This window comes from Scyliorhinus torazame, chromosome 17 (assembly GCF_047496885.1).
Source record: "Scyliorhinus torazame isolate Kashiwa2021f chromosome 17, sScyTor2.1, whole genome shotgun sequence".
NCBI classification, from domain to species: Eukaryota; Metazoa; Chordata; class Chondrichthyes; order Carcharhiniformes; family Scyliorhinidae; genus Scyliorhinus; species Scyliorhinus torazame.
In genome coordinates this window covers 187,821,313-187,965,007 of record NC_092723.1, presented here as the reverse complement: position 1 = coordinate 187,965,007, position 143,695 = coordinate 187,821,313, and the positions used below count along the sequence as shown (strand labels likewise).

Genomic DNA, 143,695 nt, shown 5'->3' with positions numbered 1-143,695 from the left:
CCCAAACTCAAACCCCCAGCGATCCATGTGCGGCCAACGGGCGTCGCCACCTTGGGTCCCGGACTCCATGTGGGAGGGATGGGCGCCGCCATTTTGTCCTCCTCTGGCAACGTGCGATCCATGGGCGGCGCCATCTTGTGCATTCCCGACCATGTGCGACCCGTGGGCGCCGCCATCTTGGCTGACGCCTAAGGACCCCGGGATGGACGGCCCCACGGGGCCTGAAGAAAGCGCCCTGATGCAGCAACTACGACTGGCTTCTGTGACCCTGGACCAGGGACGCTCCAAACAGCAACAACAACAGTATTTATAAACGGGTACGAGACGCCCTGCCTGATCGACTCTGGGAGCACGGAGAGTTTTATACATCCCGATACGGTAAGACGCTGTTCCCTTCTGATCCACCCGAGTAAGCAAAACATTTTTCTGGCGGCAGGGTCCCATTCTGTAGAGATAAAAGGGTTCTGCATCGCGAACCTCACGGTGCAGGGGAGGGAGTTCAAGAACTACCGGCTTTACGTCCTTCCCCACCTCTGTGCTGCCACACTACTGGGGTTGGATTTTCAGTGTAACCTCCAGAGTTTAACGTTTAAATTCGGCGGCTCTATACCCCCACTGACTATCTGCAGCCTCGCGACCCTCAAGGTCGATCCGCCTTCCCTGTTCGCGAACCTCACCCCGGATTGCAAACCAGTCACCACTAGGAGCAGACGGTACAGCGCCCAGGACTGATCTTTTATCCGGTCAGACGTCCAGCGGCTGCTGAGGGAAGGCAGAATCCAGGCCAGCAATTGTCCCTGGAGAGCTCAGGTGGTAGTTGTAAAGACCGGGGAGAAGCAGAGGATGGTCGTAGACTATAGTCAAACCATCAATAGGTACACACAGCTGGATGCATACCCTCTCCCCCGCATATCCGACATGGTCAATCGGATTGCACAGTGCAAGGTCTTTTCCATGGTGGACCTTAAGTCCGCCTATCACCAGCTCCCCATCCGCCCGAGCGACCGCAAATACAAGGCTTTTGAAGCGGATGGGCGGCTCTATCACTTTTTAAGGGTTCCATTCGGCGTCACTAACGGGGTCTCGGTCTTCCAACGGGAGATGGACCGAATGGTTGACCGGTACGGTTTACGGGCCACGTTTCTGTACCTCGACAACATCACCATCTGCGGCCATGACCAGCAGGACCACGATGCCAACCTCCCCAAATGCCTCCAGACCGCGAACGCCCTGAATCTCACATACAACAGGGAGAAATGCGTGTTTAGCACCGACCATCTAGCCATCCTCGGCTACGTAGTGCGAAATGGAGTGATAGGCCCCGACCCCGAACGCATGCGCCCCCTCATGGAGTTCCCCCTCCCTCACTGCTCCAAGGCCCTGAAACGCTGCCTGGGCTTTTTCTCTTATTACGCCCAGTGGGTCCCCAACTACGCGGACAAGGCCCATCCGCTAATCCAGTCCACGGTTTTTCCCCTGTCGACAGAAGCCCGCCAGGCCTTCAGCCGCATCAAAGCGGATATCGCAAAGGCCACGATGCACGCAGCCGACGTAGCTCGGGCGGCCACTCTCAACCAAGCGGGCAGACCCGTGGCCTTCTTTTCACGCACCCTCCACGCTTCAGAAATCCGCCACTCCTCAGTGGAAAAGGAGGACAGGCCATAGTGGAAGCTGTGCGGCATTGGAGGCATTACCTGGCCGGTAGGAGATTCACTCTCCTCACTGACCAACGGTTGGTGGCCTTCATGTTTGATAATGCACAGTGGGGCAAGATCAAGAACGACAAGATCTTGCGGTGGAGGATCGAACTCTCCACCTATAACTATGAGATCTTGTATCGTCCCGGAAAGCTGAACGAGCCTTCCCATGCCCTATCCCGTGGCACATGTGCCAACGCACAAGTGGACCGTCTCCGAACCCTCCACGAGGACCTCTGCCACCCGGGGGTCACTCGGTTCTATCACTTTGTAAAGACCCGCAACCTGCCCTACTCCATCGAGGAGGTCAGGACCGCCACCAGGGACTGCCAGATCTGCGCAGAGTGCCAGCCGCATTTCTACCGGCCAGATAAATCGCACCTGATAAAGGCTTCCCGTCCCTTTGAACGCCTCAGTTCAGTCTGGACTTCAAAAGCCCCCTCCCCTCCACCGATCGCAACACGTACTTCCTGAACGTGATTGACGAATACTCCCGGTTCCCTTTCGCCATCCCGTCCCGACATGACCGCGGCCACGGTCATTAGAGCCCTTGGCACCATCTTTACACAGTTCGGTTTCCCCGCCTACATAGATAGCGATAGGGGGTCCTCCTTCATGAGCGACGAACTGCGTCAATTCCTGCTCAGCAAAGGCATCGCCTCGAGCAGGACAACCAGTTACAACCCCCAGGAGAACGGTCAGGTAGAGAGGGAGAACGGAACTGCTGGCCTTACGGTCCAAACGTCTCCCAGTTTCCCGCTGGCTGGAAGTCCTCCCGGACGCCCTCCACTCCATCCGGTCGCTGCGAATCAAACACCTCACAAACGCCTCCTTGTCTTCCCTAGGAAGTCCCCTTCGGAACGTCACTTCCGACCTGGCTGGCAGCCCCCGGACCCATCCTGCTCCGAAAGCATGTGCGGACGCACAAATCTGACCCGTTGGTCGAGAGGGTTCATCTCCTCCACGCGAACCCTCAATACGCCTACGTGGCGTACCCCCATGGCCGACAGGACACGGTCTCCCTGCGGGACCTGGCACCCGCCGGAGCTCCACCCCCCCCCCCCCAACACAAGTCACCCCATCTGGAGCCACACACACCCCCCCTAACACCAATCACCCCCTCCCTCCCACCGGCGCACCCCACAGCCGCCACCTTCCTGGGAGGATCGGTCCTTTCCCCGGCCCTGAATAGGGGTATCGGAGCAGGAAGAGGCATCGCGACGCTCCCAGAGACGACCGGGGCCCGAACCAGCGCCTGCATCACGACCGGGACTAAGACGATCGTGAGAACGACCAGGGTACCCATTCGACTCATCGAATCAGTATAGTAAAGCAAGAAATGCCTCTGTAAATAATTTATTTTGGTTGCCCAGTAAAAGCGGCATTGTAAGTAGTACTAGTAGTTGATATCAGAGCATAGCCGCCGTGTTAGCGGCATCCTAGGTACCGACTCTGTAAACCCCTACCACCATACGGCCCACTACCCCGCCGGGTTCCTTTTTAACAAGGGGTGAATGTGGTGGTATGTATTAGGGGGTATTAAAGTACCCTGTGATGCCGAGAGGCTATTGGTGGATAGACACTGGGTCCGGATTGGATCAGCCTGCTGGGACTCCCAGTAAGGCGAAGTATAAGAACCCGGGTTCTCCCAGCAGCCGCATTCTGTAACCGAGCTGCTGGGGAACAAGTCTGCGTAATAAAGCCATCGATTGACTCCACCTCTTCTTGTCTCGTGAGTGATCGGTTGTGCTACACACTGCACCCGCTGCCGGTGTGATGCAGACCAAGCTGCTCCCAGACTCCCTCTTGGGGCCTCACCACCAGAGGGTCAGCACAGAGCCGAGGGGCCGAACGGCCGCCAACTCCAGGGGAGAGTCTGGATTGGTGCAGCTCAGCGCCCGCCCACTGCCCACCGGCCACTCAGCGACTGGGCATGGACCCACGACCAATCAGCAACCAGGCACACCGACCAATCAGCCAAGAGGCCCGCCCAGCGCTCCGCCAATCAGCGCCGACGGCCAATCAGAGACATGGAGCCGGGGCCACGTGCGGCGCTGGGCCAATACGGAGCGGCGGGCGGCGCGCAGGCGCGGAGAGCGGCAGTCCGGCGGAGCGGCCATGGCGAGCGGAGAGGGAGAGATCCGGAGCGGCGGAAGCCTGCTGGTCAGTGAGTGCCCGGCCCGGGAGCCGCCCGGGGGGAGTGAGAGAGAAATACCCCCCCCCCCCCCCCCCCAGAGAGAGAGAGAGAAATACCCCCCCCCCAGAGAGAGAGAGAGAAATACCCCCCCCCCCCCAGAGAGAGAGAGAGAGAAATACCCCCCCCCGAGAGAGAGAGAGAGAAATACCCCCCCCCCCCAGAGAGAGAGAGAGAAATACCCCCCCCCCCAGAGAGAGAGAGAGAAATACCCCCCCCCCAGAGAGAGAGAGAGAAATACCCCCCCCCCCAGAGAGAGAGAGAGAAATACCCCCCCCCCCAGAGAGAGAGAGAGAGAAATACCCCCCCCCCCAGAGAGAGAGAGAGAGAAATACCCCCCCCCCAGAGAGAGAGAGAGAAATACCCCCCCCCCCAGAGAGAGAGAGAGAAATACCCCCCCCCCCAGAGAGAGAGAGAGAGAAATACCCCCCCCCCCAGAGAGAGAGAGAGAAATACCCCCCCCCAGAGAGAGAGAGAGAGAAATACCCCCCCCCCCCAGAGAGAGAGAGAGAAATACCCCCCCCCAGAGAGAGAGAGAGAAATACCCCCCCCCCAGAGAGAGTGAGAGAAACACCCCCCCCCCCCAGAGACAGTGAGAGAAATACCCCCCCAGAGAGAGAGAAATACCCCCCCCCCCAGAGAGAGAGAGAAATACCCCCACCCATAGAGAGAGAGAGAGAGATACCCCTCCAGAGAGAGAGTGAGGGAAACACCCCCCCAGAGAGAGAGAAATACCCCCACCCATAGAGAGAGAGAGAGAGATACCCCTCCAGAGAGAGAGAGAGAAATACCCCCCTCCCCCAGAGAGAGAGAGAGAGAAATACCCCCCCAGAGAGAGAGAGAAATACCCCCCCAGAGAGAGAGAGAGAGAAATACCCCCCCAGAGAGAGAGAGAGAAATACCCCCCCCCCCAGAGAGAGAGAGAGAGAAATACCCCCCCCCCCAGAGAGAGAGAGAGAAATACCCCCCCCCAGAGAGAGAGAGAGAAATACCCCCCCAGAGAGAGAGAGAGAGAAATACCCCCCCAGAGAGAGAGAGAGAAATACCCCCCCCAGAGAGAGAGAGAGAAATACCCCCCCAGAGAGAGAAATACCCCCCCAGAGAGAGAGAGAGAAATACCCCCCCCCAGAGAGAGAGAGAGAAATACCCCCCCCCAGAGAGAGAGAGAGAAATACCCCCCCAGAGAGAGAAATACCCCCCCAGAGAGAGAGAGAGAAAAACCCCCCCAGAGAGAGAGAAATACCCCCCAGAGAGAGAGAGAGAGAAATACCCCCCCAGAGAGAGAGAAATACCCCCCCCAGAGAGAGAGAGAGAAACCCCCCCCCCAGAGAGAGAGAGAGAAATACCCCCCCAGAGAGAGAGAAATACCCCCCAGAGAGAGAGAGAGAGAAATACCCCCCCAGAGAGAGAGAGAGAGAAATACCCCCCCAGAGAGAGAGAGAGAAATACCCCCCCAGAGAGAGAGAGAGAGAAATACCCCCCCAGAGAGAGCGAGAGAAATACCCCCCCAGAGAGAGAGAGAGAAATACCCCCCAGAGAGAGAGAGAGAGAGAAATACCCCCCCAGAGAGAGAGAGAGAGAAATACCCCCCAGAGAGAGAGAGAGAGAGAAATACCCCCCCCAGAGAGAGAGAGAAATACCCCCCCAGAGAGAGAGAGAGAAATACCCCCCAGAGAGAGAGAGAGAAATACCCCCCCAGAGAGAGAGAGAGAAATACCCCCCAGAGAGAGAGAGAGAAATACCCCCCCCCCAGAGAGAGAGAGAAATACCCCCCCAGAGAGAGAGAGAAATACCCCCCAAAGAGAGATGGTGAAATACACCCCCAGAGAGAGAGAGAGCGGGAAATACCCCCCCCCCCCCCCCCCAGAGAGAGAGAGAAATATCCTCCCAGAGAGAGTGAGAGAAATAACCCCTAGAGAGAGAGAGAAATACCCCCCCCCAGAGAGAAATGGAGAAATACCCCCCCCAGAGAGAGAGAGAGAGAGCGGGAAATACCCCCACCCCCCCCCCTCCCCCACCCCAGAGAGAGAGAGAAATATCCTCCCAGAGAGAGTGAGAGAAATAACCACTAGAGAGAGAGGGAAATACCCACCCCCCAGAGAGAGAGAGAGGGAAATACCCCCCCCAGAGAGAGGGAAATACCCCCCCCAGAGAGAGGGAAATACCCCCCCCAGAGAGAGAGAAATACCCCCCAGAGAGAGAGAGAGAGAGAAATACCCCCCCCCAGAGACAGTGAGAAATACCCCCCAAGAGAGAGAGAAATACCCCCCAAGAGAGAGAGAAATGCCCCCAGAGAGGGAGAAATGCCCCCAGAGAGGGAGAAATGCCCCCAGAGAGGGAGAAATGCCCCCAGAGAGGGAGAAATGCCCCCAGAGAGGGAGAAATGCCCCCAGAGAGGGAGAAATGCCCCCAGAGAGGGAGAAATGCCCCCAGAGAGGGAGAAATGCCCCCAGAGAGGGAGAAATGCCCCCAGAGAGGGAGAAATGCCCCCAGAGAGGGAGAAATGCCCCCAGAGAGGGAGAAATGCCCCCAGAGAGGGAGAAATGCCCCCAGAGAGGGAGAAATGCCCCCAGAGAGGGAGAAATGCCCCCAGAGAGGGAGAAATGCCCCCAGAGAGGGAGAAATGCCCCCAGAGAGGGAGAAATGCCCCCAGAGAGGGAGAAATGCCCCCAGAGAGGGAGAAATGCCCCCAGAGAGGGAGAAATGCCCCCAGAGAGGGAGAAATGCCCCCAGAGAGGGAGAAATGCCCCCAGAGAGGGAGAAATGCCCCCAGAGAGGGAGAAATGCCCCCAGAGAGGGAGAAATGCCCCCAGAGAGGGAGAAATGCCCCCAGAGAGGGAGAAATGCCCCCAGAGAGGGAGAAATGCCCCCAGAGAGGGAGAAATGCCCCCAGAGAGGGAGAAATGCCCCCAGAGAGGGAGAAATGCCCCCAGAGAGGGAGAAATGCCCCCAGAGAGGGAGAAATGCCCCCAGAGAGGGAGAAATGCCCCCAGAGAGGGAGAAATGCCCCCAGAGAGGGAGAAATGCCCCCAGAGAGGGAGAAATGCCCCCCAGAGAGGGAGAAATACCCCCCAGAGGGAGAGAAATACCCCCCAGAGGGAGAGAAATACCCCCCAGAGGGAGAGAAATACCCCCCAGAGGGAGAGAAATACCCCCCAGAGGGAGAGAAATACCCCCCAGAGGGAGAGAAATACCCCCCAGAGGGAGAGAAATACCCCCCAGAGGGAGAGAAATACCCCCCAGAGGGAGAGAAATACCCCCCAGAGGGAGAGAAATACCCCCCAGAGGGAGAGAAATACCCCCCAGAGGGAGAGAAATACCCCCCAGAGGGAGAGAAATACCCCCCAGAGGGAGAGAAATACCCCCCAGAGGGAGAGAAATACCCCCCAGAGGGAGAGAAATACCCCCCAGAGGGAGAGAAATACCCCCCAGAGGGAGAGAAATACCCCCCAGAGGGAGAGAAATACCCCCCAGAGGGAGAGAAATACCCCCCAGAGGGAGAGAAATACCCCCCAGAGGGAGAGAAATACCCCCCAGAGGGAGAGAAATACCCCCCAGAGGGAGAGAAATACCCCCCAGAGGGAGAGAAATACCCCCCAGAGGGAGAGAAATACCCCCCAGAGGGAGAGAAATACCCCCCAGAGGGAGAGAAATACCCCCCAGAGGGAGAGAAATACCCCCCAGAGGGAGAGAAATACCCCCCAGAGGGAGAGAAATACCCCCCAGAGGGAGAGAAATACCCCCCAGAGGGAGAGAAATACCCCCCAGAGGGAGAGAAATACCCCCCAGAGGGAGAGAAATACCCCCCAGAGGGAGAGAAATACCCCCCAGAGGGAGAGAAATACCCCCCAGAGGGAGAGAAATACCCCCCAGAGGGAGAGAAATACCCCCCAGAGGGAGAGAAATACCCCCCAGAGGGAGAGAAATACCCCCCAGAGGGAGAGAAATACCCCCCAGAGGGAGAGAAATACCCCCCAGAGGGAGAGAAATACCCCCCAGAGGGAGAGAAATACCCCCCAGAGGGAGAGAAATACCCCCCAGAGGGAGAGAAATACCCCCCAGAGGGAGAGAAATACCCCCCAGAGGGAGAGAAATACCCCCCAGAGGGAGAGAAATACCCCCCAGAGGGAGAGAAATACCCCCCAGAGGGAGAGAAATACCCCCCAGAGGGAGAGAAATACCCCCCAGAGGGAGAGAAATACCCCCCAGAGGGAGAGAAATACCCCCCAGAGGGAGAGAAATACCCCCCAGAGGGAGAGAAATACCCCCCAGAGGGAGAGAAATACCCCCCAGAGGGAGAGAAATACCCCCCAGAGGGAGAGAAATACCCCCCAGAGGGAGAGAAATACCCCCCAGAGGGAGAGAAATACCCCCCAGAGGGAGAGAAATACCCCCCAGAGGGAGAGAAATACCCCCCAGAGGGAGAGAAATACCCCCCAGAGGGAGAGAAATACCCCCCAGAGGGAGAGAAATACCCCCCAGAGGGAGAGAAATACCCCCCAGAGGGAGAGAAATACCCCCCAGAGGGAGAGAAATACCCCCCAGAGGGAGAGAAATACCCCCCAGAGGGAGAGAAATACCCCCCAGAGGGAGAGAAATACCCCCCAGAGGGAGAGAAATACCCCCCAGAGGGAGAGAAATACCCCCCAGAGGGAGAGAAATACCCCCCAGAGGGAGAGAAATACCCCCCAGAGGGAGAGAAATACCCCCCAGAGGGAGAGAAATACCCCCCAGAGGGAGAGAAATACCCCCCAGAGGGAGAGAAATACCCCCCAGAGGGAGAGAAATACCCCCCAGAGGGAGAGAAATACCCCCCAGAGGGAGAGAAATACCCCCCAGAGGGAGAGAAATACCCCCCAGAGGGAGAGAAATACCCCCCAGAGGGAGAGAAATACCCCCCAGAGGGAGAGAAATACCCCCCAGAGGGAGAGAAATACCCCCCAGAGGGAGAGAAATACCCCCCAGAGGGAGAGAAATACCCCCCAGAGGGAGAGAAATACCCCCCAGAGGGAGAGAAATACCCCCCAGAGGGAGAGAAATACCCCCCAGAGGGAGAGAAATACCCCCCAGAGGGAGAGAAATACCCCCCAGAGGGAGAGAAATACCCCCCAGAGGGAGAGAAATACCCCCCAGAGGGAGAAATACCCCCCAGAGGGAGAGAAATACCCCCCAGAGGGAGAGAAATACCCCCCAGAGGGAGAGAAATACCCCCCAGAGGGAGAGAAATACCCCCCAGAGGGAGAGAAATACCCCCCAGAGGGAGAGAAATACCCCCCAGAGGGAGAGAAATGCCCCCCAGAGGGAGAGAAATGCCCCCCAGAGGGAGAGAAATGCCCCCCAGAGGGAGAGAAATGCCCCCCAGAGGGAGAGAAATGCCCCCCAGAGGGAGAGAAATGCCCCCCAGAGGGAGAGAAATGCCCCCCAGAGGGAGAGAAATGCCCCCCAGAGGGAGAGAAATGCCCCCCAGAGGGAGAGAAATGCCCCCCAGAGGGAGAGAAATGCCCCCCAGAGGGAGAGAAATGCACCCCAGAGGGAGAGAAATGCCCCCCAGAGGGAGAGAAATGCCCCCCAGAGGGAGAGAAATGCCCCCCAGAGGGAGAGAAATACCCCCCAGAGGGAGAGAAATACCCCCCAGAGGGAGAGAAATACCCCCCAGAGGGAGAGAAATACCCCCCAGAGGGAGAGAAATACCCCCCAGAGGGAGAGAAATACCCCCCAGAGGGAGAGAAATACCCCCCAGAGGGAGAGAAATACCCCCCAGAGGGAGAGAAATACCCCCCAGAGGGAGAGAAATACCCCCCAGAGGGAGAGAAATACCCCCCAGAGGGAGAGAGAGAGAAATACCCCCCCAGAGAGAGAGAAATACCCCCCCCAGAGAGAGAGAGAGAAACCCCCCCCCCCCCAGAGAGAGAGAGAGAAATACCCCCCCAGAGAGAGAGAAATACCCCCCCCAGAGAGAGAGAGAGAAATACCCCCCCAGAGAGAGAGAAATACCCCCCCCAGAGAGAGAGAGAGAAACCCCCCCCCCCCCAGAGAGAGAGAGAGAAACCCCCCCCCAGAGAGAGAGAAATACCCCCCCCAGAGAGAGAGAGAGAAATACCCCCCCAGAGAGAGAGAGAGCGAGAAATACCCCACAGAGAGAGAGAGAGCGAGAAATACCCCCCAGAGAGAGAGAGAGAAATACCCCCCCCAGAGAGAGAGAGAGAAATACCCCCCCCAGAGAGAGAGAGAGAAATACCCCCCCCAGAGAGAGAGAGAGAAATACCCCCCCAGAGAGAGAGAGAGAAATACCCCCCCAGAGAGAGACAGAGAAATACCCCCCAGAGAGAGAGAGAGAAATACCCCCCCAGAGAGAGAGAGAGAGAAATACCCCCCCAGAGAGCGAGAGAAATACCCCCCCAGAGAGAGAGAGAGAAATACCCCCCAGAGAGAGAGAGAGAGAAATACCCCCCAGAGAGAGAGAGAGAGAAATACCCCCCAGAGAGAGAGAGAGAGAGAAATACCCCCCCCAGAGAGAGAGAGAAATACCCCCCCCAGAGAGAGAGAGAGAAATACCCCCCCAGAGAGAGAGAGAGAAATACCCCCCCAGAGAGAGAGAGAGAAATACCCCCCAGAGAGAGAGAGAGAAATACCCCCCCCCCAGAGAGAGAGAGAAATACCCCCCCCCCAGAGAGAGAGAGAAATACCCCCCAGAGAGAGATGGTGAAATACCCCCCAGAGAGAGATGGTGAAATACACCCCCAGAGAGAGAGAGAGCGGGAAATACCCCCCCCCCCCCCCAGAGAGAGAGAGAAATATCCTCCCAGAGAGAGTGAGAGAAATAACCCCTAGAGAGAGAGAGAAATACCCCCCCCCAGAGAGAAATGGAGAAATACCCCCCCCAGAGAGAGAGAGAGAGAGCGGGAAATACCCCCACCCCCCCCCTCCCCCACCCCAGAGAGAGAGAGAAATATCCTCCCAGAGAGAGTGAGAAATAACCACTAGAGAGAGAGGGAAATACCCACCCCCCAGAGAGAGAGAGAGGGAAATACCCCCCCCAGAGAGAGGGAAATACCCCCCCCAGAGAGAGAGAAATACCCCCCAGAGAGAGAGAGAGAGAGAAATACCCCCCCCAGAGACAGTGAGAAATACCCCCCAAGAGAGAGAGAAATGCCCCCAGAGAGGGAGAAATGCCCCCAGAGAGGGAGAAATGCCCCCAGAGAGGGAGAAATGCCCCCAGAGAGGGAGAAATGCCCCCAGAGAGGGAGAAATGCCCCCAGAGAGGGAGAAATGCCCCCAGAGAGGGAGAAATGCCCCCAGAGAGGGAGAAATGCCCCCAGAGAGGGAGAAATGCCCCCAGAGAGGGAGAAATGCCCCCAGAGAGGGAGAAATGCCCCCAGAGAGGGAGAAATGCCCCCAGAGAGGGAGAAATGCCCCCAGAGAGGGAGAAATGCCCCCAGAGAGGGAGAAATGCCCCCAGAGAGGGAGAAATGCCCCCAGAGAGGGAGAAATGCCCCCAGAGAGGGAGAAATGCCCCCAGAGAGGGAGAAATGCCCCCAGAGAGGGAGAAATGCCCCCAGAGAGGGAGAAATGCCCCCAGAGAGGGAGAAATGCCCCCAGAGAGGGAGAAATGCCCCCAGAGAGGGAGAAATGCCCCCAGAGAGGGAGAAATGCCCCCAGAGAGGGAGAAATGCCCCCAGAGAGGGAGAAATGCCCCCAGAGAGGGAGAAATGCCCCCAGAGAGGGAGAAATGCCCCCAGAGAGGGAGAAATGCCCCCAGAGAGGGAGAAATGCCCCCAGAGAGGGAGAAATGCCCCCAGAGAGGGAGAAATGCCCCCAGAGAGGGAGAAATGCCCCCAGAGAGGGAGAAATGCCCCCAGAGAGGGAGAAATGCCCCCAGAGAGGGAGAAATGCCCCCAGAGAGGGAGAAATGCCCCCAGAGAGGGAGAAATGCCCCCAGAGAGGGAGAAATGCCCCCAGAGAGGGAGAAATGCCCCCAGAGAGGGAGAAATGCCCCCAGAGAGGGAGAAATGCCCCCAGAGAGGGAGAAATGCCCCCAGAGAGGGAGAAATGCCCCCAGAGAGGGAGAAATGCCCCCAGAGAGGGAGAAATGCCCCCAGAGAGGGAGAAATGCCCCCAGAGAGGGAGAAATGCCCCCAGAGAGGGAGAAATGCCCCCAGAGAGGGAGAAATGCCCCCAGAGAGGGAGAAATGCCCCCAGAGAGGGAGAAATGCCCCCAGAGAGGGAGAAATGCCCCCAGAGAGGGAGAAATGCCCCCAGAGAGGGAGAAATGCCCCCAGAGAGGGAGAAATGCCCCCAGAGAGGGAGAAATGCCCCCAGAGAGGGAGAAATGCCCCCAGAGAGGGAGAAATGCCCCCAGAGAGGGAGAAATGCCCCCAGAGAGGGAGAAATGCCCCCAGAGAGGGAGAAATGCCCCCAGAGAGGGAGAAATGCCCCCAGAGAGGGAGAAATGCCCCCAGAGAGGGAGAAATGCCCCCAGAGAGGGAGAAATGCCCCCAGAGAGGGAGAAATGCCCCCAGAGAGGGAGAAATGCCCCCAGAGAGGGAGAAATGCCCCCAGAGAGGGAGAAATGCCCCCAGAGAGGGAGAAATGCCCCCAGAGAGGGAGAAATGCCCCCAGAGAGGGAGAAATGCCCCCAGAGAGGGAGAAATGCCCCCAGAGAGGGAGAAATGACCCCAGAGAGGGAGAAATGCCCCCAGAGAGGGAGAAATGCCCCCAGAGAGGGAGAAATGCCCCCAGAGAGGGAGAAATGCCCCCAGAGAGGGAGAAATGCCCCCAGAGAGGGAGAAATGCCCCCAGAGAGGGAGAAATGCCCCCAGAGAGGGAGAAATGCCCCCAGAGAGGGCGAAATGCCCCCAGAGAGGGCGAAATGCCCCCAGAGAGGGCGAAATGCCCCCAGAGAGGGAGAAATGCCCCCAGAGAGGGAGAAATGCCCCCAGAGAGGGAGAAATGCCCCCAGAGAGGGAGAAATGCCCCCAGAGAGGGAGAAATGCCCCCAGAGAGGGAGAAATGCCCCCAGAGAGGGAGAAATGCCCCCAGAGAGGGAGAAATGCCCCCAGAGAGGGAGAAATGCCCCCAGAGAGGGAGAAATGCCCCCAGAGAGGGAGAAATGCCCCCAGAGAGGGAGAAATGCCCCCAGAGAGGGAGAAATGCCCCCAGAGAGGGAGAAATGCCCCCAGAGAGGGAGAAATGCCCCCAGAGAGGGAGAAATGCCCCCAGAGAGGGAGAAATGCCCCCAGAGAGGGAGAAATGCCCCCAGAGAGGGAGAAATGCCCCCAGAGAGGGAGAAATGCCCCCAGAGAGGGAGAAATGCCCCCAGAGAGGGAGAAATGCCCCCAGAGAGGGAGAAATGCCCCCAGAGGGAGAGAAATGCCCCCAGAGGGAGAGAAATACCCCCCAGAGGGAGAGAAATACCCCCCAGAGGGAGAGAAATACCCCCCAGAGGGAGAGAAATACCCCCCAGAGGGAGAGAAATACCCCCCAGAGGGAGAGAAATACCCCCCAGAGGGAGAGAAATACCCCCCAGAGGGAGAGAAATACCCCCCAGAGGGAGAGAAATACCCCCCAGAGGGAGAGAAATACCCCCCAGAGGGAGAGAAATACCCCCCAGAGGGAGAGAAATACCCCCCAGAGGGAGAGAAATACCCCCCAGAGGGAGAGAAATACCCCCCAGAGGGAGAGAAATACCCCCCAGAGGGAGAGAAATACCCCCCAGAGGGAGAGAAATACCCCCCAGAGGGAGAGAAATACCCCCCAGAGGGAGAGAAATACCCCCCAGAGGGAGAGAAATACCCCCCAGAGGGAGAGAAATACCCCCCAGAGGGAGAGAAATACCCCCCAGAGGGAGAGAAATACCCCCCAGAGGGAGAGAAATACCCCCCAGAGGGAGAGAAATACCCCCCAGAGGGAGAGAAATACCCCCCAGAGGGAGAGAAATACCCCCCAGAGGGAGAGAAATACCCCCCAGAGGGAGAGAAATACCCCCCAGAGGGAGAGAAATACCCCCCAGAGGGAGAGAAATACCCCCCAGAGGGAGAGAAATACCCCCCAGAGGGAGAGAAATACCCCCCAGAGGGAGAGAAATACCCCCCAGAGGGAGAGAAATACCCCCCAGAGGGAGAGAAATACCCCCCAGAGGGAGAGAAATACCCCCCAGAGGGAGAGAAATACCCCCCAGAGGGAGAGAAATACCCCCCAGAGGGAGAGAAATACCCCCCAGAGGGAGAGAAATACCCCCCAGAGGGAGAGAAATACCCCCCAGAGGGAGAGAAATACCCCCCAGAGGGAGAGAAATACCCCCCAGAGGGAGAGAAATACCCCCCAGAGGGAGAGAAATACCCCCCAGAGGGAGAGAAATACCCCCCAGAGGGAGAGAAATACCCCCCAGAGGGAGAGAAATACCCCCCAGAGGGAGAGAAATACCCCCCAGAGGGAGAGAAATACCCCCCAGAGGGAGAGAAATACCCCCCAGAGGGAGAGAAATACCCCCCAGAGGGAGAGAAATACCCCCCAGAGGGAGAGAAATACCCCCCAGAGGGAGAGAAATACCCCCCAGAGGGAGAGAAATACCCCCCAGAGGGAGAGAAATACCCCCCAGAGGGAGAGAAATACCCCCCAGAGGGAGAGAAATACCCCCCAGAGGGAGAGAAATACCCCCCAGAGGGAGAGAAATACCCCCCAGAGGGAGAGAAATACCCCCCAGAGGGAGAGAAATACCCCCCAGAGGGAGAGAAATACCCCCCAGAGGGAGAGAAATACCCCCCAGAGGGAGAGAAATACCCCCCAGAGGGAGAGAAATACCCCCCAGAGGGAGAGAAATACCCCCCAGAGGGAGAGAAATACCCCCCAGAGGGAGAGAAATACCCCCCAGAGGGAGAGAAATACCCCCCAGAGGGAGAGAAATACCCCCCAGAGGGAGAGAAATACCCCCCAGAGGGAGAGAAATACCCCCCAGAGGGAGAGAAATACCCCCCAGAGGGAGAGAAATACCCCCCAGAGGGAGAGAAATACCCCCCAGAGGGAGAGAAATACCCCCCAGAGGGAGAGAAATACCCCCCAGAGGGAGAGAAATGCCCCCCAGAGGGAGAGAAATGCCCCCCAGAGGGAGAGAAATGCCCCCCAGAGGGAGAGAAATGCCCCCCAGAGGGAGAGAAATACCCCCCAGAGGGAGAGAAATACCCCCCAGAGGGAGAGAAATACCCCCCAGAGGGAGAGAAATACCCCCCAGAGGGAGAGAAATACCCCCCCAGAGAGCGAGAAATACCCCCCCAGAGAGCGAGAAATACCCCCCCAGAGAGCGAGAAATACCCCCCCAGAGATCGAGAAATACCCCCCCCAGAGATCGAGAAATACCCCCCCCAGAGATCGAGAAATACCCCCCCAGAGATCGAGAAATACCCCCCCAGAGAGTGAGAAATACCCCCCCCAGAGAGCGAGAAATACCCCCCCCCCCCCCCCCCCCCCGAGAGAGAGAAATACCCACCTGACCCCGAAGGGGTGTTACATAGTTTAGGGGAATTGTTTTTTTCTCTCTGGGGCGGGGGGTGGGTGTCTCCCTGTCTCTCTCTCTCTCTCTCTCTGTACCCACCTCCCTCCATACATCTCTCTGTCTCAGGTTGTGGAGGGTGTTCCTGGGCTTGCTAGACCCTGGGGTCTCTGTTCTGTTGCTGGAGGCGTGGCTTAAACATTGAAAAGTAAACTCTCTGTCCCGGTACTGAATCGGGGAGAAAATGTGCTTTAGCTGGGCCTCTGTTCTCTCGCTGAATCATCCTGTTTCCTGCTTTGTCACAAGTGGAAATCCAGCTGTGGGTGGGGGGACTGAACAGAGCTCGTGTTCTTTTCCTTTCTGGTCAGGTTCCGTTGTCCGGCAGGACAATAATGGCTATTTTCTTCTCCGTAACTCTGAGAACTGAAAATAATTTTCGAATCCCTAATGCCAAAATTAATGAAGTATTGACTTCTAATTACATCACATCTTTCACACTGTCTTCATATCCTCCAGCTCTCGAGCAGTCAGTTGCAGCCACTGTTAATTGGGCAGACGGGCACTTGGGTGGAGCAGTTTTCTCTCAGCCAGTGAGATACATGACCGGTTGGCCTATTGTTTTAATCCTGAGGTAACCAGATGATCTCAAAGCTTCCACCTCCTTCCCGCTTGTCATATCACCTCCGTCTATCTGTGTGAACCCCTCAAACATGTTTTTATTGCCTACAAAGAACAAGAGGGCACAGATTTAACGTCTAAGCAATAGCTACATAAGGAACTTTGTGCAGCGAGTGGTTAGGATCCGGAATGTTTTGTCTGAGTGTGTGTAGAAGCCCGCTGTTTTCTAATACATCTAATAGATAAAAGTGATAGTTAAAAGATAGCTATTTAGCATTAAGCCCCTGTAGTGGTGGAGACAGATTCGCACAGCGAATGGTTAGGATCTGGAATGTTCTGTCTGAGAGTGTAGTGGTGACAGATTCACACAGCGAGTGGTTAGGATCTGGAATGTTCTGTCTGAGAGTGTAGTGGTGACAGATTCACACAGCGAGTGGTTAGGATCTGGAATGTTCTGTCTGAGAGTGTAGTGGTGACAGATTCACACAGCGAGTGGTTAGGATCCGGAATGTTCTGTCTGAGAGTGTAGTGGTGACAGATTCACACAGCGAGTGGTTAGGATCTGGAATGTTCTGTCTGAGAGTGAGAGAGACAGATTCACACAGCGAGTGGTTAGGATCCGGAATGTTCTGTCTGAGAGTGAGAGAGACAGATTCACACAGCGAGTGGTTAGGATCCGGAATGTTCTGTCTGAGAGTGAGAGAGACAGATTCACACAGCGAGTGGTTAGGATCTGGATTGGATTGGATTTGTTTATTGTCACGTGTACCGAGGTACAGTGAAAAGTATTTTTCTGCGAGCAGCTCAACAGATCATTAAGTACATGGGAAGAAAAGGGAATAAAAGAAAATACTTAATAGGGCAACACAACATCTACAATGTCGGGGCAGCATGGTAGCATTGTGGATAGCACAATTGCTTCACAGCTCCAGGATCCCGGGTTCGATTCCTGCTTGGGTCACTGTCTGTGCGGAGTCTGCACATCCTCCCCGTGTGTGCGAATGGTTAGGATCTGGAATGTTCTGTCTGAGAGTGTAGTGGTGACAGATTCACACAGCGAGTGGTTAGGATCCGGAATGTTCTGTCTGAGAGTGAGAGAGACAGATTCACACAGCGAGTGGTTAGGATCCGGAATGTTCTGTCTGAGAGAGAGAGAGACAGATTCACACAGCGAGTGGTTAGGATCTGGATTGGATTGGATTGGATTTGTTTATTGTCACGTGTACCGAGGTACAGTGAAAAGTATTTTTCTGCGAGCAGCTCAACAGATCATTAAGTACATGGGAAGAAAAGGGAATAAAAGAAAATACTTAATAGGGCAACACAACATCTACAATGTCGGGGCAGCATGGTAGCATTGTGGATAGCACAATTGCTTCACAGTTCCAGGATCCCAGGTTCGATTCCGGCTTGGGTCACTGTCTGTGCGGAGTCTGCACATCCTCCCCGTGTGTGCGTGGGTTTCCTCCGGGTGCTCCGGTTTCCTCCCACAGTCCAAAGATGTGCAGGTTAGGTGGATTGGCCATGATAAATTGCCCTTAGTGTTGGGTGGGGTTACTGGGTTATGGGGATAGGGTGGGATAGGTCTATGGGTAGGGTGCTCTTTCCAAGAGCCAGTGCAGACTCGATGGGCCGAAGGGCCTCCTTCTGCACTGTAAATTCTATGTAAAAAATGTAACTACATAAGCACCGGCATCGGATGAAGCATATAGGGTGTAGTGTTCATGAGGTCAGTCCATAAGAGGGTCATTTAGGAGTCTGGTGACAGTGGGGAAGAAGCTGTTTTTGAGTCTGTTCGTGCGTGTTCTCAGACTTCTGTATCTCCGGCCCGATGGAAGAAGTTGGAAGAGTGAGTAAGCCGGGTGGGAGGGATCTTTGATTATGCTGCCCGCTTTCCCCAGGCAGCGGGTGGTGTAGGTTGAGTCAATGGGTGGGAGGCAGGTTTGTGTGATGGACTGGGCGGTGTTCACGACTCTCTGAAGTTTCTTGCGGTCCTGGGCCGAGCAGTTGCCATACCAGGCTGTGATGCAGCCCGATAGGATGCTTTCTGTGGTGCACCTGTAAAAGTTGGTAAGGGTTAATGTGGACATGCCGAATTTCCTTAGTTTCCTGAGGAAGTATAGGCGCTGTTGTGCTTTCTTGGTGGTAGCGTCGACGTGGGTGGACCAGGACAGATTTTTGGAGATGTGCATCCCTAGGAATTTGAAACTGCTAACCATCTCCACCTCGGCCCCGTTGATGCTGACAGGGGTGTGTACAGTACTTTGCTTCCTGAAGTCAATGACCAGCTCTTTAATTTTCTGACATTGAGGGAGATTGTTGTCGCTACACCACTCCACTAGGTTCTCTATCTCCCACCTGTATTCGGACTCGTCGTTATTCGAGATCCGGCCCACTATGGTCGTATCGTCAGCAAACTTGTAGATGGAGTTGGAACCAAGTTTTGCCACGCAGTCGTGTGTGTAAAGGGAGTAGAATAGGGGGCCGAGTACGCAGCCTTGCGGGGCGCCGGTGTTGAGGACTATTGTGGAGGAGGTGTTGTTGTTCATTCTTACTGATTGTGGTCTGTTGGTCAGAAAATCGAGGATCCAGTTGTAGAGTGGGGAGCCAAGTCCTAGGTTTTGGAGCTTTGATATGAGCTTGGCTGGGATTATGGTGTTGAAGGCGGAGCTGTAGTCAATAAATAGGAGTCTAATGTAGGAGTCCTTGTTTTCGAGATGCTCTAGGGATGAGTGTAGGGCCAGGGAAATGGCGTCTGATTATCATCATAGAATTTACAGTGCAGAAGGAGGCCATTTGGCCCATCGAGTCTGCACTGGCTCTTGGAAAGAGCACCCTACCCAAGATCAACACCTCCGCCCTATCCCTATAACCTAGTAACCTCACCCAACACTAAGGGCAATTTTGGTCATTAAGGGCAATTTATCATGGCCAATCCAACCTGCACATCTTTGGACTGTGGGAGGAAACCGGAGCACCCGGAGGAAACCCACGCACACACGGGGAGGATGTGCAGACTCCGCACAGACTGCGACCCAAGCCAGAATCGAACCTGGGACCCTGGAACTGTCAAGCAATTGTGCTACCACAATGCTACCGTGCTGCCCTGATGTGGACCGGTTGCAGTGGATTAAGGCGTTCTGGGAGTATGGAGGTGATGCGCTTCATGATCAACCTCTCGAAGCACTTCATTACGACTGAAGTCAGGGCCACTGGACGGTAGTCATTGAGGCAGGTTGCCTGGTTCTTCTTTGGTACCGGTATGATGGTGGTCTTCTTGAAGCAGGTGGGGACCTCGGAGTGGAGTAGGGACAGGTTACAGATGTCTGCGAATATCTCTGCCAGCTGGTCCGCGCAGGCTCTGAGTGCACGGCCAGGGATCCCGTCCGGGCCCGTCGCCTTCCGAGAGTTCACTTTCAGGAAGGCCAATCTGACTTCAGAAGCTGTGATGGTGGGTATGGGTGAATTATGGGCTGCTGGGGCACTCGACGGCGGATTGTTGGTTACCTGCTCGAACCGAGCATAGAATGCATTGAGTTCATCGGGGAGGGGTGCGCTGCTGCCAGGGATACTGTTCGGCTTCGCTTTGTAGCCCGTTATGTTGTTTAGTCCTTGCCACAACCGCCGAGAGTCTGTCTGTGACTCTAGCTTGGTTTGATATTCTCTCTTGGCATTCCGGATGGCTTTGCGGAGGTCGTACCTGGATTTCTTGTATAGGTCAGGGTCGTCTGACGTGAATGCCTCAGATCTGTCCTTCAGTAGGGAGTCAATCTCGCGATTGAGCCATGGTTTCCGGTTGGGGAACGCACGTACTGCTTTCTTTGGCACGCAGTCGTCCACACATTTGCTGATGAAGTCTGTGACGGTGTTGGCACACTCATTTAAATTGGTCGCTGAGTTCTTAAATATGGATCAATCCACTGTCTCTAAGCAGTCACGTAAGAGCTCTTCTGTCTCCTCGGACCAGCACTGCACGACCTTCTTAGCTGGATTCTCCCGCTTGAGTTTCTGCTTGTATGCCGGGAGAAGGAGCACCGTCTTATGGTCTGATTTCCCAAAGTGCGGCCGGGGATGGAACGGTAGGCGCCCTTGATTTTTGAGTAGCAGTGGTCAAGAGTGTTGTCACCCTTGGTGGGACAGGAGATGTGCTGGTGGAATTTTGGCAGTACACCCTTGAGGTTGGCCTTGTTGAAGTCTCCGGCCACGATGGACAAGGCCTCCGGGTGTTCGGTTTCGTAGTTGTTTATAACTGTGTATAGTTCGTCCAGCGCCTTCCTCACTTCTGCCTGGGGTGGGATGTAGACCGCTGTGATAATGGCTGAAGTGAACTCCTGTGGAAGATAGTATGGGCGGCACTTCACAGTCAGGTATTCCAGGTCTGGGAGCAGTAGGTCGCCACATCCAAGCACCAGGAGGAGTTGATGAGGCACACCCCTCCACCCTTCGCTTTGCCTGATGACACGGTGCAGTCCGCCCGGTGAATTGAGAAGCCTTCAGGTTGTATGTCACAGTCCGGTGAGGCGGGGGTGAGCCATGTCTGTGAAACAGAGCACACAGCAGTCTCTTACTTCCCTCTGAGAGGTAAGTCTGGCGTTAAGTTCATCCAGCTTGTTTACGATCGCTTGGGCGGTTGCCAGGAGTATGCTGGGGAGAGGGGTCTTGAAACCGCGTTGCTTCAATCTAACCTGCAGACCGCCGCGTTTCCCTCGCTTCCTCGGTCGGCGGCTGCTGCTGGATGATCTGGGGTCCGATGGGAGATGTCAGCTCTTGTGGAAGGTAGGTGGTTGCGTCTGGCGGGGACCAGGGCGCTGGCGGGGACCAGGGTGCCGTTTGCGTATCTAGGGTCGCGTCTGGCAGGGTCCGGGCGCTGGTTGAGGTAGAGGGGTTGCTAGGGGGGCATGTTTGCGATCTGGATGGGTCCCGGCATTCTGTGGGCGCGGGAATACCTTGCAGCGCGTTTGGGTCCTCGCGCGGGGTCTCCGCCGTTTCGGGGGTCCTGGGTTGTGGGTAGGAGCTTCCTGAGGCAGTTTGGGCTGGGTCCCGTGGTCTGTTCCCTCCCTGGGCGCTCCTGGGGTCGGATCTTGAAGTAGGCCCGGTTGGGGCTCCACATGGATTTTTCTTTCTTCCATCAACAGGTTGGGCGGGTCTCTCCGGATCGGGTCGCTGGGCGGGTCTCTCGGGGTCGCGTTGGGCCGGCTCTTGCCGTCGGGTCGGGAGCTCCGGGGATTGGGCAAGGTGATCCGGGGCTGGCGTCGGTAGTTAGGCCAGGTTTGGAGCTCCGAGGTCCGGGTCGGCTCCAAATCGAGGTCGGGGCTTCACTTCCGGTTTGGGCTTGATCTCCTTCCAGGTCGGTCGGGTCGGGTCAAAAGGTCTCCAAGGGCCTCGGAGGATGTTCAAGCCTGCAAGAGAAGATAAAAGAGAGAGGTTAGTAATAATGTTAGTATTAGAATTAATTTTTAAAAGATTAGAACGAGTATAAGTTAAGTAAAAAGTGGATCTGTTTGGGAGAGCTCGCAGAGAGTCGCCTCGCTCTGGCGCCATCTTGAGATCTGGAATGTTCTGTCTGAGAGAGACAGATTCACACAGCGAGTGGTTAGGATCCGGAATGTTCTGTCTGAGAGTGAGAGAGACAGATTCACACAGCGAGTGGTCAGGATCCGGAATGTTCTGTCTGAGAGTGAGAGAGACAGATTCACACAGCGAGTGGTTAAGATCCGGAATGTTCTATCTGTGAGTGTGGTGGAGGCAGATTCACACAGCGAGTGGTTAGGATCTGGAATGTTCTGTCTGTGAGTGTGGTGGAGACAGATTCGCACAGCGGGTAGTTGGGGTCTGGAATGTACTGTCTGTGAGTGTGGTGGAGACAGATTCACACAGCGAGTGGTTAGGATCTGGAATGTACTGTCTGTGAGTGTGGTGGAGACAGATTCACACAGCGAGTGGTTAGGATCTGGAATGTACTGTCTGTCAGTGTGGTGGAGACAGATTCACACAGCGAGTGGTTAGCATCCGGAATGTTCTGTCTGAGAGTGTGGTGGAGACAGATTCACACAGCGAGAGGTTAGGATCTGGAATGTTCTGTCTGAGTGTGTGGGGGAGGCAGGTTCAAACAAAAAATCCAAAAGAGAATTTGACTGTTTTATCTGAAACAGAAAAATGTGCGGGGTTACGGGGAGAAGTTGGAAGATTGGCTCATTCAGAGAGCAGGGCAGACAATGTCCTCCTGCTCTATAATAATTCTGAGATTCAGGGTTGACTATTGCACTACTTCCCTGGTGAGTCTCTCATCCTCCATAAATTTCAGCTCTATGCTGTTTGGATCCTGACTCCTATCATGTCCTGTTTGCCCAACACTCCCATGCCCACTGACGTAGCTCTAATCCAGTCAAACCCGGGACTCTGGTGCCATGAGGCAGCAGTGCTAACAGCTGTGCTACTGTGCCACTCCCATGCCCACTGACGTAGCTCTTATTCAGTAAAACTCACACCCGGGCTGGGATCGAACCCGGGACTCTGGTGTTGTGAGGCAGCAGTGCTAACAACTGTGCCATCGTGCCACCCCCATGCCCACTTACATAGCTCTTATACAGTAAAACCCACATTTCAAACCTTCCTGTTCAAATCCCACTTATGACTTTTCTGCTGATGGGGAAACCCTGTCTGTAACCACCTCCAGCACTGCAACCCTCCAGGAACTCTTCCTCTGATCCTGGTATCTGTGCATCCCTGATTTCCTTCACTCTTCTGGAATCCCCTCCGTTAAGATGGTCTGTAATATGTACTCTAACCAAGCTCTCGGTCAGCTGTGTCACACTCTGTCTGATAAAACCTGTGAGAAGCTCGGGACATATGTTAAAGCTGCTGTATACGGCCAAATAGTTGTTGGTTCCATGATGTAACAAAGTAGTTCTTTTTTAAACTATCAAAATTCTTTTTTCCCCCAGAAGGGTTTCAGATTCTGGTAACATAAATCATGACTTGAGTCAGCTGATTTCAAACATTGGAACTGGTGACTGCTGATACAGCGTTTACTGTGGATGATTTGATTAGATTTTTGTTTGAATTGGTATTTCCACAGCTTGCAATAAGTAATGGATGATGTAGCCCACTGATCCATCGCAGTAATACAAACTGCTGAGGTCATAAACAGCAGGAGCGTGAGGCAATGTGTTCCTGCCAAGTGATATTCCACAGTGTTACTCTGCATAATATATAACCCACGTCAAACTTCCATAAACTAACAGGGAAATCTGATTTTGTATAATGTGATTAGGACTAAAATGATACAGAATGCAGTAGGCTATATAAACATTCAGTACTTTTTAACGCGTCACTGAATTTATACGTTTGTATCTCCAGGAGGAGCCTTAATTAATGACTTGTCTTCAGTTAGTTTTAATCCATCACAACGTGTTCTGTAAATGGACAATGCTCAGTCAGCAAAGCTGTTCCCTAATTCTGTCAGTCTCTCTTCAAAGGTTTCTATAATTTACTATTTGACGCAGGTTTTCTCGTGGCTGGGTTTAGCTGTTGTAAATCGAGATTTGAACAATCCTGACCGTGAAGCTTTGAAAGCTAGCTAAGGCCTGTCTGCTTCACAGTATTGTCTGATGTTTGTACCATACAATCAACAATTGTGATGATTACTCAAAACATCAAATATTTAATATATTTTTCACATTACAGCATAGTTTTGATGGGATGAGCTAGTGTTTTTGGATGGGTTATCTGTACTTTAATACTAACTGGGAATATTACTGTATCCCATTGCCCACTGCTTTTGTAACAAACAATGTAAAAATGATAATGACCTCTTGATTTTGCAGGCTTCAGAAACTGCCCAACTGGAAGAGCATTTGGAGGGTTGGGGGGAGGTGATGCTTGCTGCAGATCGTATCTTGCGTTGGGAGAAACCCTGGTTTCCTGCTATAATGATGCTTGTGGTGTCCGTGGTATTTTTGTAAGTATTAAAGAACAAGTTGATTTTACTTAGCACCTCTAACCACCCCAAAGATGGGTGCAGTCAGGCAGAAATGGACACTTGAGATATTGGCAGAGGTGACCAAACGTTGGGTCAGAAAGGTGAATTTTAAGAAAGGCCTTGAGAGAGATGAGAGTCAAAGGGGATTCAAGTGTGGTTCATAGATTTCTGATGGCACAGCTCCCAATCATTGGCAGGAAGGACTGAGAAGTCACTAGTTTGCAAAATGTTTGGCCATTCTGTCGAAGTAAAACTTCTCCTATTGTAGTGTCCTGCATGTTAACAGTGGAATCCTATTCATTAGCCTATTGGAATTAGTCCCAGCATAAACCTTACAGCAAGACTATGCAAACCTACTCAATGACAATTTTAAAAAATAAACTTAGAGTACCCAATTCTTTTTTCTCTTCCAATTAAGGGGCAATTTAGCGTGGCCAGTTCACCTAACCTGCACATCTTTGGGTTGTGGGGGTGAGATCCACGCAGACACAGGGAGAACGTGCAAACTCCACACGGATAGTGACCCGGGGCCGGGATCGAACCTGGGACCTCAGCACCATGAGGCAGCAGTGCTAACCACTGCACCACAGTGCTGCCCTCCACCCAATGAGCAAAGCTAATGAAAAACAGCATATGAACCCAAAGTGTTTATTAGTCTCTGTTGTGTGAAGTATGCTACAGTCGGGTTCGAATTTTCATTTTAAATTTAAGCTTAAATGTACTTTGGCAATTACCCTGATTTTAAATAGAAACGGAGGGGATTGCCTTTTGGCCACTTTTAGTCTTGTTGGATTTGGTTATTGATGAGGAATTTATAAAAAATAAGTAACATCTACAGTTGTCAGAATGAGCTCTCACGAAGGTGCCTTTGATCGGTGAAAACGGGTTGTATGTCAACTGCAGTTTGCCACACTTCCTTCAGGGCTCAAGCACGCTGATTGAACCATCAAATTATCTGTGTTGTGATTCTGTAGATAGTCGTCTCTTCATCTGACTATTGCAGGGTAAAATTAGATGGTGTGAAATTTGTTGACATGTTTGTGATAACAGAGTTCTCTGCTAAGTTTCTTAGCTGTGTCCATGATGTGTGTTGATAGCAGCAGATGTCTGCGGTTAGTAACCAGCTTTAACAGGGTAACATTAGAACACACCGCTCAGAATTAGCAGCTTCCTCTCCATGGAAAGGATGGGAAAAATCTCTCGGAAGAAGACAGCAGTTGTTTTACCCCTTAAACCTCTTTAATTATGATAGTTATGAAGTTAAATCCTATACAAGTGAATAATCCTGGAAAATAAAGGCACATTAACAACACCTGTTTTCATGAATGTGTAATGGGGACTGAGATACAGTGTGAATCTTTAGAATCTGCTGCTCAATTTATACCACTGCTGTTTGCTTTGCATGGAGGGCAACCTGCTCCAAAACACACTATTTTTAAGAACTTGCTAGACTTGCACATTGATTTTCAAATAAACTCTCGGCAGAAAGTTAGGGCTGGTGATTCAAAGTGCAAGAAGCTGTTTCACCAGCTAAGTGTTACTGCAATGCCAATGAAGCTGGCTCGCAAATGAGAATTGAGTGAGTGCAAGGGGTATTCCACTGAGTTACTCGGTGGTGATGACAGTTCCACTATCTCAGGTGTAATCAAAAATACGCTGCACCGTGTAAAAACTTATTATGAAGCTTTAAAATCTAGTTTTTGAATTTATGCTTCTGTATATGTAACATCTGGCAATTAATAACATTTAAAGTGCTGTGATTTATGTAGGCAAACATGGGCCAGTCATTCTGTGCTAACGTGGAAATAAATGAGAAAAGATTTGTGGCCAATTTGGAAAAACCTGGGAGGTTCTTCCCCACAGCAATCAAATAAGACTTCGGGAGATCATAATGTCACAACAACAGAAACGTTCGAAGGACTGTAGCGAATGTTTGCACATTGTGTTACTTAATGTAATTTTTTTGGTTAACGTTGGTTTCTTTCTCGGATTCACTTTAAACACCTGTCACCCGGCACGGGGAGAATGTAACCTGCCATTGTAAATGCGCATCGAAATTCTGAGTGTTGATCGAAACATCAAGTACCAGCGATAAATTCTTCAGCACGGCATGCTGCTGGTAACTGAATTATCACATCATCCACGACACACCATCACCCCCCCCCCACCAGATTGAATTAGAAGATATGAAATAAACATTTTTCGCTTAATTGCTTAAATGTGGTTTTCTTCCACAGGCTAATCTACTGGTTGGACCCTTCAGTACTGACTGGGGTTTCTTGTGCCATTATGATGATCTGTTTGGCAGATTATCTTGTTCCAACTATTGCTTCCAAGATGTTCGGATCCAACAAATGGTGAGAAGTTTGTTTAAAACCTCGAAGCAAATTGTGATGCTTCACTTAGTCTGAATTCCAACATCCTCCCATTGTGCTAAATTTGTAAGAAGTTCTATTTATTTACAGGGTTAAACTCTGGTGTTGGCGTGGCAACCTCTTTCTCGCCTGTGGGGCCAAATTTGAATTCAGTCCAGAGTGATGGCAACTCACGGTCTTGAGATGAACTTGTATGCTGGGGAAAGTGCCACAGGCTGCCGTGCTTCAGGGCAGCACCCAAGTTGCCATTCTCCAGAATCACAGTCCAACCTGATACTGTCTGTCCTCACTAAATGGCCGTGTGCATTTTCCAGCACGGTTATTGGACATCAGTATTGAGTGGGAACTGGAGCTAACTTTTTTAAAGTTTTATCAGAAAACTGGGAAATCTGTAACCAATGGTTCTGGTATAAATATATTTTGTTTAGAATGTTCTAAACTTTGGGTGGTTTAGAAAAGAGAGAAATGTTACTTGGGCGGCACGGTGCAGTGGTTATCACAGCTGCCTCAGTGCCAGGGACCAGGGTTCAATTCCAGCTTCGGGTGACTACGTGGAGTTTGCACTTTCTCCCCATGTATGCCTGGGTTTCCTGTGGGTGCTCCGGTTTCATCCCACCATCCAAAGATATCAGGGTAGGTGTATTGGTCATGCTAAATTGCCCTTTAGTGTCCAGGGTATGCGCACGGTATGTGGGCTAGGGTGGGGAGTTGGTCTAGGTAGGGTGCTCTTTCAGAGGGCTGGTGCAGAATCGATGGGCCGAATGGCCTCCTTCTGCACTGTGGGGATGCTGTTCTTTATTGCCAACACTACGTTCCAAGTCCAAGGATGCTGAGATGGTTTGTACTATCTCTACTAACCTCCTGCCCAGGATTAGTTCAATCAGCACAGACTAAGAATTGGAATTTTTGGCTTGCTAATCAATATGGTTCATTTATGATGTGGTAACGTTTATAATTGTGGGCAGGAAATGCTACGGCTGTGATTTTACTAATTGATGTATCTTAACCCTAATATCCCAAGTGGTGTTTGAGAAACCTGAATTTTGAAATTACTAGATAAAAGGAGGGGGTATTCTTTCATAGACTGTTAATACAGCATGTGGATATTTACCAAGCCTTTTGTAATGGCATTTGGAACCAAAGTATTTATCTATACTGGATTACGCCATAGAACTGACATTATCTATCTGTTTGCTGTATCGAGACTGCTTTTTGTTTTAGAAAGCACCTAAACTTGGGAGGTACCCCATGTAACTGTCTAACTGGTTTTTAAAGGACAAAATTGTACCCGCCTCTACCACTGCCTCTGGCAGCTCGTTCCAGGTGCTCACCACCCTCTGTGTGAAGAAATTTCTCCTCTGGTCTCTTTTGTATCCCTCTCCTCTCATTTAAACCTATGAACTCTAGTTCTAGACTCCTCTATCTTTGGGGAAAGATGTCGACATGTTAACATGGATGTTGCCAGGTTAATTTGTGTAGTCCTGAAATATTTAGTTACCTTGCTTGGATCAACAGGACCACAGAACAGCAGCAACGCTTCCATGAAATCTGCAGTAACTTGGTGAAGACGCAACGCAGGATTGTGGGCTGGTGGCGACGCCTTTTTGCTCTGAAGGAGGAGAAACCCAAAATGGTGCGTATCAATCCTGTGGCGAATTAATTGGCTAAAAAAGCTGCTTGCTTCGATGTTTTGCATGCGTGTGATCATTTTCTGTTAAAGGAGGGATAAGGTGCTTTACATTGTAAATCACCAATCTGTTTCCAGTGAATTTCTGAGTTTACCCATTAAAATGGTTTGTTTCACTGATGCTCAACGAGACTCTTTTCCACATATTTATGAATAAAATTATATTTTGTGGAGGAAGCTTGAATTCAGTTATCAGTGACTAAGATTCAAACTGGTACAAATTACATTGTGGCATCTACAAAAAACCCTCCTGCTAAAACAGTTAAATAGTCCTAGATGTTTACAGCAGGGAAACAGGCCGTTCGGCCCAGCTTGTCCATGCCGCCCAGTTTCTATCACTAAGCTAGTCCCACTTGCCCACATCCCTCTATACCCACTCTGCCCATGTAACTGTCTAACTGCTAACTGTCTAACTGGTTTTTAAAGGACAAAATTGTACCCACCTCTATCACTGCCTCTGGCAGCTCATTCCAAACACTCACCACCCTCTGTGTGAAGAAATTTCTCCTCTGGTCTCTTTTGTATCCCTCTCCTCTCATTTAAACCAGTGCCCTCTAGTTCTAGACTCCTCTATCTTTGGGGAAAGATGTCGACTATCTACCTTATCGATGCTCCTCATTATTTTATTTCATAGTATTTACAGTGCAGAAGGAGGCCATTCGGCCCGTCGAGTCTGCACCGGCTCTTGGAAAGAGCACCCTACCCAAGGTCAATACTTCCACCCTATCCCCATAACCCAGCAACCCCACCCAACACTAAGGGCAATTTATCATGGCCAATCCACCTAACCTGCACATCTTTGGACGGTGGGAGGAAACCGGAGCACCCGGAGGAAACCCATGCACACACGGGGAGGATGTGCAGACTCCGCACAGACAGTGACCCAAGCGGGAATCGAACCTGGGACCCTGGAGTTGTGAAGCAATTGTGCTATCCACAATGCTACCGTGCTGCCCATATAGACCTCTAGAAGATCACCCCTAAGCCTCCTACGCTCCAGGGAAAAAGTCCCAGTCTATCCAGCCTCTCCTTATAACTCAGACCATCAAGTCCTGGGAGCATCCTCGTAAAACATTTCTGCACTCTTTCTAGTTTAACAATATCCTTCCTATAATAGGATGACCAGAACTGAACACAGTATTCTATGTGTGGTCTTACCAATGTCTTGTACAACTCCAAGACGTCCCAACTCCTGTATTCAATATTCTGACCAATAAAACCGAGCATGCTGAATGCCTTCTTCACCACCCTGGCCACCTGCGACTCCACCTTCAAGGAGCTATCAACCTGTACTCCTAAATTTCTTTGTTCTGTAACTCTCCTCGACTCCCTACCCTCCCTCCCAGTCCTTAATTGCACATCTTTTGACTTGAGCCTGTGCTTTTTTTCCAATGAGAGGTACGTTGCCATACTTGGTCTCACTTCAGGAAGTTAGCAGAAACAGAATAAAGCGTGGCTTAACGTACTGTAGCGCAGTGTCTTTCAAACTTTTTATCCCGGGACACCCTTTTGCCAGCTGGCTAACCTTTGTGTCACTCCAAGTTCGCTTATCTTTAATGCGACTGGTGAGCCTGCTTGGTCCTCAAAATCTCACTCCAATCTCGCTGGCAGAGAGGGCAATCCATATATCAGGTGCAGAGTTCAGTTGGTTCCTTTGTGTCTTCATCTTTGTGAGGATGGACAATCGAATATCACGTGTAGGGCATAGCAACAAAATGCTTGTTTTACTCCACTGGATTCTCCTTGGAGATGCTACTCTAGAATGCTGACAACCTCATGGACGTGGCTGCATAGTGGTTAGCACTGCTGCCTCAGCTCCAGGGACCCGGGTTCAATTCCGACCTTGGGTCACTGTATCTGCATGGGTTTCCTCCAGGTGTTCTGGTTTCCTCCCACAATCCAAAGATGTGCAGGTTAGGTGATTGGTCATGCTAAATTGCCCCTTAGTGTCCATAAGACCATAAGACATAGGAGCAGAATTAGGCCACTCGGCCCATCGAGTCTGCTCCTCCATTCAATCATGGCTGATATTTCCTCATCCCCATTCTCCTGCCTTCTCCCCATAACCCCTGAACCCCTTATTAATCAAAAACCTATCTATCTTTGTCTTAAAGACACTCGGTGATTTGGCCTCCACAGCCTTCTGCGGCAAAGAGTTCCACAGATTCACCACCTTCTGGCTGAAGAAATTCCTCCTCATCTCTGTTTTAAAGGATCGTCCCTTTAGTCTGAGATTGTGTCCCCTGGTTCTAGTTTTTCCGACAAGTGGAAACATCCTCTCCACGTCCACTCTATCCAGGCCTCGCAGTATCTTGTAAGTTTCAATAAGATCCCCCCTCATCCTTCTAAACTCCAACGAGTACAGACCCAGAGTCCTCAAACGTTCCTCATACGACAAGTTCTTCATTCCAGGGGTGTGCAGGTTAAGTTAAGGGGTTATTAAGATAGAACGGGGATGTGGGCTTGGGTAGAGTGCTCTTTCGGAGGGCCGGTGCAGACCCGATGGGCTGAATGGTGGCCTCTTGCACTGTAGGGATTCTATTGTGGCGTGGTTTCAATGTGTTGTCACAGGTTAGGTACAGCAACTCTGTCTCCTCATTTGGAGCCATGATGTGGAGATGCTGGCGTCGGACTGAGGTGAGCACAGTAAGAAGCCTTACAACAAGAAGTCTTTAACCTGGTGTTGTAAGACTTCTTGCTGTCCTCATTTGGAATCATTGGTTAAGTTAACCACTGACTCTGGGGTCTCAAACACAAAGGGATCTTCCACCCAAGCCTTTTTCAAAATCTGAAACTTCTCTGGAAAGTAGCGACAAACCAGATGCAACTGAATAAGGCTTGCTAGTCTGTTAGCAACACTGCTGTCTTTAATGTGTCGTAGCAGTGTGGGGAGCATGTTGGTAGTTTTGGCTTTTTACTCGCGCTTGCCAAACTTTCAGTGACTTTTGGAAAACATCTATTTCTACACAATCCCAAAAGCAATCATCCTTCCCTTGCAGAATTGAAAAGATGTCTGCAAGGTAAGATATAGTTAGCATCCAACTTTCGACACCAAACAAATCAGCAGAGGGGACAGTTTCTCAAGGAGGAAATGCGGATTTCATATCTCAGTTTCTAAACTCTGCCAAACACCCGATCCCTTGATAGCCAATGTACCTCTGTGTGGAATAGTAAATGTGTGTGCTCAGCCCCCATATCGGAACACACAACCTCAAAAAGCTTGGCATTGAGTGCGCTGCATTTAATGAACTTCTCAACTTCCACAATTCCTTTTATCACCCCGCTGTTTTTCCCATCATGATGGCTGCTCCATCGCTAGTGATTCCTCTGCAATGAACCCAGTTGAGTCCACATTTTCCAACCGCATAACTATTCAATTATTCAAAAATCTCTGCGCCAGTCGTGTGGGCTGGTAAAATCAGGCAGCACAGCAAATCCTCAACAAATTCATTTTGCCAAACATGCCTAACGTAAACTAGTATGGTTACGCAATTCTAAGCATCTGCACTTTCTTTCAGTTGTATTGAGAACTCCTGTACTGACTTTAAACGAGAAATAAGCTGGACTTTAAATTCTCAGCAATATCACACATTCGGCAAGCCACTGTTATCACTAAATGAGATGCATTTCAGTTTTTCAGCTGACCCCTCTAGGACTGTACGAGCCATGTCTAATGCTGCAGGGAGAATTAATCTCTCTGCTATAGTGTGAGGCCTTTTCTCTTTAAGAAACGGTAAGCTACCATGTAAGAGGCTAATTGTGCTTTGTCATCCGATGATAAATTTCTGCTAAGGACTTCAGCTGATTGGTTGAAGCTTCAGCCAGACGGTCTGCACCTGGGCAGGACTGGAACCGATGTTCTGGGGGGGGGGAGTTTGCTAGAGCTGTTGGGGAGGGTTTAAACTAATGTGGCAGGGGGATGGGAACCAATGCAGGAAGTCGGAAGGTAGTAAAACGGGGACAGAATCAAAAGGCAGTAAGGGGGAAAGTGTAAGGCAGAGAAGCCATAGTCAAAAATCAAAAAGGGCGACAGTACAAGGTACAGTGACTGAGGGGAGCTCAGTGAATAGGCCCAGTAATACTAAAAGGAATAAAACGGGAAGTAAAAATATAAATGGTAAGCAATGCGGCAGGTTGTTACATGAAGATATGGGTTCAACGACAAGGAAAATTAGGAGAAAAGTTAGGAGGAAATATAACTTAGGAGAGGTTACTGATCGAGGTGCTAAGATTCAAAACAGAGGTATAAAAGCCAACATAAGTGTACTTTATCTGAATGCTCGTAGTATTCGGAATAAGGTAAATGAATTGATGGCGCAAATCATCCATGGCCATTACTGAAATATGGTTAAAGGATGGTCACGACTAGGAGTTAAATATCCAAGGGTATCAAACTATTCGGAAGGACAGAGTGGATGGTAAGGGAGGTGGTGTAACTCTGTTATTTAAGGATGACATCCGGGCAATAGTAAGGGATGACATCGGTGCTATTGAGGATAAGGTTGAATCCATTTGGGTGAAAATCAGGAATAGTAAGGCAAAACAGTTATTGATAGGAGTAATCTACAGGCCACCAAATAGTAACATTATGGTGGGGCAGGCAATAAACAAAGAAATAACTGATGCATGTAGAAATGGTACAGCAGTTATCATGGGGGATTTTAATCTACATGTCGATTGGTTTAACCAGGTCGGTCAAGGCAGCCTTGAGGAGGAGTTGATAGAATGTATCCGCGATAGTTTCCTAGAACAGTATGTAATGGAACCTATGAGGGAACAAGCGGTCCTCGATCTGGTCCTGTGTAACGAGACAGGATTGATTAATGATCTCACAGTAGGGATCCTCTCGGAAGGAGCGATCACAATATGGTGGAATTTAAAATACAGATGGAGGGTGAGAAGGTAAAATCAAACACTAGTGTTTTGTGCTTAAACAAAGGAGATTACAATGGGATGAGAGAAGCGCTAGCTAAGGTAGACTGGGAGCAAAGACTTTATGGTGAAACAGTTGAGGAACAGTGGAGAACCTTCCAAGCGATTTTTCACAGTGCTCAGCAAAGGTTTATACCAACAAAAAGGAAGGACAGTAGAAAGAGAGAAAATCGGATATCTAAGGAAATAAGGGAGAGTATCAAATTGAAGAAAAAAGCATACAAAATGGCAAAGTTTAGTGGGAGACTAGAGGACTGGGAAATCTTTAGGGGGCAACAGAAAGCTACTAAAAAAGCTATAAAGAAAAGTAAAATAGATTATGAGAGTAAACTTGCTCAGAATATAAAAACAGATAGTAAAAGTTTCTACAAATATATAAAACAAAAAAGAGTGGCTAAGGTAAATATTGGTCCTTGAGAGAATGAGAAGAGAGATTTAATAATGGGAGATGAGGAAATGGATGAGGAACTGAACAGGTTTTTTGGGTCGGTCTTCACAGTGGAAGACACAAATAACATGCCAGTGACTGATGGAAATGAGGCTATGACAGGTGAGGACCTTGAGATGATTGTTATCACTAAGGAGGTGGTGATGGGCAAGCTAATGGGGCTAAAGGAAGACAAGACTCCTGGCCCTGATGGAATGCATCCCAGAGTGCTAAAAGAGATGGCTAGGGAAATTGCAAGTGCACGCGTGATAATTTCCCAAAATTCACTAGACTCTGGGGTGGTCCCGGCAGATTGGAAATTGGCAAACATGACACTATTTAAAAAAGGAGGTAGGCAGAAAGCGGGTAATTATAGGCCAGTGAGCTTAACGTCGGTAGTAGGGAAAATGCTGGAATCTATCATCAAGGAAGAAATAGCGAGGTATCTGGATGGAAATTGTCCCATTGGGCAGACGCAGCATGGGTTCATAAAGGGCAGGTCGTGCCTAACTAATTTAGTGGAGTTTTTTGAGGACATTACCAGTGCGGTAGATAACGAGGAGCCAATGGATGTGGTATATCTGGATTTCCAGAAAGCCTTTGACAAGGTGCCACACAATAGGTTGCTGCACAAGATAAAGATGCATGGCATTAAGGGGAAAGTGGTAGCATGGATAGAGGATTGGTTAATTAATAGAAAGCAAAGATTTGGGATTAATGGGTGTTTCTCTGGTTGGCAATCAGTAGTTAGTGGTGTCCCTCAGAGATCAGTGTTGGGCCCACAATTGTTCACAATTTACATAGATGATTTGGAGTTGGGGACCAAGGGCAATGTGTCCCAAGCTTGCAGATGACACTAAGATGAGTGGTAAAGCAAAAAGTGCAGAGGATACCGGAAGCCTGCAGAGGGATTTGGATAGGCTAAGTAAATGGGCTAGGGTCTGGCAGATGGAATACAATGTTGACAAATGTGAGGTTATCCATTTTGGTAGGAATAACTGCAAAAGAGATTATTATTTAAATGATAAAATATTAAAATATGCTGCTGTGCAGAGAGACCTGGGTGTGCTAGTGCATGAGTCGCAAAAAGTTGGTTTACAGGTGCAACAGGTGATTAAGAAGGCAAATAGAATTTTGTCCTTCATTGCTAGCGAGATGGAGTTTAAGACTAGGCAGGGATCAGTTCTGGGTCCTCTGCTGTTTGTGATTTTCATTAATGACTTGGATGAGGGAGTTGAAGGGTGGGTCAGTAAATTTGCAGACGATACGAAGATTGGTGGAGTTGTGGATAGTAAGGAGGGCTGTTGTCGGCTGCAAAGAGACCTAGATAGGATGCAGAGCTGGGCTGAGAAGTGGCAGATGGAGTTTAACCCTAAAAAGTGTGAGGTTGTCCATTTTGGAAGGACAACTATGAATGCGGAATACAGGGTTAACGGTAGAGTTCTTGGCAATGTGGAGGAGCAGAGAGATCTTGGGGTCTATGTTCATACAACTTTGAAAGTTGCCACTCAAGTGGATAGAGCTGTGAAGAAGGCCTATGGTGTGCTCGCATTCATTAACAGAGGGATTGAATTTAAGAGCCGTGAGGTGATGATGCAGCTGTACAAAACTTTGGTAAGGCCACATTTGGAGTACTGTGTACAGTTCTGGTCGCCTCATTTTAGGAAGGATGTGGAAGCTTTGGAAAAGGTGCAAAGAAGATTTACCAGGATGTTGCCTGGAATGGAGAGTAGGTCTTACGAGGAAAGGTTGAGGGTGCTAGGCCTTTTCTCATTAGAACGGAGAAGGATGAGGGGCGACTTGATAGAGGTTTATAAGATGCCCCTGGATTGTAGTTTTAGGGTAAGGGAGAATGAGAGTATAGAGGTCAGGAGCACAGATTTGACGTCGCAGGAGGGGGCCAGTGTTCAGGTAGGTGGTTTGAAGTGTGTCTACTTCAATGCCAGGAGTATACGAAACAAGGTAGGGGAACTGGCAGCATGGGTTGGTACCTGGGACTTCGATGTTGTGGCCATTTCGGAGACATGGATAGAGCAGGGACAGGAATGGATGTTGCAGGTTCCGGGGTTTAGGTGTTTTAGTAAGCTCAGAGAAGGAGGCAAAAGAGGGGGAGGTGTGGCGCTGCTAGTCAAGAGCAGTATTACGGTGGCGGAGAGGATGCTAGATGGGGACTCTTCTTCCGAGGTAGTATGGGCTGAAGTTAGAAACAGGAAAGGAGAGGTCACCCTGTTGGGAGTTTTTTATAGGCCTCCTAATAGTTCTAGGGATGTAGAGGAAAGGATGGCGAAGATGATTCTGGATATGAGCGAAAGTAACAGGGTAGTTATTATGGGAGACTTTAACTTTCCAAATATTGACTGGAAAAGATGTAGTTCGAGTACAATAGATGGGTCGGTTTTTGTACAGTGTGTGCAGGAGGGTTTCCTGAAACAATATGTTGACAGGCCAACAAGAGGCGAGGCCACGTTGGATTTGGTTTTGGGTAATGAACCAGGCCAGGTGTTGGATTTGGAGGTAGGAGAGCACTTTGGGGACAGTGACCACAATTCGGTGACGTTTACGTTAATGATGGAAAGGGATAAGTATACACCGCAGGGCAAGAGTTATAGCTGGGGGAAGGGCAATTATGATGCCATTAGACGTGACTTGGGGGGGATAAGGTGGAGAAGTAGGCTGCAAGTGTTGGGCACACTGGATAAGTGGGGCTTGTTCAAGGATCAGCTACTGCGTGTTCTTGATAAGTATGTACCGGTCAGACAGGGAGGAAGGCGTCGAGCGAGGGAACCGTGGTTTACCAAGGAAGTGGAATCTCTTGTTAAGAGGAAGAAGGAGGCCTATGTGAAGATGAAGTGTGAAGTTTCGGTTGGGGCGATGGATAGTTACAAGGTAGCGAGGAAGGATCTAAAGAGAGAGCTAAGACGAGCAAGGAGGGGATATGAGAAGTATTTGGCAGGAAGGATCAAGGAAAACCCAAAAGCTTTCTATAGGTATGTCAGGAATAAGCGAATGACTAGGGAAAGAGTAGGACCAGTCAAGGACAGGGATGGGAAATTGTGTGTGGAGTCTGAAGAGATAGGTGAGATACTAAATGAATATTTTTCGTCAGTATTCACTCAGGAAAAAGATAATGTTGTGGAGGAGAATGCTGAGCCCCAGGCTAATAGAATAGATGGCATTGAGGTACGTAGGGAAGAGGTGTTGGCAATTCTGGACAGGCTGAAAATAGATAAGTCCCCAGGACCTGATGGGATTTATCCTAGGATTCTCTGGGAGGCCAGGGAAGAGATTGCTGGACCTTTGGCTTTGATTTTTATGTCATCATTGGCTACAGGAATAGTGCCAGAGGACTGGAGGACAGCAAATGTGGTCCCTTTGTTCAAAAAGGGGAGCAGAGACAACCCCGGCAACTATAGACCGGTGAGCCTCACGTCTGTAGTGGGTAAAGTCTTGGAGGGGATTATAAGAGACAAGATTTATAATCATCTAGATAGGAATAATATGATCAGGGATAGTCAGCATGGCTTTGTGAAGGGTAGGTCATGCCTCACAAACCTTATTGAGTTCTTTGAGAAGGCGACTGAACAGGTAGACGAGGGTAGAGCAGTTGATGTGTATATGGATTTCAGCAAAGCGTTTGATAAGGTTCCCCACGGTAGGCTATTGCAAAAAATACAGAGGCTGCGGATTGAGGGTGATTTAGAGATGTGGATCAGAAATTGGCTAGCTGAAAGAAGACAGAGGGTGGTGGTTGATGGGAAATGTTCAGAATGGAGTACAGTCACAAGTGGAGTACCACAAGGATCTGTTCTGGGGCCGTTGCTGTTTGTCATTTTTATCAATGACCTAGAGGAAGGCGCAGAAGGGTGGGTGAGTAAATTTGCAGACGATACTAAAGTCGGTGGTGTTGTCGATAGTGTGGAAGGATGTAGCAGGTTACAGAGGGATATAGATAAGCTGCAGAGCTGGGCTGAGAGGTGGCAAATGGAGTTTAATGTAGAGAAGTGTGAGGTGATTCACTTTGGAAGGAATAACAGGAATGCGGAATATTTGGCTAATGGTAAAGTTCTTGAAAGTGTGGATGAGCAGAGGGATCTAGGTGTCCATGTACATAGATCCCTGAAAGTTGCCACCCAGGTTGATAGGGTTGTGAAGAAGGCCTATGGAGTGTTGGCCTTTATTGGTAGAGGGATTGAGTTCCGGTGTCGGGAGGTCATGTTGCAGCTGTACAGAACTCTGGTACGGCCGCATTTGGAGTATTGCGTACAGTTCTGGTCACCGCATTATAGGAAGGACGTGGAGGCTTTGGAGCGGGTGCAGAGGAGATTTACCAGGATGTTGCCTGGTATGGAGGGAAAATCTTATGAGGAAACGCTGATGGACTTGAGGTTGTTTTCGTTGGAGAGAAGGTTAAGGGGAGACTTAATAGAGGCATACAAAATGATCAGGGGGTTGGATAGGGTGGACAGTGAGAGCCTTCTCCCGCGGATGGATATGGCTGGCACGAGGGGACATAACTTTAAACTGAGGGGTAATAGATATAGGACAGAGGTCAGAGGTAGGTTCTTTACGCAAAGAGTAGTGAGGCCGTGGAATGCCCTACCTGCTACAGTAGTGAACTCGCCAACATTGAGGGCATTTAAAAGTTTATTGGATAAACATATGGATGATAATGGCATAGTGTAGGTTAGATGGCTTTTGTTTCGGTGCAACATCGTGGGCCGAAGGGCCTGTACTGCGCTGTATTGTTCTATGTTCTATGATCAGGGGAATAGATAGAGTAGACAGTCAGAGACTTTTTCCCCGGGTGGAACAAACCATTACAAGGGGACATAAATTTAAGGTGAAAGGTGGAAGATATAGGAGGGATATCAGAGGTAGGTTCTTTACCCAGAGAGTAGTGGGGGCATGGAATGCACTGCCTGTGGAAGTAGTTGAGTCGGAAACATTAGGGACCTTCAAGCAGCTATTGGATAGGTACATGGATTACGGTAAAATGATATAGTGTAGATTTATTTGTTCTTAAGGGCAGCACAGTAGCATTGTGGATAGCACAATTGCTTCACAGCTCCAGGGTCCCAGGTTCGATTCCGGCTTGGGTCACTGTCTGTGCGGAGTCTGCACGTCCTCCCCGTGTCTGCGTGGGTTTCCTCCGGATGCTCCGGTTTCCTCCCACAGTCCAAAGATGTGCAGGTTAGGTGAATTGGCCAATGATAAATTGCCCTTAATGTCCAAAATTGCCCTTGGTGTTGGCTGGAGGTGTTGAGTTTGGGTAGGGTGCTCTTTCCAAGAGCCGGTGCAGACTCAAAGGGCCGAATGGCCTCCTTCTGCACTGTAAATTCAATGATAATCTATGATTAATCTAGGACAAAGGTTCGGCACAACATCATGGGCCGAAGAGCCTGTTCTGTGCTGTATTTTCTATGTTCTATGTTATGCTGCAATTGTATAAGGTGTTAGTGAGGCCACAGCTGGAGTAGTGTGTTCAGTTTTGGTCTCCTTACTTGAGAAAGGACGTACTGGCACTGGAGCGTGTGCAGAGGAGATTCACTAGGTTAATCCCAGAGCTGAAGGGGTTGGATTACGAGGAGAGGTTGAGTAGACTGGGACTGTACTCGTTGGAATTTAGAAGGATGAGGGGGGATCTTATAGAAACATATAAAATTATTAAGGGAATTGATAGGATAGATGCGGGCAGGTTGTTTCCACTGGCTGGTGAAAGCAGAACTAGGGGGCATAGCCTCAAAATAAGGGGAAGTAGATTTAGGACTGAGTTTGGGAGGAACTTCTTCACCCAAAGGGTTGTGAATCTATGGAATTCCTTGCCCAGTGAAGCAGTTGAGGCTCCTTCATTAAATGTTTTTAAGATAGCGATAGTTTTGTGAAGAATAAAGGGATTAAGGGTTATGGTGTTCGAGCTGGAAAGTGGAGCTGAGTCCACAAAAGATCAGCCATGATCTCATTGAATGGCGGAGCAGGCTCGAGGGGCCAGATGGCCTACTCCTGCTCCTAGTTCTTATGTTCTTATGATGTTTTAAGTTCTCTTTGCATCCTGAAGTTTGTTCTCCAGCTCCCCATGCTTAGTTTTCAAATGTCTTTGCAGTTTTGAGGGTTTTAAACTCTCATTCGCCAGTACTTCCCTGCATAGAACACACATGGACTTTGCATCCAGATGTGCATTGGCACAATTAACAAAACCGTACCTCAAGAAATCATCTATACTGCTTTGTTCCCAAGTTAAGTCAAGTTTCTTATTTATAGACTGTCCATCAGAGACCTGAGTAAATGGAAGAAGCTTGCCTCTGTACAGGGCGTTTGGCATCAAGTGTACATTCAGGCCACGTGACCTCACTGCTGCCACTTGTGGTCAGAAGACTGCATGGCTGATAATACAGCCGTTCTCATTTTAAATACTGGCAGCAGCCGTTGTGCACTTCTTTTGGGATCAGGAACACCGCGACAGATTGCTCCACAACCCACTCGTAGGGTCGTGGCCTGCACTTTGAAAAACCCTGTGCTATAGTGATGCTCTGCCAATGCTTTTTCCCAAATACTTATCCGACTAACTAATACCATTGTCCAGGATCATTAATAATCAACTTGCCATTAGATTTCTATTTTTCTGCCTGTAAGACCATAAGACATAGGAGTGGAAGTAAAGCCATTCGGCCCATCGAGTCCACTCCACCATTCAATCATGGCTGATTTCAACTCCATTTACCCGCTCTCTCTCCATAGCCCTTAATTCCTCGAGAAATCAAGAATTTATCAACTTCTGTCTTAAAGACACTCAACGTCCCGGCCTCCACTGCCCTCTGTGGCAATGAATTCCACAGACCCACCACTCTCTGGCTGAAGAAATTTCTCCTCATCTCTGTTCTAACGTGACTCCCTTTTATTCTAAGGCTGTGCCCCCGGGTCCTAGTCTCCCCTGCTAATGGAAACAACTTCCCTACATCCACCCTATCTAAGCCATTCATTATCTTGTAAGTTTCTATTAGATCTCCCCTCAACCTCCTAAACTCCAATGAATATAATCCCAGGATCCTCAGACGTTCATCGTAAGCCAACAATTAAGGAACATAACCTGTTTCTATTATGGAATAATAACACCAGTCGTGTAATTAGTGGGAAGCTAATTTCAACATTCTTTGCTCTAGTATTTCATGACCGTGGTCAGCTTTCTCTCTGTGGTGGCTTGGATTGGACAACAAGTTCACAATCTCTTCCTCACCTACTTGATTGGTAAGTTAGCAAACCCGTTTACATTTTGTCTTTCATTACGTTTGGAAGGTCAGTGTGGGGATAAGTATGGGCCATGGGTTATATTGTTATGTTGGTGTACCTTGTGCATGTTTCCCATGTCTCAAGCAGGTTAAATTCTGCGATGTAGCATTGAACTCTTGAAGTGGATGTTGTGATACATTGGATTGGGCAGCCGCTGGACACTGGCTTAATTTAAACAATAATAAAAATCCTCTTTCTGATTCGGGGTCCTGTTGTGAAATTTGTCAGTGTGTGTGCCTGAAGGGTCACTCCCTTAACGAACCTTTCAAGGGTCTTACCTCCTCCAAGGTGAGACTCTGGTTAGTCATTTTTGGCTTAATGCCGTTAAGTGGAGAAGACTGATGGCTCTGGGTTGGGAGGCTTTCCTGACCATCTTTTAGCATTCGTTAAATAGTTCCTTTATTGTCATGTCCCGGAGCATAATACATTTGTCACTGATCTGCTCTGCCCACTTGTGCCTTGTGAAGGGAGATGGTTAAAATCTCTTATTAGAGAGGGTCTTTGCCTGGCCCTTGTGTGCAGCTTGCTGTCATTCGCCACTTGGCACAAACCTGAATATTGTCCAGATATTGCTGCATATGGACACCGACTGTATCAGAGGGGTTGCAAATAAGACGTAGGAGCAGACGTAGGCCACTCGGCCCATCGAGTCTTCTCTGCCATTCACTGAGATAATGGCTGATCTGATCTAATCCACAACACTTTTCCACCTTATCCCCATAATATTCCCTTTCTCTCTCTATACTGCTGAACGTGGTGCAATCATCAGGAATATCCCTGAAAAAGCAAACCAGTTTCTGCCTGCAGGTTCCTCCAGGAGTTGAGAGAGAGAGAGAGAGAGTGTCGGTGTGTGTGTGTGTCGGTGTCGGTGTCGGTGTGTGTCGGTGTGTGTCGGTGTGTGTGTGTGTCGGTGTGTGTGTGTGTCGGTGTGTGTGTGTGTCGGTGTGTGTGTGTGTCGGTGTGTGCGCGTGTCGGTGTGTGCGTGTCGGTGTGTGTCGGTGTGTGTGTGTGTGTGTCGGTGTGTGTGTGTGTGTGTCGGTGTGTGTGTGTGTGTGTCGGTGTGTGTGTGTGTGTGTCGGTGTGTGTGTGTGTGTCGGTGTGTGTGTGTGTGTCGGTGTGTGTGTGTGTGTCGGTGTGTGTGTGTGTGTGTCGGTGTGTGTGTGTGTCGGTGTGTGTGTGTGTCGGTGTGTGTGTGTGTGTGTGTGTGTCGGTGTGTGTGTGTGTGTCGGTGTGTGTGTGTGTCGGTGTGTGTCGGGGTGTGTGTGTGTGTGTGTCGGGGTGTGTGTGTGTGTGTGTCGGTGTGTGTGTGTGTCGGGGTGTGTGTGTCGGTGTGTGTGTGTCGGGGTGTGTGTCGGGGTGTGTGTGTGTGTCGGGGTGTGTGTCGGTGTGTGTGGGTGTGTGTCGGTGATTGTGTGGGTGGGTGTCGGTGATTGTGTGGGTGTGTGTCGGTGATTGTGTGGGTGTGTGTCGGTGATTGTGTGGGTGTGTGTCGGTGATTGTGTGGGTGTGTGTCGGTGATTGTGTGGGTGTGTCGGTGATTGTGTGGGTGGGTGTCGGTGATTGTGTGGGTGGGTGTCGGTGATTGTGTGGGTGGGTGTCGGTGATTGTGTGGGTGGGTGTCGGTGATTGTGTGGGTGGGTGTCGGTGATTGTGTGGGTGGGTGTCGGTGATTGTGTGGGTGGGTGTCGGTGATTGTGTGGGCGTGTGTCGGTGATTGTGTGGGCGTGTGTCGGTGATTGTGTGGGCGTGTCGGTGATTGTGTGGGCGTGTGTCGGTGATTGTGTGGGCGTGTGTCGGTGATTGTGTGGGCGTGTGTCGGTGATTGTGTGGGCGTGTGTCGGTGATTGTGTGGGCGTGTGTCGGTGATTGTGTGGGCGTGTGTCGGTGATTGTGTGGGCGTGTGTCGGTGATTGTGTGGGCGTGTCGGTGATTGTGTGGGGGGTGTCGGTGATTGTGTGGGGGTGTGTCGGTGATTGTGTGGGGGTGTGTCGGTGATTGTGAGGGGGTGTCGGTGATTGTGTGGGGGGGTGTCGGTGATTGTGTGGGGGTGTCGGTGATTGTGTGGGGGGGTGTCGGTGATTGTGTGGGGGGGTGTCGGTGATTGTGTGGGGGGGTGTCGGTGATTGTGCGGGGGGTGTCGGTGATTGTGCGGGGGGTGTCGATGATTGTGCGGGGGGGGTGTCGGTGATTGTGCGGGGGGGGGTGTCGGTGATTGTGCGGGGGGGTGTCGGTGATTGTGCGGGGGGTGTCGGTGATTGTGCGGGGGTGTGTCGGTGATTGTGCGGGGGGGGGTGTGTCGGTGATTGTGCGGGGGGGGGTGTGTCGGTGATTGTGCGGGGGGGTGTCGGTGATTGTGCGGGGGGGTGTCGGTGATTGTGCGGGGGGGGTGTCGGTGATTGTGCGGGGGGGGGTGTCGGTGATTGTGCGGGGGGGTGTCGGTGATTGTCCGGGGGGGGTGTCGGTGATTGTGCGGGGGGGGTGTCGGTGATTGTGCGGGGGGGGTGTCGGTGATTGTGCGGGGTTGTGTCGGTGATTGTGCGGGGGGGGGTGTCGGTGATTGTGCGGGGGGGGGTGTCGGTGATTGTGCGGGGGGGTGTCGGTGATTGTGTGTCTGTCTGTCTGCCTGTGCCGTGTGTATATCTGTTGTAACTTGATTGAAAACCTGATTACTGCTCACTTCCTCTTGTTATTTTTCACGTCCAACCACATTAATGTAACTTGTTGGATCCAATGATCATTTTTATCTGGATCTGTGCAGTTATTTGTTTCCTTCCCTTTCTTGGTATAATCAAATCTTTTGTTGTTTTCAGTGAGCTTCATACTCCTGCTGCCTGGTCTGAATCGACATCGACTCATCACAAAGTACGTGGGGATGGCCAAGCGAGAAATTAACAAACTACTGAAGCAAAAGGAGAAGAAAAATGAGTAACAGAAGTGGATTTGTCAGCGTTAAAAATGATCTGATCTCTGATGACCTTATTGGCAGTCTTGCTGAATCAAAAAAGTATAAAGCTCTTAGTATGCTCAGCTATAATGTGTGAATGTGAAGGTGAAGAGGAAGCCAAGTGTTTATATAGCAAACGGGCATGATATTTCATAATAATTAGGTTTTGTTTCTCATTTCAAGGCTGGTAATTTTTTCAGATCAGGAATTGCTATTTAGTTTTAAAGACCTGCTTTCAACTGATATTTTCCCCCATTGTCAATGTTCGTGATTTGTTTTGAAGTTTTTTTTAAGCCATAACTGCACTGGAAGTTTAATTAGAAATGATTCTGTTACATGGAATTATTGAAGTGCTTGATATCTGTGCAATCAGTCACCTGTGTTCCTGCTAGAGCATGAGTGGATACCAGCTGTCAGTATCAGAAACCGTATATCCATATGACTACTGTGTAATTGTATGTTTGAAGTCACATGTAAATAGGATTGTCTTTCACTCTATATAAATGTTTTTGTGTATATTTGTGGTGAATGTACATTTTAGTTGTGTTTAACTGTAATCTCTGGAGGGTTCTCACTAAATAAAGCACCAAGTAGGTGGCTTTCACATGGACTGAACGTAAATCAGCCGTAATTCATCCTTCATCCATCTCGTGTAAGCAGTGACCAAATGGTATTAAACATTGTGCAATCATCAGCGAGCATCTCCATTTCTGACCTAATGACAGAGGGAAGGTCATCAATGAAGATGTTTGGGCCGCAGACACTACGCTGTAATCAGTCTGCTTGGATCCTCTCATACGCTAACACATTCCTGTGCAAAGTCATGTCTTTAGCTAGTAGTTCCTTCATTTGAGCTTCATCCATTTCATTTGCATTGCAATTAAGTCGGAGGCCCTATATCTTATGGTCTAAACGTCCACCTGCTTTCAAGCCTTGTGCTTATGAATTTTACCTTTAAAAAAAATTATTAGTGAAGAAACTTCTTTTTTTGATACCTGTTATTGCACAGTATCATATTCCTTTCTGTGCTATTTTTACTGATGTACTTTTGTTGGGGGAGGTGAAACGCAACAGGAGTTCCAAAGAGAACTCTTGTTTTTGAAAGTGCAGTGACATATTTCAATCGATATTTAGCCCTGCTGATATTGCCCAGCCGACTCCTGGCCTTCAATTCCTGCATTTAGCTGACCAATAAATTTGCCCAATTTTATCCTTTTAAATGGAGTTAATGCACAGATCTAGGATCTTTGCCCTCCCCCTGCTCCTTGTCTAGATTTAGCAGTCTTAACAAAGGTGCTGTAAACTCTGATTGGGCTGTTTCTGAAAAAAATTGATAGCTTGCCTTTTTTGTGAGATTACTTGGTAAAGGGCAAGTAATGAAGCTCGTGTTATTCAATTCTGTTACAATTAAAAACTACATATTAAAATTTTGACTAGAATGTTACATTGTGTGTTGTGCTGGGAAATGGTAGTGTGGTAATATGGAACGGCCTGGATTTTAGGGCCAATAAAATTGGACACTTTAAATTAAGAAATGTACATTTAAAATCAAACCACAGTCATCTGTCGGCAGGCTGATGAGAATTGTAACTTGGCCAAGCTCGGATACGCTAAGCACAGACAAACTGCCAGGACATGTCTGGACCTGCCTTGTCAATCGCCCATCGAGATAATCGGCTCCATATGGAACGATTTGTTTTGAGTTCCGCAGATTGAGCCAGACCTGGCACCCAGCATTCCCACCCCTACCTTGTATCGTAACAGGTACGTGCGGACACCACAACCGGAGATGGTCACCAGGTCGGGCCCTGGGTCCCGTCGAGTGGCCATCAAAAATTCCATTGGGTATTGTGACCCCCTCCTGAGACCTCATTGGCTGGGGGCCAAGTAACTTACTGGAAAGGTGCGAATGGAGGGGGGGATGAAGGTACGCCCCAGGACACCTGAGTGAATAATTAACGTGGAGGTGATTGTGAAGATTTGAAGACTGACCAGACGGAAGGAAGCTGCCAGTGAGACCCACCTTTGCAACGAAGGCGCTGAGGAAACCAAGAATCGGACCCGCAGAGCGACTGAGTCCATTGGCTCGGATAGCATTATGAATCTTGGGTGATATTTTAGTAATATTTTGGGATAATTTAAGGTTGAGATTTTATGTTTTAAATAAATTGCATTGAATTTTATATCTGTTCTTTGTTCACCTCGCCAATAAAGACGTCTGGGTAAAACGTTTGATTAATAAACTGATGAAGTGTCTGATATTTTACAGACAACATTAGCTAAAATTAACCATTGTAAAATGTTAAATTACTCGTATTCTAGTACTATTTAATACAATTAAAACTAGATGTAAGGTAGTGTGCTGCCACTTGGTGAACTGAGATGGCAGTTTCCGTACCCCCACTCAGCAGCCCCTACACCGGTTTCACGATTATTAAAAGCACAAGTGAACCATGGTGTCGGGAAATCGGTCCATCAGAGGCGGAGAATCACGGAGACCCTAGGGAGTACCGAGTCGGGTCCGCTGAACATGCAGAGTGAAACGCATTGATGCCATTTTCGAGGTAACGGAGAATCGTGATTTGGAGTCAAATCGGTCCCTGCTGCGATTTTGGTGTCGGGAGCTGTTCTCCGTCAAATCGCATTTCCCGATTTCGGTGTCGGCTAACAGAATCCCGCCCTATGTTCTCCCGCCAGGGGAGAATTGCTACCGATTAATATTCCCCCGGTGCGCAAATCGGGATGCAATTCAGTATCCCCTGTTGCAAGGCATCGCGAGGAACACGAGAGATTCTTGAGAAAATCTTTTCACAAAATACATTAACAATCTGGAAGAAGGATCTAAGGGCACTGTTGCTAGGTTTGCAGATGATACAAATATCTGTAGGACAGGTAGTATTGAGGAAGCAGGGGGGCTGCAGAAGGATTTGGACAGGCTAGGAGAGTGGGCAATGAAGTGGCAGATGGAATACAATGTGGAAAAGTGTGAGGTTATGCACTTTGGAAGGAGGAATGGAGGCATAGACTATTTTCTAAATGAGAAGATGCTTAGGAAATCAGAAGCACAAAGGGACTTGGGAGTCCTTGTTCACGATTCTCTTAAGGTTAATGTGCAGGTTCAGTCGGCAGTTAGGAAGGCAAATGCAATGTTAGCATTCATGTCGAGAGGGCTAGAATACAAGACCAGGGATGTACTTCTGAGGCTATATATGCCTCTGGTCAGATCCCATTTGGAGTATTGTGAGCAGTTTTGGGTCCTGTATCTAAGGAAGGATGTGCTGGCCTTGGAAAGGGTCCAGAGGAGGTTCACAAGAATGATCCCTGGAATGAAGAGCTTGTAGTATGACGAACGGTTGTGGACTCTGGGTCTCTACTCGTTGGAGTTTAGAAGGATGAGGGGGGATCTTATTGAAACTTACAGGATACTGCGAGGCCTGGATAGAATGGACGTGGAGAGGATGTTTCCACTTGTAGGAAATACTAGAAGCAGAGGCCAACAATCTCAGACTAAAGGGACGATCCTTTAACACAGAGATTATGAGGAATTTCTTCAGCCAGAGGGAGGTGAATCTGTGGAACTCTTTGCCACAGAAGGCTGTGGAGGCCAAATCACTGAGTGTCTTTAAGACAGAGATAGATAGGTTCCTGATCAATAAGGGGATCAGGGGTTATGGGGAGAAGGCAGGAGAATGGAGATGTGAAAAATATCAGCCATATTTGAATGGCGGAGCAGACTCGATGGGCCGAGTGGCCTAATTCCGCTCCTATGTTTTGGTCTTATGAAATCCCACTATCGGGCTGATAGCGAAGCCCCGCAGTCAGCCACCCCTCCCACACCACAAATCAGCCCACGACCACCACCCATCCCACCGCGAAGCAGCCCCCACTCCCCAGACAGCCTGGGTGTCCACCTTCCCCCAAGTACGGGGGGGTGACCTGCCCCCCCCCCCCCCCCCCCCCGCCCGAGAACTCTCTAACTAGGGAGACCTCACCAGGTACTCCCTTAATAGGGAGATCCCTCCCCCAGGACCCTCAATAGGGAGCCCTGCCCAGGGACACCCTCAATATGGACCCCCTGGGACACCTTTAATAGATAGACACCCCCCCCCGCCCCCAAGGACACCCTAAAAGGAGAACCCATCCCACAGGAACCCCCTAACTAAAGGAACACCCACAAAGACCCCCTAACTAAAGGAACTCCCTGCCGCCCATACAAAGACACTAAAGGAATCTCTCACAGAGACCCCCTAACTAAACAAACCCCCACAGGGACCCCCTGACTAAAGGGACATCCCAGAAAAAAGATCCCTGTCTGGAAGTTGGAGAGCAGTCCAGACAGGGGCAGCAAAAGGAATTACTGAAACCTCAATGTTCACAAATATTAACCACATCAAAGAGAGGTAAGTGCATTGCAATCACACACTTGAGTGATTGGAATGCACTTAGTGCTTGGAATACCTTAGAGTAACCCCCTTGTCCCACGGCGAGGACCACCACATCAAGCCCACGCTTGGTGAGACATGTTGTAATCCCCACCCAAGTGAGTCCCAGCCCTGGGGTCCTGAAAATCACAGCGGGCTGGAGAATAGAGTGCCAGGTCCACTAAATGGGTTCAAATGGGTCACTTACATCCTCCCGCTGGCACGGGGGTGGGAACCTTGAGCCCGCCACCAGTGGGGGGGTCTGAGAATTACATTCAATTTCATTACCCATAAGAGATTCATAGAAACATTGAAATTAGTCAATTCCATGACCGGTAAATGTGCGAAAACCATTTGAAATGCAAGAAGTACGTTTGAATTAGAATCGTGGTTACTATTAAAATCCAGAAAATAAATAGGAACATTTCTTTCATATGTCAAAACAATAGCATGTTTAATTTTATACGTTACAACAGAAAGGGCTGTGTATATATTTGAAAACATAAAGACATTAGAGAAAAACTTCTTTCATATGTCAGGTTAAGCGGTAAAATCTTTAATTTCCATAATTTAAAAAAATTTTGAGTACCCAATTAATTTTTTCCAATTAAGGGGCAATTTAGCGTGTTTAATTCACTTACCTTGCACATCTTTGGGTTGTGGGGGCGAAACTCACGCAAACACGGGGAGAATGTGCAAACTCCACACGGACAGTGACCCAGAGCCGGGATCGAACCTGGGACCTCGGCGCCGTGAGGCCGCAGTGCTAACCACTGCACCACCGTGCTAATTTCAATAATACAGAGGATTAAAATATTTTATTTGATGCAATAAAAATAGTAATAAAATACTTTGTCAAGAAAATGGATAATTTTGTTTTGTGCCTCGAGGAAATGCAATACAGGTTATGTAAGATTCTGAATGGATTTAATTTTATTCGACTTCATAAATAATAAACAATTATTAAATAATACAATAGAAACAGAGACTAGGAGCAGGAGGAGGTCGCATGGTCCATTCAATATGACCATCGCAAACTCCTGCTCTCTCCGCATAGCTTTGGTGCCTTTTGTGACTAGAAATCTATTTCTTTCTGAAATATATTCAGTGACTTCGCCTCCACAGGCTTCTGTGGTCGAGAATTCCACAGCTTCACTACCCTCTGAGTGAAGAGGTTAGTCCTCAGCTCAGTCCGAGGGAGACAGTCCAGCCCAGACCAGTCTGTTTCTCCTCTCCAAAATACAAAACCTCGCAACACAATGTCCGGACAAGCAGGCTTAGACCACAGACCAAAAATAGTCAAATTAAATAAAATTGGGAACAAAGGAAATAATCATGACGGATTCTAACAATATATTGTGACTAGCTGAGGCCCAAGCACTATTGTACCCCACTAGCCACCAGCTACTGTTCTGAAAAAGTCCCATAATTCCTACTCTGTTTCCAGTCTGCTAACAAATTCTCAATCCATGCCAATATATCACCCCCAATTCAATGCACTTCCATGTTTGCACACAAAGCTCTTGGCTGGGATTCGCCGTTCCCCGACGTAATCACCGATTGGGTGGAGAATCCATTCTGATGCCCAAATCCGGGGCGGCGCCGGTTTTCTATCCCCTGCCACCTCCGAAATGCCATCATCGTGTCGTGCACCATTGGAACGGCGTTGGCATGTCACCTGAAGGCCCTCTCCCGGCGCTCCGCCCGCGATGGGCCGAGTCCCCGACCGCGCGGGCTTCGTGTGATCTCAGCAGTCGGGAACCCAGCGTGGCGGCTGCGGACTGTGTCCAGCGCCGCCACAGTCGGCCGGGAGCCGTGCTGCTGGCCAGGGGGCCTTCCGCGAGGGCTGGGGGACTGGTGGGGGGTGGCCAGGGAAGCACTACCTGGCAGGTTGTCCTCGCACGGCCGGCGCGTACGTGCGGCCACGGACCCAGCCATTCTCCAGGCATTTATATCGTGGGAGCCGGGAGTTTTACTTGGCGTGGCTGCTAGCCCCAAACCAGCCGCTGGATCGGTGAGGGTTCGGCGCCGATTTTGCTGTTGTAAAATGCCACAGTTCCCACCCCGCATCAGCATTTAGCCTCCAAAACGGTGAATCCAGCCCCTTATGTGAGACCATCAAAAGCTTTCTGATAATCCAAACACACCATATCCACTGTTTCTCCCTTATCTATTCTGCTAATTATATCCTCAAAAAACTCCAGGCTTGGGGTTCTCCTTCGGCCCACGTCAAAATTGGGAAAGGCAATTAGGTGAAGAATCAGTTTTGACGCAGAAATCGTGGCAATCATTCACACCAAATCACAATTATCCATCGCCGACAGCGGCGTCAATGCGTTCTGGAACGCATATACAGTAAACGGCGTTTGCATATCAATCAATAATGGGCCTGACCCGGTATTCTCTGGGGTCTCCGCGATTCTCCGCCTCCACTGGTGGGGGGGGGGGGGGATTCCCGGCTGTGAGGTCCACTTGTGGTTTTAAAAGTTGTGAAACTGACGCAGTGGCTGCTGAGGGAGAGAGAGGGGGTGCGGAAAGTGTCCAGCATCGCCATAGTTTGCTGACAGTTGTGCCGCTGGCCGGGGGTTGCTTCTGCCAGGGCCGGGGGTAGTAGTGCAGGGCGGCCAGGAGGTGGGCTGTGGGGTCAGGATGGACGGGCGCAGAACACCATTGCCATAACTTGTGCAGAGATAAGTATTTTCTATAACTGGGGCCTAGCCTTAACATTTCCTTATTCCAATATTATGCAAAAATATTTATATTGAACCAATCCAACATCAATTTGCAAAGCACATTCATGTCACTCAGTGATATGAATAAGTTTGCATTGCTTTACACAGTCAATTTATAGATTCCTTGTATTGAATCTCACTTAATTGGGGATAACATATGGTTGTGATATTATGGCCATGTACACAAAACAATCATCTGGATCACGTAATTATCATTACTCAGTACAAATTAATCAAGAAAAGTTTCAATTTGAGCTTGATCTGTTAATGGTTATAAAATCTGAAAAAATTATGAAGTTTGAATGATTACCAAGTCCTATTGTTAACTAAATAGTGAGTCATCTGGTGTACAATTAGTACAGAAACATGCGATCATAAAAGCATCCACGTTGTCTCGAGTACAGTTGCAGCCAGTCTCCTGACTTCCTCTTGTAGCTCGTTGGCTGAACACGAGGCCATTCCTCACCTACAGACAAGAAAGAATAATTCCAATAAAACATTCAATGAGGGAAATTAAGCCAGACCTTTTATCTGTGGTGATATACATCACTGTAAATACACAAGGGGTTAATGCAGATACACTAAGACTAAATAAATACATCAAGGAAGCAGCTTATGCTACATGAAGAAGCAGAACACAACATTATCTGCATCAAAAATCCATGGATAAGAGTTTGAAGTAGCTTGGCATGCCAAGAAAAGTCAGTGCAAGTCACCTTGATGTCACCATTACTGGCATTAGGAATGGAATGGGTTCTAGTGACAGGAAATGAAGGGGGGGGTAGGGGGAACTGATTTTGTTGGATCTCTGCCCACTCTGCAATGTGCAGCCTTCCAGCTGACTGTAAGGTGAGTCGCAGGATTCCAAACCAGCCGAGAAAATCATTACAGAAGCACTGAAGGTATCTTGAAACAGCGTGGCAGTTCCCTGGACAGCTGAGGGGTCATTCAGAGATACAACTCAGCTTCGCCTTCCAGCTCATTGGAATTTGCTGCACAATCCATAACTTTGTCAGGGAAAGAGGCAGAGACAGTCACAGGAGATCCAACGACAGCTAAAAGCAAAGCAGGACAAAAAATTACCCACAAGAGATTCATAGAAACATTGAAATTAGGAGCGGGAGTAGGCCATTCAGCCCTTCCTGCCTACCCCACCATTCAATAGAACCCATTTAGGACTGAAATGAGGAGAAATGTGGAATTCTCTACCACACGAAGCTGCCGAAGCCACGTCACTGAATATATTTAGGAAGGAAATAGATAGATTTCTAGACTCTAAAAGTGTTGAGAAGTATGGGGAGAGCACGGGTGTATGGTATAACCTACACCGTTGGATCCTCATCCTTCTTTAAGATCAAGGAAATTATAGAATTTACAGTGCAGAAGGAGGCCATTTGGCCCATCGAGTCTGCACCGGCCCATGGAAATAGCACCCCACTTAAGCCCACACCCGTAACCCAGTAAGCCCATCAAACCTTTTTAGACACTAAGGGCAATTTAGCAAGACCAATCCGCCTAACATGCACACCTTTGGACTGTGGGATGAAACTGGAGCACCCGGAGGAAACCCACGCAGACACGGGGAGAAACGTGCAGACTCCGCACAGACAGTGACCCAAGCCGGGAATCGAACCCGGGACCCTGGCACTGTGAAGAAACTGTGCTAACCACTGTGCTGCCATGCTGGCCATAGATCGACGCCTGCAGCAATCTGACCGGCAACATCCCCTGAACCATAGAATCCTCAAACATCTTAAATAACACTGGGGCCGGCAACCCGGCAAACCGACACCCTCCAAATCCTCCTCCACAGTCACAGGGGCCTCCAGTTCATCCCCTTTCTCCTGTTCCACCACCGAAACTCCAATACTGAGAATCCATTCTCTGGGGGCTCCGACATGTACAGGTTCTGATAAAACATCTCAAGCGTCTCATAAACTTTGTCTGGGCAGAGACCACTCTATCCCTGCATCTGTAACCTGCACAATTTCCCTGAAAAGCCGCCTGCTGCCTCAGCTGGTGCACCAACAAGCGACTAGCCTTTTCCCATGCCCATAAAAATCCTTCCTCGAACGTCGCAGCAGGCACACCGCTCTATCCATTGACAGCAGCTCAAACTCCAGCTGTAGCTCAGACAGCCCCTCCCCCTATCAGCCAGTACCTCCAGTGTCTGATTGACCGAATGTTGAGGGTCCACCTCCAAGGTGGTATCTACCAACCTCTGCCTTTCCACCCTCTCACTCTTCTCCTAGTGGGTCTGAAAGGAAATGATCTCCCCTCTAACAACTACCTTCAACGCCTCCAACAACGAGAAAGGCAAAATCTCCTCACTCCTATTAAATCTCAGATACTCCTCAATGGTAGAGGAAACCCTGTCACAGAAGCCCTTATCCGCCAGCAGTGATGTATCAAACCTCCACAGAGGGGTGCCCTGAGCCAGGCCAACCCAACACCACATCTGCATAATGCGGTCACAAATCACAATCGCCGGAGGCAGCGGCCTACCCCCGTAAAGAGGTCAATCCTGGAATCCACCTGGTGAACCTAAGAGAAGAACAAAAAATCCTTCTCTCCTGGTTGGGGCAGATCCATTGACCAGCATCACCGGTGCACCCCTAACCACCCACTAACCACCCACTAACCACCCACTAACCACTCACTAACCACCCACTAACCACCCACTAACCACTCACTAACCACCCACTAACCACCCACTAACCACCCACTAACCACTCACTAACCACCCACTAACCACCCACTAACCACCCACTAACCACTCACTAACCACCCACTAACCACCCACTAACCACTCACTAACCACCCACTAACCACTCACTAACCACCCACTAACCACCCACTAACCACCACGTACCTCCCATTTGGATCTGTCAAAATCTTCACCACCAAAAGGCTATCTTCTCATTGATCAGGCCCGGTGTCCCCGGGCCCCTGCTATCAAACCCCGAATGAAACACCTGCCCCACCAACCCTTCCCTAACTCGCAAATGGGGCGCCTGCAACAGCAGTACATCAGCTTTCAAAGTCTTAAGGTGCGCAAACGCCTGGATCCCTTTACCGGGCAACTTAACTCCCCTGTGTGACCAGTCAGATAGGGGGGCACGTTTACAGCCCCTCCTCCACCAGACTCAGCCATTTCCTCCTCATGAGGCCGTCCAGTAACCCTCCAAGGAGGGCCGACACCAGGCCCAGCCAAGATGGCCTCCAAATCCCCCAACACAACAGGACAAAGAAAAGTCCCCAGCCACTGTCAGAAGACTAACCCACCCCTCCTCTCCCCCTTTCCCCTTCCCACCAACTCCACACCCAAACAACCACGCAAACCCCAACCATGCCCACATATACCCCCACCCCACCAAACCCCAACCACCCAATAACCATAACCCCTAAGCTCATACCTAATAAACCCCCACCGTACAAGCCACAGGTAACCCCAACTCCATCCCTTCACTTCCATTGACAAACTATTCTACCTAGCGAGTGGCACCCACACAGAGAACTATTCATACGCCCAAAACCAGCCCCCACCCAAAACCAATACTATTCATTCCAAAAGAAAGTGACATGAACAACAAACAACACCAATCCTACCAACCACCACAATGCAATCAGCATGTAAAGTTACTAAAGAGCCCCATCAAACCATTGATACTAAAAAACAGACAGACAGAAAACCTAAACAACTCTCACCCACTTTCGAACAAATTTTCTGTACAAATACAATTATTTCAACCGCAGTCCATTTCTTTGGTCAAACGCCTCAACTTCCTTGGAAGTCTCGAAGCAGTGGTCCACGGGCTGGAGCAGTGGTCCACAGGCTGGAGCAGTGGTCCACGGGCTGGAGCAGTGGTCCACGGGCTGGAGCAGTGGTCCACAGGCTGGAGCAGTGGTCCACGGGCTGGAGCAGTGGTCCACGGGCTGGAGCAGTGGTCCACGGGCTGGAGCAGTGGTCCACGGGCTGGAGCAGTGGTCCACGGGCTGGAGCAGTGGTCCACGGGCTGGAGCAGTGGTCCACGGGCTGGAGCAGTGGTCCACTGGCTGGAGCAGTGGTCCACGGGCTGGAGCAGTGGTCCACAGGCTGAAGCAGTGGTCCACGGGCTGGAGCAGTGGTCCACAGGCTGGAGCAGTGGTCCACAGGCTGGAGCAGTGGTCCACGGGCTGGAGCAGTGGTCCACAGGCTGGAGCAGTGGTCCACGGGCTGGAGCAGTGGTCCACGGGCTGGAGCAGTGGTCCACGGGCTGGAGCAGTGGTCCACGGGCTGGAGCAGTGGTCCACGGGCTGGAGCAGTGGTCCACGGGCTGGAGCAGTGGTCCACGGGCTGGATTCCCCCAGACGGGGGCTATATCCCCACACCGGAATAAAAACGCTGCTGTTGCACTCCCGAGGAGTTTCCTCAAAAAAAGATAGACCAATTCGCTTCCCTTCAGGGGTCGAGCAGGGAGACGGAGTGCTTCACGCAGCTTCAGCTGCGGATACGGCCCCCGCACTTCCGGTTTCAAGTCCGCAAATACGCATGGCAGCGGACTATAGCGGCCACGCCGAGTGCCTTGGCGGACTCGGACCGCAGAGGCAGCTCCGAAACGTAGGCCCCCCCCTCCCGATCGGCTGCGCACCCTTGCATCGGACCGGCCCGATCTGTCCCCCTGCCACATAAGGCCCCCCCGGTGTCTGATCCCCCCGCCCCCCTCCAGGGTGGCCGTGGACTGAGTCCGCAGCCGCCATGCGCCGTTCCCGAATGGCAATAGGTGGTTAGAACCACACCGTGGGGAGCTCGGCCAGCTGGGAGTGGAGTATCGCTGGGTGGGCCTCCGGCAATGGCCCCCAGCCGCACGGAGTACTCCGCGATCACGCCGATTCTCGGGACCTGGAGAATCGCCGGAGCGGCGCTGGGCCCGAATGTTGATTCTCCGTCCCCATGCCAAATGCGATTTCGGCGGGTGGCTGCGGAGAATCCAGCCCTATGTTTGCGTAGGTCACCCGGAGGCGCTCAGGGGAAATCACGCCAAACCAAGCTTTGTTACGGTGCATGCTACCTTGGCCTTATTGAAAGCTGCACGCCCCGTGCCAGCTCCGCTCCAGCATCCTGGTAAATCCTCACCTCGTGGCCTTCCCTTCTGGCATTCCGGTTCTCCGTTGCCCCCACAAAGCTCCTCCTGTATCCTGGTAGCTGTGGAATTGCACTATAATCGCACGAGGTGACCCACCATCATGAGGCTTCTCCCAGAGCGACCTGTGGGCTCGATCCAGCTCGGGAGGGTCTGCCATTTCCCCATCCCCCACCATCTTCCACAACAACTGTGCTGTGTTTTAGCCCTCAGCCCCCACGGCAACCCATTAACCCTCAACTTCTGCCTTCTCAACCCATATTCCAGGTCATCCACCTTAGCCCTCTTTGTTGTCGGGTCGGCCACCACCCCTTGCCACCTCCCCTCCAGAGACGCGATCTGGTCGCTCTGCCTCAGCAGAGCAACTCCCATCCCCTGCAGCTCCGCACCCTGCTGCTTCACCACCTCGTCCAGCTTAGCCAGGGCCCCTCGATTGCCTTCTCATGGTCTCTCGAGATCTCCAGGCACAGATCCTGCAGTTCCACAGCTAAGAATTAGCAGTTAGTGGGGTGGTCCCATCACTACAATCACCTCCGCCATTTTCTTCTTCACCAAGGCACTCAAAGCTTCCTCTTTTGAAATTTTCTTTCTTCTTCTGTGCCTGACTCGATACCAATTACACATCCCCTTACTGTGGGACGCTCAATCCATCGATTTCAACAAATTTCAGCTGCAATCATCATCGCCGGTCGGGCGAAAAGAACTTAAACTGCAATCTCCGGCGGGAGGCCCCACATGTGCGAACGTTCCTTTACATGCCACACCAGAAGTCCTTAAGAAAACATAATGTCAAGGCTGTACGCCAAAACCACACTGGAAAGAGGGAATGATGCAGGTGGAAGAGGCCCACATACCAACTTGGTACTTTTCATTACAGGGGCTACAGACTAGAACATATATATATTTTTTGAATATAAGCTTAGACTGCCCAATTATTTATTTTCTCAATTAAGGGGCAATTTAGCGTGGCCAATCTTCCACACCTTTGGGTTGTGGGGTTGAGACCCACGCAGACATGGGGAGAATGTGCAAACTCTACACGGAGAGTGACCCGGGCTGGGATCAAACCCGGGTCCTCGGCGCCGTGAGGCAGCAGTGCTAACCATCGTGCCGCCCCAGACTAGACCATATTTTATGCCTGTGAAAGATAGAACTTATAGAACTAATGGTATATTATGTGTACCAATATATTCAAGTCTGTTTGAGTTAATGCTTGCTTCATTGTGAAATGCTTTTTCCAGGCTATAATCTGTTAGACCTCTGCAAGATCAACGAAAGAGATGATGGAAGAGATCAACTTCAGGACCGGTTTGTAACAATAGAGGATAAGGTGAATGTGAAACTGTAGAATTGCAGAAGTTGAGCCATTAAAGGAAATGTGAATCTTGGAAAAACAGGAAACATCTTTATCTGTTGGGTCACAGGAGGTCCATTAACTACCAATGATCAATCCAATCATAGTGGCTAGGACAAACTGTAGCTTAATATGGCATGAGAAGGGTCTCTCAATGGGGTTAAAATACATAACTGGCACACCTAGCTGACATTCGTTTGGTCAACAGAAGAGAAGATAGTGCCTCAGGGAGCATGGAAGCAGTAACTGTCAGAGAGCAGACTCACTGTCTATCGGTTGTCATTTGTAAGCATTAACTTTGTAAAGCTTTGTGGTACTTAATAAACTTTCTGGCTGGATTAAAGAATGTAAGTGTACAGTACCTTGTAGGACAGAACTGGTCAGGAATGAGTGAGATGAGGGTGTTCACTGTCTCGCCCAGATCATCAGGTCCAGGGCTCTCGCTCTTGGTGATGTCATACAGCGAATACAGCAAACTCAAATGTTGAACTGCCCAATGGATTAGCTGTGTATACTATGTGTACACTATCCTCACTACGTGTACACCATGAGGTATGTGTATACTATGTGTACACTATCCTCACTACCTGTACACCATGAGATATGTGTATACTATGTGTACACTATCCTCACTACGTGTACACCATGAGGTATGTGTATACTATGTGTACACTATCCTCACTACGTGTACACCATGCAGTATGTGTATACTATGTGTACACTATCCTCACTACCTGTACACCATGAGGTATGTGTATACTATGTGTACACTATCCTCACTATCTGTACACCATGAGGTATGTGTATACTATGTGTACACTATCCTCACTACCTGTACACCATGAGGTATGTGTATACTATGTGTACACTATCCTCACTACCTGTACACCATGAGATATGTGTATACTATGTGTACACTATCCTCACTAGGTGTACACCATGAGGTATGTGTATACTATGTGTACACTATCCTCACTACGTGTACACCATGAGGTATGTGTATACTATGTGTACACTATCCTCACTACCTGTACACCATGAGATATGTGTATACTATGTGTACACTATCCTCACTACGTGTACACCATGAGGTATGTGTATACTATGTGTACACTATCCTCACTACGTGTACACCATGAGGTATGTGTATACTATGTGTACACTATCCTCACTACGTGTACACCATGCGGTATGTGTATACTATGTGTACACTATCCTCACTACGTGTACACCATGCAGTATGTGTATACTATGTGTACACTATCCTCACTACGTGTACACCATGAGGTATGTGTATACTATGTGTACACTATCCTCACTACGTGTACACCATGAGGTATGTGTATACTATGTGTACACTATCCTCACTACCTGTACACCATGAGATATGTGTATACTATGTGTACACTATCCTCACTATGTGTACACCATGAGGTATGTGTATACTATGTGTACACTATCCTCACTACCTGTACACCATGAGATATGTGTATACTATGTGTACACCATCCTCACTACGTGTACACCATGCAGTATGTGTATACTATGTGTACACTATCCTCACTACGTGTACACCATGCAGTATGTGTATACTATGTGTACACTATCCTCACTAAGTGTACACCACGCGGTATGTGTATACTATGTGTATACTATCCTCACTACGTGTACACCATGCAGTATGTGTATACTATGTGTACACTATCCTCACTACGTGTACACCACGCGGTATGTGTATACTATGTGTATACTATCCTCACTACGTGTACACCATGCGGTAGGGAAATTCACCCTGTCCAAACCACCTCAACTACGCCTTCATTCAAGAGGATTTGGGTGATGAGTCTTGCTGCAATTGTATCGATGAGCCCACACCTGGAGCCCTGTGCACAGTTTTGGTCTCCGTAACCAAGAGGGAGTGCAGCAAAGATTCACCAGACTGATTCTTGGCATGGCAGGACTGCCTTACGAGGAGAGGTTGGGTTGAGTATTCCTGTGTTCACTGGAGCTCAGAGCTCAGCATGGTAAACGCAGAAGGATATTTCCCGCTGGGGGTCCAGAACCAGGAACACAGACTCAGAATAAGAGGTAGGTCGTTTAGAATTATTTGTCTTTCATTAATTTATGGGATATGGGCATTGCTGGTTGGCCAGCATTTGTTTCACATCTCCAGTTACCCTTCCGAAGGTGGTGGTGAGCTGCCTGCTTGAACTTCTGCAGTCCATATGGTGTAGGTACACCCCCAGTGCTGTTAGAGACGGGGTTCCAGGATTTTGACTCAGCGACAGTGAAGGAATGGCAATATATTTCCAAGTCAGGATGCTGAGAGACTTGGAGTCAAACCTCCAGGTGGTGGGGTTCCCAGGTATTTGCTGCTCTTGTCCTTCTGGATGGTAGTGGGCGTGGGTTTGGAAGGTGGTGTCGTAGAAACCTTGGTGGGTTACTGTAGCGCATCTTGTAGATGGTACACATGGCTGCCACTGTTCGTCGGTGGTGGGGGGACTAACTGTTTATGGAAGGGGCAACAGTCAAGAGGGCTGCTTTGTCCGAGATGGTGTTAAACCTCCTGAGTGCTGCACTCATCCAGGCAGGTGGAGAGTATTCCATCACACTCCTGACTTGTGCCTTGTAGATGGTGGACAGGCTTTGGGGAGTCAGAAGGTCGGTTACTCACTGCAGGATTACTTGTCTTTGACCTGCTCCTGTAGCCACAGTATTAATATGGCTGGTCCGGTTCAGTTTCTGATCATGGTAGCCCCCAGGATGTTGATTGTGGGGGATTCAGCGATGGTAATGCCATTGAATGCCAAGGATCATTGATTGGGGAGACTTCCGGTGACAGCGGGCGGGAGGCGGCCGCACAATGGAGGGCTCCCGTTCGGCAACGGCATTTTCGGGGCTTTAAGCCCGGTCCCAGGGTCCACGGAGGCGGCAGAAGCAGGGAGAAGGCACGGAGGAGGCACAGTGAAGACACAGGAGGAAAAAAAGAACAAAGAAAAACGTCGAGGGTGAGCAAGAAAATGGCCGGAAAAAAAACGGCTGAAGGTCCGTCGGGGAGTGGAAAGGTCACCGCGGGGTCACCAAGGAAAATGGAGGCTGGAGCACCAGGGAAGGCCGCACTGCTTACGGCTGAAGAAATAACTAAGGTGATGGCTGTGGAATTTGAAAAGCAGTTGGCGCAGATTGCGAAATGCATGGAGACGGTGAGGAAGGAGATGAGGGAGGTTTTGAGTGTGCTGGTGGAGGAGGCGGTTTCCCCGGTGAGGACGGAGGTGGCGAGCGCAGTGGAGGAGGTGTGAGAGCAAGGGGAGGCGCTGAAGGAAGTGGAGGAGACGTTATTGCAGCACGGTGATCAACTTGCCTCGATGGGGAAAGAGATGAGGAAGGTGATGGATACTAACAAGGATCTACGAGGAAAAATGGAAGATCTGGAAAACAGATCCAGGCGACAGAATTTGAGGATTGTGGGGCTGCCCGAAGGAGTTGAAGGACCGAAGCCGACTGAGTATTTTGCCGCGATGTTGGCAAAACTATTGGGGGAGGGGGAGGATCCCTCCCAATATGAACAGGATTGGGCTCATCGGTCGTGGAGGCCTGTACCAAAGGCGAGTGAGCCGCCAAGGGCAGTGACTCTGTGCTTCCGTAGGTACAGTGTGAAGGAGAAGGTCCTGAGCTGGGCCAAGCAGAAGCGGGTGGTGCAGTGGGCTGGAGCTGGTATACGTGTATACCAGGACGTTACGGTGGAGCTGGCAAGGAGGCGGGCTGCCTTCAACCGGGTGAAGAGGGTACTGTACATTAGCAAGGTGCGGTGCGGCATTGTATATCCAGGGAAGCTGAGGGTGACTTACAAGCTCAGGGACTTTTATTTTGGAACGGTGGAAGCAGCGGAGGAGTTTGCGAAAGCAGAAGGACCGTGGCAGAACTGAGAAATTGAGGAATGGCCATGTGCCGATGTAACCTCATGACTGACTGTATTTTCTTCTTTTTTGTATCACTGCGCGCGGGTGTAGAGACTAAAGGAGCCAATGTGGTATATATTTGGACAAGGGAAGGGACGGGACTTTCACTCAAAATGAGGGTTCTTTGGGGTGTAGGTGGATATGCGGGGTTTGTGTGCTAAAAGGGGATCTTTGGGCTTTCCGAGGGCAGGGCAAGGGGGGAAGGGACCCGGGCGGGGGCCTCCACGCTGGCCGGTTTAAGCCGGCCAGTGAACGGGAGTGAGGTGGGGTGAGGGGCTGCGGCCATCGGAGCCTGGCAGAACAGGGTCCGAGTGGTCTAGCCGGGGTGGAAAGTTGGGGGGAAGGAACCGAGGTTGGGAGGAGGAGATTTACAAGAGGCAATGGACGGGAGGAGCTGGAGACCTGGGGCGACATTCTCCGACCCCCCCCGCTGGGACGGAGAATCGCCGGGGGCTGGCGTGAATCCCGCCCCCGCCGGTTGCCGAAGTCTCCGGCACAGGATATTCGGCGGGGGCGGGAATCGCGCCACGCCGGTTGGCGGGCCCCCCGCTCGATTCTCCGGCCCGGATGCGCCGAAGTCCCGCCGATAAATTGCCTGTCCCGCCGGCGTAAATTAAATCACCTACCTTACCGGCGGGACAAGGCGGCGCGGGCGGGCTCCGGGGTCCTGGGGGGGGCGCGGGGAGATCTGGCCCCGGGGGGTGCCCCCACGGTGGCCTGGCCCGCGATCGGGGTCCACCGATCCGTGGGCGGGCCGGTGCCGTGGGGGCACTCTTTCCCTTCCGCCTCCGCCACGGTCTCCGCCATGGCGGAGGTGGAAGAGACTCCCTCCACTGCGCATGCGTGGGAAACTGTCAGCGGCCGCTGACGCTCCCGCGCATGCGCCGCCCGATTTCCGCGCCAGCTGGTGGGGCAACAAAGGTCGTTTCCGCCAGCTGGCGGGGCGGAAATTCCTCCGGCGTAGGCCTAGCCCCTCAATGTTGGGGCTCGGCCCCCAAAGATGCGGAGCATTCCGCACCTTTGGGGCGGCGCGATGCCGTCTGATTGGCGCCGTTTTGGGCGCCAGTTGGCGGACATCGCGCCGTTTCCGGAGAATTTCGCCCCTGGGGTGGGGGGGGGGGGGTGGGGGAGCTGTGTAAGATTAAGGGTGACTACGGGTAATCCCTGATTCCTTTTCGTCATTTGTTTATGTAAACATGCGGGTTGAGGTTTGGGGGTTGGTGGGCGGATGGTGTGGTGTTGGGTGCTCTGGTGCACAGATGAGCCAACACAGTTGTATGTGGTACAACTCTATTTTATTATAACTCTTATAATACAGTTCGTTCTGGATACTCTGCACGTGCTGTCTCCCTGAATGTGTTTGGTGGCAGATGTGTCCTGGTTCCTGCTCTGCAGCTAATACTGACCACCGGGGGTCGTGTCTGTGCTTTTATATCTTTCTGTCATTGGTTGTGGTGTTGTGTGTTCTGATTTGTCTGTTGGTGTGTCTATCATGATGTGTATGTTTGAATATCATGACATCCCCCTTTTTACAAAGATATGTGCCTACGTGGTTATAAATATAAGTGTGTCGTGCGTGCATCTAAGAGTGTGTGTGTGTGTTGTGTACAGCGTGTGTATATGACGTAACTATTTACATGGGGCGATGTCGGGTGCGTCACACTAACAAGGTTGTACCATAACAAAACTTGAATACGAGAGAAAAAAAAAAAAAACGTGAACATTGGTCTGGTCAGACGATATCTGGAACAATAAACAACAACAGGTTATAATACAGAAGTGTTTGACTTTTTGAACGTATGAACAGCGTTATAAGTCCAGTCTAATGGGTGACCGCCTCAAGAATGGGCTGGTCCTCAAGCCGGTTCAGCTGTGGAGATTTGGGGTCACACTGGTTCACCTTGGACTGTTGGGAGGTGATGCTGTTGCCGAAGTCTCTACTTTACCATTTGTTGTACTTCGTGCAGTGCTTGGTTTTTTTCATTCGTGCAAATATAACATTCAACATCTTTGTTAGTGGTGCCTTGGCTGTGGTTTGGTTCTGGTGGCGATGGAAGGGGCATGATCCGTGGCATCTCCACGAAGTCATCCTTGGGAACCAGTGGAGGATCCGGCGTGTGCGTACGGTTCAGTTGCGAGCGTGGAAGGCGGCGCAAAGCTCGCTGATTGCGCCTACGCACCAATCCATCCGCCCTGCATGCCAGGAACAAGGTGGAGTCCTTTTTCTTTTTATGTTTGTGGTGGACGGCATCTTGTAGCCGATGGGTCGTTGCCATCGAAGTAGCACCATCACTAATATCATGCAAGGCGATGACTGTGCCAGATGTGGAAGTTGGCCGAGACCGTGCACGCTGGTTCCGGCCACCTGCTGTGCCGGAAGGGCGACTCCGCAGAGAAACGTCGAAGCATGTCGCCTTGGAGAGAGAATTGTTGCTCGCATCAACGTCTGGCGATGGCGCGAATTGGTGTGTCCATCTTGGACCGCCGGTGCTGGTTGACACTGCCGACCCAGTGGGACTGCCACGCGATCCATTCCCTGTCGCCGTGGCATCCGCCGTCACCCTGAGCGTGCCATCACCGAGGCCGCGACACCGCCCGTCCGGAGCAAGGTCTGGCGTGCGCAAATCAGAGTCGGCGCTTGGCTGCTCCCCATCTGGAGTCCGGTCTGCCTTCCGTCGATGCCCCCCGTCCGGAGTCCCAACAGGTTCACTGGAGGCAGCCGAGATTCCCTGAAGCTGCACTTCTGGAGTCGGAACATGCAGGAATGCACCAACCAGTGGAGAGGCTCGAGCCATCGAGGGTGGAAGCGGTGCGCCGCCACCGCAGTCGTCAGTGGTCCCACCGTGATCGTCGAGTGCCTCGGTACGCACTAGGCGAGGTCTGTCACCTTGCACCTTTTGCATGGGAAGTGGGATGCTGTCGTCACTCGTCTCACATCCCGTGGATAGATCCTCATTAGCAGCTTGCTGTTCACTAGGGTTGGATAAATTGTCAGAGTTTTCATCTGGTGGTGCACACCATGTCGGTGGACTGTCATTGTCTTGCCGTTGTCCTTCATTTGGGCTTTTCTTCTTTGGAATTTTAAATCTTCCCCCAGACATTGCAGAACCTTGTTTATTACCCCCAAATTCTCCCATATGTATGGTCTCGAATATAGGATCCAATGTTTCTATCGACATTGTACTATTTTCCAAAGAACATTCCGTTTCACTTTTCTTCTCAGGTACCTCATATGTATCTTTGTCTAATGTACATGCCTTCATGGTCTCTGGGTCTGATTTTGCTGGGACTGGCATGGTCACAGTCTCTCTTTTACTGTTCTCAATTGCCCACATTATACTCCCCATACATAACTGCTTAATCACTGGGGTTAGTGTGGTACAATGGATAATCGGGTCGACCTTATCTGCATCTTCACCATTAGTGGAAAGCACACTTGGTTCACTTGAAACTGCTGTGGGTTTTAAATTCGTTATCTGGCTACTCGATGTCGGTGTCCTCAGGATTCTTGCTCCAATGTTCTGCTCATTTATCAGTGGAGTGTGTATAGGTTCAATGCAATTAATGTTCCCCTCAAGGTTTGAAGAGTCATTACTGACTAACTGCTGGTCTCCGAAGTTGGGATTTTGCGGCGTTGTGTTGAAGGGAGACATTTGTCCCTGCTGTAGATATGATTCAGGTTGTGTTATTTCCATTACCTGAGGATCAATGTCTTGTCCATTTTTTCGATCCGTACTAAAACACTGGCAATTCTCAGTCTGCTCCTTGCAAGTTAAACATTCAATAAATTTCTTTAGCAAATCCTCAGCATCCTTCTGTGGCCGTGCAGCATTATTAATCTCTGTTCGGCTATAATGATCCTGAAGGTCAGCGCATAAACCTTTTTTCTTCGGGCTTGGACGAGGCGATTCCTTTGGCTTGTCTTCAGTTGGGCTTGAACAGTCATCAGCGCTGTGCCCTTCATTGTAGCATGAGAGACCTTCATGGTCATGCTGCTGTGTAGTGGAGCATGGTAGGCTGTTATAGCCTTCTTGCTGTTCACGTGAGCATGGCAGACTTGCATCATCTACCGCTGGTTGGTCAGGAGAGGTTGCTGGACCCTCATGGTCTTGTTCCTGCAAGGACTGCACATTGGAGTCTTGCGTTGCTTCTATCGTGGAGGCTGTCCACGAGCTCTCTGTGGAGGCTTGTGACACTGGAGTCACTTCTTGTTCGTGCAAGGACTGCGCTCTGGAGTCTTGCGTTGCTTCTATCGTGGAGGCTGTCCACGAGCTCTCTGTGGAGGCTTGTGACACTGGAGTCACTTCTTGTTCGTGCAAGGACTGCGCTCTGGAGTCTTGCGTTGCTTCTATCGTGGAGGCTGTCCACGAGCTCTCTGTGGAGGCTTGTGACACTGGAGTCACTTCTTGTCCGTGCAAGAACTGCGCTCTGGAGTCTTGCATTTCTGCAATTGTGGAGTCTGTCCACGAGCTTGCTGTGGAGGCTTGTGACACTGGAGTCACTTCTGGTTCATGCGAGGACTGCGCTCTGGAGTCTTGCATGTCTTCTTTCATAGAGTCGGGAACGTTGAGCGGGACGTGGACCACGCTCTGTGTGGCAGCAGGGCGCTCTCCGTGTGCTTGCACCGCTCCCTGTCTGTTAATGTCAGGCTGCAGCATCATCCGGTACTGATAAGTTGGAACGTCATATCTGCTGGATTGAAGATCCTCAAATCCGAAAAATGAATCCGCATCTGCGTCGGATTCAATGTGGGCGCCGCCAATGTGCAACACGAAAGGTTCGTCCGAGTCATAGTCGTATAGGACCACGGAGCTATCATTGGGCTCGCGAGGTCCGGAAACACTGTAAAGATCGTCATCGAAGTATTCGAGGTCGGAATCATCGGCTTGTGCGTAGGTAACTGCTTGTCGGAGGGTTCTTCGGAGGTCAAATTCATCTCCTGGGTCAATTTGCGGCACTGTGCTGTCATTCCAGGTGCGGGAAGGTTGTTTTACAGCTTTTTGTTTTTTTGATTTGGGACGTTTCCCTTTTAAATTGGATTTGGGACGTTTCCCCTTTAAATTGGTGCAGTCTGGGGCCTCTAACATCCTGACGCTCGGTATGTAGCACGTAGGAAGCGACTGCGCATGCTCAGATCGCTGTTCCTTTACCGATGGCCGTTCTCTTGACTGCGCATGCGCAGCATCTCGCGCATGCGCAAACGATACTTCCGGTTCTGCGCACTGCTCGCGCAACTGTGCTAGCGTGATACCTTTAGCAAGATGGCCGCCGACCTCGACCCAGCCCTCTCTCAGGCCCGGGATTTCGGCCTCTGGGAATTCGGGCTCCGGGATCCCAGCCACGAGGTGAGTACTGCAGCTTTTCTTACCTTTACTTGCCGATTGGATTGCGTTTTCTTCACAGTACTTGGAGAATTTGTCCAGGACTGCCTGGTAATCGTACCTTTGCTGCCTCCTGAAGAACCTGAACCTTCTGAATATTTCTCTTGCCCTTGCACCGGCGACGGTGAGGAGAAATTCAATTTTTTCCCTATCATCCAGGTCTTTGAGTTCAGCTGCCACCAGGAACAATTCGAACATTTGCCGGAATCGCCGCCAGTTTTCGCGGAGGTCGCCGTAGCACTGGAGCGGCTGCGGAACCGGGAGCTCTATCATTTTGCCTGGGCACTGCTGGTTGTCTGTGTACACTGAGGTATGCCGGCAGGTATCGATCCACTCCTGTACCATGTGGTGTTGGGTGCTCTGGTGCACAGATGAGCCAACACAGTTGTATGTGGTACAACTCTATTTTATTATAACTCTTATAATACAGTTCGTTCTGGATACTCTGCACGTGCTGTCTCCCTGAATGTGTTTGGTGGCAGATGTGTCCTGGTCCTGCTCTGCAGCTAATACTGACCACCAGGGGTTGTGTCTGTGCTTTTATATCTTTCTGTCATTGGTTGTGGTGTTGTGTGTTCTGATTTGTCTGTTGGTGTGTCTATCATGATGTGTATGTTTGAATATCATGACAGATGGGATCGTTGTTATTATGGGGACTGACATATCTTGCTGATTATTGTTTATTGTTGATGGATGTCAATGTGGGAGAAAATGTGAAAAAGGAGGAGAATTTAAAAATTTTTTTAAAAAAAGGATGATTGATTGGATTCTCTCTTTTTGGAGTTGGTCATTTCCTGACACTCGTGTGGCGCGAATGTAACTTTTCACTGTCAGTCAAGCTTGGATATTGTCCAGGTCTTGCTGCATTTGGACATGGAGTACTTCATTATCTGAGGAGTCAGAAATGGTGCTGAACATTGGTGCAGTCATCAACGAACATTCCCACTTTTGACCTTATGAGGGAAGGAAGGTCGTTGATGAAGCAGCTGAAGATGGTTGGGCCTAGGACACTATCCTTTTTAAAAAATAAATTTAGAGTCCCCAATTCATTTTTTCCAATTAAGGGGCAATTTAGCGTGGCCAATCCACCTAGCCTGCACATCTTTGGGTTGTGGGGGTGAAACCCACGCAAACACGGGGAGAATGTGCAAACTCCACACAGACAGTGACCCAGAGCCGGGATCGAACCTGGGACCTCGGTGCCGTGAGACTGCCAGTGCTACCACTGCGCCACCGTACTGCCCCCTAGGACACTACCCTGAGGAACTCCTGCAGTGATGTCCTGGAGCTGAGATGATTGACTGCCAATCACCACAACTATCTTCCTTTGTGCCGGGTATGACTCCAACCAGCGGAGAGTTTTCCCCTGATTCCCATTGACTCCAGTTTAGCTCGGGCTCCTTGATGCCACACTCGGTCAAACGCTGCCTTGATGTCGAGGGCAGTCACTCTCACTTCACCTCTGGCATTCAGCTCTTTTGTCCATGTTTGAACCAAGGCTGTAATGAGCTCAGGAGCTGAGTGACCCTTGCGGAACCCAAACTGAGCGTCCGTGAGCAGGTTATTGCTGAGTAAGTGCCGCTGGATAGTGCTGTCGATGACTCCTTCCATCACTTTGCTGATGATGGAGAGTAGACTGATGGGGCAGTAATTGGCTGGGTTGGATTTGTCCTATTTCTTGTGTACAGGACACACCTGGGCAATTTTTCACATTGCCGGGTAGATGCCAGTGTTGTAGCTGTACTGGAACAGCTTGGCTAGGGGTGCGGCAAGGTCTGGAGCACGGTTTCAATACTATTGTTGGAATATTGTCAGGGCCCAGAACCTTTGCAGTATCCAGTGCCTTCAGCCGTTTCTTGATATTCGTGTGGAGTGAATCCTATTAGCTGAAGACTGACATCTGTGATGCTGGGACCTCCGGAGCAGACTGGGATGGATCATCCACTCAGCACTTCTGGCTAAAGATTACTGCAAATGCCTCAGCCTTATCTTTTGCACATTTCTGCTGGACTCCTCCATCATTGAGGATGGGGATATTTGTGGAGCCAGTGAGTTGTTTAATTGTCTATCACCATTCATGGCTGCATGTGGTAGGACTGCGGAACCGCTTCACTCTATTACTTGCTGCTTATGCTGTTTGGCACACAAGTAGTCCTGTGTTGTAGCTTCATCAGATTAACACCTCATTTTTAGGCATGCCTGGTGTTGCACCTGGCATGCTCTCCCACACTGAATATATTCAAGAGAGAGATCAATGGATTTCTAGATATTAAAGATAGTGAGGGATATGTGGATAGTGCAGAGAAAACGGTGTTGAGGTAGATCAACCATAACCTAGGTGAATGGTGGAGAAGGCTGGAGGGGCCGAATGGTCTACTCCTACAAGACCATAAGACATCGGAGCAGAATTAGGCCACTCGGCCCATCGAGTCTGCTCCGCCATTCAATCATGGCTGATATTTTTCTCATCCCCATTCTCCTGCCTTCTCCCCATAACCCCTGATCCCCTTATTAATCAAGAACCTATCTATCTCTGTCTTAAAGACACTCAGTGATTTGGCCTCCACAGCCTTCTGCGGCAAAGAGTTCCACAGATTCACCATCCTCCTCATCTCTTTAGCCCCTTCAGTCTGAGATTGTGTCCTCTGGTTCTAGTTTTTCCTACAAGTGGAAACATCCTCTCCACGTCCACTCTATCCAGGCCTCGCAGTATCCTGCAAGTTTCAATAAGATCCCCCCTCATCCTTCTAAACTCCGAGTACAGACCCAGAGTCCTCAACCGTTTCTCATACACGTTTTTCATTCCAGGGATCATTCTTGTGAACCTCCTCTCGAGCCTTTCCAAGGCCAGCACATCCTTCCTTAGATAAGGGGCCCAACCCACTCACAATACTTCAAATGGGGTCTGACCAGAGCCTTATACAACCTCAGAAGTACATCCCTGCTCTTGTTTTCTAGCCCTCTCGACATGAATGCTAACATTGCATTTGCCTTACCAACTGCTGACTGAACCTGCACGTTAACCTTAAGAGAATCGTGAACAAGGACTCCCAAGTCCCTTTGTGCTTCTGCTTTCCTCAGCATTTCCCCATTTAGAAAGTAGTCTATGGCTCCATTCCTCCTTCCAAAGTGCAAAACCGCACACTTTCCCACATTGTATTTCACCTGCCACTTCATTGCCCACTCTCCTAGCCTGTCCAAATCCTTATGCAGCCCCCCTGCTTCCTCAATACTACCTGTCCTTCTACAGATCTTTGTATCATCTGCAAACTTAGAAACAGTGTCTTCAGTTCCTTCTTCCAGATCATTAATGTATATTGTGAAAGGTTGTGGTCCCAGCACAGACCCCTGAGGTACACCACTAGTCACCGGCTGCCATCCTGAAAAAGACCCCTTTATCCCCTGTCTATTAACAGTAAGCGAGTAGTTCCTACATGCTGTGTGTCTGAGCACGTTCCGGGAGAGCTCCATGTTGCCACCACATCATCCCTATAGCTCATGACCACCCGGTCAACATCTTCCCCATTATTAGGACAACTGATAGCACTGAGGTGTAACAGTGTAGGACAGTCACAAATATAAACTGTCCACACGCATAAAATTAAACAGGGCTAACAACATCTAATTATTTACAATGTGCAAAATATGGATTGGCCGACTGCAGCTGGCACATTGCCCATCACGTCTACCCCCCCCCATTAAAACAAAGTCCATTCATTGAGCAGTTCATCACAGAGTCCTTGAACCTTGGATTTGGTTGGCTTAGACGCCTCGAGTGTGTGCTTGTACCAGCTGGCTTTGCTAGAGATGTCCTTGAGGTGTTGTCTTCTGTGTGAATGACATCAGGTGTCCTCGTGGTGTACCGAGAGGCTGCTAAGCTTGCTGCATTGGCCTCTGGAGGGCCTCCATTGCCATTGGTATGGAGGGTTAGGATTGCAGGCTGGATGCATGGTGTACAGTGGTGGTTGATGGTGCAGACCCTGCAGCGCGACTCAGCCATTTCACCTTACAAGCCACCGGGAGCTTTATAATAGGGATTGTTTTCTGTTTTCTTCATCTTCCCAACTGAAGAGATCGAGGTCAATCCTCTCAGATGAATATCCATTTATCAAATTGGGCAGCAGAAGACATTATGAGGATTCAGTTTTATTGTGTGTTACAGTGCCAGCTGATGTTACTGCTGGACAAGTCAAATCCCAGGGTGTAACCAGGCTTGGTAGATCCTAACTTTTATTTTTTGTTTAGATACGTGGAAGGCAGCAACTGAACAAAGTCACAAGAGTCACTTGATGAACTTTTAACAAAAGAAAAAACATTTAATAAACCCCAAAAGATGAACAATGATACAGTACTTCACCCCAACTATATCTTTACAGATTTATAAGGGTAACACAAGTTACAATCTTAGTTGTGGGTGTGGAGGACGAGTGTGGGCGGTGTGGGAGGGGCCCAGCTAATCGTGTGCACATGTTCTGGTCGTGTCCTAAGCTCATAGGATTCTGACTAGGTCTCTTTCTGCAGCACCATGTCGGCGATTCTACAAATAGGGCCCATATTTGGGGTGTCAGGCTTGCCTGAACTGCAGACAAGGGCAGATGTCCTGGCCTTCGCCTCGCTGATTGCTCAAAGGATGGTGCTGCTGGGGTGGAGGTCAGCTCCTCCACACAGTGCCTCGGAGTGGCTGGGGGACCTGATGGGGTTTTTATATCCCGAGAAAGTTACGTGCACCCTGAGGGTGGTAATTGAGGGGTTATACACGAGTTGGCAGCCGTTTATCCTGTACTTTAAAGAGCTGGGGTGAAATTCTCCCCCAACGGCGCGATGTCCGCCGACTGGCACCAAAAACGGCGCCAATCAGACGGGCATCGCGCCAGCCCAAAGGTGCGGAATGCTCCGCATCTTTGGGGACCGAGCCCCAACATTGAGGGGCTAGGCCGGCGCCGGAGGGATTTCCGCCCCGCCAGCTGGCGGAAATGGCGTTTGTGGGCAACGCCAGCTGGCGCGGAAATGAGGCGCATGCGCGGGAGCGTCAGCGGTCGCTGACAGTTTCCCGCGCATGCGCAGTGGGGAGAGTCTCTTCCGCCTCCGCCATGGTGGAGGCCGTGGCGGAGGCGGAAGGGAAAGTGTGCCCCCACGGCACAGGCCCGCCCGCGGATCGGTGGGCCCCGATCGCGGGCCAGGCCACCGTGGGGGCACCCCCCAGGGTCAGATCGCCCCGCGCCCCCCTCCAGGACCCCGGAGCCTGCCCACGCCGCCTGGTCCCGCCGGTAAATACCAGCTTTGATTTACGCCGGCGGGACAGGCAATTTCTGGGCGGGACTTCGGCCCATTCGGGCCGGAGAATTGAGCGGGGGGTCCCGCCAACCGGCGCGACCCGATTCCCGCCCCCGCCCAATCTACGGTACCGGAGACTTCGGCGGGGGCGGGATTCATGGCGGCCAACGGCCATTCTCCAACCCGGCGGGGGGGTCGGAGAATGACGCCCCAGGTCACCGTTAGCTGTGAGGTGGGGTGAGGGCGGGGCTGAACTTGGGGAGGGGGGTCTTTCTGCTGGTGGTCGTGCCGCATTGGGCAGGGGGGGGGAAGATTTTGGGGGGTTTGTTTATTGTGTTATTGTTTATGTATAAAATTTGACAAATGTGAATAAATACCTCCGTCTGTATAAAAAGGCTATGTTGAACAGGATGGTGCCTGATGCGGGAGAGGAAGTGGGTTCTATTGGAGATGGAGGACTCCCAAATTCAATGTTATTGTGTTACAATGCCAGTTGATGTTATAACTGGCTGGGAAGATCCCAGAATTGAACCCTGGCTCAGAAGACCACAATTTATCTTTTTTTAAGAAAATGTGGAGAAACAGAGTCATAGGTCTGGTAATTAGCTTTAACAACAAGAAAAAAAAAATCTGTTAAACATGAAAGAATTGGCTAATGGTACAATCCGCCTTTATTCCCCTCTTAACTTAACAATTACACACAAAAAATGGCAAAATGTCAGCTCCGGTAAGGAAAAGGTGCAGATTTTGAGCCTCTTTGCCAAATAAAGTGAGTGGGCGTGGATTGCGATAACACTCTGGCAGGGTGGGGCCTCTTAGAGCCGGTTCCCAGCTCCAAGCAGACCAGGCCGCCATTATAAAGGGCGTACCGACCAGCGCTGCAGTCGAACGGCCTCCAGCCCACTTCATGGAGGAGTCTCGGGGGCTCGTCTCACTCCCTCCCACCACCGACATTCATTGCTGGAAAATCACCCTCTCCCCGCCCGCTCGCTACACATATATGCAACCCCCCCATGGGGCTCCCACTAAGGTCTGGCCTGGCACTTCCACTTGGCTCAGGTTGGCAGTGCCAAATTGACAGTGCCAAACTGTGCCAGGGGGCATTGCCCTGGACATTTCCCATTACACAAACACACACTCAAGGGGGAGCTATATTTACCTCTTCACCCCTGGACGGACGCTTTGACTGCCTAACATCCGGCCACACCTTTTGGAAACCTCAGCGACGTGACGTCATGCCGGCACCCGGTGAATATTCCATGAGGGGGAAGGTCTGGAGTGAGTGCTAACTAATAACCTGGTGATGTAATAAATTGAAGTTCCCAAGCTCGTGCGGCACGATTTGCAACGTTCCACCTGAGGGGGGGGGCGGGGGGGTGAAAATTCCAAAACCCAATCACGTCGAGTTTCTCACGGGCGGAGGTTGCAGGCACAAACTCTACCCCTCATCTTACTGCACCAACATCTCCTTCTGTTCCCTCGGCCCGCAAATGTCTGAACTAGTTTTCCCTCAAATGAATCGAAGCAAAAGACCTCAGCTACACTTCGTAGTAGCAAATTCACACTCTAATTCTACGCAGACTAAAAATTCCTTTGAGAGCTGGTAAATTGGAATTTTATTTTTCTATGCAGTTATTAAACTTGTTGTCTTAAAGATTAAAGACACAAGTCAGAAGTGTGAACGTACGTACCAGTAATGATGTTGTGACTGTGCCTCTTTGGATGGAATTCAGGAATATTAGCACAAGGTGGCTGATGGTATCGGATATCAAGCATTGAAGAATAAGAAGTGGAGTAATTTTGACTGCAACTTGTCGGGTTAGTTATTTCTTTCATTGCTAGGCCCCGTGTACCTCTTGTTCGATTCTCATTAACTACTTTGTTCAGAATCCTGCGCTTTTGGAAATAAAATAAATTTGAATAATTGTTTGAAATTTACATTCGAAGTTACACAAATTAGAAAAATAAATCTTAAAAGGAATTTGTCATGTTTTATTTAAAATCAAGCTTAACACTGGCTTGAACCAATAAAACTAAATAGTATCTACAGGATGCGATTTTTGAAAATCAAGGGCTATATTGAAAACATCAGAAATGAGAGCAAAAACAAACAAAAAAGTCTCCCCAGGGAGGCCCTCTAAATACATGAATCTGATTTTAAAATTCCTGCCTGGGCGAAGGACAAAGGCAGCAGATACCTGGGACCCCCACCACCTGGAGGTTCCCCTCCAAGTCACTCACCATCCTGACTTGGAAATATATGGCCGTTCCTTCACTGTCGTTGGGGCAAAATCCTGGCACTCCCTCCCTAACAGCACAGTGTGGACTGCAGCGGTTCAAGAAGGCAGCTCATCACCAGCTTCTGAAGGGCAATTAGGGATGGACAATAAATGCTGGTCTAGGCAGCGGCCCCCATATCCTATGAAATGGGCAATTTGGCCAATCAAGTGTGTTTTATCCCTTTAATCATTTGGATAACCTTACTTTCCCCAGCAGGTCGGTTATCTTTAAAACCCCTTATTTTGTTTTGCATCTCTTGCAGTGTAAAATATTCTCACAATCTTTTCTGTAATTATTCCCCCCTCCCCATTTACCAATTCTATGATTATGCTCCCTAGTTTTATATCCCACTCGCTGTGTCCTGCTTTTACACCAATTTTAAATCTTTTAATGAAAAGAAAGAGGTGCAGTGGTTAGCACTGCTGCTTCACGGTGCTGAGGACCCGGGTTTGAGCCTGGTCCCTGGTCACTGTCAGTGTGGAGTTTGCACATTCTCACCGTGTCTGCGTGGGTCTCACCCCCACAAACCAAAAAGATGTGCAGGATAGGTGAATTGACCACTCTTTTGAGGTCCACCAACAAAATAAAAGAAAGGAAACAAACTTAGGGACAGAGCAAAAAAGGCCGCTCCTGTTAGGGGCACTGCCCAAACGTTAGAAAGTTCAACGGAAACTTTAAAACTTCAAATTAGAGTGCAATTAAAGGGTTCAATAAAGCACCCCAACCGCTGCGGTGCCCACTGGACATGGAAGGCCTTGGTAGTGCCCGTTGACACCGCATGCTCTCGTTCTAGGGACACCCAGTCGCGAATGTGTAGACGCGGATAAGTGGCAGACAGTCTGGTCGGACGAACCCCTCAGTCACCCGCTGCCTGGACCTATAAATGGCACGCTTCGCCAGGCCCAGGAGCAGGTTCACAAGGAGATCCTCCGCATTCCCTGCCAGGTAAATTGGCCACGCTAAATTGCCCTTTAATTGGTAAAAAATAATTGGATACTCGAAATTTATATTAAAAAAAAGAAAAGGAAGTGAAGAAACCCATGTTTGTATGAATAACCCTGCTTCCAACCAAATCCAAATGTTAATAATAGATAAATTCCATATTCATTTTCTGGGTTTGCTGAATACACACGGATACAACAATTCCTTCTCACATTGCTGTCATTAAATAAATGCACTGCATGGCTAACAGAAAGGAATAGGAATGTTACATTTTGAATTAGAGATCGGGTTATATGATCTTCCAAAGTATTATTCTCAGGGAAATCAAGTGCAATTAAAAAGAGAAAATAAACCTCAGAGCAAAAAGCTAAACTTACAGGAAATTAAAATAACGTGACAAAGGCGCTGGCATTTTTCTGAGAGGTTTCATGAAGATGTTCACAGACTGGCCACAAATGGCCAGATTGTGCAATTACTCTGTGACAAGTTTACATAAGCAAATAATGAATGTACAAATAGGAAATTATTTAAAAAATGTAACAAGATTTGAAACACAAAGTCAATTGGTACAGAAGGAAAGTGCACGCCGATGCAAGATTTTAAAATTAAATAGATTAAGAAAGGAACGGTTACAAGCAAATTACTGCAGATTCTGGAATCTGAAACAAAAACAGGAAATGCTGGACTATCTCAGCGGGTTTGACTGTATCTGTGGAGAGAGAACGGAGCTAACGTTTCGAGTCTGGGTGACTCTTTGTCAAAGTTGTTCTTTAAATGAATTTTAGAAATTATTGCTCTATCCTTAAATTGACAAGTTTATAATTACCTGGTACATTTATAGGAATTGACTTTCTAGCATTTTTATTCATATTTTCACTGGTAATATTTGGGTATGAATTAGTTAAAAAATGTATAATTAATAAAACAGAGCTTATACAGAAATTAACATTTATTTTAAATATAATTAAAATTCAAATCCAATTAAAATGTAAAAGGCGGACTGTAGCCATCTGGGATGCCCACGCCCGATTACAAAATGGACACTTGCAAAGACTGCAGGGAAAATTGGACAATGCTAAGAAACAAGCAGGTGCAGGCCCTGTCTGTTGATTAGAACCTTAAACGCTCAGACAGGACAGAAACTACCAAACGATTTTACATGTTAATGAGCCATCTTCGGGGGACAAAAGGGAAACATTTAGATGCACAATGTTAGGACAGACTCCCCGGTGCCAGAAGAAGCTAAGACAAAGCAGACTGACAGTCACCAGGACACGCCCAGCGATCAGGGAACCACCCCTCTATTGGAGGAAAATCAATACCGATGATTGGGAAAGACCCAATTAGTTGAGGCCAAGTTCAAGGCCCGCCCAAAAGAAGCCCTTTGCAGTATAAAAGGTATCCCCCAAGGGAGAACGCCCTCCTTTGGCTTTGGCTCTCAGTGAAGAGAGAGACCAGCCTAGCAGCTGCACCAGACCAAGTAAGTTCCAAGTCAACGCACGCTACGAGATAGACGCTCCTAGTTGCTACCCTGTAAACAGCTCAACCCAGCAGCCTCAGAACCGAGCAACGGCCATTGTTCCTCTGACTGAGTGGGCGCCCAAAGCTAAGTATAGGCTTTAGTAATAGCGGTAGTTTAGTTTGTAGAGTTTATGCATGAGTAGATTTGACTGTGTGTAAATAAATGAGCATTGCTTTTGAACTTACTAACTGGTGTATCGAGTCATTGATCAGTATTCGGTTCTGAACCTTGTGGCGGTGTCGAAAGATACCTGGCGACTCTTGAGCAAACGTGATTAAATAGAACCAAATTAAGAACCAACCAAAAGTTAGCAACAGGAGTAAAACCCATCTTATTTCAAATGGTGAAATATACAAAAATATAAGCACAGCTATCTGTGTATAAAACAAGTTCTAGAACTTACTGGTACAACTTCCTTTAGATAAAAGGTTTCCCTGTGTGTGGTTAAATGTTCTTTTTCATCTGTGTTCATACCAAGGTGTTGTATCTCATCAGGGTAACCAGAATATTTGAATATCGGTTGAATTCTCCGACTAGTATAAGACTGGCAAAATAAGTGAAATATTGTCAAAAATCAAAAATCTAAAAGAACATTGAGTCACATTATCGCTTTTAAAATATTAAAAACGTATTTCCCAGTTCAGGATTCTTTTTTAACTTTTGGAGAGGGACATAATGGAGCCAAATGACACGAGATCACAGGGGAAACCCAAGGTAGCATAGTGGTTAGCACTGTTGCTTCACAGCTCCAGGGTCCCAGGATCAATTCGCGGCTTGGATCACTGTCTGTGTGGAGTCTGCACGTTCTCCCTGTGTCTGCGTGGATTTCATCCGGCTGCTCCGGTTTCCTCCCACAAGTCCCAAGAAACATGCTTGTTAGGTGAATTGGACATTCTGAATTCTCCCTGTGTACTGAACAGGCGCCGGAATGTGGCACCTAGGGGCTTTCCATAGTAACCTCATTGCAGTGTTAATGTAATAAAGATTATTATTATTATATTTGGATCTGTTGGTATGGATAAGCAGGCGGGTGTCATTCTGCTATTGCACAACCCCACCAGCCTGGCCTTCGTCCATTACACGTCTGCCAAAAAGAAAACCAGTTGTGAGCAGTGTGAAGCACAGGGAATGGCTGCCTCACAACAGATGGTAGAATGGCTGATAGCAATAAGGTCATTGAAGTTTATGTGCTCAGTTCATCAAATTCCCCTTGTCCGTTTCCCTGGTGCCAAACAACCTGAAACCTTCTTCCATTTGGTGTGGTGACCATTGAGTGCAATTGAGGTGGAAATGGCACAAAGTAGGTCACTACCTGCCTATGCAGTCATCTAAAGCAGGCTTTATCGTGGTGCAGGTCATGACCCATGTAGGCAGGTATCAGAAAGTCGCAGAGTGATCGGTTGCGGTGTGCCCGATCCTGAAAGGAGATCGCAAAGGCCGCTACTGGCATTTAAAATGAGAACGGCTGCATTATTGGCCGTGCAGAAGAGGCAACAGTAAGCAGGTCATGCGCCCTGCATGTACACTTGATGCTAAATGCCCTATACGTACACAGAGGACAGCGTCTTCCATTTTCTAGCTGCCAGCAAGCAAGGCAGGAGGTGTGTGAAGATGGATCGTCTTGTTCCAAGAGACAGTCAGAGACAAAAATAGGCAGTGTACCTATTGGCCAGGATCTCACATTGGTATCTGCTGGAGAGAGCTGCACAGGAGAGTCCATTACAGGACAGAGCAGTGCTAGTGTTAGCTCTGTACAGAGCTTCAGGGACTCCGGTGAACAGCCACAAAGAGGTTTGGTAAGTGCGAGTACAAAACCAAAACTACTAGCCGTTCCCCACACTGCTATGGAGCATCGAAGAAAACTGTAAGTAAGGGAACTGTCAATAGACTGGCAAGCCTTATTCTGACATCTGGCTGCACTGATCAACAGCTTTTGTCGCTACTTTCCAGAGGAGAAGTTTCAGATTTTGAAAGAGAAAAGGTGGGTGAAAAATCCCTTTTGAGTTTGAGATCCCTGAGTCAATTATTAATTTGCAGCTGGCTCCAAATGAGAACATTGATCTGTTGCCCCTGACCTGTGACAGCACATTGAAAACACGCCACAAGTCCATGAAGCTGTCTAGAGTAGCATCTCACAGGACCATCCAGTGCTGAGTAAAACAAGCATTTTGTTTCTACTGCCCTTCACAATGGCCTACATGTCCGAGGTTGGATTTTCCATTCTCACAAAGATGAAGACTATACAAGGGAACCAGCTGAACTCTGCACCTGATATGTGCAATCCCCTCTCCTCCCTGGGAACCTGATTTGAGTGAGATCATGAAGGCCAAGCAGGCTCACCTGTTGCATTAAAGGTAAACGAACGTGGCGTGTGTCCCGAAGATCGGCCGGCGTGGGTCACAAAGGTCTGCTGGTTGACAAAAGTAGGTCCCGGGAAAGAAAGTTTGAAAAACACCAATCTGAATAAAATTAGGCTACGCAATTTCACCTTCAGCCAGAAATGGAAGTGCCACTGAAGTGAGTGAAGCCCCCATCTCGATGAGGATGTATCACTGACATCAGTCAGTCATGTGTTAGACTCTCACCATGAGGTTGGAACACACCAAGCTCAAAAGCATAATTTCAACCGTGTAACTCATTCATATGTAGGACTAATAAACTATTTCAAGAGAGTGTCAGAGTCCAGACAGTCTGTCGAAGGGAAGATAGATCAGGCATACCAGTAACCAAGAACCACGTCAAGAATCCACAGATCAGGGGAACATAACGTACTGGATTTAAAATTGTACTGAACAAGTCTGAATATGTTTTCCTTTTAAGCTGTATTGTAAACAGTAATTAATTAAAATTACGCACGAATACATATTGGACAAGTTGAGAAGATTGGAATCTTTAGCTTTATTATTATTCAGCAAGAAAGTTATGCTAAACATTTGTAAAACATTTGTTAGACCTCAGTTTGAGAAACATGTTCAATTCTTGACATCACACTTCAGGGAAAATGTCGAGGCCTCAGAGAGAGTGCAGAAGACTTTCACTAGATTGGTGCTGGCGTGAGGAATTTCAGGTAAATGGGTGTTCTCCTTACAGCAAAGAAGGTTAGAAGAAGATTTCATAAGTTCAAAGTTATGAACAGTTTTGACAGAGTAATTAAGGAGAAACTGTTGCCAGTAGCAGGAGGGTCAATAGAGACAGCATAGACATGATGAGCCAGATGACCTTCTTCGGTGTTCTAACTATTCTACAGTTCTATGAATAATGCGGGGAAACAGCTTAAAGAAAAAGAACATCAGTAAACTATTGTTTTGGAAGTTTTTCTTTTAAATTTTTTTTTCCAATTAAGGGGCAATTTAGCGTGGCCAACCCTGTATATCTACCCTGCATATCCTGTGGGCTGTGGGGGTGAGACCCACGCAGACATGGGTAGAATGTGCAAACTCCACACAGACAGTGACCCAGGGCTGGGATCGATCCCGGGTCCTCGGCGGCGTGAGGCAGCAGTGCTAACCACTGCGCCGCCCATCAAATTTTAAAAAACAAAGTACGTTGTTGTGACGTGGGGCGTCCTTCTGCCGTAATCGGCGGGGCGGGCAACTCCGGCGGGGCGGAGTGGCGTGAACCACTTTGGCGTCGGGCCGCCCCAAAGGTGTGGAATCCTCCGCACCTTCAGGGGCTAGGCCCGCTCCGGAGTGGTTTGCACCCCGCCGGCTGGCGGGGAAGGGGCTTGGCGCCATGCCAACTGGGGCCGAAGGGCCTCCGCCGGCCGGCGCGAGTTGGCGCATGTGCGGGAGCACCAGCGTCTGCTGGCATCATCCCGGCGCATGCGCGGGAGGGTTCGTCTCCGCATCGGCCATCACAGAGGACCACAGTGGCCGATGCGGAGGAATAGAGTGTCCACGTGGCTCAGGCCCGCCCGCGGATCGGTGGGCCCCGATCGCGGACCAGGCCACCGTGTGGGCATCTCCCGGGGCTAGATCCCCCCGCGCCTCCCCAAGAACCCCAGAGCCTGCCCATGCCGCCAGGAAGGGACCTACTCCAATTTATGCCGGCGGGACTGGTAAAAGACTGGCGGGACTTCGGCCCATCGTGGGCCGGAGAATTCGGGCAGCCCCGGCGCCCATTGAGTTGGGATTCGCGCCGACCCCCAGCGATTCTCCGACCCGGCGGGGTGTCAGAGAATCCCGCCCCTGAACTGTAAAGGCTGGTGAAAGCAGATTCAGCACTGATAAATAACAGTAATAATAACAGTAATAAACAACAATAATAAACAACAATAATAATCAACAGTAATTAAGCAACAGTAACAAACAGTAATAAACAACACAATTGATGAAAAGAGAATTGAAAAATTAATTGTCATAGAAAATGTTAAGGATTATGGGAAAAGAACAAAGGAGAGGTGCTAAGTGGACCGCTCTACAACAGCGTCACAATGATTAGCACACACTTCCTTGCTGTATCAATTCCCAATTTTACAATTCTGTACGGAAATGTATCTGGCCATCACAGTAGTGTGATATGTTCTTTTTTTTAGGTTTTTGTTAAGGTTTTCATAAAATATCAATAACAAAATGAAAAAAGAACCCAACAGGGTCAAATACAAAACACGGTCTAGAAAAGCAACCCTCCATACCCCCCTCCCCCCTGTACATAGATAATAAATTAACATTAACACCCCGACTTAACACAACAGGTATATACACCCACTCAGACCCTTCAGTGTAAATAACAAAAACAAAAATAAAGTAACCCCCCCCCACCCCCCGAGTTGCTGCTGCCATTGACCAATGGCTACTGTTCTGCCAGGAAGTCTAAGAGCGGTTGCCACCGCCTAATGAACCCTTGCACAGACCGTCTCAAGGCGAATTTCACCCTCTCCAATTTAATGAACCCCGCCATATCGTTGATCCAGGATTCCACGCTTGGGGGCCTCGTATCCTTCCACTGAAGAAGAATCCTCTGCCGGGCTACCAGGGACGTAAAGGCCAGAATTCCGGCCTCTTTCGCCTCCTGCACTCCCGGCTCCTCTGCCACCCCAAATATTGCAAGCCCCAAGCCCGGTTTGACCCTACCACCCTCGACACCGTCCTCGCTATGCCCTTCCAAAATTCCTCCAGCGCTGGGCATGCCCAGAACATATGGGTGTGATTTGCTGGGCTCCCTGAGCACCTAACACACCTGTCCTCACCCCCAAAAAAACGGCTCATCCTTGTCCCAGTCATGGGTGCCCTGTGCAGCACCTTAAACTGTATGAGGCTGAGCCTCATGCACGACGAGGAAGAGTTCACCCTCCCTCGGGCATCTGCCCACGTCCCTTCCTCAATTTCCTCTCCCAACTCCTCCTCCCACTTACCTTTCACCTCCACCACCGAGGCCTCCTCCTCCTCCTGCATCACCTGGTAAGTTTCCGAGATCTTCCCCACTCCCACCCACCCCCCCCGAGAGCACCCTGTCCTGTACTGTGTGTGGCAGCAGCCGCGGGAATTCCACCACCTGCCGTCTGGCAAACGCCCTTACCTGTAAGTACCTGAAGGTGTTCCCCGGGGGGGAGCCCGTACTTCTCCTCCAGCTCACCCAAGCTCGCGAACTTCCCGTCCACAGACGGGTCCCCCAACTTTCGTATCCCTGCCCTGTGCCACCCCGAAAACCCTCCACCTGTTCTCCCTGGGGCGAACCGGTGGTTCCCCCGTATTGGGGTCCACGCCCAGGCCCCAACTTCCCCCCTATGCCGCCTCCACTGACCCCATTTTTGAGGGCAGCCGCCACTACCGGGCTCGTGGTATGAAATGAAATGAAATGAAAATGAAATGAAAATCGCTTATTGTCACAAGTAGGCTTCAATCAAGTTACTGTGAAAAGCCCCTAGTCGCCACATTCCGGCGCCTGTTCGGGGAGGCTGTTACGGGAATTAAATCGTGCTGCTGGCCTGCCTTGATCTGCTTTCAAAGCCAGCAATTTAGCCCTGTGCCAGACAGCCCCTGTATGCCTCCCTGGAGGGAGCGGCAGCGGCACCGTTGCCAGCGCCCCTAGACTCGTACCCACACAAGACGCCGTCTCCAGCCTATTCCATGCAGCCCCTTCCCCCTCCATCACCCACTTGCGCACCATCGTCCCAGTAGTACCCACAGAGGTTGGGCAGCGCCAGTCCCCCCCATCTCTGCTCCGCTCCAGGAACACCCTTCTCACCCTCGGAGTCCCTCGCGCCCACACAAACCCCATTATACTCCTGTTAACCCGCCTAAAAAAAGCCTTCGGGATAAACACGGGGAGGCACTGGAACAGGAACAAAAACCTTGGGAGCACCGTCATTTTGACTGACTGCACCCTACCAGCCAAGGACAGCGCAACGCGTCCCACCTCTTGAACTTCTCCTCCATTTGCTCCATCAGCCTTGTAAAATTAAGCCTATGCAGGGCCCCCCTGCTCCTGGCCACCTGGACCCCCAAATACCTGAAGCTCCTCTCCGCCCATTTTAGTGGAAGCTTGCCAAATCCCCTCTCCTGGTCCCCTGGGTGAACCACGAACAGCTCACTCTTCCCCATGTTGAGCTTGTACCCCGAAAAGTCCCCGAATTCCCTAAGAATCCTCATTACCTGCAGCATTCCCCCCACCGGGTCCGCCACATACAGCAGCAGGTCGTCCGCATAGAGCGACACCCTATGCTCCTCCCCACCCCGCACCAACCCCCTCTAGTTCCTTGACTCCCTCAGAGGGGACAGGGGACACCCCTGCCTCGTCCCTCGGTGCAACCGGAAGTATAGTGTGATATGTTCAGAGAACGTGTCTTTACATTTGTTTCACATCAAAGTCTGCTCCACCCCAAGTGGGACTTAAATCAACAATCCCTGACTTAGAAAGCCTGTGTCATATCCATAAGGCCATAGTGGCTTTGCAATGTTTGAATTTGGAGTTTGGAACTTGCCCTTTTTTCTCTCTGTAATTACCACCAAATTTGATGCCTTTTTGTGGGCCAGCCCTTTTTTTCCAAACACAACCACGCTGTAAGTCCAAAGATCCCAGCAATGTCGTGGCAGAATCGGACTTGCTTTCACACACTCGCAATTAGTACAGTTGATTACTGGACGAAGTGTTGATTGAACATCAGAGCAGGAACCTTCGCAGAGTTTTCCTTATATCATAAGAAGCAAGAAGCTTACATTTGAAATGCCCCTTTAGCTCAAAGTGAAATCTATAGATGGGGAATACACTTTGTAGTGCACATACCGCTGTTTATTCAACATTGTTCAAGCCTGGGAACTACAGACCGGTGAGCCTAACGTCTGTAGTAGGTAAGTTGCTAGAAGGTATTCTGAGAGACAGGATCTACAAGCATTTAGAGAGGCAAGGACTGATTCGGGGCAGTCAGCATGGCTTTGTGCGTGGAAAATCATGTCTCACAAATTTGATTGAGTTTTTTGAGGGAGTGACCAAGAAGGTAGATGAGGGCAGTGCAGTAGACGTTGTCTACATGGACTTTAGCAAAGCCTTTGACAAGGTACCGCATGGTAGGTTGTTGCAGAAGGTTAAAGCTCACGGGATCCAGGGTGAGGTTGCCAATTGGATTCAAAATTGGCTGGACGACAGAAGGCAGAGGGTGGTTGTAGAGGGTTGTTTTTCAAACTGGAGGCCTGTGACCAGTGGTGTGCCTCAGGGATCGGTGCTGGGTCCACTGTTATTTGTGATTTATATTAATGATTTGGATGAGAATTTAGGAGGCATGGTTAGTAAGTTTGCAGATGACACCAAGATTGGTGGCACAGTGGATAGTGAAGAAGGTTATCTAGGATTGCAACGGGATCTTGATCAATTAGGCCAGTGGGCCGACGAATGGCAGATGGAGTTTAATTTAGATAAATGTGAGGTGATGCATTTTGGCAGATCGAATCAGGACAGGACCTACTCAGTTAATGGTATGGCGTTGGGGAGAGTTATAGAACAAAGAGATCTAGGAGTACAGGTTCATAGCTCCTTGAAGGTGGAGTCGCAGGTGGACAGGGTGGTGAAGAAGGCATTCGGCATGCTTGGTTTCATTGGTCAGAACATTGAATATAGGAGTTGGGACGTCTTGTTGAAGTTGTACAAGACATTGGTACGGCCACACTTGGAATACTGTGTGCAGTTCTGGTCACCCTATTATAGAAAGGATATTATTAAACTAGAAAGAGTGCAGAAAAGATTTACTAGGATGTTGCCGGGACTTGATGGTTTGAGTTATAAGGAGAGGCTGGATAGACTGGGACTTTTTTCCCTGGAGCGTAGGAGGCTTAGGGGTGATCTTATAGAGGTCTATAAAATAATGAGGGGCATAGATAAGGTAGATAGTCAACATCTTTTCCCAAAGGTAGGGGAGTCTAAAACTAGAGGGCATAGGTTTAAGGTGAGAGGGGAGAGATTCAGAAGGGCCCAGAGGGGCAATTTCTTCACTCAGAGGGTAGTGAGTGTCTGGAATGGGCTGCCAGAGGTAGTAGTAGAGGCGGGTACAATTGTGTCTTTCAAAAAGCATTTAGATAGTTACATGGGTAAGATGGGTATAGAGGGTTATGGGCCAAGTGCGGGCAACTGGGACTAGCTTAATGGTAAAAACTGGGCGGCATGGACTGGTTGGGCCGAAGGGCCTGTTTCCATGCTGTAAACTTCTATGATTCTTCTATGATTATTTCCATATGCAGCTTAAGCTTGGCTGCTGCACTGTAATTACAAAGTTGAAAAAATAAAACAATCCATATTGTTTGCAGACAAACAGACTATAAAACGGGGTTGCAAACATTATCGCTGCCCACTTTCAGTTGGGGAGGTAATAAAACTGATCATCATTTAGGTCAGAATTAGGTGCTGTAGAAAATAGTGCATGACGATTAATCAAAGTGGCACCAACAATTGAAAAAGATGTGTTTGGTGTTATTCTCATGGGTCGATGAATAGGTAAATTCTACAGCCCTATTCAATTAGTGGCGGTGTGAATGTGAGGAAGACGGTTGTGTTTGATGTGGGATTCTCAGTCATGTGTGGCTGAAGGGACAATAGGGACTAAAATTTAAACAGTGAACACATTTTAGATGCTCACTGATGGAAAGAGAGTGGTCATGTCGAAACGATCAATGTTGTAATCTCCTGGGTTGAACAATATTAAAAGTAGTGTTCACGGTGCCGACACCATGGGCTGTGGAGAGAAAATAGGAGGACAAAAAGATGATTTGAACTGAAAACAGAAATGCGCCAAGGCTGATACAGTTCAGCACATTAAATGCTGCATTTATTACAGTAAGAAGTCTCACAGCACCAGCTTAAATTCCAACAGGCTTATTTGAAATCACAAGCTTTCGGAGCGCTGCTCCTTCATCAACAAAAACAACAAACAAAGAACAAAGAAAAGCACAGGAACAGGCCCTTCGGCCCTCCAAGCCCGTGCCGACCATGCTGCCCAACTAAACTACAATCTTCTACACTTCCTGGGTCCGTATCCCTCTATTCCCATCCTATTCATGTATTTGTCAAGATGCCCCTTAAATGTCACTATCGTCGCTGCTTCCACCACCTCCTCCGGCAGCGAGTTCCAGGCACCCACTACCCTCTGTGGAAAAAACTTACTTCGTACATCTCCTCTAAACCTTGCCCCTCTCACCTTAAACCTATGCCCCCGAGTAATTGACCCCTCTACCCTGGGAAAAAGTCTCTGACTATCCACTCTGTCTATGCCCCTCATAATCTTATAGATCTCTATCACGTCGCCCCTCAATCTCCTTCGTTCCAGTGAGAATAATTCAAGTTTATTCAACCTCTCCTCATAGCTAATGCTCTCCATACCAGGCAACATCCTGGTAAATCACTTCTGCACCCTCTCTAAAGCCTCCACATCCTTCTGGTAGTGGACCAGAATTGAACACTATACTCCAAGTGTGGCCTAACTAAGGTTCTATACAGCTGCAACATGACTTGCCAATTTTTATACTCAATGCCCCGTTTCTACTCTCTTTCCATCAGTGAACTTTAACCAGTTGGACTTTAACCTGGTGTTGTGAGACCTCTTACTCTGCCCACCCCAGTCCAGCAAAGGCATCTCCACATCACAATTATTATAGACAACTAACATTTATTTCTGTAAAGGCATAAAATGCCTATCAGGGAGCTTACTTGCTTATAGGAGCTTGTATAATCTGTTACAGCAGGTCTTTTTTCCAGTATCAGTGTACTTCTATGCATAGGTCTGGCACCAAGGTGGCTCACAGGCTCTACTTCCTTCGAAATGTTTGTCCGATAAGGTTGATCCCTGAGCACAGTTATATCCTTGGCCTGGTCAGTGAGAATTGTGTTGGTGCTGCAGCCTTTACCAAAGCCAGCTAACATCTGGATGCATTCTTGATTTGGCATGTTGTACAATTAAACTGTGATGATACAGAAAAAGCAAATTTAATTTGAATAGACAATATTTATAAGGGCTCTTATGCCGAATTAATATCCTACAGCCAAAATGTTCAAATTGTGCAATATACTGTTTTCAAACAGTAGTTTTGCTGATAGAAGCTTATTTGCATCACAACGTTCACTCAGAATATTAGAAATTGCTCATCTGATGGTTGAGTAACAAGGTTGGAATTTAATTAGCTTGTTTAATATCTTAAGCTACTAACATGGAGCTCAAACGGGCCAAAGAATTTTGCATGTGTGGCTGGCCTTTATTTTTAACTCTTGCAATAAAAGCTTAAAAAAATCACTCAATTATAATATTCATCTGTAATTCTTGAATTCATATATATCAGCCATACTGGAGTATAACAAAGAGAAGCCAGTTGGTCCATGCTGTTCTCACCTGAGCTAGAGTGAAACATTTACAAAAATCTCGCAACCCTCAAACATCTGTCTGACAATGGTATCCCGATTGACCTCAGCATTTACAGCTTTTAATCTATGCGATCTTGAAGAGATATGTTAAGTGCACTGCAGCAGTAGAATACTTTAGACATCAGGGGCGAGATTCTCCGAACCCCCACTGGGTCGGAGAATCGCCGGGGGCTGGCGTGAATCCCGCCCCTGCCGGTTGCCGAAGTCTCCGGCACCGGATATTCGGCGGGGGCGGGAATCGCGCCGTGCCGGTTGGCGGGCCCCCCCACGCGATTCTCCGGCCCGGATGGGCCGAAGTCCTGCCGCTAAAATGCCTGTCCCGCCGGCGTAGATTAAACCACCTACCTTACCGGCGGGACAAGGCGGCGCGGGCGGGCTCCGGGGTCCTGGGGGGGCGCGGGGCGATCTGGCCCCGGGGGGTGCCCCTACGGTGGCTGGCCCGCGATCGGGGCCCACCGATCCGCGGGCGGGCCTGTGCCGTGGGGGCACTCTTTCCCTTCCGCCTTCGCCACGGTCTCCACCATGGCAGAGGCAGAAGAGACTCCCTCCAATGCGTATGCGCGGGAATGCCGTCAGCGGCCGCTAACGCTCCCGCGCATGCGCCGCCCGGAGATGTCATTTCCGCGCCAGCTGGCGGGGCACCAAAGGCCTTTTCCGCCAGCTGGCGGGGCGGAAATTCGTCCGGCGCCGGCCTAGCCCCTTAAGGTTGGGGCTCGGCCCCCAAAGATGCGGAGCATTCTGCACCTTTGGGGCGGCGGGATGCCCCACTGATTTGCGCCGTTTTGGGCGCCAGTCGGCGGACATCGCGCCGTTTCCAGAGAATTTCGCCCCATATCAGTAAATGATACAACCAGACAAATGTAGTTAAAGGTGGAAATCAGTAAGTTGCTGACCGACTGTCTTCTCCAGAAAACGGTATCTCGTTCAGGTGCTGCCTGAATTTTCATTGAGCCTGAGAGGGTCTTAATTAGCCAAAATGGCGCCAGAGATCCAATTCCAACCCAGCATTCACCAGTTTCAATGGGGTTGGGGGGGCGGTTTGTAGTTTGCACATCTATGACTCACGGAGGCAGTTGCACCTGTAAAAATGTAGCTGACTACAAACAAATCCAATTTTTGTAACTGGAATGGCCAAAGCATTCTTGTGGATTTTAAATCTTTCAAGGGAAGTTCTAAAGGTGTCTCTGGAAAGGTAGGCTAACTCTTTAGACAGGTCAAGTGCCTTTTGGGATTGTTTAAAGTAGACATGAATGTGCATAAAAAGTGGTTAAAGTCATTCGAACTGTCAAGCTGTCAAGGGAACTATCAAGTTGTCAAAGTTGTTACATCTCTGGCCTTTAGATTAAAATAAGCAGTATGCAGTTAAAATCAGTGTTTGCTATTTCACTCTGTCTACTGACATATGGCAGAGATTTATCATTATAAGATTTCTGCATAATGGCTTATTCCATAACCTATCATTATCACAGTGGGGTGGTTGTCAATTCAGTTTGATTCATAGCTCCAACTGGTTATAAAGTCTTTGACGTGGGGCTATGAATACAAATGTTTTGTTTTTATAAAGGATTAAGTAATTAAAGGAATGCATGTGAACTTTTTTATTTGTTCATGGGATCTGGGCTAGCATTTATTGTCCATCTCTAATTGCCCTCAAGAAGATGGTCATAGAGGTCAACAGCACAGCACATCTGCGGCGGTCAAAAACACCTAAATATTTGAGACCCATTTTACAGCACTTGGCCCATAGCCTTGTAACCCTTGGCATTGCATGTGTACACCTGAATAATTCTTAAATGTTATGAGGGTCTCTGCCTGCACCACCCTTTCTGACAGTGAGTTCCAGACTCTCACCATCCTTGGGGTGAAAAGATTTTCCTTCACATCCCCTCTAAACCTCCTGCCCTAACCTTAAATCTATGCGCCCTGGTCATTGCTTCCTCCACCAAGGGGAAACGTTTCTTCCTGTCTACTCCATCCAAGCCCCTCATAATTTTGCACATTTCAATCATGTCCTTTTCCATAACAATCTTGAATCTAACAGAGTTATGATCACTGTCTGCAAAAGGCTCCCCCACTGATAAGCCAACCACTTGCCCGGCTTTGTTACCTAAAATTAAGTCCAGGACCGCCGGTCTCTTGGAGGACCTTCTAAGTATTGGCTTAAAAAGTTCTCCTGGACACATTTCTAGAATTTCACCCCCTCTAAACCTTTCCCACTATGACACCCCAGTTAATGGTGGGGAAATTGAAATCCCCCACTATCACTACCCTATTACTTTTATACTTCTCTGAAATTTGTCTACATATCTGCTCTTCTATTTCTCTCGGACTGTTAGGGAGCCTATAGAACACTCCCATCAATGTGATTGCTCCTTTTTGGTTTTTAGGTTCTACCCATATGGCTTCATTTATAATGTCATCTCTCCTTACTGCTGTAATTGATTCCCTGATCAAAACTGTGACAACCCCCTCCTTGTTTACCTCCTTGCCCATGTCGCTTGAAGATCCTATATCCTATATATTGAGCTACCAACCCTGCCCCTCTCAACCATATCCCAGTGACAGCAATGACATCATACCCCCATGTTTTAATTTGTGCCCCCAACTCATCTGCCTTGTTCGTCAGACATGCATTAAAATAAATATCCAATCCTGCCAAACTCCCGTGTGATTTAACTGGTCTATAACTCCTGTGCCTTCTTGACTCACTTGTCTCTTCTAACTTTGGCTGAACATCTCCCCCTACTGAACCTTCTCTCAGGATCCCACCCCCCTGCCAAGTTAGTTGAAACACTACTCAACAACACTAGCAAACCTCCCTGCAAAGATGCTGGTCCCATTTCGGTTCAGGTGCAACCTGTCCACCTTGTACAAGTTCCACCATCCCCCAAAACTGTCCCAATGTCCCAAAAATCTAAAGCCCTCCCTCCTGCGCCATTTCTCTAGCCACGCATTCATCTGGGTTAACCTCTTATTTCTATACTCGCTAGCACATGGCACCACAGGTAATTCAGAGATTATTACCTTCTGGGTCCTCTTTTTAAATCTACTTCCTAGATCCCTAAATTTTGCTTGCAGGACCTCATCCCCCTTTCTACCTATATCGTTGGTGCCAATGTGTACCACAATATCTGGCTGTTTGAAATGAAAATGAAATGAAAATCGTTTTCCCTCCCCCTTCAGGATGCCCTGCAGTCGTTCTGTGATAACCCTGACCCTGGCACCAGGGAGGCAACATACCAGCCTGGAGTCTCTTTTGCGGCCACAGAATCGTCTGTCTGCCTATGGTGGAGACTGGGTGAGTTGGCATGGATAGTGTAAGGACAAAGGGTGGAGGGTACATAGGCCATAGGAGGGGGGTAAGAGGGGCAAAGGTTGGATTGGAGCATATGAAGGTTGTTTCAGGAGGCATGGATTGGCATGTAGAGGGTATGGGTAGTGTGCAGGCAGAGGGGGGGGGGGGTGAGATGATGTGAGGAGTTAGGGCTGGGGAGCTGTTTTTTGTTCTTTTTTTTAAAACCGCAACAAAATCCTGGCACACCGAGGCAGGCCTTTCACACCGCCGGCCTCTGCATCCGATAACCCCTGTGGCTGCCCCCAAACACGGGGGCCCCGAATCCCGTTACCACCTGCACCCACCCGCAGAATGGAAATCTGACTCTCCAGACAGTTTTTCCAAAGTCGGGTTTGCTAAGCTGGTGGGTTCCCTGGCTCTGTGATTCTGGATAAGGCATCTGCATTCAAATAGGTAAATGGGATTGAATGTGAAATGTGTAAATAATCGATACCCACTAAATGTAACAGAAAAGTTAATGCCCTCTTTTTCTTAATCCTCTCTTTCTTTCATTCTTTGCACATAATTTAACACAGATTTAAATATTCTGCTTAACACTACCTGGTGAACACTCTGCTGGGCTCAGCAAGCATTTTTTAATCTGACTGGTTATGGATTTTCACCATTGATCCAAGATCCCCTGTTTATAGTTGCAGATAACCATAAATTTCAACATGGGAAGTTTCAAGTGTCACAAAGGACTCGTGCCATTTTCCACTGCTCTCCACAGAATCTAGCCACTCTGTCATGCCATTATCATGGGCAATACTTGAAGTCTTCAAACTTCAAATAACAAATGTTATTCAAACTGTATTCTGCGCTACCAATATTTCCACATTATTTCAATATATACATTTAATTTTATTTTATACTTTCTTATTTTATGTTTAAATAATATTATTGTTTTCTCGAATTACTCCCTGTCACAGCCCACAGAAATTTAAATCTATCAATTATTGGCTACAACAGCTTCAAATATCAGTCAAGGCATCAGCTTTTGTGGGCCACAGTTTGCTACAGAATGACATTGCATGTCGGGCCAGGCAATTTGGACTTTCTCTTGCATCCTTCAGCTCAAAAGCTTTTGCCAAGAGTTGCTGGGAGTGCAGAAAAGTGAGGGCAACAGGACAACAGGGACATGGGTGAATGATTGGTAGAGGAGATACACAGTCCATCCAATGGGAATTAAGGATTGAGAGATAAACAGGGATTGCGAAGGAGGTTAAAGGCAACAAATTCAGTGTCAACTCAGTCTATCAGGGCCCTTCCTGTTCATTCCCTTATTTCCCCTACCTTTATTTTTGACGTGATCACAGTGCCATTTTTTTTATCCATGGATGCTTAATGGACATGTGTCTTTAAGTCAAGCAGCAGAGAGAATGAGAAATTCAAGAAGTTGCGATATAATATGTGGTGCTGCTAGCACTGCACAGCAAGACCCAGACTTTTCGGCACCTGAGAGATGGGATGGGACTAGGTTCGATTGATTGGCTGGTGGCCAGTGAATTGGCCAAAAGGCCGTATTCTGCCGGGTAACAGGTGATGATTGGATCCTGCCTGAGTGGCGAGATTTCCAGAGACCTAAGGAAGGCAGAGTTTGAATCTTGGACACTCAGGGGAAGGACCTGCTGTTCATCTCTTTATCTATCTCCAGAAAGGCTGTGAGTTGATGCATTTGTGAAATGTGCAGGGTAGGTGAATTGGCCACACAAAATTGCCCCTTAATTGAAAAATAAATAAATAAATAAATAAACAAGAGAGGGAGAGAAAAATTGAATTTAAAGTTTCACATAGAGACCAGTAACTTTTAAAAATAAATTTGAATACCTACTTAATAACTGAAAGGATGACATGACAAGAGTTCATGTTTTAAGACTTTGCTGTAACAAACAGACTAAATGCACTATTATTTAAACATCTCTGTATATTTTAAACTACAGAACAGAATTTTCCCCGTTTACTTTTAACACTACCCAAAAAACCCACTTCATAAGTACAGCATCCCATAAGCAGATATTCAACTCTTCGGGAACCAGTCTAAATTGATTCTTACCTCTCAAAGTGAACCATACAAACTTTTGGCCTCTAGCTGCTCTCTCTCTCTCCCGGGTCCTGGCAGACTATCTGTGTCTGAGTTATCAGACTATCTTAGAAACCCTTCCCCTATCAATGCCCATCACCATGGCAACATGAGTTACATTGGGCCTTATAACCAGGTAGAAATGTTGAATAGCTGCCCTTGAGACTCCAATTTTACTCCATCTTGTAATTAAATAGGCAGTTTACAACCTCACATTCTCAGCACCTTCCTTGAGACTTTGGAGACTAACAGTTTAAGTACTGTAAACACAAATGCTGCCTCCATTGTCTCCAACTGGAAACAGCTTGTACCTTCTTTACAGCAGAACACCCCAGAACTCCTTTTAAACTTTCACAGTCATGTCACCCAAGCCTGTTGCTAGATAGACTTCAGAAAAGAAGGGCGGCATGGAGGCATAGCGGTTAGCACAGTTGCTTCACAGCACAGGGGCCCTGGCTCGATTCCGGCCTTGGGTCACTGTGTGGAGTCTGCACATTCTCCCCGTGTCAGCATGGGTTTCCTCCGGGCACTCCGGTTTCCTCCCACAATCCAAAGATGGTTAGGCAGATTAGCCATGCTAAATTGGCCCTTAGTGTTCAACAGGTTAAGTGGAGTTATGGGGATAGGATGGGGGCGCGGACCGAGGTAGGGTGTGCTTTCAGAGAGACAGTTGACTCGATGGGCCAAATGGCCTCCTTCTGCACTGTAGTGATTCCATGATTCTAAGACCACATGGCCCTCTTCATTTTACCCTCAGTTAAAGACATAGTCCCAAACATAACAATCTTATAATCCTAATATTTGCAAAAAAAATAGAAACCCCCCCAGAAAAGACAGCAAAAATATAAAATTTGACATTGTCAAAGTCTCCAACAATTCATTATCTGAAGGAAGACTTTTAAAGAACACTTTTAACAGCTAACTTTCCAGGCTATTATCATACAATTAAAAGGATGCTTATGCTAGAAATTACTGGGCTTAACTTCCTGTGGTGAATTTCATAGAAAGCTGATGTACAACAACAGCAATTTTGTGAAAGTGAAAGGGAGATTAAGGATGCAATGCTGTTTTCACAAAGTGAGCCAAATTGTCCAGCAACTTGTCGTGATTTGCAATTCACAGGAAAACAAGATGCTGGCGAATTTTCATATTAAAATAATGTGCGTCATTCACATGCCATTACTATGCCAGAAGAATATGGCCTAATAGATATGACAAGCAGATGTCAGTGGAGTGACACTGTATTTCGATTTTCTGGTTAATATTCAGAATTTCAATCAGCCCGAAAGTCTGACAAGGTAACGTACCTGCAGCAAAATAAGTCAAGTGCCACTAAAATTAGTTTCCTTGTTGATGGAACTTAAAGGATCCACAAATTAAACTGTTACCTTTTTAACTCAGTTGCTGCCATTTATAATGTTTTGTCACAAAGTGGTAACGTGGCTAAAAATTAAAAGTTGCCCCGAAATGACAGGTGTGATGCCGTAACTACAGAAGGTGATCACACTTGTCACAGGGAGCGGGATGATAAATATCACCGCAAGTCTTCACAACTGTACGTTTTCCATTTTTTACATCAATCATTCCAAGGTAGGGCAGTTGGTGCAGAAACAGTGAATGAACGGAATTCCTGTAAAACTGAGTTTAGACAACAGAATCTTAAATTAAACTTGAATTCAGGAGAGTGTGTTGAAATAGTTAAAGGTAGGGTGATAGCTATCGTAAAACAGACAAGTCTAAGAAAAATTGGAAAGTATTGACATATTCAAGAAACAGAACAGGAAGTGACCTTAAGTTAGCAACACTGGCCAAGTGCTGTACTGCAGAGCTGGACAAATCTGGCTTGAATCAGTCTTTAGACAAAGGCATTGTATCCTGTTGGCAAAAGTAGATGTGCTACGATAGAGGTGTGAATGTAGAATCCAATGCATCTTCATGGGGTGGAGATGTAGCTCCAATCAAGAACAACCTAAATTAATTACTCTTTTTGTTCCTGATGAATATTCTACTTATGAGTGTGACATACTTGTTTGCTGGTGGCTACTAATATGTTCAACATTGGTCTCCCCCTGTTTGCGTGGGTTTCGCCCCAACAACCCAAAGATGTGCAGGGTCGGTGGATTGGCCACGCTAAATTGCCCCTTAATTGGGAAAAAAAAATAATTGGGTACTCTAAAATTAAAAATTACAATTTTCAACATTGGGCCGGATTCTCCGTTTCAAAAACTAAGTGTTGACGCCGGGACTGAATCGATGGGCTTCTACAACAACTAAATTGGCGCCCGTCTCAGAACAATTCATGATCCATTAATGGGCCAGCCTCATCGCCACGTGGAACTCGATAGATTCCAATTAAAATCAATATCAGGGCCGGGATTCTCCCCTACCCGGCGGGGCGGGGGATCCCGGCGGGAGGAAGTGGCGGGAACCACTCCGGCGTTGGGCCGCCCCAAAGGTGCGGATTTCTCCGCACCTTTAGGGGCCAAGCCCTCACCTTCAGGGGCTAGCACCGCACTGGAGTGGTTTGCCCGCCGCCGACCAGCGGGAAAGGCATTTGGCGCCACGCCAGCTGGGGCCGAAAGGACTTCGCCGGGCGGCCGAAGACCGCGCCTGCACGGGAGCATCAGCGGCTACTGACGTCATCCCTGTGCATGCGCAGGGGGGGGGGTGTCTCTTCCGCGTCCGCCATGCTGAAGACTGTGGCCGAGGCGGAGGGAAAAGAGTGCCCCCACAGCACAGGCCCGCCCGCGGATCGGTGGGCCCCGATCGCGGGCCAGGCCACCGTGGGGGCACCCCCCGGGGCCAGATCGCCCCGCGCCCCCCCCAGGAACCCAGAAACCGCCCGGCGCTGCTAGACCCGCCGGTAAGGTAGGTGGTTTGATTCACGCCGGCGGGACTGGCATTCCAGCAGCGGGACTTCGGCCCATTGCGGGCCGGAGAATCGCCGGAGGGGGGGCCCGCCGACTGGCGCGGCGCGATTCCCGCCCCGCCAAATTTTCGGTGCCGGAGAATTCGGCGGCCGGCGGGGGCGGGATTCACGCCACCCCACTGGCGATTCTCCGCCCCGGCGGGGGGGTCGGAGAATCCCACCCCTGATTTGCCAGACTCGGGATTGACACTCGAGCTGACAAGCTGCAGTCACATATCAGCACTCCACTCCCCCCCCCACACACACTCATCCCAGTCAACAAGATGGCAGCAAGATCAGCGGCACCCCGGTTCGTGGATGTGGAGCTCGAGGCCTTAATGGTCGCCGTGGAGGAGAGGCGGCCCACCCTATTCCCCGAGATGGAAAGAAGGTTGCCACCCGCCACTACACCGAGCCTGGGCATAGATGGCAGAGGCCATGAGTACTGTGGGCTCCACTCCAACCTCAAAGCGACCCGGGTGAGTAGGCAGCACTGTGCCCCTGGCACCAACCCCTGTCCCAAACACCTGTACCCCTTCCCAACCCGGAGGACGACCGAACCCCACCCGCTGGCAGTGTGCACACGTCCCACCCTGCATCACAAGTCAGCATCCATAACGCCTGCCATGGCTGAGTGCCCTGAACACGAAGACCACCAGCTGCCTACCCCCTGCTGCCCGTGTCCAACTGTCTAACACTGTGCACTTTCTGTCTATCCCTCCAACTTCCAGGAGAAGGCAGCGCATAACCGGAGAGAGAGAGAGAGAAGACCGCTGGACCTGCGGCCCCTCCCTCACTGGACCTGATCGCTGGGCCCAGAGAGAGGGCAGTCATCAAGGTGGAGATCGGTTGTTGGTTTTGTTGCTGTTAAAATGCCAAAGAAATACCTCAATAAAACATTTATTTAAAAAAATAGGTGCAGATCGGAATCGGGCAATCAAGTGAGACCCACTGCGTTTCAGTTTCCCATGGCAAACCTGGCACCAACACTCTCCACCATCTCAGAGACACTCACCTCGGTTGGGCACTAGCTGGTGCGCACCATTCACGTGCTGCAGTACATCAGGTGGAGGTAAGAACCCCCAAGGGGCCGGACAGTCAGAGGAGGGTCCCAACCTCAGGCCTAGCTGCTGTCCAGACGGGTGTCGGGCTTCTGGAAACGGCGGTCCCATCGATAATGGAGTTGCAGACACAGAGATGACATGAGGGGCTGTCAGCAACCATCCAACGCTAGGAGGTGCCGTTGGAGGAGTCCAACCACGTGCAGGGCAGGAGGCGGTGCCGACCATGCGTGCCCCCCAGGCCAACACCGCACGGGTGGCGTCCGCAGTGGAGGCTTTGGGGGAGAAGGTATTGGCCATGAACTGCAAATGGAGAGAACACTGTGTAATTGTCAGGATGTCCGAGACTTGGGTCACTCTGTGCAGGCAGTGGCCAAGGCACAGGACAGGGCTGCCCTGTCACAGGCAGCTATGTACCAGGGCCACTTGGACAGTGCAGCGGCACTTCTCAGCGTGGCCCAGTCACAATGGATTATAGCTGAAGGCGCCGTCGCAGTGCCTGGTGCTGGCTGAGCTGCACCAGTCCCAGAGGGAGTTGGCCCAGTGCCTGTGCTCCATGTTCGCGAGCATGGAGACCCTCGTCGATACGAGAATGGGCCTCCAGGACTGGCAGCGCCATGTGGCAGGGGAGCCCCGGAGTTTGTTCCGGTCGCACCCCAGTCCTACAGAGTAGCCTGGGGCCATTGAACACCCCGAGGGAGGAGGAGATAATGGGGCACCTGCCATGACCCCAGTGGATAGCCCCTGCCGCCCAGGAGCGAATTTCTCACCCGGGGATGCGTGAAGATGTCAGGAACCGTCAAGTATGCCAGGATGAAGGCATGGGTATTGGGCACAGACATGCATGATGTGCATCTCGTGATCGCGCACCATCTGCACATTCATCGAGTGGAATCCTGTTTGGTTTGTGAAGACTGGCCTGTCAGGGGCCGGTGCGCGTAGGGGGACATGCATCCCATCAATCACCCGGAGGGAATTCTGGTGATGGTGACGAATCCCGCTGCCCGGGCATTCTGGTGGGCTCGGTCCACATCGAATTTAATATATTGTGCCGACCGGGCATATCGGGCCTCGGTGACGGCGTGGATGCACCTGTGCTCCGAGGTCTGCGAGATCCCAGACAGGTCCCCAATTGGCACCTAGAAGGGCCCTGTGGCGGAAAGTTTCAGGGCAACAGTCACATTGATGGCCACTGAGAGCAGATTGCAGGTGTGCCATGATCCGGGAGATACGTCGCACTATATCCCCCTGCTCAGCTAGAGTCTCCGGCAACATGCCCGGTCCAGCAGGTCCAAGAATGACAGGTGCTTCCAGTACATACAAAGCCCGATGCAGTGCGTCCTTCCCACCTCCTCCTCGGCCTGTTGGGCGGCCGGCTCTCCATCCTCACCAGCTGCCTCCTGTTCCTCTGGGGCAGGCTCCACCACTGCAGGGTCTTCCCCAGCAGCTCCTGCTTGTACAGCCTCAGTGCATCCTCCGGGCAGCACGGTAGCACAAGTGGTTAGCACTGTGGCTTCACAGCGCCAGGGTCCCAGGTTTGATTCCCTGCTGGGTCACTGTCTGTGCGGAGTCTGCACGTTCGCCCCGTATCTGCGTGGGTTTCCTCCGGGTGCTCCGGTTTCCTCCCACAGTCCAAAGATGTGCAGGTTAGGTGGATTGGCCATGATAAATTGCCCTTAGTGACCAAAAGGGTTAGGAGGGGTCATTGGGTTACGGGGATAGGGTGGAGGTGGGGGCTTGGGTGGGTCAATGCAGACTTGATGGGCTGAATGGCCTCCTTCTGCACTGTATGTTCTAAGGCTGCAGAGGATATTATGAAGGCCAATATTCCTAGTTGGATTCCAAAGTCAATTGTCTGCAGGGGGTGAAAGGCAATCCATTCCTACACTTTACGTCACAAGCGTTGTGACGCCAGAGGCCCCAGACCACGCCCACTTAAAGGGGAAATGTCCAAAAATATGAAGAATAGTTTTAAAGCCAGAAAACACAATTCTTTCACCACGAAAGACAGCGCAATGCCTGAACTTTGACCAGTAGATGAAAATAACCTCCGCAGAACCCTGCAACAAGCAGTTAGCACCGCCCCAAAGTGATGACTTGGTCCTTGAAGACTACGACTTAGAAGATGATTTCATCATTGGACGCAGCGAGCACCATAACAAATCCGAACCGCAACGAGATGATTTGTACATTGAAGCATCCTACACAAAAATGGATGAGTTCTTCGGATTTGAGGATCCTCAGCCCAGCATAGACGACATCCCGACCCATGAGTACAGGATTCTGCTGCGGCCTGACGCCAAGAGACAGAGAGCGGTACAAGTCCACAGAGAGCAGCCTGACACCACACCAGTGGTCCACGCACCACACTGAGTCCCCGACTCCACACAGAGAGCAATGAAAGACTCCACAGCGAAACCACTGCACGACTCAACACAGAAAACGATGGAAGACTCCACAGCGAGACCACTGCACGACTCTGTTGAGAGCGCACAGGTCGACTCCACAGCGAGACCACTGCACGACTCCACACAGGGAACGATGCCAGACTCCACAGAGAGAGCGACACAAGCCTCCACAGCGAGCTCGTTGACAGACTCCACAATGGGAGCAACTCAAGACTCCAAAGCGCAGTCCATGCATGAACAAGACCATGAAGGTCTATCCACCTTATCTGAGCAACCAGCAACAGACGATGCACGTTTGCCACGCTGATGTGAACAGAGAGACTATGACAGTCTACCCAGATTAATTGAGCAACCAGAAGACTCTGACAGTCTACCCAGCTCATCTAACCTACAAGAAGACACTGAAGGTCTATCCACTGTATGTGAGACAAGTGACGAAAGCATCACAATTCCCATACAAGATGTGCAACATCACAGCGAGACTGACAGATCTCAGCTCGTATGTACAGAGGCACTCGGCAATCAAAGTGAGACTACTAGTGCGTTCAGTGCGACCACATCAATTGAAACCTCATCCATTCGAGCCTCTCCACAAGAAAATTAAATCTTGAACATTTTGACTCCAGATGAGGACCATCAGGAAACCAAAGATGATTCAGGTGAACCAGAACGGGCTCCAGACGGGGAGAATCAACAAGCCAAAGATGATTCAAGTGAACCGGACATGACACCAGATGGGGAGCACTGAGGAATCAGAGACGAAATGCTCAATGAAACAGCAGATGCCACAAAGGACACTGACACAAGTAACTTTATGAAGGACTCGAATTCTCCACTCGGAATGGTAATTGAGCGCAACAAACACAACAACAAAACCTACAAAAACAACAACAAAGACAACAAAGAGAAGCGAAACAAAGGCAACAACAGCAACAGCCAGAACGACAAAAACAACAACAATAGGACAATAACTTGTACGACCTGGTACAACTCTGCATATGAAGGACAATGTAACTGCACAGCTCAAAACACTGGCAAGAGCACAAACATACCATGGCATGACAATGAATCTTACAACCTCATGATTGCTCCACTACAAACAAGCAAACCAGCTTTCAGGAAAGATGACATACAGAATCGCTACCACAAGCATTGAAAAAAAAGAGTCCAAATCAGAAACGAAGCGATTTGACCATTTGAACACCCCATGATGACTTCTTGGTTACTCAAGCGCAGGAACACTGACGGCATTCACAAAGCAATGACAACATCAACATTGCCACTTCATCAACAAAAGAAAATAGCCACTTGACCGTACCAATTCATAAATTTTGGACTCATAAATATTACTTGGTATTGTATAATTATCAATGTCATCATAACTTGTACATGTCATCACTTATCTACCTGTTTTGTTCAATTTTCTTTAACAAAGTACAGAAAATATGTAACACGAAAAAAGGGGGGGATGTGGTATATGCATCACTGTATATACACAAGGGTTTAATGTAAATACACTACAACTAGGTAAACACTAGAGGGAGCACCGGAGATGTCATGATATGCAAACATGCAGCTAATGAACACTTAAAATAGGACACAACCAATGAGCAGTCAAGACACCCAGAGGTGGCATTACACAACCCATATAAAAGGACAGGGCACACATGCACTGTCTCTTTCCACAGACAGACATCTAGAGAGTACATCAGGGTTGATCAACAGCATCACACCCAGCACTTGGCTTAGAGCAGACTGGTTTAGTGAGACTGAGATACTACAGTTAGATTAGCAGGAGAGTCGAACTCATTTAAGAACTGTGTTCATAGTTCAATAAACATATTGAACTCATTACAAAGTCTGGACCTTCCTTTGTCAAGGAAGCAGCTTATGATACACGAAGAAGCGTAACACAACAATAACCAGGTAGCAAACTGAAAGAATCAATAATACTCGTGTGACCAAACTAATGTAGAGATTGCAGGGTGATTTGATGGCCTGGTGTTCCGCGTGTCTCTGTACGCTGAAGGCAGGTAACCTTGAATTCTCCTGACATTGATAAAACGTTTTCCTGGGAAGGACCCCTGTAACTGTTACTTCCAATTGGGAGTGTCCAATTACAGAAACACTTGTTATATTCTTAGGATCACTAACAAATACTTTCATAGTATCAGAAGCTCCATGTTATAACCTGCCTACTTACCATTGGCTGTGGACTAATGACTATCCCACAATCCTGTGGGCGTATGAGCTTCCCCAATGAGGGGGGCGGAGAAACTCCTAGTATAAATAAGCTGGCCAGTCCAGGAGGAAGGAGTATGTAGCAAGGGAAGTTACTGCTACTGTTATGTATATATGTTATAGTAAATAAATGTTATTACTTTGTATCCTTAAAACTCGTGCTGGATTCTTCGTGGCCCTTACAAAACTCCACTTACTGCTTGTCTCAATAAATGTAGATTTTTTTTTAAAAAAAGCAATGCTTTTGTTTTATTCATACCAGTTTTGGATTTGCCCACAGATCCTGACACGCTGATTACTGTTCACAGTGAGCCTCCCAATTTTACACTCGTCAGCAGCTGCCTCCTCTCACCAGCTTTCCACTCACATTACAGAAATTTAACAGGTGCTGGTCTGTAAGTTTCAACACCCGTGACTCTCCAATGTCACAACCAACAGAGTACTGTGATAATACAGCGTCTGGGATGTGGTAACATTATTCTCAACAACAGTTGTAGTAACAGGGCAGACCTACGCCAACTGTTATGAATGACTTGCATTATATATCGATCTCTCCATTGTTGCACAAATGGGGGAAAGAGACTGAAAATCGGAGGTCCCGCCCCTGAACATGGCACCTACTATTTTCGCAGGAGCAGGAAATGGGTCGTACCACAATTTTCACTTGCGCGTTACATGGAGGTGGCTTCCCAAATAAATCAGCCACTGCCTCCACTCATTTGATGACCCATGTAGATGAAACAAAATGTGTGCCTGTTTCTTTTTTTAAATATATTTGTTCAAGGGATGAGAGTGTCACAGGCTAGGCCAACACTTGCTGCCCATTCCTAATTACCCTTGAGAAGGTGGTGGTGAGCCGTCTTCTTGAACAGCTGCAGTCCATGTGGTGTAAGTAAACCCACTGTGATGTTAGGGATGGAGTTCCAGGATTCTAACTGTACAATTTTACTAGTCACTCCGTCTGGATCTGTAAAGACTTAATTACCTGCAAAGACTCGCATTCAAAGTATCATCTTGCATCATTGGCTTTGTCTATATATATGGTTGTAAACCAACCTCTCCACTCACCTGATGAAAGAGCTGCGCTCCGCAAAAGCTAGTGATCCCAAACAAACCTGTTGGAAAAGTTCTTGCTGTACAATTTTAGAGATGGTACTAAGTTAGATAGAAGTGAGTCGGAAAACCTGTGGTAGATGGAGTGTGTGAGGTCATCCACTTTGCATCCAACAAAGACAAATCAGAGTGTTTAATTGATGCTGAGAGACTGGGAACTGTGAAGGAACAAATAGGTTTAGATGTCCTTGTACACGCACCATTAAAAGCACAGGGACAAAAAGCAATCCAAAAGGCTATTGGAATATTGGGCTTTATTTCAAGAAGATTGGAACAGTGAGGACATGAGGTTTCAGTTAGACAAAGCCTTGTTCAGGACTTATCTGGAACATTGCATTTAAATTGGGTCTTGGAGGGGGTAGCATGCAGATTGGTGAGAATAGCAGGGTGTAAAGGGGGAAATTACAAGGTCAGGTTGGTTTGTATTTTCTCGAGTTCAGACGTTTGAGGGATGATATAATCAAAGTTTTCACAGTTACAATGATAGTTGATAGGATAGGTGCAGATAAACTATTCCCTTGGTTGGGATGATCCAAAACAAGGGGGAATAATCTTAAAATAACTAGGGCATTGATGAGTGAAATCAGGAGGAAGCAGTGTTTTCACACAAAGAATAATGAGTATTTGATGGTCATGGTTACCAAGGGATATGGAGCAATGATGGTTAAATGGAGTTTGAGGAACATATTAGCCATGATCTAAGTGAATGGCAGAACAGGTGAATAGACTATCCCTGTTCTCATAGTTACATTTTACGGGTGATCCATTGTCTCAGACAATGGTGCCAGGTTGGCATGGTAACACAGTTGCCTCACAGCTCCAGGGCCCCTGGTTCGATTCCCGGTTTGGGTCACTGTCTGTGTGGAGTCTGCACGTTCTCCCCGTGTGTGCGCGGGTTTCCTCCGGGTGCTCCGGTTTCCTCCCACAGTCCAAAGATGTGCAGTTTAGGTGGATTGGCCATGCTAATTTGCCTTTAGTGTCCAAAAAGGTTAGGTGGGGTTAGTGGGTTATGAGGTTAGGGTGGTGATGTGGCTTAAGTGGGGTGATCGTTCCGAAGGCCGGTGCAGACTCGATGGACTGAATGGCCTCCTTCTGCACTGTAAATTCTATGATTCTATGACGTACCTTGGGACATTCTAAGATCATGTATGACTCCAAAGTTCTTTCATGTAAACATCTGACCTGGGGTGAGAGGTGAAACAGGTAAGCAGAACGTTAAAATAAGTGAAAGGAATCCCAAAGTGAAGGCAGAAACTAAGTTGAGCGGCTGAAGAATTCTTTCAGTTTAATAGCTGGAAAATGGATGTGAAGCTACACATGGATGAGGCGTCTGGTATTCTAACAAACCCTCTCCGGAAGACAGTGTCACGTGGCTGTAACTAGGTTTGAGGCTGTTTGCATTATCTGCCTTTTGCATCTGTTCTCTGTGAAAATGAAATGAAAATCGCGTATTGTCACAAGTAGGCTTCAAATGAAGTTACTGTGAAAAGCCCCTAGTCGCCACATTCCGGCGCCTGTTCGGGGATGCTGTTACGGGAATCGAACCATGCTGCTGGCCTGCTATAAAAGCCAGCGATTTAGCCCTGTGCTGCAGTGAACATTTGAAGGAATTTGGAGAGATAAGAGTACCCTGGAGTAGCTGCATGTGCCTGGTAGACTGCCCAAGATAGCATAATGCAAAGTTAAATTGTTTAATTCTGCGTTCCTATACTTACTGCTGACTCATGCCAGGGACACAGTCAGAATTTTTGCTGCATTTACTCATACCCCAGCTGAAACCCTTGACATGTTCACATCTTTCAAGCACTTACTATTTCATAGGATTGCATATGCCTGACCTGTTAAATAACGCATGATGGTGTCGGCCGTGCAACCCGACATCATCGCGCACCGTTTCGTTAGGTGGGCACAGGCGCAGATCGGGAGCACTCCCACGGGAATTGGGTAAACGATTAAGGGGATTAAAACCCCAATTGGCCGGAATGTCAATTTGCCTGTGCAATTTTAAGGGCAACACAAACGGGCGACCCAACCAGAATTGATCTTTTTAAATTCCAGTGCAGGATACAAAGCCCCCTGCTGGCAATACAGGCTGCAGCGTGTCAGAGTGAGGTGCTTTCTGTAGAGTGGAAAGGCTGTTGGATTCATCAGAGTGTTGAGCTCGAAGGAGTTTTCTATTACCTGGCACCGGAGGTTTGGGTCCCTCTGTTTATTGTTTCTTTTTTTTAATAAACATTTTATTGAGGTATTTATGGTATTATAACAACAACACAATAAACAATGTACGTGAAACTATAAACATAATGCAAAAGCCATCTCCCCCCTTACAGGTCCCACCTTTATTAACTCCCTACTCTAAGCTAGACCTACCTAACCACCCCCCCCCCCCCTCCCTTCTGCTGACGACTAATTTTCCGCAAAGAAGTCGACGAACGGCTGCCACCGCCGGGTGAACCCTAACAGTGACCTTCTCAAGGCGAACTTGATTTTCTCCAAACAGAGAAAGCTAGCCATGTCCGATAGCCAGGTCTCCGACTTCGGGGGCTTTGAGTCCCTCCAAGCTAATAGTATCCGTCTCCGGGCTACTGGGGAAGCAAAGGCCAGAACGTCTGCCTCTCCTCCTGGATTCCCGGGTCTTCCGACACCCCAAAAATCACCACCTCTGGACTCAATGCCACCCTTGTTTTTAACACCGTGGACATGACATCTGCAAACCCCTGCCAAAATCCCCGAAGCTTCGGACATGCCCAGAACATGGTTCGCTGGTCCTCCCGCATATTTTGCACACCTGTCCTCCACCCCAAAGAATCTGCTCATCCGGGCCACTCTCATGTGAGCCCGGTGAACGACCTTGAATTGCATCAGGCTGAGCCTGACACATGTTGCGGACGCGTTGACTCTACTCAACGCGTCCGCCCATAGGCCATCCTCTATCTCTCCTCCCAGCTCCTCCTCCCACTTGCGCTTCAGCTCCTCGGTCTGCGTCTCCTCTGACCCCATAAGTTCCTTCTAAATGTCCGAGACGCTCCCTTCTCCTACCCACCCTCTGGAAACTACCGTGTCCTGAAACCCCCTCGGCAGTAGGAGCGGGAAGGTTGACACCTGTTTACGTAGGAAGTCCCGCACCTGCAGATACCTGAATTTGTTTCCCCTCGCCAACCCAAACTTCTCCTCCAGCGCCCTCATACTCGGAAAGCTCCCCTCTATAAACATGTCCCTCATCCTCTCAATCCCTGCTCTCCGCCATAACCGGAACCCCCCCATCCATACTTCCCGGTGCAAACCGGTGATTATTACAGATTGGGGACCAGACCGATGCTCCCTCTGCTCCCACATGTCTCCTCAATTGCCCCCAGACTCTCAGGGCCGCCACCACCATGGGGTTGGTGGAGTACTGTGCCGGCGGGAACGGCAAAGGCGCCGTTACCAACGCCCCCAAACTGGCGCCCTTGCATGAAGCCGCCTCCATACGCTCCCATGCCGACCCCTCCCCCGCCACCCACTTCCTGATCATGGCTATATTCCCGTCCAGTAATAGTGACTAAAATTTGGCAGCGCCAGCCCGCCCTCTCCCTGACTCCACTCAAGCATTACCTTCCTTACCCGCGGGGTCTTGCCCACCCAGACGAAGCCCGTGATCACTCTGTTGACCCGCTTAAAAAAGGACCGCGGAATAAAAATGGGGAGACATTGAAACACAAACAGGAATCTCGGGAGGACCGTCATCTTCACCATCTGTCCCTCCCAGCCAGTGACAACGGGAGCGCGTCCCATCTCCGAATATCGTCCTTCATTTGGTCTACTAGCCGGACCAGATTTAATTTATGCAGCCGGTCCCATTCCCGCGCCACTCGAATGCCTAGGTACCTTAAGCTTCCCCCTACTAATCTAAACGGCAGCTCCCCTAATCGCCTCTCCTGTCCCTTCACCTGGACCGCAAACATCTCACTTTTCCCCATATTTAGCTTATACCCCGAAAACCAGCCAAATTCCCCTAGAATCCTCATGAGTTCTTCCATCCCTTCTCATGGGTCCAATACATACAGAAGCAGGTTGTCTGCATAGAGCGAGACTCTGTCTACCTCTCCCCGCTCCCCCCCCACCCCCGGCCCCCCTGGACCAGCCCCTTGAGGCTTTCAGAGCAATTGCCAACTGCTCTATAGCTAGCGCGAACAACAGTGGGGAGAGGGGGCATCCCTGTCTCGTCCCCCAGTGCAGTCTAAAATAGTCCGATGTTGTCCTATTCATCCGTACACTTGCCACAGGAGCCTGATACAGCAACCTGACCCAGTCAATAAAGCCCCGCCCAAATCCGAACCGTCCCAGTACCTGCCACAGATATTCCCATTCTACCCGATCAAAAGCCTTTTCTGCATCCATTGCAATCACTACCTCCACCTCCCTACCTTCCGGGGGCATCATGATCACATTTAACAACCTTCTTACATTGGCCACCAACTGCCTGCCCTTAACAAACCCAGTCTGGTTCTCCCCAATAACGTCCGGAAGACAATCCTCATTCCTGGAGGACAAAATTTTGGCCAGCAGTTTGGCGTCCACATTCAACAGGGATATCAGCCTGTAGGACCCACACAGCTCCGGGTTCTTGTCCCGCTTCAGAATCAGCGAAATTGTGGCCTGTGCCATCATCGGGGGTAACACCCCTCTTTCCCTTGCCTCATTGAACATTCTCATCAACACCAGCCCCAATATCGCAGAGAACTTTTTATAAATCTCCACTGGGTACCCGTCCGGCCCCAGGGCTTTACCCGACTGCCTGGCCTTCAGGCCCTCCACTATCTCTTCCAACCCGGTCGGGGCCCCCAGCCCTTCTACCAGCTCCCCGTCCACCTTTGGGAAATTCAGCCCCCCCAAGAAGTGCCTCATCCCCTCCGGCCCCGTAGGGGGTACCAACCTATACAGCCTACTGTAGAAACCCCTAAACGCCTTATTCACCCCTGTTGAATCTCCAACCAGGTTCCCATCTCCGTCATTTACTGTCCCTATCTCCCTGGCTGCCTCCCTCTTTCTAAGCTGCTGTGCAGCATTCTGCTGGTCTTCTCTCCATACTCCATACCCCTCACCTTTCTCAGCTGCTCCACCGCCTTCCCTGTGGTTAACAAGCCGAACTCCGCCTGTAGCCTCCGCCGTTCCCTTTAAAGTCCTGCCTCTGGGTTCTTCGCATACCTCTTATCGATCTGTAGTATCTCCTTTACCAGTCGGTCCGTCTCTGCCCTGTCCACCTTCTCCCTGTGGGCCCGTATCGAGATCAGCACCCCTTTGACCACCACCTTCAGTGCTTCCCAGACCATCGCTGCTGAAATTTCCCCCGTGTCGTTGACCTGCAGGTAGTTCGGAATACATTTCCTCAGCCGCTCACACACCCTTTCGTCAGCCAAAAGTCCCACATCTAACCTCCAGTGCGGGCGCTGGTTACTGTCTTTACTAACCTGCAGGTCAACCCAGTGCGGAGCATGGTCTGTGATTGTGATCGCCGAGTACCCCGTGTCCACCACTCCTGCCAGTAGGGCCCTGTTCAAAATTAAGAAATCGATCCGGGAGTACACTTTATGCACGTGTGAGTAGGAGAACTCCTTCACCCTCGGCTGCCCAAATCTACATGGATCCCCCCCCCCCCCCCCCCCGCCCAATCTGCTCCATGAACCCTTTTAGTTCCTTTTCCATTGCTGGTACCCTGCCCTTTTTTGAGCTTGACCGGTCCAGACCAGGGTCAATAACTGTGTTGAAGTCCCATCCCATGACCAACCTGTGCGAGTCCAGGTCCAGTATCTTCCCCTGCATCCTCTTTATAAACTCGACATCATCCCAATTTGGCGCATACACATTTACTAATACCACCTGCACCCCCTCCAGTTTCCCACTAACCATAATGTACCGACCTCTCACATCCAAACCTATTCTACCCGCCTCAAACACCACCCTTTTTGATCAGGATCGCGACCCCTCTAGTCTTTGAATCCAGTCCCGAGTGAAAGACCTGACTGACCCAGCCTTTCCTTAATCTAATCTGGTCAGTTACTCTAAGGTGCGTCTCCTGCAACATTACCCCGTCCGCCTTCAGTCCCCTAAGATGCGCGAACACATTGACCGGCCCATTTAATCCTCGAACATTCCAGGTGATCAGCCTAGATCAACCTAGTGATCAGCTCATTGCCCCCCACTTTGCCGATCAGCCATCCCCTTTTTTGGGCCCGCCTCCAGCCCATGCTCCGCACCTCCACCGGCCCGCCCCCAGGCAGCCTCTGCCCCCACCTCCTCTCTCTCCCTTGGCCCAAGTCCCTCCTTCGTCAGCAGAACATTTTCCCCTCCTCCCCCCCTCGTAACAACACTCTGCAACCCAACCCCTTTGATAAACCGAACATATGCACCCCCCCCCACTGCGCTTCTGTGAGCTAGCCCGTCCAGCTAGCTTGGTGGCCCCCATTCCTGGCACCAGATAGTCTCCCACCTATTGTCCCCCCACCCCCCCCCCCGCCCCGCTCATACAAACATACTCCAACATCAAACAATCCCCACCAATTGCCCGACAGAAAAACACCAAGATCTAAACAAGCACACCTCCATCCCCCAACAGTGCAAATGAAAACCTGAACTCACTCAGCTCTACCTCCCAAATCAATGCAAAAGGCATTACAGACAGCTTCCACAAAACGAAAAACCAGAAACTTTTTTTTAAAAAGAACAGAGAAACAAAAAGCAAAAAAACCAAGAACGTTGCAGCAAAGTTCAAAAGTTCTCAGTCCACCACCAGTCCTTTCCTTTTCACGAAGTCCAGCGCGTCCTCAGGCGACTCAAAATAAAAGTGCTGTTCCTCGTACATGACCCAGAGACGGGCCGGATACAACAGTCCGAACTTCATCTTTTTCTTAAAAAGGATTGACCTAATCTGGTTGAAGCCTACTCTTCTCCTGGCCACCTCCACACTAAGGTTTTGGTAAGCCCGCAGGATACTGTTGTCCCACTTACAGCTCCGTGTCTGTTTGGCCCACTGTAGAATGCGCTCCTTATCCAAGTACCTGTGGAATCTCACCACCTTTGCCCTCGGGTCTCCCATTCGTGGCTTCCTCACGAGTGCTCTGTGAGCCCTGTCCACCTCCAAGGATCGGGAGAATGGTCCATCCCCCAGCAGTTTCTCAAACATATCTGCGATGTATGTCCCAACGCCCGCTCCTTCAGACCCCTCCGGGAGCCCAACGATTCTCAAGTTCTGCTGGCGGGACCTATTCTCTAGGTCCTCCACTTTCTCCAGGAGCTTCTTCTGCTGGTCTCTCAGCATCTCCACCTCCAACTCCACCGCAGTTTGATGTTCCTCCTGCTCAGCCAGCGCCTTCTCCACCTTCTGGATCGCCCAATCTTGGGCGTCCAATCTAAGCTCCAGCCGCTCAATCGACTCTTTTATCGGGTCCAAGCAGTCCCATTTTGCTTAGCAAAGCCTTCCTGAATAACTTGCATCAGCTGCTCCGCTGACCGCTGGGTCGACAAACCAGAGGTCCGGTCCTCCGCCGTGCTGTCTCCCGCTGCGGCTTCAGCCCAAGCCTTCTCTGTCTTTCTGTTTCTGCCTTTACAAGCACTTCTAGTCCTTCTCTCCGTGCACCGATGTGGGAATTCAGTACACAATTGCCTTTGTCTCCAGTTTTACAGTTCAAGTCCAGTAGAAAATCAGGGAAAAGGTCCAAAAGTCTGACCCGAGCGGGAGCCACCAAATGTGCGACTTACTCCTTCATAGCCGCCACTGGAAGTCCTGTTTATTGTTTCTTGATAAAATCAGTCACATATACCAAAGTACAGTGAACAGCATTATTTTGCGTAAAGACCTGGCAGATCACTCCATATGTATATAAGTACAATATGCACAAATAATTACAACTGTATAAAGGTAAAAAGGAAAGAAAGATCAATTTAATATGTAGACGGGCCATTCAAGAGTCTTGTAGCAGCAGGAAAAAAGCTGTTTTTGTCGATGACCAACCAGCTCCTTTGTTTTGTTGACATTGAGGGAGCGATTGTTGTCATTGCACTGGGCTACTAAGTTCTCTATCTCCCTCCTGTACTCAGACTTGTCATTATTTGAAATCTGGCCCATTACGGTCGTATCATCAGCAAACGTATAGATGGAGTTGGTGCCAAATTTAACCACACAATCATGTGTGTGTAAAGTGTATTGTAGAGAACCGAGTACGCAGCCTTGCGGGGCCCCGATGTTAAGGACTATTATGGAGGAGAAGTCGTTACCTGTACTAACTGATTGCAGTCTGTGGGTCAGGAAATTGAGAATCCAATTGCAAAGGGAAGAGCCAAGTACTAGGTTTGGTATCTGGAAATGTGCTTGGTTAGAATTATGGTATTAAAAGTAGAACTATAGCCAATAAACAGGAGCCTGACATAGGTGTCGTTGTTGTCAAGATGTGGTGCACGACCAGGGATCCATCAGGACCCATTGCTTTCCATGGATTAACTTTCGAGAAGGCCAATCTGACTTCTGAGGATGTAACTGGTGGTATAGGTATAGATGTATCCAAGGCTATTGGTGCAGGTGACGTTAGTTCATTGGCTTCCTGCTCAATGTGAGCACAGAATGCATTAAGTACATCAGGGAGAGATGATCTGTTACCAGAGATTCTACTCAACTTTGCTTTAGAACCTGATATATTGTCACCCTTTGTGCACAGATTAGCCCCGTTAGCTGACCTGCTGATGGGTATCATGTACTCAGCAGGGAGTACCTCGTCTGAGGAGGAGTAGAGGGGACAAAGATTGCAAAAACAAGGTGGTCTCAGCTTCCCCCCCCCTCAGGCACAGGATGATTAGGGCCAGCAGAGAGGACAGGGAGATCACCTCCTCCGAAGATGGCATTACCCAGCTGCCAGGGTGTACGGGCAGCGATCAAACTATCTTGACATGACCAGGGTCCAGTGCCGGAGGAGGCTCCGGTCTTCAAGGACAGGTGTGACAAGGATCTGCCAGATAATTAGGCCTGGAACAGCCTCAAATTGTGTGGAGGACACCCAATGCCCTTGGCTCTGAAGGTCACGTGGGACTAAACGTTTATGCCGTTGTATCGCTCCAGGACGCTGTAGGTGATCTCTGTGGAGTCTCACAGTCAGCTGTCACTGATGCACTGTTCAGGCATGTGAGCCGATTCATCTATTTAAGGACAGACCAGGTCAGGCAGGTTGAGCGGGCTTGAGATTTCGCAGCCATTTCTAAGCTCCCCCACTCCAGGGAGTGATTGATTGCACCCAGGTGGCCATCAAGGCACTAGCTGGTCAGCCAGGAGCCTTTAAGAACAAGAAGGGCTTTCACTCTATGAACGTTCAGACTGTGTGTGACCACAGGACCCAGATCCTGCAGGTGTACGCTAGATACCCGGGCAACTCCCACTATTCATACATTCTCTGTCACTCTGAGGTGCCCAGGCTCATCTGGATGGGTGGTTGATTGGCAACAATGGTTATCCACTGAAAAGGTGGCTGATGACACATTTCAGGTGCCCAAGGACGCAGAGGAGAGATCCAACCGCTGTCATGGAGTGGTGGAAAGGACCATCAGCCTGCTGAAATAAGATTCAGATGCCTCGACTGATCTGGGGTGCCCTGTAGTACCCGCCTGAGCGAGTGTCGCACATTGTGGTTGTGAAGTGCTGCGCTCTTCACAATCTCGCTATCTCCAGGAGGGAGCCTCTTGAGCACGAGGACAATGATGCAGTTGCTCCAGCCACAGGTACATATAGAACATAGAACAATACAGCGCAGTACAGGCCCTTCGGCCCACGATGTTGCACCGAAACAAAAGCCACCTAACCTACACTATGCCATTATCATCCATATGTTTATCCAATAAACTTTTAAATGCCCTCAATGTTGGCGAGTTCGCTACTGTAGCAGGTAGGGCATTCCACGGCCTCACTACTCTTTGCGTAAAGAACCTACCTCTGACCTCTGTCCGATATCTATTACCCCTCAGTTTAAAGCTATGTCCCCTCGTGCCAGCCATTTCCATCCGCGGGAGAAGGCTCTCACTGTCCACCCTATCCAACACCCTGATCATTTTGTATGCCTCTATTAAGTCTCCTCTTAACCTTCTTCTCTCCAACGAAAACAGCCTCAAGTCCATCAGCCTTTCCTCATAAGATTTTCCCTCCATACCAGGCAACATCCTGGTAAGTCTCCTCTGCACCCGCTCCAAAGCCTCCACGTCCTTCCTATAATGCGGTGACCAGAACTGTACGCAATACTCCAAATGCGGCCGTACCAGAGTTCTGTACAGCTGCAACATGACCTCCTGACTCCGGAACTCAATCCCTCTACCAATAAAGGCCAACACTCCATAGGCCTTCTTCACAACCCTATCAACCTGGGTGGCAACTTTCAGGGATCTATGTACATGGACACCTAGATCCCTCTGCTCATCCACACTTTCAAGAACTTTACCATTAGCCAAATATTCCGCATTCCTGTTATTCCTTCCAAAGTGAATCACCTCACACTTCTCTACATTAAACTCCATTTGCCACCTCTCAGCCCAGCTCTGCAGCTTATCTATATCCCTCTGTAACCTGCTACATCCTTCCACACTATCGACAACACCACCGACTTTAGTATCGTCTGCAAATTTACTCACCCACCCTTCTGCGCCTTCCTCTAGGTCATTGATAAAAATGACAAACAGCAACGGCCCCAGAACAGATCCTTGTGGTACTCCACTTGTGACTGAACTCCATTCTGAACATTTCCCATCAACCACCACCCTCTGTCTTCTTTCAGCTAGCCAATTTCTGATCCACATCTCTAAATCACCCTCAATCCCCAGTTTCCGTATTTTCTGCAATAGCCTACCGTGGGGAACCTTATCAAACGCTTTGCTGAAATCCATATACACCACATCAACTGCTCTACCCTCGTCTACCTGTTCAGTCACCTTCTCAAAGAACTCAATAAGGTTTGTGAGGCATGACCTACCCTTCACAAAGCCATGCTGACTATCCCTGATCATATTATTCCTATCTAGATGATTATAAATCTTGTCTCTTATAATCCCCTCCAAGACTTTACCCACTACAGACGTGAGGCTCACTGGTCTATAGTTGCCGGGGTTGTCTCTGCTCCCTTTTTTGAACAAAGGGACCACATTTGCTATCCTCCAGTCCTCTGGCACTATTCCTGTAGCCAATGATGACATAAAAATCAAAGCCAAAGGTCCAGCAATCTCTTCCCTGGCCTCCCAGAGAATCCTAGGATAAATCCCATCAGGTCCCGGTGACTTATCTATTTTCAGCCTGTCCAGAATTGCCAACACCTCTTCCCTACGTACCTCAATGCCATCTATTCTATTAGCCTGGGTCTCAGCATTCTCCTCCACAACATTATCTTTTTCCTGAGTGAATACTGACGAAAAATATTCATTTAGTATCTCGCCTATCTCTTCAGACTCCACACACAACTTCCCATCCCTGTCCTTGACTGGTCCTACTCTTTCCCTAGTCATTCGCTTATTCCTGACATACCTATAGAAAGCTTTTGGGTTTTCCTTGATCCTTCCTGCCAAATACTTCTCATGTCCCCTCCTTGCTCGTCTTAGCTCTCTCTTTAGATCCTTCCTCGCTACCTTGTAACTATCCATCGCCCCAACTGAAACTTCACACCTCATCTTCACATAGGCCTCCTTCTTCCTCTTAACAAGAGATTCCACTCCCTTGGTAAACCACGGTTCCCTCGCTCGACGCCTTCCTCCCTGCCTGACCGGTACATACTTATCAAGAACACGCAGTAGCTGATCCTTGAACAAGCTCCACTTATCCAGTGTGCCCAACACTTGCAGCCTACTTCTCCACCGTATACCCCCCAAGTCACGTCTGATGGCATCATAATTGCCCTTCCCCCAGCTATAACTCTTGCCCTGCGGTGTATACTTATCCCTTTCCATCATTAACGTAAACGTCACCGAATTGTGGTCACTGTCCCCAAAGGGCTCTCCTACCTCCAAATCCAACACCTGGCCTGGTTCATTATCCAAAACCAAATCCAACGTGGCCTCGCCTCTTGTTGGTCTGTCAACATATTGTGTCAGGAAACCCTCCTGCACACACTGTACAAAAAACGACCCATCTAATGTACTCGAACTATATCTTTTCCAGTCAATATTTGGAAAGTTAAAGTCTCCCATAATAACTACCCTGTTACTTTCGCTCTTATCCAGGATCATCCTCGCCATCCTTTCCTCTACATCCCTAGAACTATTTGGAGGCCTATAGAAGACTCCCAACAGTGTGACCTCTCCTTTCATGTTTCTAACCTCAGCCCATACTACCTCGGAAGATGAGTCCCCATCTAGCATCCTCTCCGCCACCGTAATACTGCTCTTGACTAGCAGCGCCACACCTCCCCCTCTTTTGCCTCCTACTCTGAGCTTACTAAAACACCTAAACCCCGGAACCTGCAACATCCATTCCTGTCCCTGCTCTATCCATGTCTCCGAAATGGCCACAACATCGAAGTCCCAGGTACCAACCCATGCTGCCAGTTCCCCTACCTTATTTCGTATACTCCTGGCATTGAAGTAGACACACTTCAAACCACCCACCTGAACACTGGCCCCCTCCTGCAACGTCAAATCTGTGCTCCTGACCTCTATACTCTCATTCTCCCTTACCCTAAAACTACAATCCAGGTTCCCATGCCCCTGTTGCATTAGTTTAAACCCCCCCAAAGAGCACTAACAAATCTCCCCCCCAGGATATTGGTGCCCCTCAGGTTCAGATGTAGACCATCCTGTCTGTAGAGGTCCCACCTTCCCCAGAAAGAGCCCCAGTTATCCAGAAATCTGAATCCCTCCCGCCTGCACCATCCCTGTAGCCACGTGTTTAATTGCTCTCTCTCCCTATTCCTCATCTCACTATCACGTGGCACGGGCAACAACCCAGAGATAACAACTCTGTTTGTTCTAGTTCTGAGCTTCCATCCTAGCTCCCTGAAAGCCTGCCTGACATCCTTGTCCCCTTTCCTACCTATGTCGTTAGTGCCAATGTGGACCACGGCTTGGGGCTGCTCCCCCTCCCCCCTAAGGACCCGGAAAACACGATCCGAGACATCACGTACCCTTGCACCTGGGAGGCAACATACCAAACGTGAGTCTCTCACGCTCCCACAAAATCTCCTATCTGCCCCTGACTATCGAGTCCCCAATTACTAATGCTCTGCTCCTCTCCCCCCTTCCCTTCTGAGCAACGGGGACAGACTCCGTGCCAGAGGCCCGTACCCCATGGCTTACCCCTGGTAAGTCATCCCCCCCACAAGTATCCAAAGCGGTATACTTGTTTCTCAGGGGAACGACCGCAGGGGATCCCTGCACTGACTGCTTTTTCCCAGTCCCTCTTACAGTTACCCATCTATCTCTAATCTTTGGTGTAACTAATTCCCTGAAGCTGCTATCTATGGCCCCCTCTGCCTCCCGAATGATCCGAAGTTCTTCCAACTCCAGCTCCAGTTCCCTAACTCGGTCTTGGAGGAGCTGGAGATGGCAGCACTTCCTGCAGGTAAAATCAGCAGGGACACTAACGGCATCCCTCACCTCATACATCCTGCAGGAGGAACATTGCACTCCCTTCCCTGCCATCCCTCTAACTTTCTACCAAGATCTGGCTAACAGCTAAATTAAATTTAAAAAAAAAAATAATAATAAAATATGGTACTTACCTCAGACCAATGGGTTTTATTATTAGGTTAGAGGAGGAGGGCGGTTGGGAGACACTACACGTGTAGTGTCTCGGGTTTCCTCTCCACCAGAATTTATTGGTGAGGGTCTTCCCTGAAGTCCGCGGGTCGAACTTCCTGTTCCCGCCTTAAAAACTAAAATTTAAAAAAAGCAGCAAAGAGGGACCGAAAACAGGACCAGGTAAGTGTTTTTAAAGGAGAGACTTACCTCCCAGAAATCACTTGCGCACTGCTCCCGCTGAAATTGACTAGCCTGCTCCGCTCCCGCTGAAATCGACTGGCCTGCCCCTGCAAAGACAAGTGTTTTTTAAAGGAGAGACTTACCTCCCAGAAATCACTTCCGCACTGCTCCCGCTGAAATTGACTAACCTGCTCCGCTCCCGCTGAAATCGACTGAGGTGAGGGCTCTGATGCTGATGCCGGGCAGTCAGAGGGCGAGGACGATGAGCAACCCATTAGGAAGCGCCAGGGGCAGGGACACTAGGGGCACACTCATTCTGTAATTTCTTCATGTAGGCTGGCATGCCCTGCCTTCCAGCCATACCAGTGGGTACTACCATCATCCCAGACACATATCACGCACCAACTCCATGAGGCCACTCCCACCCAATAAAGTCCGAGACCCTGGACATTTCTGATCAGGCAGTGATAAGACTGACACCAGTGCAGCACACAGGGCATATCTGGCTTGAATGGCGTATGATATTTAAGGTAAAAAAATTCAGAGATATACAAAAAGGTTGATTCACACAGATCATCAACACATCGATTTCAAACAAATCAAGAGCACCCAGTGCCGATCCCTGCTTGTGCCTAGTGTCTTACGCTGACATTTTCAAGGGCGACGTCCAGGTGCCCCCTCTTGCTGAGAGTGGCATTAGGGGTAGGTTGCTGTTGTCTTTACCCTGGTGACACAGATGACCTTGTCGATCATCCTTTGGTTGGTGGGTCCTGCACAGGCACCGTCCACCGGGGACGGTTGACTAGGCGATATGGTCGGGCATCCCTCAGTCATCGTGGACGGTTGGGGTGGCGCAGAGACGGAGGAGCTGGTGCTCTCGTCCGGGGTTCCGTGAGAGGAGTCCACAGAGACGGCGTCCACCTTGCCCGCCATTCTGAGGCGAGTCCTTTCTCTGTCCCCTGCTCACGGTGAAGGATGGGCACCCAAGGGTGACACTGGCTGCTGCCTCCTTCTCCCACACGGCATTGACCTCGAGACTCGCCGGTCCGACCACAATCCCAGTCGCTCAGCATGGGGCAGGCCACTCTCTCAGTGATGAGGCAGCTCCTTAAAGGCAAATTCACCCCTTCTTTCGGTGATCTTTCTCATCCCATCTCTTTGCTCCTCAACCCCATTGATTTTTCTTACCTTCCAACAGGGCCTCAGTCAGTCTGTGTGTGTGTGTGTGTGTCCTCCTGTCCACATGAAGCACCTCACACCTCGCTGGGGAGTCATTATTTCATCCCCCAGCCAGCAACCCCCCATTCCAATCAGAAACAATCATTTGGAATTGTTGTCAGAGGTCCAGATCTTTAAAGCGGAAATAAACTGATTCTCTTTTAATTGCGGTGATAAAGTGGATCTGGTGCTGAGGGAAGGGTCTGAACCCGGCATTTATCCCTCAGCTCCAGTTAATTCCCCGCTCCCCCACCAACAGCACCGGGTTAAAGAGGAGCCCGGGAGGCCTGAGGCCGACACCGCCGCCTCCGTTGCTATGCGACGGGCTGGGGGCGCGGCCCGGCGGGCAAAGGGCGTGGCCGTAGCGCGGGACGCAGTGTAGGGGGCGGGGCGGGGCGAAGGGGCGGTTGCCAGGAGCCGGACGCTGGATCACATCGACGACCGGGGGCGTGGCCAGAGGCTTGAAGGCGTTAGGGGTGGGGCCTGGGACGTGCGAGGCCGGGCCGCGGGAAGGCGGGACACGGAGGGCGGGTCCGAGACGCGGGGGGCGGGGCCTGGACGCTGGGGGGCGCGGGGCGGGCTGCTCAAGCTGCAGACGGATTGAAATCACGCGCAGTGACGCGGCCTCGCGAGAGGTAGAAATGTCCCATCAGGCGGTGCGGCCGGGGCTTCCTTCTCTTTCCGCCATATTGACCGAAGCGGTAAGATGTTTGCCGGGCCGGCCGGCAGGCAATCCGGCCGGTATCGGCGCCATCCTGGGCGATAGCGCTCTCGGCTCGCGTCCCGGTTGAAGCGTGTGGTGTGGGGATCCATCCGATAGGGCCATTGGCGGGCATTTGGTGTGCTGTGTGTGTGAGGCTGGTCTCAGAGTGTGTGACCCCCCCCTCCCCACTTCTGCGGCTCTTGTGGCGGCAAAGCGAGGCCTAGGGGCGCGCGGAGATCCCGGCCGACCCGGTTGGAGGGATGGGCGGTCTGGTCTGTCTCTTTCACTGCCGGGCCTCCTGTGCCTTCTGTCTGTGCAGCCAGTGTCTGGGCTGGGGGGAGGGATGCACGGCCTCTCCTCTGGCGGGGGGGTGGGGGGGGGGTGATGGACAGCCCTCCCCTCTGGCTGGTGGGGGCGTGAGGGGATGGGCACTCCTCTCCCCAGCTTTGGGAGGGGGGAGAAATGGGATGGACAGCCCTCCCCCTGGCTGGGGGGGGGGGGGTTGAGGAGATGGACAGCCCTCTCCCTGGCTGGGGGGGGGGGGGGGGGGAGGGTTGAGGAGATGGACAGTCCTCCCCCCTGGCTGGGGGCGGGGGGGTTGAGATGGACAGTCCTCCCCCCTGGCTGGCAGGGGTGGGTTGAGGAGATGGACAGCCCTCCGGTGGGGGGGGGTGAGGAGATGGACAGCCACCCCCCCCCCCCCCCCCCTTGCCTGGGGGGGAGATGGACAGCCCTTTCTCCCCTGCCCCCCCCTGGCTGGGGGGGGGGGTTGAGGAGATGGACAGCCCTCCCCTCTGGCTGTGGGGGGGGGGGGGGTTGATGGATAGCCCTCCCCCCTGGCTGGCTGGGGGGGGGGGTTTGAGATGGACAGTCCTCCCCCCTGGCTGGAGGGGGGGTTTGAGATGGACAGCCCTCCCCCCTGGGGGTGGAGGGGGGGGGGTTGAGATGGACAGCCCTCCCCCCTGGCTGGCAGGGGTGGGTTGAGGAGATGGACAGCCCTCTCCCTGTCTGTGGGGGGTGAGGAGATGGACAGCCCTCCCCCTTGCCTGGGAGGGGTGGTGGGGAGATGGACAGCCCTTTCTCCCCCCGCCCCCCCTGGCTGGGGGGGGGGGGGGGGTGAGGAGATGGACAGCCCTCTCCTCTGGCTGGGGGGGGGGGGGGGGGGGGGGGGGGGGGGGGGGAGACTGGGGAGATTGAGGGTGACTGGCTTCTGCTGAGGGGGTCAGGGCTTTCTGTGTGGCATGAGTCAGGTTAGCTGAGTTAAATGCCAGAGCAACATGCCTGATAACCTGTTCCCTCCCTTTCAGGCATCATGGTGCGCATGAATGTTCTCGCCGATGCCCTGACTAGCATCAACAATGCAGAGAAACGTGGAAAACGGCAGGTTCTCATCCGGCCATGCTCCAAAGTGATTGTGAGATTCCTGACTGTAATGATGAAGCATGGTGAGATAATGTTTGGTCCTGTTTGCTTGCTGAGTATGAGGCTCTGGGGGCAGGCATTTGGTACAATGAACATAGTGTGGTACAATGAACATAGTGCAGAAGGAGGCCATTTGGCCCATCAAGTCTGCACCAACCTACTTTTTAAAAAAAGAATATATTTATTTTTATTCTCCTTTTTCACATTTTCTCCCACATTGACACCCATCAACAATAAACAATAATCAGCAAGATATGTCAATCCCCATAATAACAACGATCCCATCACCCACCAACCCCCAAACCTCAACCCGCATGTTTACATAAACAAATGACAAAAAGGAATCCAGGATTACCCGTAGTCACCCTTAATCTACGCAGTCTCTCCCCCCCCCCCCCCCCCCCCCCCCCCAAAACTAATGTTCGATGTTATCCAATTCTTGAAAGTGCATAATAAATAGTGCCCATGACTTGTAGAACCCCTCCGAGCTTCCCCTCAGTTCGAACTTAACCTTCTCAAGGGTCAAGTATTCCAACAGGTCGCCACGCCAGGGCACTGGGTGGAGAGGCTGCTCTCCATCCAGCAGGATCTGCCTTCGGGTGATCAACGAGGCGAAGGCTATGATATCTGCCTCTGCTCCCGTTTCCAACCCTGGCTGGTCCGACACCCCGAATATGGTCTCCTGGAGACTCTGGTCGAGTTTCACATGCACCACCTTGGAAATGACCCTAAACACCTCCTTCCAGTACTCCCCTAGCTTTGGACAGGACCAAAACATATGAACGTGATTCGCGCCCGCCCCCCGCAACGCTCTCTCACATCAAAAAATACTTCCAAAAATTGGCTCATCCTCGCCCTAGTGAGGTGCGCTCGATATACCACCTTCAGCTGTATCAGCCCCAACCTCGCACATGAGGTGGAGGCATTCACTCTCCGGAGCACCTCACACCAGACCCCCTCTATAGCCTCTCCCAGCTCTTCCTCCCACTTTGCTTTGATCCCTTCCAGTGGCGCCCTTATCCTCTTCCAGAATAGCTCCATACACCGCTGACACTGCCCCCTTCTCCAGTCCCCTTGTCGTCAACACCTCCTCCAGCAATGTGGAGGCCGGTTCCTCTGGGAAGCTCTGTATCTCCTTCCTGGCATGTACCTAAACTCCCTGCTCTAGCCCATACTTCGCTTCCAGCTCCCTCAATCCTGCAATCCGACCCCGAAGAAACAAATTGCACCAACCTACTTAAGCCCTCACTTCCACCCTATTCCCATCTAACCTTTTTGGTCACTAAGAGCAATTTATCATGGCCAATCCACCTAACCTGCACGGCCTTGGACTGGGAGGAAACCCATGCAGACACTGGGAGAATGAAGCTAGGAGTTGCTCACAAGGCCCAAGTCATTCATTCATCTTGAAGCCCCAAATCTTTTTGATTGCTAGTTCTTGAGTTGTCTTCTCTATTTTGATTGAGGATTGTGCACTTTTAATGCGTGAGCTAGGCCAGCATTTCTTTGCCCAACACAATATGCTTTGGAGAAGGTGGTGTTCTGTTCTTGCAGCCACAGCCTTGCTTTGCATAGTGCAGTGTGGGAGATGTTTTATATTCCTTGATTCTGAACTATCATTTGGAAAATTTTTGTGGAATATCATTGGGTGATTCTTGTGCCTAAAATGTGTCTTTTTCTACAGGCTACATTGGAGAGTTTGAAATGATTGATGACCACAGGGGTGGGAAAATAGTTGTCAATCTCACAGGCAGACTGAACAAGGTAAAAAGAATAGAAATTCACAATGTATGTGTTTACCAAGTTGTGGAATCATGCCTTTCCCATAACACAATGTATGTGTTTACCAAGTTGTGGAAATCATGCCTTTCCCATAACTGCTTTTGTGAAGATTAACCCCTTATGTGCTTGTCCTGGAAATGTGATTTGCTTTCACCTTCCCCTGCTCACTTTATATTTTTGGCACCAAATGAACTATTTTCATCTCTCCTGGCCATTCAAATTATTTTCCTACACTACAATAAGTAAGCTTTCTTGCCATGGCTAAATGGCAGTCAGTTTGTGCACATCGCCCTTTTTAAAAGTAGCAATATGATGGTGAGATAATCTGTCATGTTAGTTGAAGAATAAATTAATAAATTTGTGTTTGTAGCCTAGGTATATAGCACTTCAGGTGTGTGTTGTAATCTGATTGTTTCTTGTTCCCTGCTAGTGTGGTGTCATTAGCCCCCGATTTGATGTTCAAGTAAAGGAGCTAGAAAGGTGGCAAAATGGTCTACTGCCTTCCCGTCAGTTTGGGTAAGTTTTACCATGGCAGATATTCCTAGTCACTAACTGACTTGCATAAAACTCTTAACATTGGTTTTCATAACCTGTGTTTGGATGGACTTGTTCCTATGTTGAATGATTTACTGACACGCTGCCTCAAACTCCGATCCTCTGACTCTGGTCTCTGCATCTCCCCGGTGTTGGTAGCATTCCCTTCAGTTAACTCCGTTCCTTTACTTGGAATCTCCTCTACTACAACGACTCATCCTGGAACCCACAATTTTTATTGCTGCAATTTAGTATCCCCAGCAGCACAACAACGTCACAGCCAAGAATCGTGAGTCTTTCTGAGGAATGCTACTGTTTCAGTGAAAGTTGAGAACGTTGAAAGTTCACTGAACCATCTAGGGTGCTTTCCATTGTTTAGTGATTAAGTAGCATATCTCTGGGGCCATGTTACCTTCATTTTGGTTATTGCCAGCCAGCTCCTGGGCTCTAGATAATAGTGTGGAATGGAACTTGCTTCAGAGGCTAGACTCAGCAAGAGTCCTGAAAGAGAAAGTTGCAGTAAAATTGTGCTAATTTCCTAGCCTCTTTGTGTAAGTTTTAACAACTCGTGGTTTAATTGGTACCTGCAGCCTCCAGTACCTCATCAATGTTAGATCAATTATTCCACCCAGTCTGTAAACATTCATCCTCTGAAGAGAGACGAATAATAAATGCAGACTTTCTGAGGACAGTAAGAAGTCTTACAACACCAGGTTAAAGTCCAACAGGTTTGTTTCAAATCACTAGCTTTCGGAGCACTGCTCCTTCACCTGAGGAAGGAGCAGTGCTCCAAAAGCTAGTGATTCGAAACAAACCTGTTGGACTTTAACCTGGTATTGTAAGACTTCTTACTATGCTCACCCCGGTCCAACTTCTCCACATAACTTTCTGAGGGATTGAGAACCTGAAATTTCTGTCCAACCGCTTCCTCATAATCGTACAAAGTCTGAATGAACTGATGGTTAGTTCCCCCATACCTTCTATAACTGACCTCTGGTGCCTCCTGCTTTATTTTTCAATGCTTTGAGTGAATCCAGGCTTTCCACAAATTATTAGTGATTATGCTGTAGGTGTTTGACTTCTTTAAGAAGTAACTTCCTGTTGTTTCACATGAGTTTTTTTTTGTACTGAAGCCTCCTTGCTGTATTGAGTTGCTCCCTGAGAATCTATTCTTGCTAAATCAAGGGGTTAGGGTTAGATCCCTGAGTTTTCACTTCCATAATCCCTCTGGATTTCCTTTACTGCTGCTTCCAAGTACAATACCTTCCGACTACCTGAGTACAAAGGCGATAGTAGACCCAGGGTTATGGCATCTCGTGCCACAGGCTGATCTCCCTTAATCATAACCAATTTCTGCACCGACTTCCAAGGATTTAATTCCCTTATCGAGAGTCATGATTTGTTTTGTTGGTTATTTCTCATTTTGCAAGGCTAAGTCAGGTATCTTCCCTCATGTGCTCCCACACCTTCCTCCTCTCTTACTATAGTTACCAGCTGCTGTCAGAACTCAGCCTAAATATCTGATCCATTTCCTTCCCACTCCAAATGAGAAAAATAATTAACTGCTGATTGGGTAAATATGTAGATGAGTCGATCCCAGCCTTTTAAAACATTGAACTGTATTTGGTTTTGATGAATATTATATTTTGTGAAGTCTAATTGTGAAGTTGTGAAGTATAATGTGCATTGACTATACACATGCACTCTGCTCTTGGACAGAACATAGTGAGCATAAGAAAGAAACCGGAGCAGAGAAGACCAAATGACTGCTCTGCCATTCATTAGGATAAACATGATGTGGAGCTACTGGGGTGGGCGCAGTTTAAAAAGTCTTACAACACCCAGGTTAAAGTCCCAACAGATTTGTTTCGAATCAAACCTGTTGGACTTTAACCTGGTGTAAGACTTGGGATAAAGGCTAAGAACAAAGAAACGTACAGCACAGGAACAGGCCCTTCGGCCCTCCAAGCCCATGCTGCCCATCTGAACTAAAATCTTCTACACTTCCTGGGTCCGTATCCCTCTATTCATGTATTTGTCAAGATGGCCCTTAAATGTCACTATCGTCCCTGCTTCCACCACCTCCTCTGACAATCAGTTTCAGGTACCCACTACCCTCTTGTGTTTTATTTTTTAAAAACTTGCCTCATACATCTCCAAACCTTGCTCCTCGCACCTTAAACCTATGCCCCCTGCCCCCTAATAATTGACCCCTCTACCCTTGGGAAAAGCCTCTGACTATCCACTCTGTCTAGGCCCCTCATAATTTTGTAGACCTCTATCAGGTCGCCCCTCAACCTCCGTCGTCCCAGTAGAACAAATCAAGACCGCTCCCCATAGCTAATCCTCTCCATACCAGGCAACATCCTGGTAAATCTCTTCTGCACCCTCTCTAAAGCCTCCACATCCTTCTGGTAGTGTGGCAACCAGAATTGAACACTATACTCCAAATGTGGCCTAACTTAAGGTTCTATACAGCTGCAACATGACTTACCAATTCTTATACTCAATGCCCCGGCCAATGAAGGCAAGCACGCCGTATGCCTTCTTGACTACCTTCTCCACCTGTGTTGCCCCTTTCAGTGACCTGTGGACCTGTACACCTAGATCTTTTTTTAAATTTTTTTATAGAACATAGAATAATACAGCGCAGTACAGGCCCTTCGGCCCACGATGTTGCACCGAAACAAAAGCCATCTAACCTACACTATGCCATTATCATCCATGTGTTTATCCAATAAACTTTTAAATGCCCTCAATGTTGGCGAGTTCACTACTGTAGCAGGTAGGGCATTCCACGGCCTCACTACTCTTTGCGTAAAGAACCTACCTCTGACCTCTGTCCGATATCTATTACCCCTCAGTTTAAAGCTATGTCCCCTCGTGCCAGCCATATCCATCCGCGGGAGAAGGCTCTCACTGTCCACCCTATCCAACCCCCTGATCATTTTGTATGCCTCTATTAAGTCTCCTCTTAACCTTCTTCTCTCCAACGAAAACAACCTCAAGTCCATCAGCCTTTCCTCATAAGATTTTCCCTCCATACCAGGCAACATCCTGGTAAATCTCCTCTGCACCTGCTCCAAAGCCTCCACGTCCTTCCTATAATGCGGTGACCAGAACTGTACGCAATACTCCAAATGCGGCCGTACCAGAGTTCTGTACAGCTGCAACATGACCTCCCGACTCCGGAACTCAATCCCTCTACCAATAAAGGCCAACACTCCATAGGCCTTCTTCACAACCCTATCAACCTGGGTGGCAACTTTCAGGGATCTATGTACATGGACACCTAGATCCCTCTGCTCATCCACACTTTCAAGAACTTTACCATTAGCCAAATATTCCGCATTCCTGTTATTCCTTCCAAAGTGAATCACCTCACACTTCTCTACATTAAACTCCATTTGCCACCTCTCAGCCCAGCTCTGCAGCTTATCTATATCCCTCTGTAACCTGCTACACCCTTCCACACTATCGACAACACCACCGACTTTAGTATCGTCTGCAAATTTACTCACCCACCCTTCTGCGCCTTCCTCTAGGTCATTGATAAAAATGACAAACAGCAACGGCCCCAGAACAGATCCTTGTGGTACTCCACTTGTGACTGAACTCCATTCTGAACATTTCCCATCAACCACCACCCTCTGTCTTTCAGCTAGCCAATTTCTGATCCACATCTCTAAATCACCCTCAATCCCCAGCCTCCGTATTTTTTGCAATAGCCTCTCTGACTTTCAATACTCTTGAGGGTTCTACCATTCACTGTAGATTCCCTACCTGCATTAGACCTTCCAAAATGCATTACCTCACATTTGTCTGGCTTAAACTCCATCTGCCACGTCTCCGCCCAAATCTCCAAACGATCCAAATCCTGCTGTATCCTCTGACAGTCCTCATCGCTATCTGCAATTCCACCAACCTTTTGTGTTGTCTGCAAACTTACTAATCAGACCAGTTACATTTTCCTCAATCATTTATATATACTACAAACCGCAACGGTCCCAGCACTGATCCCTGCAGAACACCACTAGTCACAGCCCTCCAATTAGAAATGCACCCTTCCATTTCTACTCTCTGCCTTCTGTGACCTAGCCAGTTCTGTATCCACCATGCCAGCTCACCCCTGATCCCATGTCCAATTAAGGGGCAATGCGTGGCCAATCACCTACCCTGCACATCTTTGGGTTGTGGGGCCGAAACCCACCATCAAGGGGAGACAGTGCAAATTCTGAAGATTCACAATCCTCTGAAGAAATTCCTCTTGTCTGTCTGAAATCATTGGTCCCTTGACTGCTTCCTTGTTCCAGATTCCCATTTGTCAGGCTGCTGCTACTGGAATGAAGCAGTGTGCTTGTGCTCAGTGATCACATTTGGGGTCAGTTGGACAGGGCTTGGACAGGTGGCTGAGGGTGCTCCAGCTGCCTCATAGAAAACTGGACAGTGGTGTGAAGTGTCATGTGAGGGTACCTTTAAGAAATGGGTGTTTATAAATGGGTATGTATATAAATATCTGTAGTGAGAGGATCTTTAAGAAATGGGTGTTTACTACTGCAGTGATGTCAGTGGGTGGAGCTGGGCTGCCTGTCAGCTTTTTACTTTAGTTTTAGGCTGTTTGCTGCAGGGTGTGTTTTAATTTCGTTTTCAATGTTGAAGCTGAAGCCAGACCAAGTAGCTGTGCTGCTGTTCTCTCTGCCATCAAAGACTATCCTCTTGGACTTCCGGTGGTGCCCTCGAGGAAGCAGGTTGCAGGTCAGATCGCTCCCACCCGCGATGGGCAAACTGACCTTTGGAACGGACCTTTTACGGGACCTGCCGACCTTGTTAGGTTGAGGGGACGATAGGGAAGGCCCCCCCCCCCCCAAAGGGTATGAGCAGCTGGACCAGAAGTGGTCGTGTGGAGCGGCAGGGCCCGAAGCGGGAGCAGCGAGGACCCCCGGCCAGGCGGCAAAACATGGTGGACGGCAAGGGACCACGGAGCGGAGGCTCACTGGCCCAAGGGAAGCAACAGATGGAGTTTAAGAACTGCTTCGCCGAATTGAAGAGGGACACGTTGGACCCAATGAGAGCAGGAATGGTCGAAGCGCAGGCGGTCCAGGAAAAGGTGCTCAGGGAGGTTGAGTGAAGCTCTCCAGCCAGGCGGACATGGTGGAGCTGGAGCACGAGGTGGCAGAGCTGAACGCCCACCAGGGGAGGATGCAGGAGCAACTTGAAGAGCTGGGTAACAGAGCCAGGAGGTAGCATTTGAGGACCGTTGGCCTCCCTGAGGGCTGGGATGTGGGTGCATACGGTGAAAGGTATGCTGGAGGCGTTGATGGGGCCAGAGGCTTTCCTCCGACCCCTGGAGTTGGATGGGGCGCATAGAGGTCCCCGCAAGGAAGCCCAGGAGGGGCGACCGACCGAGGGCCTTGGTGGTCCGCTTTCACCGGCTTGCAGACGGGGGAACTTGTGCTGCGATGGGCCAAGGTGGAGAGGAGCAGCAGATGGGAGAATTGAGGTGTGCATCTACCAGAACTTGGGAACGGAGCTGGCCAAGAGGCGTGCAGGATTCATCAAGGTAAAAGCAGCCCTCTACAAAAAGGTGAAGTTTGGAATGTTGTATCCTGCGATGCTTTGGGTTACGTTTGAGGAACTCCACTAATACTTTGAGACACCAGAACAGGTTTGGATTTTTATTAAAGAAAAGAAGCTGGACTTGAACTAACGGGCACTTCATTTTCTCAGTGCTGTACAGTGACGGTGGTCTGTTAACCTAATTGCTGTGACTAGGTGTGGACTTTTATTAAAAGAAGTTGGACTTGAACTAAAGGACTCTGGATCTCGGAGCTTTTGTGTGGTGACGGTTTGTTAAATTATCCTGTACTGTAATGTTCTATCCAAGATTGTTTTCAGCCTGGACAGAGTGGGGGCTGGAGGGCGCATTGTGTAGGGTGTTTTGGGGGATAGCATCAAGGTTGGGGGGGGGGGGGGGGGAAATAAGAGAGGGGGCCTGTGCTTGGTACCTTTTGGCGGGGAGTTCGGGGCCTCTGAGAGGGATGGGCTAGGACTTGAAAGGGCACGGTGAGATACAATCAGGTTAATGGGTCTGGGGGGGGTGGGGGAGGGGGAGAGGTTGGGGGGGGGGGGTTGAGGGGGAGAGGTTGGGGTGGTGGCAGCCGGGAAGGAGAGCAGAGGAGACTTCAGGGGGGCTGTCTAGGGATCCTCCAGGGTAGAAGGTCGCTTGCAGGCTCTCTGGGAACAGCGCAGGAAACCGACAGCAGCGGCACCTGAGGGGGGGGTTAAGAGCTACGTTAGTTTAGTTGAACACGTGTGGTATGGGCAAACAGAGCTGACAGGGGAAGTGCTTTATTAACATGTTTATTCTTTCCCACTGTTTGTTTTCACTATGTTAAGGCTCTTTGCATAGGGCCTGTTTTCTCCCTGGAAATGTTACAAATTTGTTTTAAATAAAAAAAATAAAAAAAAAATTCAACTTTCTCTTGATCATTTAGTGAATAAATGTTTTCAGTAGTGATTTTAACCTGATGTGCTTCTGTTGAAGGTTTTGTTTTAAGTCGTATGGATGTTAAAAGGAAAGCTTAAAGGATTACTTAGTGTTGTATTCTTTGGGGCTTGTATTTGAATTAATGGTTGCTAAGATGTTCACTATGTTTTAAAAAGTTTAACTGGAGTTCATAGAATAAACATTGTTTTGCTTGTAAAAAAATAGCTTTCCATTTTCTGCTGTACCACACCTGTGGAGTGGACCGTGTGCTCCCCATACCACAATCTATTAAAAGTTGTGGGTCAGGTGAACTCCATGATACATTTTGGGGTTCTCTAAACCCTGGCCCATAGCTGAAGTGCCTTCAGCCTGATGTGCATTGTTCAATTTCCACGTTTGTTTGCCTTTCACTTGTTGAAACTAGGCTTTTGAACCGCAAAATCTGGGCCATTTTGAATTATGTACAGAAAGATTAAATGATCAGTGTTAATCTTTGTGTAGATGCAGCTATAGACGTTCCTGCTGATCATGCACATTCTACCCCTTCATGTTTATGTAACGCACTAACCCAGTCTTTGTCTAGTTTAATTCACTTTGTTGACTGGCAGGTATTTAATATGGTTCTTGACAAAGTTGTACCTCCCAAATCGTGACCAGCTTCATGCTATTTTGTGTATCTCCACTGCAAAACTTCCTGCGCCAACTGGGCATATAGAACAGAACAAAAGTACAGCACAGGAACAAGCCCTTCGGCCCTCCAAGCCCGTGCCGACCATGCTGCCTGACTAAACTACAATCTACTACACTTCCTGGGTCCGTATCCCTCTATTCCCATCCTATTCATGTATTTGTCAAAATGCCCCTTAAATGTCACTATCGTCCCTGCTTCCACCACCACCTCCGGCAGGGAGTTCCAGGCACCCACTACCCTCTGTAAAGAAAGAAAGAAGAAGAAAAAACTTGCCTCGTACATCTACTCTAAACCTTGCCCCTCTCACCTTAAACCTATGCCCCCTAGTAATTGACCCCTCTGCCCTGGGGAAAAGCCTCTGACTATCCACTCTGTCTATGCCCCTCATAATTTTGTAGACCTCTATCAGGTTGCCCTTCCACCTCCGTCGTTCCAGTGAGAACAAACCAAGTTTATTCAACTGCTCCTCAGAGCTATTGCCCTCCATACCAGGCAACATCCTGGTAAATCTCTTCAGCACTCTCTCTAAAGCCTCCACATCCTTCTGGTAGTGTGGCGACCAGAATTGAACACTATACTCCCAAGTGTGGTGTGGCCTAACTAAGGTTCGATACAGCTGCAACATGCCTTGACAATTCTTATGCCCAATGTCCCGGCCAATGGAGGCAAGCATGCCGTATGCCGTCTTGACTACCTTCTCCACCTGTGTTGCCCCTTTCAGTGACCTGTGGACCTGTACTCCTAGATCTCTCTGACTTTCAATACTCTTTGAGGGTTCTACCATTCTGGGTTTGGTTTAGCTGGTTTAGGGGCTGGTTTAGCACACTGGGCTAAATCGCTGGCTTTTAAAGCAGACCCAAGGCAGGCCAGCAGCACTGTTCAATTCCCGTGCCAGCCTCCCTGAACAGGTGCTGGAATGAGGCAACTAGGGGCTTTTCACAGTAACTTCATTGAAGTCTACCTGTGACAATAAGCGATTTTCATTTCATTCACTGTATATTCCCTACCTGCATTAGACCTTCCAAAATGCATTACCTCACATTTGCCCGGATTAAACTCCATCTGCCATCTCTCCGTCCAAGTCTCCAAACAATCTAAACCCTGCTGTATCTGACAGTCCTCATCGCTATCCGCAGTTCCACCAACCTTTGTGTCGTCTGCAGACTTGCTAATCAGACCAGTTACATTTTCCTCAATCATTTAAATATACTACAAACAGCAAAGGTCCCAGCACTGATCCCTGCGGAACACCACTAGTCACAGCCCTCCAATCAGAAAAGCACCCTTCCATTGCTACTCTCTGCCTTCTATGGCCTAGCCAGTTCTGTATCCATCTTGCCAGCTCGCCCCTGATCCCGTGTGACTTCACCTTTTGTACTAGTCTACCATGAGGGACCTTGTCAAAGGCCTTACTGAAGTCCATATAGACAACATCCACTGCCCTACCTGCATCAATCATCTTTGTGACCTCTTCGATAAACTCTATCAAGTTAGTGAGACACGATCTCCCCTTCGGGCAAATGCAGTTCCGTGCTGGGACCAGACGGAATGGTACTTGTGGACATCTCCCAGGGATCGGAGGACCTCAGGTGCTTGCCCCCTGAGGGCCTCGGTGGGGAGCTCCGACAGATAGCATGGTATTTCTCGGTACTACAAGCACTGGGAAATACCCGGCTAACCGCAGTCATCATGGGACTGTTCCAATTTGGTTAGATCGCTCCCGAAGTGTCATTTTGGGCAGGTTTGGCGGGGTTTTACCATCCAGTTTTTTGGGTGAGATCCAGACCTGCATTTACCCACATTTATTGGGGGCTTGGAGTTTCTCATCAGTTTCTCACTGGTCAATTCCAGGTTGGCGGTGCCCGGTTAAAGCAAATTACTGCGGATGCTGGAATCTGAAACCAAAGAGAAAATGCTGGAAAATCTCAGCAGGTCTGGCAGCATCTGTAGGGAGAGAAAAGAGCTAATGTTTCGAGTCCAGGTGACCCTTTGACAACATCCACTGCCCTACCTGCATCAATCATCTTTGTGTCCTCTTCGGAAAACTCTTATCAAGTTAGTGAGACACTATCTCCCCTTCACAAAACCATGCCTCTCACTAATACGTCCATTTGCTTCCAAATGGGAGTCGATCCTGTCTCATAAGAACATAAGAACTAGAAACAGTCGAGCCTGCTCCACCATTCAATGAGATCGTGGCTGATCTTTTGTGGACTCAGCTCCACTTTCCGGCCCGAACACCATAACCCTTAATCCCTTTATTCTTCAAAAAACTATATCTTTATCTTTAAAACATTTAGTGAAGGAGCCTCTGCTGCTTCACTGGGCAGAGCATTCCATAGATTCACAACCCTTTGGGTGAAGAAGTTCCTCCTAAACTCAGTCCTAAATCTACTTCCCCTTATTTTGAGGCTATGCCCCCTAGTTCTGCTTTCACTCGCCAGTGGAAACAACCTGCCCGCATCTATCCTATCTATTCCCTTCATAATTTTATATGTTTCTATAAGATCCCCCCCCCCCCTCATCCTTCTAAATTCCAACGAGTACAGTCCCAGTCTACTCAACCTCTCCTTGTAATCCAACCCCTTCAGCTCTGGGATTAACCTAGTGAATCTCCTCTGCACACCCTCCAGTGCCAGTACATCCTTTCTCAAGTATTCTTCGAATTCTCTCCAGTAATTTCCCTACCACTGACGTAAGGCTCACCGGCCTGTAGTTCCCTGGATTATCCTTGCTACCCTTCTTAAACAGAGGAACAACATTGGCTATTCTCCAGTCCTCCGGGGCATCACCTGAAGACAGTGAGGATCCAAAGATTTCTGTCAAGGCTTTAGCTCTAGCCTCCTTCAGTATTCTGGGGTAGATCCCATCAGGCCCTGGGGACTTAACTACAGTAATATTTTTCAAGACGCCCAACACCTCGTCTTTTTGGATCTCAATGTGACCCAGGCTATCTTCACACCCTTCTCAAGACTCAACATCCACCAATTCCTTCTCTTTGTTGAATACTGATGCAAAGTATTCATTTAGTACCTCGCCCATTTCCTCTGGCTCCACGCATAGATTCCCTTGCCTATCCTTCAGTGGGCCAATCCTTTCCCTGGCTACCCTCTTGCTTTTTATGTACGTGTAAAAAGCCTTGGGATTTTCCTTAACCCTGTTTGCCAATGACTTTTTGTGACCCCTTCTAGCCCTCCTGACTCCAGGATATTTATGCCTCTCCAGTTTAGATGCAACCTGTCCTTATATAGGTCACACCTGCCCCGGAAGAGCTCCCAGTGGTCCAGATAACGGAAACCCTCCCTCCTACACCAGCTGTTCAGCTGTTTAGCCACGTGTTTAGCTGCTGTATCTTCCTATTTCTAGCCTCACTGGCATGTGGCACAGGGAGTAATCCCGAGATTACAACCCGAGAGGTCCTGTCTTTTAACTTTCTGCCCAGCTCCCTGAACTCCTGCTGCAGGACCTCATGCCCCTTCCTGCCTATGTCGTTAGTACCAATATGTACAACGACCTCTGCCTGTTTGCCCTCCCCCTTCAGGATGCCCGCTACCTGTTTGGGGACATTCTGGACCCTGGAACCAGGGAGGCAGCATACCATCCTGGAGTCTCTTTCACGTCCACAGAAGTGCCTATCTGCCCCTGACTATAGAGTCCCCTATTACTATATGTTGATGCCCTGAAGAAATTCACCCTATTAGATACTTTCATGTTCATAGAATCATAGAATTTACAGTGCAGAGGGAGGGTATTCTGCCCATTGAGTCTGCACCAACTCTTGGAAAGAGCACCCTACCTAGCTAAACCCACACCTCTACCCCGTAACCCAGTAACCCCACCTAATCTTTTTATACACTAAGGGCAATTTAGCATGGCCAATTCACCTAACCTGCACATCTTTGGACTGTTGGAGGAAACCGGAGCACCCGGAGGAAACCCACGCAGACGTGGGGGGACTCCACACACAATGACCCAAGCCGGGAGTTGAGCCTTGAGCTGTGATGAAACTGTGCTACTGTGCCGTGTTTTGGGATATAATTGCCATGGTTGAATTCTTTTTTAAAATTTAGATTACCCAATTAAGGGGCAATTGGCGTGGCCAATCTGCCTACCCTGCATGTTTTTAGGTTGTGGGGTCAAAGCCCACGCAAACGCAAGGAGAATGTGCTCCACAGGGGCGGTGACCCAGAGCCGAGTGTGGGACCTCGGTGCTGTGCTGCCCCCCATGGTTGAGTTCTGAACACAGTCTAATGTTAGATGTGATTGTGATGGGCAGCACTTGCTGAACAATCTCAACATGCTAAGTTCATAAGCTGTAGGAGCAGAATTAAACATCAAGTCTGCTCTGCCATTCTATCATGGCTGAAATGTTCCTCGTCTGTTAACTACAATGCTACAGACCAAGAGCTGGATTGCAAAATCAGCCAAAGCATTTCCACCAGTGAAGGACAGTAGCTGGAAGTGGTTCGTGGAGTCAGAGGAGCTAGGAGAGGTGCTAAATGAATATTTTTCGTCTGTATTCGCACGGGAAAAAGATAGTGTTGTCGAGGAGAATACTGGCATTCAGGCTACTAGACTAGAAGGGCTTGAGGTTCATGAGGAGGTGTTAGCAATTCTGGAAAGTGTGAAAATAGATAAGTCCCCTGGGCCGGATGGGATTTATCCTAGGATTCTCTGGGAAGCTAGGGAGGAGATTGCTGAGGCCTTGGCTTTGATCTTTAAGTCCTCTTTGTCTACAGGAATATTGCCAGAAGACTGGAGGATAGCAAATGTCCCCTTGTTCAAGAAGGGAAGTAGAGACAACCCTGGTAACTATAGACCAGTGAGCCTTACTTCTGTGGTGGGCAAAATCTTGGAAAGGTTTATAAGAGATAGGATGTATAATCATCTGGAAAGGAATAATTTGATTAGATAGTCAACACGGTTTTGTGAAGGGTAGGTCGTGCCTCACAAACCTTATTGAGTTCTTTGAGAAGGTGACAAAACAGGTGGATGAGGGTAAAGCAGTTGATGTGTATATGGATTTCAGTAAAGCGTTTGATAAGGTTCCCCACGGTTGGCTGCTGCAGAAAATACGGAAGCATGGGATTCAGGGCCATTTAGCAGTTTGGATCAGTAATTGGCTAGCTGGAAGAAGACAAAGGTTGATGGGAAATGTTCAGACTGGAGACCAGTTACTAGTGGTATACCACAAGGATCTGTTTTGGGGCCACTGCTGTTTGTCATTTTTATAAATGACCTGGAGGAGGGCGTAGAAGGGTGGGTGAGTAAATTTGCAGATGACACTAAAGTCGGTGGAGTTGTGGACCGTGCGGAAGGATGTTACAAGTTACAGAGGGGCATAGATAAGCTGCAGCGCTGGGCTGAGAGGTGGCAAATGGAGTTTAATGCCGAAAAGTGAGGTGATTCATTTTGGAAGGAATAACAGGAAGACAGAGTACTGGGCTAATGGTAAGATTCTTGGTAGTGTGGATGAGCAGAGAGATCTTGGGTGTCCATGTACATAAATCCCTGAAAGTTGCCACCCAGGTTGAGAAGGTTGTTAAGAAGGCGTACGATGTGTTAGCTTTTATTGGTAGAGGGATTGAGTTTAGGAGCCATGAGGTTATGTTGCAGCTGCACAAAACTCTGGTGCGGCCGCATTTGGAGTATTGCGTGCAATTCTGGTCGCCACATTATAGGAAGGATGTGGAAGCATTGGAAAGGGTGCAGAGGAGATTTACCAGAATGTTGCCTGGTATGGAGGAAAGATCTTATGAGGGAAGGCTGTGGGACTTGAGGCTGTTTTCGTTAGAGCGAAGGTTAAGAGGTGACTTAATTGAGGCATACAAGATGATCAGAGGATTGGATAGGGTGAACAGTGAGAGCCTTTTTCCTTGGATGGTGATGTCTAGCACGAGGGGACATAGCTTTAAATTGAGGGGAGATAGATATAGGACAGATGTCAAAGATAGGTTCTTTACTCAGAGTAGTAAGGGCGTGGAATGCCCTGCCTGCAACAGTAGTGGACTCGCCAACACTAAGGGTATTCAAATGGTCATTGGATAGACGTATGGACGATAAGGGAATAGTGTAGATGGGCTTTAGAGTGGTTTCACAGGTCGGTGCAACATCGAGGGCCGAAGGGCCTGTACTGTGCTGTAATGTTCTATGTTCGCCCTAGAACACGACATGGGCACAGTAAGAAGTTTTACAACACCTTGTAAAAGGTGTTTTTACAAGACACCTTTTGGTTAAAGTCCAACAGGTTTGTTTCGATGTCACTAGCTTTCGGAGCGCTCCGGAAGCTAGTGACATTGAAACAAACCTGTTGGACTTTAACCTGGTGTTGTAAAACTTCTTACTGTGCTCACCCCAGTCCAACGCCGGCATCTCCACAACATGACATGGGAGTAGGCAATTTCATCTTCCGAACCTAAACACCTTCAATGTGATCATGGCTGATCCCATCCTGGCCCCAACCCTACTGTTCTGCCCATTCACCATAACCCTTCAACCCATTACCAATTAAAAATCTGTCTTAACTCCTCAAATTTACTCACTGTCCCAGCATCCACCGCACCCTGGGGGGTAGTGAATTCCACAGATTCACAACCCTTTGGGAGAAGTAGTTTCTCCTCAAATGGGTTTTAAATTTGCTTCCCCTAATTCTAAGATTATGACCTTGTTTTAGAATGTCCCACAAGAGGAAGCATCTGCTCCCCATCTACTTTATCCCTAGCTTGTAGCATCTTGTATACCTCAATGCCTGCAATAACGTAGAGGAGGAATTCTTGCAGTGTATCCAGAGTGGTTTGCTCGGCCAATACGTTGAGGAACCAACTAGAGGGTAAGCCATCCTAGGCTGGGTATTCTGAAATGACGAAGGAATAATTGGGAATCTAATTGTGCGGAATAAATGGGTCTTTTATCCAAAATGGCAGGCAGTAACTAGTGGGGATCAGTGCTGGGACCCCAGCTATTCGCAATATATTGATTTAGATGAGGGAACGAAATGGATTATATCCAAATTTGCAGATGAGACGAAGCTGGTTGGAGGGTGAGCTGTGAGGAGGATGCTTGAGTGATTTGGACAGTGTGGGCAAATGAATGACGGATGCAGTATAAAGTGGATAAACATGAGATTGTCCCCTTTGGTAGCAAAAACAGGAATGCCGTGTAATGAGACCTGGGTGTCCTTGTATACCAGTCGCTGAAAGTAAGCATGCAGGTAGGTGCAGCAGGTGGTAAAGAAGGCAAATGGTATAGAATAGAATCCCCTCCAAGCAGAAAGATGCCATTTGGCTCATCGAGTCACTGGCCCTTTTGAAAGACCCATCCTACCTAGGCCCAATCCTTTGACCTATTCCAGCGACCCCACCCCAAACCACATCTTTGGGACTGGGAAGAAACCAGATCACCCGGAGAAAACCCACACAGACATGGGGAGAATGTGAACTCCACACAGTCAGAGGTTGGAATTGAACCTGGGTCCCTGGGGCTGAGGCAGCAGTGCTAACCACTGTGCCACCGTGCTGCCTTCATAACGAGAGGATTTGAAGACTGGAGCAGGGATGTCTTGCTGCAACTATTCAGGGCCTTGGTGAGACCACACCTGGAATATTGTGCAGGTTTGATCTTTTTTATTTCAGGAAGGATGTTGTTCTCGTGCGAGGGTTTACCAGACTGATCCCTGGGGTGGTGCGGCTGCCATTTGAGTGATTGAATCGGTCGAGTTCAAAAGAATGAGGGATGATTTCATATAAACCGAAAATTCTAACCGGGCTAGACAGGTGCAGGAAGGATGTTCCTGGTGGTGGAGAATCCAGGGGTCACAGCCTGAGGATATGGGGTAGACCATTTCAGGCTGCGCTTAGGAGAAATTTCATAACCTGAGGGATTACCACAAAGCAGATGTGGCTAAAACATTCTGTTTTCAAGAAGGAGTTTGGTACATTTTTTTGAGCTAAATGGATCAAGGATATGGAGAGGTTTGGATGATCAGCCATGATGGCAGAGAAGACTCCCAAAGCCGAGAAGGCCTGCTCCTATTTTCTGTCTCCAAATGAGGAAACGGTTGCAGATTGAACTGATTGGAGTTGGGAGATTAGGTACATCAATTCTCCAGCTCAAGTTCAGTCAGCCCTCTGTTCAATCCCATCAGTTAGCCACTTTTTTGTTTTACTAATTTCAGTTTGGAAATCTCAATCCTCCCTCTTGACTAAATGTGTACAAGGTAGATGACTATCATTAAATGCTACAAATTAACTTTTACTGGACAAGAGAAACATGTATATTATCCCTTTTGAAGCCTGGGTTTTCCATCCGGTTGGGGAATTTCATTTCAATTGTTGCACTTTGCAAGGATTCAGTGCTGTTCAAAAATTAAAATAGGTTCAATATTGTCATGTCTTGTTGGCCATTCTGTACCTACAGTGCTGCACTGCAAAGTGAATCCACTGTCAATCCTTGAGGATTGTCAAATTTAATTGGATATAATGGAAATAAGGCAGGGAAGCTATCTGTAATTGTAACTTCTAATTTTAGTAATGAGTGAGACTGATGTGAGATGGATCTGTTTGGGTACCTGAGCATTGCTGAAGAGCATTCAGCATTGAGCATGTTTTTTTTAAAGTTATTATTAGGACTGAATGGTTGTACTATAAATGAATTTCTGGTGGTTATGGAAGTCGGAGTTCTGTTTTCCATTTAAAGTCTGCAGTTTTTGAATGAACTGAAGGAATTTACTGTCTACAGAACAAGATTGACTGAGGCATAAGAGTTTTAGCTCCCTTAGAAGTTTTAAGTTGTAATTGCTGCAGAGAAGATTTGAGGTTTGTTAAATTGTTTCGGACTGAGCTTTTCTCAGGAAGCAGTTTGCAATGTTTGATTGGATAATGCCACCCATTATGGTTCTTGACTGTCATTGCAGAATGGTTAACGCCGGGTTTGCAAACATCCCTATACCATCAGCACAATTGCTTCACAGCTCCAGGGTCCCAGGTTCGATTCTCAGCTTGGGTCACTGTCTGTGCGGAGTCTGCACGTTCTTCCCATGTGTGCGTGGGTTTCCTCTGGTTTCTTCCCACAGTCCAACTTGCCCTTGGTTTCCAAAATTGTCCTTGGTGTTGTGTGGAGTTACCGGGTTATGGGGATCAGGTGGAGGTGTGGGCTTGTGTAGGGTGCTCTTTCCAAGAGCCAGTGCAGACTTCATGTGCCAAATGGCCTTCTGCACTGTAGGTTCTATGACCAGCCATCTAATTCGAGAATGTAATGGCTAATTGGTTGATGCTGTTAGTTTTTTAAAGTTTTAAAATTTATAATACCCAATTATTTTTTCCAATTGAGGGGCAATTTTGTGTCGCCAATCCACCTATCCTGCACATCTTTGGGTTGTGGGGGTGAAACCCACGCAAACATGGGGAGAACGTGCAAGCTCCACACGGGCAGTGACAGAGCGCTGGGTGGCACAGTGGCTAGCAATGCTGCCTACAGTGTTGAGGATCTCGGTGCCGTAGGCAGCGGTGCTAGCCACCGTGCTGCCCTGATGCTGTTGGTTTTAACAACGCATTTGTCCAGTATTTCCTACAACTATGGCAAACAATTGCTTTGTTTTGAAATGTCAATTGAAGTGATTAAGATTTCAGCTTAATCAATTACATTTTTTTAATTATAGGTATCTCGTTCTAACGACCTCAGCTGGCATCATGGACCATGAAGAGGCCAAGCGAAAACATACGGGAGGAAAAATCCTCGGATTCTTTTTCTAAAACGTGAAACCAGTCTATAATAAAACATTTGAAACTATTTTGTCTTTTTAAATCAGTCTGGATTAATATCGAGAACACGTGGATTCTGAGGTTGCTGAGAATGTTCATTTTAGGTCTATGTAGAATCAAGGGCAGGAGTAGCCCGTTTGGACCCTCGTGCTTGATCAGTGCAAATCTCCTGTGAGAACTAAGCACAGGATTTGAAATCCAGGAAAGTTTTTTAAAAAATTCATCATAAATCTAATTAATCGTGTTGTTCATCACACTTTACTGGAGGTTTTCTGACATTCATGGCTAGCGGGCGACTGGAAGCCACCAAACAATGATTTGAAACTGAAGGAGCCAAGCTGTGGGTAAGGATGTGCAGCGGATATAGCATGTACCACTAGGTGATGCTCTGCATTGTATCAATGAAACATTAATCATTGCAGTTTTCATTTTGCGCTTGGGCAAAACTGCAATTCCGTGTAGAAGATTAAAGAATTTTCACCCGGAACACAATGTTCATTTTGGGATATGGTAAGCACTGTTACGGAAGGCAAAGTATCTCGTTCTTTTGTGTATGTAAGTTTCACTGTCGCCCCACTTTTAGGTCAGTGGGTACCACAAGACCCAATAAGGATCTGAAATAGGCCATTCATTAGCAGCGAGCTGCTGAACCATTTGATAAGCTCATGGCTGGCCTGATTGTGCCCCCTCCGCTATCTTTATCCCTGATGACCCTAAACTCTTGTTGACCCTCATGTAAGTCTAACTCCGCCTTCAAGATATGCAAGACCCAGTCTCCACAGGTGCCGGGAAAGAATTCCACAGGCTAAAGACACTAGGAGGGAAAAAATATCCTTAATGGGTGACCTGTAAATTTTTAAAAAATGCTTTTGAGTCCTGCCCTGCATGGGGAAACGTGGATCCAAAGTCTCCTTACGACCTTTGTTTCAATAAGACTCCAATGGTGTGCACCCTGTGCACAAGATAAGCCTGAGCCCTATGTACAAGGGCAATTAAGGATGGGCAGCATGGTGGTGCAGTGGGTAGCAATGCTGCCTCATGGCAACAAGTACCCAGGTCACAGGTGTTTGCATGTTCTCTGTGTCTGCATGGTTCTCACCCTCACAACCCAAAGGTGTGCAGGGTAGGTGGATTGGCCACACTAAATTTACTTAATTGGGAAAAAAGAACTGGGTGTTTTAAATATTTAAAAAAAAAAAAGGATGGGCAGCAAATGCTGGTCTAAAGTGATAATGTCCTATGAGGCAAAAAAAAAAAAAATGCCCCCTCTGCTGGCCTACAATCGCGCAATAACTAGCTTGACCTTCATGGTGAGTAGACATTTGCCAGCTTCTAAAGGTAAGAAATCTGTAGTCTCTTAACACTTGCTGGCTCTTGGAGAAATGCACCAAATTTCAGCTCCTAAAGGCCGAGGCCTTGTTTGTGAATCAAGTCAAATATTTGGACAGTTGTAGGAGTGTATTTTCTTCTACAAATACAAGATACTAATAGGGAGAATCTAGTAGAATTTTTAAACTAGAACAAAGAAATTTGCTGGATTGTCTCTGCTTCCTTTCTCAAACAAGGGAATGACATTGGCTGTTCTCCAGTCCTCTGGAACCTCACCTGTGGTCAAAGAGGATGTGAAGGTATCTGTTAAGGCACCAGCTATTTCTCCCCTTGCCTGCCGCAGTAACCGGGGATAGATCCCATCCGGCCTCAGGGACAGGTCTACTTTAATGCAATTTAGGATACTCAACACTTCCTTTGATATATTGACGCTCTCAAGAAAGTTCACACGGAGAGTTCAATATAACCTCAAAACCATTGAACGGCTCGCAGGAGACAGTAGCATAGAACAGTACAGGCCCCATTGCCCACGATGTGCCAACCATTTATCCTAATCTAAGATCAACCTAACCTACACCCAAAGAGCAGAAGTACAGCACAGGAACAGGCCCTTAAGCCCTCCAGCCTGCGCCGACCATGCTGCCACTCTAAACTAAAATCTACACTTCCGGGGTCTGTATCCCCCTGTTCCCGTCCTCGTCATGTATTTTTCAAAGTGCCCCTTAAACGTCACTATCGTCCCTGCTTCCACCACCTCTGGCAGCGAGTTCCAGGCTCCCACTACCCTTGGTGTAAAAAAAACAAAAAAAAAACTTGCCTTGTACATCTCTAAACCTTGCCTCTCGCACCTTAAACACCCCTAGTAATTGACCCCTCTACCCTGGAAAAAAGTCTGACTATCCACCCTGTCTATGCCCCTCATAATTTTGTAGACCTCTATCGGGTCGCCCCTCCACCTGCGTCATTCCAGTGAGAACAAACCGAGTTTATTCAACTGCTCCTCATAGCTAATGCCCTCCACACCAGGCAACATTCTGGTAAATCTCTTCTGCACCCTCAAGTCTCCACATCCTGGTAGCGTGGCGACCAGAATTGAACACTATACTCCCAAGTGTGGCCTAACTAAGGTTCTATACAGCTGCAACATGACTTGCCAATTTTTATACTCCATGCCCTGGCCAATGAAGGCAAGCATGCCGTATGCCTTCTTGACTATCTTCTCCACCTGTGTTGCCCCTTCAGTGACTTGTGGACCTGGACACCTCGATCTCTGTCAATACTCTTGAGGGTTCTATCATTCACTGTATATTCCCTACCTGTATTAGACCTTCCAGAATGTATTACCTCACATTTGTCCGGATTAAACTATCTGCCATCTCTCCAAGTCTCCAAACAATCTAAATGCTGCTGTATCCTCCGACAGTCCACATCGCTATCTGTAATTTCATCAACCTTTGTGTCGTCCGCAAACTTACTAATCAGACCAGTTATGTTTTCCTCCATCATTTATATATACTACAAACGGCAAAGGTCCCAGCACTGATCCCTGCGGAACACTACTAGTCACAGCCCTCCAATCAGAAAAGCACCCTTCCATTGCTACTCTCTGCCTTCTATGACCTAGCCAGTTCTGTATCCATCTTGCCAGCTCACCTCTGATCCCGTGTGACTTCACCTTTTGTACCAGTCTGCCATGGGGGACCTTGTCAAAGGCCTTACTGAAGTCCACATACGACAACATCCACTGCCCTACCTGCATCATTTTTGTGACGTCGAAAAACTCTTATCAAGTTAGTGAGACACGACCTCCCCTTCACAAAACCGTGCTGCCTCGCGCTAATACGTCCACTTGCTTCCAAATGGGAGCATATCCTGTCTCGAAGAATTCTCTCCAGTAATTTCCCTAGCACTGACGTAAGGTTCACCGCCTGTAGTTCCCTGGATTATCCTTGGTACCCTTCTTAAACAAAGGAACAACATTGGCTATTCTCCAGTCCTCCGGGACATCACCTGAAGATGGTGAGGCTCCAAAGATTTCTGTCAAGGCCTCAGCAATTTCCTCTCCAGCCTCCTTCAGTATTCTGGGGTAGTTCCCATCAGGCCCTGGGGACTTATCTACCTTAATATTTTTCAAGACACCCAACACCTCGTCTTTTGGATCACACCCGTCTCCAGACTCAACATCCACCAATTCCTTCTCTTTGATGAATACTAATGCAAAGTATTCATTTAGTACCTCGCCCATTTCTTCTGGCTCAGATTCCCTCCCCTGTCCTTCAGTGGGCCAACCCTTTCCCTGGCTACCCTCTTGCTTTTTATGTATGTGTAAAAAAACCGTGGGATTTTCCTTAATCTTATTTGCCAATGACTTTTCGTGATTCCTTTTAGCCATCCTGACTCCTTGCTTAAGTTCCTTCCTACTTTCCTTATATTCCACACAGGCTGTCTGTTCCCAGCCTTATCGCCCTGACAAATGCCCCCTTTTTCTTTTTGACGAGGCCTACAATATCTCTCGTTATCCAAGGTTCCCGAAATTTGCCGTATTTATCCTTCCTCACAGTTAGCGCCGGGATCAGCAGCTGGAGCGGCGTGAACCGCTCCAGTGCCGTGCTGGCCCCTTTTGCGGGCCAGAATTAGTCGTCGGGTCGGCCCGTTCACGCCATCGTAAAACGTGACGGCGTTTACGACAGCGTGGACATTCTGCCGCGGGATTAGAGAATCCCGACCCTGATTCTAGCAGTTGTGTAGTCAGATACTGAAAAGGTGAAAAAAGCAGGTTCGTTGTGTTGGGCGATTTTAACTTCCCCAATACCTGACCTCCACATCCGTCATGTCCTCCCTTCATTTTGGAAGGGCTAATGCAGGTAGGGAATATACAGTGAATGGTAGAACCCTCAAGAGTATTGAAAGTCAAAGAGATCTAGGAGTACAGGTCCACAGATCACTGAAAGGGGCTACACAGGTGGAGAAGGTAGTCAAGAAGGCATACGGCATGCTTGCCTTCATTGGCCGGGGCATTGAGTATAAGAATTGGCAAGTCATGTTGCAGCTGTATAGAACCTTAGTTAGGCCACACTTGGAGTATAGTGTTCAATTCTGGTCGCCACACTACCAGAAGGATGTGGAGGCTTTAGAGAGGGTGCAGAAGAGATTTACCAGAATGTTGCCTGGTATGGAGGGCATAAGCTATGAGGAGCGATTGAATAAACTCGGTTTGTTCTCACTGGAACGAAGGAGGTTGAGGGGCGACCTGATAGAGGTATA

At 49.2% G+C, this 143,695-nt stretch overlaps 3 protein-coding genes across 3 annotated transcripts; 2 read left to right on the top strand and 1 right to left on the bottom strand.

The window, feature by feature from the left end:
* The first annotated feature begins 3,770 nt into the window (after positions 1–3,770).
* On the top strand, positions 3,771–44,140 carry arl6ip1 (ARL6 interacting reticulophagy regulator 1). The gene is made up of 6 exons (XM_072481860.1): positions 3,771–3,860; positions 23,821–23,954; positions 26,213–26,332; positions 27,866–27,983; positions 40,554–40,638; positions 43,491–44,140. The coding sequence occupies exons 1-6, from the start codon at positions 3,816–3,818 to the stop codon at positions 43,607–43,609; spliced, it is 621 nt and encodes a 206-aa protein (XP_072337961.1). The 5' UTR covers positions 3,771–3,815; the 3' UTR covers positions 43,610–44,140.
* A 6,745-nt stretch (positions 44,141–50,885) lies between these two features.
* LOC140394516 (uncharacterized) lies at positions 50,886–118,058 on the bottom strand. The gene is made up of 5 exons (XM_072481859.1): positions 117,696–118,058; positions 86,744–86,994; positions 77,016–77,156; positions 73,560–73,764; positions 50,886–51,243 (listed from the first exon to the last, which is right to left on the bottom strand). The coding sequence occupies exons 2-5, from the start codon at positions 86,978–86,980 to the stop codon at positions 51,131–51,133; spliced, it is 696 nt and encodes a 231-aa protein (XP_072337960.1). The 5' UTR covers positions 86,981–86,994; positions 117,696–118,058; the 3' UTR covers positions 50,886–51,130.
* Positions 118,059–118,333: 275 nt separating this feature from the next.
* Positions 118,334–139,145, top strand: rps15a (ribosomal protein S15a). Its single transcript, XM_072481858.1, has 5 exons — positions 118,334–118,426; positions 119,736–119,873; positions 121,535–121,614; positions 122,063–122,148; positions 139,000–139,145. The coding sequence occupies exons 2-5, from the start codon at positions 119,741–119,743 to the stop codon at positions 139,091–139,093; spliced, it is 393 nt and encodes a 130-aa protein (XP_072337959.1). The 5' UTR covers positions 118,334–118,426; positions 119,736–119,740; the 3' UTR covers positions 139,094–139,145.
* The last annotated feature ends 4,550 nt before the right edge of the window (positions 139,146–143,695 follow it).

Coding starts and splice junctions, on each gene's coding strand:
- arl6ip1 (XM_072481860.1), top strand. CDS start 3,816: ATGGCGAGCGGAGAGGGAGAGATCCGGAGCGGCGGAAGCCTGCTG. Junction 26,333..27,865: donor ATGTTCGGATCCAACAAATG/GTGAGAAGTTTG, acceptor TTGGATCAACAG/GACCACAGAACAGCAGCAAC. Junction 27,984..40,553: donor AGGAGGAGAAACCCAAAATG/GTGCGTATCAAT, acceptor TCTTTGCTCTAG/TATTTCATGACCGTGGTCAG.
- LOC140394516 (XM_072481859.1), bottom strand. CDS start 86,980: ATGCCAAATCAAGAATGCATCCAGATGTTAGCTGGCTTTGGTAAAGGC. Junction 77,157..86,743: donor ATACAAGCTCCTATAAGCAA/GTAAGCTCCCTG, acceptor TTATTTTGCCAG/TCTTATACTAGTCGGAGAAT. Junction 73,765..77,015: donor ATCTAAAGGAAGTTGTACCA/GTAAGTTCTAGA, acceptor TATTTCCAAAAG/CGCAGGATTCTGAACAAAGT.
- rps15a (XM_072481858.1), top strand. CDS start 119,741: ATGGTGCGCATGAATGTTCTCGCCGATGCCCTGACTAGCATCAACAAT. Junction 119,874..121,534: donor GACTGTAATGATGAAGCATG/GTGAGATAATGT, acceptor CTTTTTCTACAG/GCTACATTGGAGAGTTTGAA. Junction 122,149..138,999: donor CTGCCTTCCCGTCAGTTTGG/GTAAGTTTTACC, acceptor TTTTAATTATAG/GTATCTCGTTCTAACGACCT.